We start from the raw sequence: 122,781 nt of genomic DNA, 5'->3' as shown, positions 1-122,781 counted from the left end.
AGTATGTAAGAAGGAAGATGAAGGGATTTTACACTTGTTTTTATATTGTGAAAAGCTTAATTTTTTTTTTAATGAACTGAAAGATTTTATAAAAGAATTAAGAGGAAAAGAAGTGGTTGCTGAATGGGATACATGTTTTATGTTGGGAATGGCAGAAAAAAATGTAAATAAGAAGCTTGTGAATTTGTGCTTACTACTGGCGAAGAAAGCAATATGGAAAAGAAGGAACATAGCAAAAAACAGAGATGTTGTTTTAGATCTATGGGGGCTTTTTAAACCGATGGTAGATGATTATGTGGAAATATTGTACAATTATTTTAAAATGGAGAGCAAAATGGGGGAATTTTATGGAATTTTTAACAAGGATGTCATGTGTGTTTTTAAACAAAAACACTTTTACTTGCCAAAGTATTGAACAAGATGGAAATGTATAAATATATAATGATGTGTTTTATGTAAAGCAATGATAAAAAATTTAATAAAAATAAAAAATAAAAATAAAAAAAAGGCACGCCCGATCTCGTCTGATCTCGGAAGCTAAGCAGGGTCGGGCCTGGTTAGTACTTGGATGGGAGACCGCCTGGGAATACCAGGTGCTGTAAGCTTTGAAAAAAAAAAAAAGAGTGCCTGAGCTTCAAAAAGCCTTAAAAAGTCTCTGAGATTCTTCAGAAAGCATGATAGAGTTTGAGTTTTTTCAAAAGTTCTTCTTAGTCTTCTTCACTAATGGTCTAACCTTTTAAATAAGGCCTGGTTAGTACTTGGATGGGAGGCCGCATGGGAATACTGGGTGTTGTAAGCTTTTTTAAGAAAAAAAAAAAAGAGTCCCTGAGCTTCTTCAAAAAGCCTTAAAAAGTCTCTGAGATTCTTCAGAAAGCATGAAAGAGTTTGAGTTTTTTCAAAAGTTGTTCTTAGTTTTCTTCACTAATGGTCTAACCTTTTAACTCTCTGGGGTCGAGAAACGCGCCGGCGCGTTTTGCTGTTTTTTTTCCACATAGCAGCAACATAGACTTAAAATACTCCGTCATTTTTGGTCATATAAATAAAATCAACACATGATTATAAACTATAGAGGGTCTTCTTTTTTTTGTGTACACTCACATTAACATCAAAACCGTGTGCTTTTGTAAAATGAAGAAAATAAACAGGGTGTGCTTTCTGCCTCTCTGTCTCCGTTAAATTTTTTTCTAGTGCACGTCTCTAAACTTAAACAAAGCTCAGCGAATACTATTCACACAAGCACGAGCAATATATCTTTATTATCATTTAAGTTTGTACTTTTAAAATATGTAATTCAAAACTAAAATAAATATTCTCTGTTTATGTAATCTATTAAAAAAGAGAGAGGTGTCAGCCGATCTCATTATTGTTCTCTTAGCTCATTATTCTGCTAATCTGACACGCCCACGGAGAGTGCGCGGTATTCAAACGCAAATTATCTGAAGCAACACATGCAAAGTGTCAACGCCCCTCATAAACGCGATAACACAACAAATGTAATCATCAGATTAATGTAGCCTACTATTTCTTCTTGCGAGGCTGTGTGAGGAGTAATCCTGGGACATTTACCTCAGAACATGAGCTGGTTTTTTTCATTTCGAGGAGCAACGGATCCATCTGATAAGTAAGTTTTTTTTTTATTATTGTTCTAATCTCGATATCATAGTGTATGTAAACCGCAAAAAGACTGTTTAAATATGAATCGCGTCTGTGTGTGAATGAATGAACTGAACAGTTTTTACCAAACCCTATTACTATACTGAGATGAGTGAAAATCGACTGAAATATGTTGAAATAACGTTAAAATGTCTTTGTATTAGCAACGTATTAAACTGCAAATTAATATTTATATGCCCTAATATAGGCTCATAAAAACAAAAAACGATATGCCTATTACAGACGAAATATGAAAGACAACATTTTGTCGACTAGTTTTGGATAGATTATTAACTGTTTACTGTAAACTAGACTACTGCCACATTGAATAAGCTTTTGTTCACCAATTTCTGCTCAAATGTTATATATTAGGCTATGTTTGTTTTGTCAAAAATAAAGTCATCAACTAGGATGCTATTATAGTCTTTGTTCCAATGTAGGCTTTATTCAAACTAATGAATCCTTAATTTTGAAATATGTATGATAAAATGTATACTTTAGTTTTTACAAAGAAATATGAAATATCCATCTGAGAAGTAAGTTTTTTTATTAGTGTTCTAATTGCGATATCATAGTGTATGTAAACCGCAAAAAGACTGTTTAAATATGAATCGCGTCTGTGTGTGAATGAATGAACTGAACAGTTTTTACCAAACCCTATTGCTATACTGAGATGAGTGAAAATCGACTGAAATATGTTGAAATAACGTTAAAATGTATTTGTATTAGCAACGTATTAAACTGCAAATTAATATTTATATGCCCTAATATAGGCTATCATAAAAACAACAAATCATATGCCTATGTTACAGAAGAAATATGAAAGACAACATTTCGTTGACTAGTTTTTGGATAGATTATTAACTGTTTACTGTAGCCTAAACTATAGACTACTGCCACATTGAATAAGCTTTTGTTCACCAATTTCTGCTCAAATGTTAAATATATTAGGCTATGTTTGTTTTGTCAAAAATAAAGTCATCAACTAGGATGCTATTATAGTGTTTGTTCCAATGTAGGCTTTATTCAAACTAATGAATCCTTAACTTTGAAATATGTATGATAAAATGTATACTTTAGTTTTTACAAAGAAATATTACACTTGAAATATTGTTATTTTAATTGTTGCTGTAATTGTAACCTTTTTAATAAAATAGCAAATAATATATTTACAAGGTAGATGTAAACAAAATCTTAAAAGGTCAATATAAGCCTTCTCTTCAAATTATTTGTATTGTGTTTTATTAGTGACAAATTTGGGGAGAGGATACATATCCAAAACTTTCTGAAAATACAGTATGAGAATTAACTACACAATTACTAGAAATGTTCACCTTGGATATTATACAATTTGCAAGCAAAAATACAAGTGGAAAAATACTTTTTTTTATAGATGTTTCCAACTGTGAACCAATTTTGTAGTATATATACACATTTCTTTTCTTGTGTCCTTGTATTCTTTCTTGTGGCTCAGTGACACACCTGTGAAAAGCTCATTATGCAGGCTCATTAAGCAGGTCTTTTGTCTTCACAGGTGTGAATCAGACCATTATACATGAGTCACGCCCATTTCGCATATTGCCTTTCCAAACAAAAAGTGTTTTACTAAATTTAAATCAATGTATTGTTTTATGTGAATGATTTGGAAGGATGATTTTCAGATCATTTTGAAGCAAAAATCCTAGGCGAGAACATCCATTAGTCAAAAGTCTTGTGGACACATATTTAGTATGTGTTTTGTGGCCTTATTTCAGAGACTTTAAGTTTTAGTTTTTTCAATAACCATGCATAAACAATATTCTCTCAAAAATACAAACATGTACATACATCTTGCTAACATATTATGGTAGCCCTGTTTGTGCTATATAGAGTGAATTTACACCTTTGCCATTAACATGTTTATAAATAACTGAAAAAAGCACAAATGTTAGAGCATGTCAGAACACCTCCAGGACCCCAAAACACATAGGACCCCAGAGGGTTAAATAGCCCAATTTTGGCAGCAGATTTCGCTTACGGCCATACCACCTTGAGGGCGCCCTAGTGGAAGCAGGAAGTGGTACAGTTAGCAGAGTGAGAGCAAACAAAGAGAACTGTCAGTTTGAGAACTATAAACTGAAGCCGTGATTTGATTATAACCTTTTCAAAAAAGGGGAACTTGTGTGCAGTGGAGCTATTTACTCCCCAAACAGCGCTTGCTGTTTGGGGATAAATACTTTAAGTACGGAGATGGTGACAGCGCTGGATGACAAAATGGAGGTGGGAAGAGGCCTGCAAAGAAAGAGCTTGAGAGAAAAAAATGAAGAACTGGATCAAAGAGGAAGGAATTATGAAAAGAAGCTCACAGTGCTAGTGGAAATAGAAGGAGAAGAAAGAATAACAATGATGGAGTTGTTGAAGAAAGTGAGAGAAGAATGCGGAGTGGTGATTGGGTGTAGATACAAAACACCAAAAGAATACGAGTTGACAATGGAAGAGGAAAAAGGAAAGGAAAAGTTACTTGACGGATTGAGGATAAAGAAAAGTAGAGTGATGGCGAAAGAGGTGGACTGTTTGGAGATGGTGGTCTCGTTCCTGGGTCTGCCAACATACATTCAGGATGAGGAGATTCTGAGCAAGCTTTCGGAATGGGGAGTCAAAGCAGTCTCAAGAGTGAAGAGGAGAATGTGGCCGGGAACTGAAATCGCCGACGGGACAAGGTTTTTAAAAGTAAAGTTCAATGAGGAGGTAAAGTCACTGCCGTATTCCACAAAGTTTGAGACATTAGGAGGGGTGGAGCATTTTAGGGTAATACACGACAGGCAGGTTAAAGTCTGCCGTTTGTGTATTCAGCCAGGGCATATTGTCAGAGACTGCCCTGGCTTCAGATGTTACAAATGCGACAAGCAGGGACATTACGCAAGAGAGTGCAAGGAGGTGAATTGCAGTATGTGTAATATGCGACCTGGGCTGTGTGTGTGTGAAACGCCGGCGGAGATGGATGAGGAGTCAGATCTGTACGAGGTGGACGAGGAGGTGGAGAGCGAAGGAGAGGAAGGTGCAGCGATTGGAGAAGAAGAGAGAACAGGCTCATGGAGTGGAAAAGGGAAAATTGGGGAGTGGAGAGCGACCGAGAGCGTGAGCAGTCAAGAGGAGGAGGCTCCAGGGCAGAGGCGGAGAGAGAGAGAGAGAAAAAAGAAAGAGAGGGAAGAGGTACCTGGTAAGGAGATGGCAACGAATGACGTGGAGTGTGAAGATGGAGAAGGGGAGACAGCAAAAGGCGAAGGCGAGAGCCAGGAGGGTGATAAAACGAAAAGGCAAGGAGAAAAACCGCGGACGGAAGGAGGTGGAGGAAAGAATGAGGTGCCAGAGAGTCTTGCTAAAGCCGATGAGGAGGAAATGGACACAAGTGAAGGGCAAAGAGTGCAGAAGAAAAGAAAGAAGAAAGAAAGGGTGGAGCAAAATGCAGAAAGTAAGTGCTTGGATGGATCAAAATGAGTGTTAATGTTTTAAAAGCCATATTTTTTGCTATGTGGGGAATTATGAACATTGCTTGTCTGAACAGCAATGGACTACGAGATGGAAATAAGTTGGAGAGTGTGAAGAGAGTACTTAAAGGTGATATACTCTGTCTACAAGAGACACACTGGTCTGATGACATAATGGAAAAGATAAAAAAGAGATGGCAAGGTGATGTTTTTGTCAATCATGGTAATGCAAAAGCACGTGGTGTGGCAACCCTGATAAAAGAAGGGAGGGTTAATAGTGCGAAGGGAGTATATAAGGATGGTAATGGGAGAATTTTAGTGACTGAATTTGTGTTTCAAAATGAGCTCTTCAGGCTGATAAATATATATGCGCCAAATACAGAAAATGAAAGAAAAGAACTATTCAAAGAAATTAAGCCGTTGTGCAAAGGAAATTGTATAGTTGTTGGGGACTTTAATGTATGGTGCACAAGACTGGACGCTTCATGCAGCGCAAACTTTAAGTCTGATGTTTCCAGAAAATTTTTAACGGAGTGGATGAATAATGAGGACATGGTTGATGTTTGGAGGGAAGAGAATCCCTACAAAAAAGAATTCTCCAGAAGACAAATGGTGATGGGGGTTTTGAAGCAAAGCCGTATAGATTTTTGTTTAACCAAAAGGGAAATGTTAAAATATGTTAAAAATGTTAAATATAAATTTGTAGGGTTGAGTGACCATGCTATGATGATGGTAAAGATGGGTGTAATCAGGGAAGAGAGGGGAGGGGGAATCTGGTGTTTGAATGCTGACTTGCTAAAAGAAGAGGCGTATAAAGAAAACATTCGAAAATGCATAAATTATGAAATGCAAAACTCATTATTTGAAGAAGACATATGTGAGTGGTGGGAAAAAATGAAAGAGAAAATAAAAAAAAGGAGTATTAGATATGCAAAACAAAGGGATTTTATGAGAAGGAGTAAAGTTGAGGCAATGAAAAATGAACTGGAGAGGGAAGCAGAAAAAATAGAAAGAAATCCAGAGCAAGATAAAGAGAGGTTTGTGCAGATAAAAGCAGAGATAGAAGAATATGAAAATGAGAAAAGTAAGGGTGCAATGATAAGGAGTAGAGCGCAGTATGCGTTAGAGGGAGAAAGAAGCACAAAGTTCTTTTTGAACTTAGAAAAGAAAAAACAGAGGAAAAAGCATATAACAGAACTGGAAAACGAAAAAGGTGACAAGATTACTGATTATGTGGAGATAATAAGTGAAGTAGAACAGTTTTACAGGGGACTATTTAAGAAACAAGGGGTAAAACAGGAATGTGTAGAGGAAGTTTTAAATACTGTGAGTGTGAGGCTAAGTGAAGGGGAAAAAAATGAATGTGAAAGAGATATAGGCATCGAAGAAATAAAAGAAGCTATAAAACAGACAAAAAAAAATAAAAGCCCAGGCTCGGATGGATTAACGCATGAATTTTATAAGGCCTTTATAGAGAATGTAGCTCCAATACTGTGGAAGGTTTATAGAAGTATGGAAGAGGGAAGGCAAATGCCGGAGTCTATGGGGCTAGGAGTAATCACAATATTATATAAAAATAAAGGGAGTCCAATGAAGCTAGAAAATTATAGACCGTTAACTCTCTTAAATACTGATTATAAAATTCTGACAAAAGTATTGACAAATAGGATAAAAGAGGTTGTTGGGACATTAGTATCACCAAGCCAAGCTTATAGTATAAAGGGAAGAGACATCACAGACACAATTTGCACAATTAGGGATGTAGTAGAAGGGATGGGGAAAGATCGAAAAGGGGGATTGATTTTATCGATAGACTTAAATAAAGCTTTTGACAGGGTGGAACATAGCTTTATAGAACAGACAATGGGGAAATTTGGGTTTGGGGATAGGATGCAAAAGTGGATAAAATTAATATATGAGAATGCTAAAAGTTGTGTAAAAGTTAATGGGATATTAACTGACCCCTTTCCGTTAGAGAGGTCAGTTAGGCAAGGCTGTCCGCTGTCAGCATTATTGTACTCAATAACAGCCGAGCCGCTGGCGATACTTATCAAAAAAGATGAAGAGATAAAAGGTATCCAAATACCAAATGGGGGATTGAGTGTAATACATCAATATGCAGATGACACTACGTTTACGGTTAGGGACATAGAGAGCATAAACAAAATAAGGAAACAGATAGAAAAATATGGGAAAGCGTCAGGTGCAAAAATAAATGTGGAAAAATCTGAGATAATGAGTATAGGAGGAGTGATGGTTGAAGGAGCAGATGTTCCATTTAAAATAACGAAAGACTTTATAAAAATTTTAGGGGTAAATATAGGAGAGGATGTAAAAGAGGCAAGAGATGCAACATGGTCGGGAGTGATAAATAAAATCAAACAAGTATTACAGTTTTGGAGACTAAGAGAATTAAGGCTAAGAGGCAAGGTGGTAGTGGTTAATTCTTTATTGTTAACTAAATGTAATTATGTGATGGGAGCAATTGATTTACCTGACTGGGCGTTAAATGGAAAAAAAGAGGCTGTGAATACTTTTGTGTGGGGTGGGAAAGGAGTGAAAATATCATCAAAAACATTAATTGCAGATTACAGCGAGGGGGGTTTGAGGTTGATAGATTTAAATGTTAAAAGGAACGCAATAAGAGTTAAAACAATTAAAAGTATTTATGTGGCAAAATAGAATATGGATGGAAGGGGTATATGAGAAAATATTTAAATGAAGGTGGAGGTTGTGGTGAAGAAGGGTTGTTCATGGTGTTAAAAAAGCCAATGATAGAAAAGCTGCCTTTATTTTATCAAGAAGTGTTTATTGCATGGGCTGAGTTTGTGGTGAATGTAAACTATGAATGTGAAAACATAAACCAAGTACACAATCAGCCAATATTCCTGAACCCAAGAATAAGGAGAGGAGGGAAAATGCTCTACAACAGGCTATTCATGAGAGCGGGGGTAAGGAAAGTAAAAGACTTGGCATACGAATATGTGAAAGGTTTCTTACCGAATAGGGCAATACATGATTGTGTGGTGGGGTGGGATGATGAAATTGAGAAAGCAAAAGTGGATGGTGAATGTGAAAACATTAAAAAAAGCCTGCCTGAAAAGTGGGTAGAAGGGATTGAAAGAGAAACTGCCAAAGTGGGATATTGGGGAATGCCTGAAATGTATATTGTGGAAAATGAGGAAAAAAAGTTTTTGCGGGAAATAAATGTGAAAACGATATACAAAATAATGGTGAAAAAGGAAATCAAAATGCCTGCATCAGAGGCGGTATGGCCTAGAGTTTTTCCTGGCTTGAAAGAAAAGACAATATGGAGAAACTTAAATGTAAAATATAACGGATTGGACTGTGAGAACTTGGACTTCAAACTGAGACACAATAGAATATACACAAAGGTGGTTATTCATCAAATAAACAAAAATGTGAGTAGAGAGTGTGACATGTGCGAGACAGAGCCAGAAACTCTGATGCATATTTTCTTTGAGTGCAAGGAGCTTGAGGAGTTCCATGCAAAAATGAAAAAACTGATAAAAGATGGAATGGGAAAAGAGGTAGAAGGGGATGAGTGGAAAAAACTGTTTTTATTTGGTGAAAATACAAATTATAAGGATAAGAAGGTGAATTTATGGAATTTAATTTTGAGTAATGCAAGGTATGCAATATGGCTGAGGAGGAATATGGCATACTTTGAAAGAAAGAAAGTGGATGTGATTGATGTTTTCAAGAGTGTTGTTAGAAAGAATGTGTTTACAATGTGGAAATATCTAAGCAATGATGAATTTGAAAGAGCATTTGTAGAAGAAAGTGGATTTATAAGTACAAAAGAAGGGTTAAGTTTAAAATTCTGAGAAGAAATGTGGCTAAGTGGGTTAATTAATTAAATTTTTTTATTTTTTTATTTATTTATTTATTTTATTTTTTTTATCTTTGGTGTTTTTTTTTGGAGTGATGTAATATGGCTTAAATTCAAAGTATATGCTGTAAATGCTAAAAGGATCTAATATGAAATAAGTTTGAGAATATTAGGTATGAAATATGAGTTATGTAAATATTAATTTTGTACTTTTTGATAATAAAAAAAAAAAAAAAAGGCACGCCCGATCTCGTCTGATCTCGGAAGCTAAGCAGGGTCGGGCCTGGTTAGTACTTGGATGGGAGACCGCCTGGGAATACCAGGTGCTGTAAGCTTTAAAAAAAAAAAAAAAAGAGTGCCTGAGCCTTAAAAAGTCTCTGAGATTCTTCAGAAAGCATGAAAGAGTTTGAGTTTTTTCAAAAGTTCTTCTTAGTCTTCTTCACTAATGGTCTAAGCTTTTAAATAAGGCCTGGTTAGTACTTGGATGGGAGGCCGCATGGGAATACTAGGTGTTGTAAGCTTTTTTAAGAAGAAAAAAAAAGAGTCCCTGAGCTTCTTCAAAAAGCCTTAAAAAGTCTCTGAGATTCTACAGAAAGCATGAAAGAGTTTGAGTTTTTTCAAAAGTTGTTCTTAGTTTTCTTCACTAATGGTCTAACCTTTTAAATAGCCCAATTTTGGCAGCAGTTTTCGCTTACGGCCATACCACCTTGGGCACGCCCTCTGGTGGAGACAGGAAGTGGTATTGCGAGTGAAGTAGTGAGAAGTGAGTGTGTTTGTTTGGGACGGACGAAGGATTTCTTTTTTTTCAAACTATTAAGATCAACTGTTTGAAAGGAGAGCGTGCATTTTGGAGTAATTTAATCCTCAAACAGCTTTTTGCTGTTTGGGGATAGATACTTCCAGAAGCAGAAAAGGAGAAATGGATGGACAAAAGGAGACGGGAAGAGGTCGAAGCATGTGGAGCATGAGAAGTGAAGAGCGCAACTATGGCAAGGAGCTGACGGTGCTGGTGGAGATAGAGGGTGAAGAAAGAATCACAATGATGGAACTTTTGAAGAGAGTGAAGGAAGAATGCGGAGGAGTTATTGGATGCAGATATAAAACTCCAAAGGAGTACGAGTTGACGATGGAGGATGCGAAGGCAAAGGAAAAAATTCTAGATGGCTTGAAGATCAGAAACAGCCGGGTGATGGTAAAAGAGGTGGATTGCATGGAGGTGGTTGTTTCTTTTTTAGGACTGCCCATGTACATTTTAGATGAAGAAATTCTGAACAAGCTAAATGAATGGGGAGTAACAGCGGCATCTAAAATCAAGAGGAGAGTGTGGCCGGGAACGGACATTGCGGATGGGACAAGGTTTTTGAAAGTGAAGTTCAATAATGAAGTCAAATCGTTGCCTTATTCGACAAAATTTGAGACTCTTGGCGGCACAGAACATTTTAGAGTTATACATGATAGACAAGTGAAGGTTTGCCGTCTCTGCATACAACCGGGGCATGTTGTTAGAGACTGCCCGAATTTTAGGTGTTTCAGATGTGGCACAAAAGGACATTATGCAAGAGAGTGCAAAGAAGAGAATTGTGGCGAGTGTGGAATGCGGCCAGGACGATGCATGTGTGAAACGCTGACAGTGATGGAAGAGGAGTGCAATGAGGAGAATATATCAGATCGGTATGAGGTGGAGGAAAGAGAAGGAGGTGAGGATGGAAGCGCAGAAGGAGACGTCGGTCAAAGCTCTGGGGCAGAGGAAGAGGGAGCGGAAAGAACGGAGGACATGGAGAGTAGGAGCAGCCAAGAGGAGAGGCGCTCGGGACGGAGGATGAGAGATGGAGTGAAGAGAGGGGACGCAATAAGTAAAAAGATGGTTCCTCGAGGTCTGGAGTGTGAAGATGGAGAAGGAAAGATGGAAGAAAGTGGTAGTGAAGAAGGAGACGATGCCAAAAGTCAAGGAGGAAAGCATTGTGAGGAAAAAAGAGTGAAGAAGAACAAGGGGGGAAGAAAGGAGAAAGAAATGCCAGAGAATCCTGTGTCAAGCGTGGAGGAGGATATGGACCTGAGTGTGGAGAAGAGTATGACAAAGAAAAGAAAGAAGAAAATAGCAGAAACGCATGAGGCAGAAAGTAAGAGCACAGTTTAATTTGAATGGGTATAAATCTTTTAAAACTTTTGATTATTACTATGTGGGGTATTATGCACATAGTGTGTCTGAACTGTAATGGGTTAAGAGACCTCAACAAGTTCGAGAAGGTAAAGAGACTATTAAAAGCAGATGTGATATGCTTACAAGAGACACACTGGACAGGGGACTTAATGGATAATATAAAAAAGAGATGGGAGGGAGAAATTTATGTGAGTAATGGAAATATAAAAGCCTGTGGAGTGGCTATGCTGATAAAAAAAGACAGAGTACAAAATGTGAAACAGATATATAAGGATGGAAGTGGGAGATTATTAGGACTTGAGTTTATGTTTTGCAATGAACTGTTTAGGATTATAAACATGTATGCACCAAATATAGAGGTGGACAGAAAAGAAGTATTTAATGAAATGAAGAAAATATATAAAGGGAGGTGTATAGTGGTTGGTGATTTCAATGTGTGGTGCATGAGGCTGGATGCTTGTAGCACTGCCAATTTTAAATCTGATGGGTCAAGAAAAATTTTAATGGAGTGGATGCGGAATGAGGATATAGTGGATGTGTGGAGGGAAGATAATCCATATAGGAGAGAATTTTCGAGAAGACAAATGGTGCTGGGGAGCTTAAAACAGAGTCGTATAGATTTGTGTTTGACAAAAAGAGAAATGTTAAAATATGTTAAAAATGTGAAGTATAAGTTTGTTAGCTTAAGTGATCATGCTGTGATGACAGTTAAGGTGGGTGTAATTGGGGAGGAGAAGGGAGGTGGAGTGTGGTGTTTAAATGCTAATTTGTTAAAGGAAGAAGCGTATAAAGAAAATATTCTTAAATGTATAAATTATGAGGTGCAGAACCCGTTGTTTGAGGAAAATGTATGTGAGTGGTGGGAGGGAATGAAAGAGAAAATAAAAAAAGAAGTATTAGGTATTCAAAACAAAGGAATTTTATGAGGAGAAGTAAAGCAGAAGCATTAGAAAATGCATTAAATTTGGAAGCGGAAAAAATTGAAAACAGTCCAGGGTATGGTGAGGAAAGCTATTTGAAGTTAAAAACAGAATTAGAAGAGTATGAGAAAGAGAAAAGTAAAGGAGTAATAATAAGGAGTAGAGCTCAATATGCTTTGGAGGGAGAAAGGAGTACAAAATTCTTCCTCAATTTAGAAAATAAAAAGCAGAGTAGAAAGCAGATAGTAGAGTTGGAAAATAAGAATGGTGATAAAGTTAATGATTTTGTGGGGATATTAGAAGAAGTGGAGGGTTTTTATAGGGAATTATTTAAGAAAGAGGGTGTAAAGCAAGAGTGTGTGGATGAAGTTTTGAGTGCTGTAAATGTGAAGTTAGGTGAGGATGAGAAGAGTATGTGTGAGGGGGATATAGGGATTGAAGAAATAAAATGTGCTATAAATCAGACAAAAAAGAATAAAAGCCCGGGTTCGGATGGTTTAACTCATGAGTTTTACAAAACTTTTATAGACACCTTAGCACCATTGCTGCTAAAGGTGTATAAAGATATGGAAGAGAGGTCGGAAATGCCGAAATCTATGTGTTTAGGAATGATAACAATCTTATATAAGAATAAAGGGAGCCCGATGAAGCTGGAAAATTATAGGCCTTTGAGTTTATTGAATTCTGATTATAAAATTTTAACAAAAGTTATAGCGAATAGAATGAAGCAGGTGGTAGGGAGTATTGTGGCACCAAGTCAGGCATATAGTATAAAGGGGAGAGATATTGTGGATACTATATGTACAATAAGAGATGTAGTAGATAGCATGGGGAAAGATGGGAAGGGGGGGTTGGTTTTATCAGTGGATTTAAACAAAGCATTTGATAGGGTAGAGCATAGTTTTATTGAACAGACATTGGCAAAATATGGTTTCGGGGATAAAATAAGAAAGTGGATAAAGTTAATATATGAAAATGCTAGAAGCTGTGTTAAAATTAATGGGGTTTTAACTGATTCCTTTCCTTTAGAAAGGTCAGTTAGACAAGGGTGCCCATTATCAGCTTTGTTATATTCAATAATAGCGGAGCCACTGGCTTCTCTGATTAAAAGGGATAAAGGCATAAGAGGTATTCAAATACCATACGGGGGAGTAAGTGTAATTCACCAGTATGCGGATGATACAACCTTTACAGTCAGGGATATGGAGAGTGTGAGGAGAATAAAAATGCAGATGGAAATGTATGGAAAAGCCTCAGGTGCTAAGATAAATGTTGACAAGTCAGAAATAATGAGTTTAGGAGGAGGGGTAGATTTAGAAGGGTTAGATGTTCCTTTTAAAATAACAAAAGATTATTTAAAGATTTTAGGAGTGTGTGTAGGAGGGAATGCGAAAGAGGCTAGAGATGCTACATGGACAGGAGTTTTAAACAAAATTAAACAAGTGCTAAATTTTTGGAGGTTAAGAGATCTGAGATTAAGAGGAAAAGTGGTTGTGGCAAATTCATTAATATTTACGAAGTGTAATTATGTGATGGGAGCAATTGATTTGCCGGACTGGGTCTTGAATGAGATAAAGGAGGCTGTGATTGCTTTTGTCTGGGGAGGTAAAGGTATTAAGATATCAACAAAAACATTGATTGCTGATTATAAGGAGGGAGGTCTGAGGATGGTAGACTTAGAGGTAAAGAGGAAGGCAATAAGAGTTAAAACAATAAAAAAGTATGTGTGTGACAAAGTAGAGTATGGGTGGAAGGGGTATATGAGGAGTTTTTTAAATGAGGGTGGAGGATGTGGTGAAGAAGGATTGTTTATGGCCTTTAAAAAACCTATGACTGCAAAAATGCCATTGTTTTATCAAGAGGTTTTTAGTGCCTGGGCTGAATTTTTGGATAAAGTGGATTATGAATGTGATTACATAAATCAGGTGCTTAACCAGCCGTTATTTCTGAACACAAAAATTAAGAGGGGAGGGAAAACGCTGTATAATAAATTGTTTATGAGAGCGGGAGTGAGAAAGGTGAAAGACATGGCATATGAGTATGTTACAGGTTTTTTGCCACATAGGGCTGTATATGATTGTGTGGTGGGATGGGATGATGAAATTGAGAAATCTAAAGTGGACTGTGAATGTGAAAACATTAAAACAAGCATTCCGGAAAGGTGGGTGCAAAGGATTGAGAGAGAGACTGTGAAAGTAGGAGATTGGGGGTTCCCTGAAATGTATGTTATGGATAAAAAAGAAAAAAGGTTTCTGTGTCAGTTAAATGTGAAAACAGTCTATAAGATGTTGGTGAAAAAGGAAATCAAGACGCCTGCATCGGAGGTAGTGTGCCCAAGGGTATTCCCTGGAATGAATGTAAAGGTGATCTGGACTAATTTAAATGTGAAATATAATGGACTGAACTGTGAAAACCTGGACTTTAAATTAAGACATAACAGAGTCTATACAAAGGTGGTGATTCACCAAATGAACAGAAATGTAAAAAGAGAATATGATGTATGTGGGATAGAGCCAGAAACATTGATGCACATTTTTTTTGACTGTAAAGAACTGGAAGCATTTCATACAAAAATTAAAGCGTTGGTGAAAAAAGGATTGGGAAAAGATGAGACAGGGGATGAATGGAGAAAGTTGTTCCTGTTTGGGATAAATGTGAATAAAAAGGATAGGAAGGTGAATTTATGGAACATAGTATTAAGTAATGCAAGATATGCGATATGGGTGAGGAGGAATATGGCATATTATGAAAAGAAAAAAGTGGATGTAATGACAATGTTCAAATCAATTTTAAGGGAAAATGTGTATTTGATGTGGAAATATTTACCAAAAGAGGAATTTGAAATGGCGTTTGTGGAAGGGAATGAGCTGGTTAGTATAGAAGAGAGAAAAGGGTTATGTACGAAGTTTGATTAATATGAATTATGATTGGTTGGGTAAAATGTTGATGTTATACTTTGTTTTAGTTTTTTTTTTTTTTTGAAAGGCTTGTAGTTTGTTTCTAAAGACGTATGTGTTTGATGCCTGATTGAAAATGTTATAGGTATGAAGGTTTGATTTTGAGGTATTGTTGTTTTGTAAATATTATTTTTGTACTTTTTGATAATAAAAAAAAAAAAAAAAAAAAAGAGCGGAGGACTGTAGGTGGCAAGATGGCAATCCTTAGGTCGCTGGTTCAACTCCGGCTCGAAGGAGTTCTTTTTCACACATAAACTTTTCCTTGGCCCTGCTTCTCGACGAGGGCGTCAGCGCTTGAGTTCGTAGTTCGCCATTTTACAATCACGGCCGCCGGTGGTGGGAAAAAACTCATTCCCTGACCGGGAATCGAACCCGGGCCGCGGCGGTGAGAGCGCCGAATCCTAACCACTAGACCACCAGGGAAAGTCTGCTGACGACTTGCCCTCAAGCCTGGCTGTAGCCTTTACCCGATTTTGCAGCAAGACCACTAATACTTGTATTTTACTCCAGGAGAGGAGACGTCACCGACCCTGGCAAACTGACAAACTGTCACAGACTCTGTAGGAATATCCTAACAACACCACAACTTGCCATGAAAACAAAAACAATAAGATTAATATAATTTTTAAAGCAGTTTTTTGCAGACGTCTGTGGCCCTGGATCCCAGTTCTTCCACTGAGAAACTGTCACAGGCTCTGTAGTGATATCCTAACAACACCACAACTTAACATTTATTTTATTTTATTTCCTTTATTTTTCCAGGAAGGTCCCATTGAGATTAAAAGAAATCTCTTCCTCCAGGGAGTCATGGCCAAGATGGCCACACTACAAATCACACACAAACACATATAAAACATTTCAGAAAGTCAGGGCACAACATTCATCATAAATCAAGTAAAACAACAGCATGATTCAATCATTGTATGCTGCAGTAAATTTTTTAATACATTCAAAGGAGGAATTGTTTCAGGAGGGACAGTAGCTTGAAATTCATTCCACAGCCATGGAGCATAGTAGGAGAAAGATGATTTACCATGCTCGGAATGTACCCTAGGTACTACTAATTTAATCCCATTAGATGATCTAGTGCTATAGTTCTTTCTACATAAACATAGAAGACTAGTAATGTAATTTGGAAGTCTACCCATCAATGTCTTTACAATAAATTCTAACATATGGGATTTCCTTCTTTGATATAAAGAGGACCAACCCAAATAGTTGTGCAGCAAACAATGATGAGTACGTGAACAAGAATTTGTTATAAAACGCAGTGCAGCATGATAAACGCCATCCAGCCTTTTCAATAAATATGTAGACGCATGCATGTAAACAACATCACCATAGTCTAAAATAGGTAAAATAGTACTCTGTATTATTCTCTTTCTAGCTATAAAGGAAAAGCATTTTTTTTCCCGAAAAAGAAAACCCAGTCTTGGTTTAAGCCTTTTCACCAAGTAATTAATGTGAACATCAAAGGCTAACTTCTCATCGAGCCATATTCCTAAATATTTATAAGTTGGTACTCTTTCTATATGTAAACCCTCAATAGTCAGAATAGGCATAACAGTAGACATAGAACGGCTACGTGTAAAAAGAATATACTTCGTTTTATTTACATTTAAAACTAATTTTAGTTTCAACAAAGTAAGCTGAAAAGTATAAAAAGAATCCTTAAGAATTTCAATAGCCTGAGACACAGAGGATGCAGTGGAGTAAATAATTGTATCGTCAGCATAAAAATGTAGCTTTGCGGATTGTATTCCCTGCCCCAATTCATTAATAAAAATAGAAAAAAGAAGTGGTGCCAATAAAGAACCTTGCGGGACACCCTTCCTGACTATTACCATGGATGAGGTGTAATTATCTACAGCAACACATTGAGTTCTATCCGATAAATAATTTTTAAACCAACTCACAGCCGAATTATCGAGGCCAACACTTTTAAGCCTCCGTAACAGTAAAACATGATCCACTAAGTCAAACGCTTTTGTCAAATAAAAAAATAAGGCCGCACAATGTTGTCTATTATCGAGAGCAGTAATTAAATCATGTAGTAGCTGTTATCGTACTATGGCCCGCTCTAAATCCTGACTGAAATGCGTTGTAAATATCATGACTAAGTAGATATTCTTTCATTTGATCATTTATAATAGATTCAAAAACTTTTGCTAAAACCGGTAATTTAGAAATCGGACGTTAATTATTCAAATCGGAAGGATCGCCTCCTTTTAATAAAGGCATAACCATAGCCGATTTCCAAGATGGCGGAATTACATTAGTGGATAGACTCAAATTAAAAATCGATGCAATAGGTTCGGCAATAATATCTGCTGACAATTTTTAAAAAATTGGTTCAATTTGGTCAGACCCACCTGATTTCTTACAGTCTAAATTTCGGAGTAGTTTACGAACTTGGGACGGCAATACAGGGGCAAAAGAAAATAAATCTGATTCACTATTAGTCAACTCATCAGTTCTCTGTTCATCAAGGACCAAGGAATTGTCTGTTATCAAACCAGCTGAAATAAAATGACTATTAAACGTATTAACAATATCAGCCTTGTCTGTAATCAATCTTTGATTCAATTTTAAAACTTTTGGAAGATTAGTGGATGTATTTGATCCTATAAAAGATTTAGTTAATTTCCAAAATTTAGAAGGACAATTCATGTTATCATTAATCAGGTTTAAATAATACTGACTCTTCGAACTTTATATTAATTTTGTACACTTATTTCGTAATAATCTATATTGAGACCAGTCCTCCTCACCATTTGTTTTCTTTGCTTTAGACCAAGCCACGTTTCTTTGCTTAATAAGATTAGAGACGGATTGATTGAACCAAATATTATTTCTACCTCTCACCCGAAATCTACGTAAAGGAGCATGTTTATCACAAATTTCTAGAAAGATAGATTTGAAATAATCCCAAGCATCAACCACATCAGGTATAATTGAAACCAACTGTAAATCACTATTATAAACATCATGCAAAAAAGCCTGTACATTAAAATTTTTAAATTGACGTTTAAGATTTGAATTGAGAATTGAGATCCCCAACATGTGAGGCCTCCATCTTGAAGGTTTTTGTAGCAGGCCCCTCATCTGACCCCTTCCTGATGTTGGCTCCAGGTCTGTTAATAGCATGAGAAAAGGTAGATGTCATCACAGGCCTCTGCCCAGTCGAAAACCAACAGGTGCCATGTAAGCTCACGGACACCTGATCAGTGGGCCAGTGGTGCAATGGATAACGCGTCTGACTACGGATCAGAAGATTCTAGGTTCGACTCCTGGCTGGCTCGCTCTGCCTAAAACCGGTAAATAATTGTATCGTCAGCATAAAAATGTAGATTTTGCGGATTGTATTCCCTGCCCCAATTCATTAATAAAAATAGAAAAAAGAAGTGGTGCCAATAAAGAACCTTGCGGTACACCCTTCCTGACTATTACCATGGATGAGGTGTAATTATCTACAGCAACACATTGAGTTCTATCCGATAAATAATTTTTAAACCAACTCACAGCCGAATTATCGAGGCCAACACTTTTAAGCCTCCGTAACAGTAAAACATGATCCACTAAGTCAAACGCTTTTGTCAAATAAAAAAATAAGGCCGCACAATGTTGTCTATTATCGAGAGCAGTAATTAAATCATGTAGTAGCTGTTATCGTACTATGGCCCGCTCTAAATCCTGACTGAAATGCGTTGTAAATATCATGACTAAGTAGATATTCTTTCATTTGATCATTTATAATAGATTCAAAAACTTTTGCTAAAACCGGTAATTTAGAAATCGGACGATAATTATTCAAATCGGAAGGATCGCCTCCTTTTAATAAAGGCATAACCATAGCCGATTTCCAAGATGGCGGAATTACATTAGTGGATAGACTCAAATTAAAAATCGATGCAATAGGTTCGGCAATAATATCTGCTGACAATTTTTAAAAAATTGGTTTAATTTGGTCAGACCCACCTGATTTCTTACAGTCTAAATTTCGGAGTAGTTTACGAACTTGGGACGGCAATACAGGGGCAAAAGAAAATAAATCTGATTCACTATTAGTCAACTCATCAGTTCTCTGTTCATCAAGGACCAAGGAATTGTCTGTTATCAAACCAGCTGAAATAAAATTACTATTAAACGTATTAACAATTTCAGCCTTGTCTGTAATCAATCTTTGATTCAATTTTAAAACTTTTGGAAGATTAGTGGATGTATTTGATCCTATAAAAGATTTCGTTAATTTCCAAAATTTAGAAGGACAATTCATGTTATCATTAATCAGGTTTAAATAATACTGACTCTTCGAACTTTATATTAATTTTGTATACTTATTTCGTAATAATCTATATTGAGACCAGTCCTCCTCACCATTTGTTTTCTTTGCTTTAGACCAAGCCACGTTTCTTTGCTTAATAAGATTAGAGACGGATTGATTGAACCAAATATTATTTCTACCTCTCACCCGAAATCTACGTAAAGGAGCATGTTTATCACAAATTTCTAGAAAGATAGATTTGAAATAATCCCAAGCATCAACCACATCAGGTATAATTGAAACCAACTGTAAATCACTATTATATACATCATGCAAAAAAGCCTGTACATTAAAAATTTTAAATTGACGTTTAAGATTTGAATTGAGAATTGAGATCCCCAACATGTGAGGCCTCCATCTTGAAGGTTTTTGTAGCAGGCCCCTCATCTGACCCCTTCCTGATGTTGGGTCCAGGTCTGTTAATAGCATGAGAAAAAGTAGATGTCATCACAGGCCTCTGCCCAGTCGAAAACCAACAGGTGCCGTGTAAGCTCACGGACACCTGATCAGTGGGCCAGTGGTGCAATGGATAACGCGTCTGACTACGGATCAGGAGATTCTAGGTTCGACTCCTGGCTGGCTCGCTCTGCCTCTTTTACTATGCTGTCAGCCCTTAGCCGTTTTATTAACCCATAGTTTTTGTTATTATTATTATTGGATTGGTTGAGAAATATTAAAAATTGACAGTCCAACAATAGGCTGCTTTGTCAGTAGGATAACGGTTACCATACAATACTATGCGTCTTTTAAAATGCATTGCATGAGTACTGTCACAAGGACATTGCTTTACGACCAGTTTGTAGTGTCTATTATACCATCGCAAGAATGGGCAAGTACAGCTCGCTGCATCCTGCGGTGGATATCCAACCCGGCCCACATCCAAGTGTGACGTCAGAAGCCACACCCATCCAAGTGTGACGTCGGAAGCCTCGCCCATGTCCAATTACGGCACGTGACTCGATTTGTTGTACACATGCGCAAAATGGCGCTGCTTCCTTTCGGAAATATGTTTACGGTTGTTATCATAGTTATTGTTTTATAATAAAGATTAGGTTATTTGTGTAGAGGTGTGACGCTACAGATTATTGGTGCAGTTACATTGTGACGCTTTGGCAGGCTTGGAATGGTCTAAATCACAATCACTCCCTTATCAGCTGTATTAGACAATACGTTACCTCTGCATTGCTCACTGGTTTTGTAAGTTAATGACATGGTAGTACAAGTAAACAATGTCCCTTAAAACGATATTTTTGTATTTTTCTTGTATTTCTGTTACAAATGGTAATCAATAATTATGGTTTTGCTGTAATAAACGTATAAGGGAGCATCTATACTTAACCTGTTAACCGTTTCCAGAGCGTCGGCGCACTGAAGCGGGTTTTTTTTATTTAGTTCAAATTTACTATCAGATTTAATGTTATACCTTGACAAACTATACATCATTAAAAAGATATAATACTCAAGATTCAGTATTTGACCACTATTGTATTCTGAGAAACTTATAGTGACAGTTAAGTCTTAATTTGTGTCAGGAGTTATGAAATGGAAAAATGAGTCGATACCTTTAATATGAATTATGAGCGTCAGCTGGTCCATTCATAAAAAACACTCCAAGCTGTCGTCATGACAGCGATTCGCAAAACATCGTCCCTCAGGGCTTTAGCTCAAAAATGTGCAGACTTGGAGAAATATTGATATATTCTCATAGATTCACATCATATTTCTATAGACAGGAATAATATTTGTTGAATTTATACCCAAATGCGTCGATGTAATCATTATGATCGCTTCTTACTGAGATGTGCTGTGTTTTCAATTCATACCAATAGCCTGAGGGCGCTATATGCACAATAACAGTCCATATATGGATCACGAAGAAGACCCATAGTCATGTGACATTCCAGGACGTCACTGATACAGAAAGTAGCTGACAGAGATCGCTGTAACATGCAGATAAAGATGTTTTGAAGACAATAAACATGATTGCAATGATATTTGAGTTACCTGTGTTCTTCAAGCCATGACAGGTATTTCATAATAATAGATTATATTTATAATGCAATGCTAATCGATATAGATTTCATCATCGTGCAGAACACTATAAATAATAAATTTTCTGTCGGATTTTTTTTTATCTGAAGCCAAATTAGATCACAGAAGATTATTTAAAACACTCGACTTGCGTTATAAAGTAAGTTTGGAGCACAAACATGGTTTCAATCTCATAAATGGTCGTGTATTGATGGTGTGCTAAGCTAACATGCTAGCTAGCCCAGGTGCACCTGCCACCAGCAGTTATTGTTTTATGATTTTTTTCTAAATAGGAATGCTTACTGAAATGTTTCAGTATATTTGATACCAGTTTCAAATATTTAGTGAGAACTTTGATAAAAGAAATTAGGGTTTGAAACCCTATGAATAGCCTGTGAATAGCCAGTCGTTAGTAGCTATAATGCAGACAAAAGAAATGCATATTCAGAGCCATAACCAGTCTGGAGAGGTGTAAATGTGTGCAGGGGAGACTGACTCTGAATGGGGCTCGTTTGCACCACAAAATAATAGAGACAATAGACTGATTAGATGACTCAGAAGATGACTAAACATCAGTTTGCATTTTAGAGTCTAATCAAAATAAAGTAATTTGACATGATCTTGAAAAACATTTAACTAAATACAGAGTTTTAGACTTATCATTTTCAGATTTTAAATATAAAATGGTCACACATATGGCTTTAGCTGCAGTGCATTTCTAGATTGCTCCAGGGCCAACTTCAATTTTATTTTTATGAAGATGTTTCATAAAAGTAAATTTCTAATAACTTTACAAAACTTTGAAGCTATTTAAACATTTTTTTTTCATTATGACAATACTTATTTCTACATTTACAATAAACTACTAGGTGTCAGCTTTCAGATGAGATCATACTTGTGCTTTTAGTGCAAAGGGTTCATGAACTGTATCTGTTTAAGTTTGGGTATGCCATTTCTGGGGATTTTGCAAAAGTGGCCTTGAAGGTTAACAGGTTAAACTAAAACGAGTTTTTGTCACTTTCTTAATTATATGGGATCCAAACTGCACTTATAGTTATCCCTTCTAAATAAAAAAAATAAATATAAACTTTTTTTTACATTTCTTTCTATGTGGTTATAGAAATATTGCATTTTTACAACCAAATTAAGAATTCACTTATTAGTTAATGCCTGTTATAGCAAATTACTTTGAAATCAAATAATAGAACAGCAGAATGGAATTCATGTAAACCTTAAATTAAAGAACCAATATGGTGAAACTCGAAAAATTAGAATATCGTGCAAAAGTTAATTTTTTCAGTAATTCAACTAAAAGCTGACACTAATATATAATATAGACTCATTACATGCAAAGTGAGATATTTCAAGCCTTTATGCGTTATAAATTTGATGATTATGGCTTACAGCTATGTTGAATTACTGAAAAAAATGAACTTTTGCACAATATTCTAATACATAAAAAACAGTTAATCTCTCGCTTCTCGCTGTACAGGTTTTAGGAGTTTAACATATCAAAATATCATCATAGTGAATATAAATATACAATAATATCACTCATATTCTTTACAAGCAGAATAAGATTTACAGGATGTAACGTCACATATAAGTACTGAAATAATATATTTTTCATATTTACCCTTATTATAATCCAAATAACAACATGAAATTGGTGATATAATAATGCAGTTAGTATAGTATAATAGTAATAGTATACAAAACAAGTTACTGATACGAAATTTACTCAGCCAAATGTAACAGACAACTCAGTTAAGAGACATCACAGGGGAGTTAAATGACCAAATATGTAAGTTGAAGATAATTCATAGCTCTAAAACAACATCATCAAACCTTATTGATTCGAATTACATCAATATTTTGACAATTTATTACATATCGCGGGCTTTCGAGCTGATTGCGGAGCAGGCATGCAAGTCAAGTGATCAGCCGCACCGCACTGACCTCATTACAAACTATTGTTAAAGTGATAAGAGCTGCTTTCAACAGGTAACATCTCATTCTCATACAACTCATTCGTATTATGTTGAAGAGTGTTTATACTAAAACCGCAAGTGTGTTTTGTGCATTTTGTTTACCAGTTACCTTCGTCTTCTACTCTTCTCTTCTCGATGCTTCTTCCTGTTTTTAAATGTTAACGTTAATGAGAATGTTTCCAATTTGGGCATGGGCGTGGTGGCTTCTGACGTAACAGTCGGATGTGGCCGGTTGGATGTCACCCGCAGGATGCAGCGAGAGGCTACTCAGAATGGGAGGAAACTGAACCCCTCGTGAGGCAAATGAGAGCTCCCTCTGTTGAGCCTGATGAAATTGAATTCAGTAAACAATCCCTTCGGATCATTCCCATGTTCTTAAAGGGGTCGGTCACACACTAAAATTAAAAGGGTCTGCTCCAGGCAGAAGGAAGATCCCATATGGTCTAGCGGTCAGGATTCCTGGTTTTCACCCAGGCGGCCCGGGTTCGACTCCCGGTATGGGAAGATCGGGTTGTCTTTGCATCACTTAATCGAAACAACCAGCATGTATGTCTGTAGCAGTTTTAGCCAGTGGCGGAGATTCAGCCACCTGATATGTTGAGGTTCTGTCCCCAATCAGTGTGCCTTCGATAGCTCAGCTGGAAGAGCGGAGGACTGTAGGTGGCAAGTTGGCAATCCTTAGGTCGCTGGTTCAACTCCGGCTCGAAGGAGTTCTTTTTCACACATAAACTTTTCCTTGGCCCTGCTTCTCGATGAGGGCGTCAGCGCTTGAGTTCGTAGTTCGCCATTTTACAATCACGGCCGCCGGTGGTGGGCAAAAAATTAGGTCGCTGGTTCAACTACGGCTCGAAGGAGTTCTTTTTCACACATAAACATTTCCTTGACCCTGCTTCTCGACGAGGGCGTCAGCGCTTGAGTTCGTAGTTCGCCATTTTACAATCACGACCGCCGGTGATGGGCTAAATCTCATTCCCTGACCGGGAATCGAACCCGGGCCGCGCCGGTGAGAGCGCCGAATCCTAACCACTAGACCACCAGGGAAGGTCTGCTGATGACTTGCCCTCAAGCCTGGCTGTCGCCTCTACCAGATTTTACAGCAAGACCACTAATACTTGTATTTTCCTCCAGGAGAGGAGACGTCACTTACCCTGGCAAACTGACAAACTGTCACAGACTCTGTAGGAATATCCTAGCCACACCACAACTTGCCATGAAAACAAAGCAACCGAGATCCCCAACATGTGAGGCCTCCATCTCGAAGGATTTTAACGCAGTTTTTTGCAGACGTCTCTTACCCTGGATCCCGGTTCTTCCGCTGAGAAACTGTCACAGACTCTGTAGGAATATCCAAATAACAACACAACTTGCCATAAAAACTAAAAATTTGAGATCCCCAACATGTGAGACCTCCATCTCTAAGGTTTTTTCTAGCAGTTTTTTGCAGACGTCTCTGGCCCTGGATCCCAGTTCCCAGTTTTTCCGCTGAGAAACTGTCACAGGCTCTGGAGGAATATCCTAACAACACCACAACTTGCCATGAAAACAAAAACAATAAGATCCCCAACATGTGAGGCCTGCATCTCAAAGGTTTTTAAAGCAGTTTTTTGCAGACGTCTGTGGGCCTGGATCCCAGTTCTTCCACTGAGAAACTGTCACAGGCTCTGTAGTAATATCCTAACAACACCACAACTTAACATTTATTTTATTTTATTTACTTTATTTTTTTTCAAGGAAGGTCCCATTGAGATTAAAAGAAATCTCTTCCTCCAGGGAGTCCTGGCCAAGATGGCCACACTACAAATCACACACAAACACACAACACATATAAAACATTCCAGAAAGTCAGAGCACAACATTCATCATAAATCAAGTAAAACAACAGCATGATTCAATCATTGTATACTGCATTAAACTTTTAAATACATTCAAAGGAGGAATTGTTTCAGGAGGGACAGTAGCTTGAAATTCATTCCACAGCCATGGAGCATAGTAGGAGAAAGACGATTTACCATGCTCTGAATGTACCCTAGGTACTACTAATTTAATCCCATTAGATGATCTAGTGCTATAGTTCTTTCTACATAAACATAGAAGACTAGTAATGTAATTTGGAAGTCTACCCATCAATGTCTTTACAATAAATTCTAACATATGGGATTTCCTTCTTTGATATAAAGAGGACCAACCCAAATAGTTGTGCAGCAAACAATGATGAGTACGTGAACAAGAATTTGTTATAAAACGCAGTGCAGCATGATAAACACCATCCAGCCTTTTCAATAAATATGTAGACGCATGCATGTAAACAACATCACCATAGTCTAAAATAGGTAAAATAGTACTCTGTATTATTCTCTTTCTAGCTATAAAGGAAAAACATTTTTTTTTCCCGAAAAAGAAAACCCAGTCTTGGTTTAAGCCTTTTCACCAAGTAATTAATGTGAACATCAAAGGCTAACTTCTCATCGAGCCATATTCCTAAATATTTATAAGTTGGTACTCTTTCTATATGTAAACCCTCAATAGTCAGAATAGGCATAACAGTAGACATAGAACGGCTACGTGTAAAAAGAATATACTTCGTTTTATTTACATTTAAAACTAATTTTAGTTTCAACAAAGTAAGCTGAAAAGTATAAAAAGAATCCTTAAGAATTTCAATAGCCTGAGACACACAGGATGCAGTGGAGTAAATAATTGTATCGTCAGCATAAAAATGTAGCTTTGCCGATTGTATTCCCTGCCCCAATTCATTAATAAAAATAGAAAAAAGAAGTGGTGCCAATAAAGAACCTTGCGGGACACCCTTCCTGACTATTACCATGGATGAGGTGTAATTATCTACATCTACACATTGAGTTCTATCCGATGAATAATTTTTAAACCAACTCACAGCCGAATTATCGAGGCCAACACTTTTAAGCCTCCGTAACAGTTGTAAGGGGTGTACAGTTAAAGACCCAGAACCAGATATGAAGAATGAAGACCCAGAGTCAGAATTATAAAAAATTAAAGAAAATATTTACTGAAGATAGTTTGCAGTTTCATCAGCAGAAGTCAGCTTCAATACTCGCACAGGAGTTCGTAGGCCGCCCCGCTTACAGTTACAAAGATCACAGCAGTTATACGATTTCCAAGGTCTAAGCTAAGTCATTGCTTACAGGATGAATGATTCTCATTGGCTATGAAATAGATAAACACAGTAATTTTCCACACATATACAGATAGAGTGAAGCATATCTCCATCGATTATGCAGCTGAAGTAAGGCACGTCATGACCTTCCAGGTCGCAGATTTGGGTTGCAGGGCACCAGTATGTCCAGAACAACAACTCAGTCAATCTCCAATAATACCAGTGGTTCCTTAACCTGTAACCAAGAAGACTAACACACACACCGACACACAGCTTTTCCAAGGTTGGATTTGGCCAGGCTCTCACTATAAACAGGAGAGTCCTCTCAAAACATAAAGATAATGCGTTCTTTCTCTGAAGGATAGCTAAACTTTAGTCTAACTGGAAAGAAAGGCTTTAACGAAGAAATGGCCCCTTAAACTATTGGCTTCAATGACCCCTATATGTTTTAACACATTGAAGACCTTTCTCAAACACAAAACAAGTCCCTATTTCATTTCTGGAAGCTGTGTTAAATAAGCAAGCACTGCATTCAGATATCAAATACAGACATTAAAGAATACATGAAAAGAACATTTCAGTAATCACAATGGTAACTTATATAAATAAAGCAAAATCTCCAGAGAAGTCATTCAACTCATTTGATATTTAGAAGGAAAAATATTGATTAATACCTTAATTATAATCAATCATTACATATACATTGAAGCAGCAGTGGATTCCAATCCACCCCCTTCAGTCCCCCGTTTTAGACCAATGCGGAGTCCTAAACACCACATCTGGTCTATCCATAAAGAGGCTGCTTCAAAATGTTAGGTTTCTGACCCATGCTCCTCTGTCAGGTTAATTTTTATAAAACAAACAATATCTTTTTCCTTCAATGACTTAATATCAACAACATATCCCACATACTACAATATTGATCTCCAGAACCTTTGGACATAGCTGTCTTTACATGTCTTACACAGCTATTATTCATCTTGGCTAATTTTGTTTCATCATCAAATTAACTGATACAATACAAGTACATATTTAATCATAAATACCAGGATATATGTGTCAGGGTTACATCATCCAGATCACCATCTCCGCCCACTCGTTCCCTTTCACCCAACCAGACTTTTCCCCGTTCATTATCCCCTGAGTACTAATCACCGTCACCTGTGTCCCATCAACCATATGGACTATAAAACACTCACCTTCACTGCAGTCACTTGTCTGGTCTCGTCATTCCATGGCTCACAGACTTCCCGATCACTTACCTTCTACTTACCGTCGCTTCACTCATCTTGGATCAACCCATCCGTACCAGCCATCGCCACGCCACCTGCAAGAGAGGGAAAGAAAGAGAGAGACTTAAAACCACAGCTAAGCTTCATTGAACTTTCTATGTTACTTCTTCTCACCTGTTATCTCCGACCGCAATCCTTCTGCAAAATAAACACTGATAACTTACCATCTTGTCTGATTCCTCTGTGATCCGTGACAGAAGACCAGACCACAGAAAGGAGTAATTATGCAGAATCAGTCGGATTTAGAAGAGGATTCCTCAGCGGCTAATCCTCCGGTCGCCGCGGCACTCTTTCCACCACCTCCACTTCCGCAACCTCCCGCTGCTTCGTTCACTGCCTCTGCGAGTCCCATGGCCCGGCCAGCGCCCTACTCTGGTGAGGCGGAGAACTGCAGTGGGTTTCTTCTCCAGGTATCCTTGTATATCTCCATGAATGAGCATCAGTTCCGTAGTGATACCGCCCGGGTGGCTTTCATTATCTCACTGTTATCTGGTCAAGCACTTCGATGGGCACAGTCATTGTGGGATTCAGATGCCCCGGTGGTCAAATCCTTCTCAAGTTTTAAACAGCACTTTAAAGAGGTTTTGGGCAAACAATATCTGAACTGTCCATTCACGACCAACTCTATAACCTCCGTCAAGGAAATTCTTCAGTGAGTTCGTATACGCTTCAGTTCCGCACACTAGCCGCAGCTAGCGGCTGGAATGAAACCGCCCTGATCACCGCATTTCGTCATGGTTTGAATTCCAACGTCCGCCAGCTGTTGGTGGTGTATGAGGACAGCATGGGGTTAGAGAATCTGATCCAGCAGACAATCCGTACAGCCCAGCGTCTCACCGCTTGTGATAGGTTTGTACCCACTGTAAGTTCTCCGCCTCCGGCGCCTTCAGTCACTCCTCCAGCACCAGTTCCAATGGAAGTAGACTCCACCCACCTTTCTACAGCTGAACGCCAGCGCAGATTTCAACATTCCCTCTGTCTATACTGTGCTTCCGACAAGCATCTCCTCAGTTCTTGCCCTGTACGACCTCCGCGACAGGCGGTAAGTGCCATTCAACTCTCCCCGAAGATTGAGCCTCTCACACGTACCAGAGTACATGTATTAACCTCCTGTGTTTGTCTCCCAGCGCAAGCCCTCATTGACTCCGGGTCTGCGGGGAACTTCATATCCACCCAGTTTCTCCAAAAGTTGAATATTCGGCGACGCCGTCTGTGCCGAGATCTTCCCGTCCAAACCATACAAGGCAAGCCATTAGGTCGTGGTCGAATTCGCCATTATACACCCACTCTAACTCTTCGTATCGGCTGTTTACACTCTGAGGAAATTTCTCTTATGGTGCTGGAGGAGTCCACCGCGGATATCATCCTGGGACGTCCCTGGTTAGTACAACATCAGCCAGTACTCCACTGGGGAACTGGAGAGGTACTCCGTTGGGGTGAAGATTGCCATAGATCCTGCCTCAGTTCCATCCAGAAGGTTCATTCTTCGTCCCGTTCCAAGTCACCCGCGGGGGAAACTAGAGTTCCTGTCTGTTCTACTTCGGTGGAAAGCACTGAAGTCCAAGTTCAAGGCGAAATCCCAGTGGAGTACCAGGCGTTCCAGGACGTATTCAGTAAGGAACTGGCAACCAAACTACCTCCACACCGGCCATGGGACTGCGCCATCGACTTGCTACCCGGAGCCACCCTTCGCAAAGGTCGTATATATCCTCTGTCCATCCCGGAACAGAAGGCCATGGAGGAGTATGTGAAGGAAGCTTTACATCAGCAGTTTATTCGACCATCTACCTCCCCTGCCGCTTCGAGCTTCTTCTTTGTGGCCAAAAAGGACGGAGGCTTGCGGCCCTGTATCGATTACCGTCATCTTAACTCTCAGACTGTCAAATTCAGCTATCCCCTTCCTCTGGTACCTGCCGCCCTGGAACAGCTGCGTGGTGCACGCATTTTCTCCAAACTGGACCTTAGAAGTGCGTATAATCTGATCCGAATCCGGCATGGAGATGAGTGGAAAACTGCCTTTGTGACCCCCTCGGGCCACTACGAGTATCAGGTCATGCCTTTCGGACTGTCCAACGCTCCTGCCGTCTTCCAAGGTCATATGAATGAAGTCCTTCGAGAGTTCCTCAACCGTTTTGTAATCGTCTACATTGATGATATACTCATATACTCTTCTTCTATGTCTGAGCACCATCAACATGTCATCCAGGTCCTCGAGAAGCTGAGAGCACACAGGTTATATCTGAAGCTGGAGAAGTGCGAATTTCACACCTCTACCGTTCACTTCCTGGGTTATGTCATCAACCAACAGGGCATCCAAATGGACCAGAGGAAGGTGGAAACTATCCAGAACTGGCCACAACCCTCCTCCGTAAAGGAACTGCAACGATTCCTGGGGTTCGCGAACTTCTATAGACGATTCATCCGGAACTACAGTCATATCAGTGCTCCCCTCACTTCTTCCCTCAAGGGACGGCCCAAGTCTCTGTCCCTATCTCCCTCCGCAGTACAGGCCTTCCAGCGTTTAAAGGAAACTTTCATCACTGCTCCCATCCTCATTCATCCAAACCCGGACCTTCCGTTTGTGGTAGAGGTAGATGCCTCATCTACTGGAGTAGGAGCAGTTCTCTCTCAGCGGCAGGGTGAGCCACCCAAACTCCTTCCATGCGCCTTCTTCTCCAAGAAATTAGCCCCGGCGGAGCGGAACTATGACGTCGGTAACCGAGAGCTGCTGGCCATCAAACTGGCCCTTGAGGAGTGGAGGCACTGGCTGGAGGGAGCTAACCATCAATTCACAGTAATCACCGATCATCGCAACTTGGAGTACTTAAGGGAGGCTAAAAGACTGAACCCTAGACAAGCCCGCTGGGCTCTATTCTTCACACGCTTCAACTTTGTGGTGTCATATCGTCCCGGGAGTAAGAATTGCAAGGCTGATGCACTTTCACGACTCCATCACACCTCTGTTGAAGATCTTCAACCCGAACCTATCCTCCCTCCAGCCGTAATCCTCAGTCCAATCGTCTGGGAGGTTGACCAACAGATCGCCCAGGAACTGACACGTCAACCCGCTCCGCCGGGAGGTCCAGAAGGGCGTATTTTCGTACCTCCACATCTACGTACTCCCCTTCTGGACTCCGCTCACTCCCTTCCGGGCTCTGGACATCCGGGTAGCAAGCGTACCCTCTCGCTCCTCAGTCAACGGTACTGGTGGCCGTCCATCTCCAGAGATGTCTCCAGGTTCATCCGCGGTTGTTCAGTCTGTGCCATCACCAACACCCCGAGGAGAGTCCCAGAAGGCAAGCTCGTGCCGTTACCTCTTCCCAGGCGACCATGGTCACACATTGGTGTCGATTTCATGACTGATCTACCCAATTCAGAAGGCTTTACCTGCGTATTCGTTGTTGTGGACAGGTTCTCTAAAGGTTGTAAGCTGATTCCCTTACCTGGTCTTCCCACTGCGTTACAAGCAGCTGAAGCTCTATTCCACAACGTCTTTAGGAACTTCGGCCTCCCAGAGGATATCGTCTCGGATCGGGGACCTCAGTTCATCTCAAGAGTATGGCAAGCCTTCTTCAAACTCCTCGGGGTCACCATCAGCCTTTCCTCAGGCTACCATCCGCAGACTAACGGCCAGACTGAGCGGAAGATTCAGGAGATTGGACGTTACCTGCGGACGTACTGCCATCAGTACCAGGACAGCTGGAACCGTTACCTCCCATGGGCTGAGTATGCCCAAAACTCTCTGCGGCAGAACACCACCGGGCTCACCCCCTTCCAGTGTATCCTTGGTTACCAGCCTCCACTCTTTCCTTGGTCGGGTGAGCCCTCGGAGGTTCCAGCTGTCGACTTCTGGTTCCATCAGAGCGAGGGGGTATGGGACTCAGCTCATGTGCATCTACAGCAGGCAGTACGGAGACACAAGGAACAAGCGGACCGTCACCGACTCGACACCCCTCAGTATCAGCCAGGTCAAAAGGTGTGGTTGTCGACTCGAGACATCCGTCTCCGTCTACCTTGCCGTAAGCTGAGTCCTCGATTCATCGGACCATTCACCATCCAGAGGCAGTTGAACGAAGTGACCTACAGGCTCAATCTTCCCCCTCATTTCAGGATTGCTCCTTCATTCCATGTTTCCTTACTTAAACCCTTCACTGACCCTGTCACCCCTGTTCCCTCAGATAACCTTCCCACTGACGTACCTCCTCCCGTTCCCGTTGAAGAGGAGCCCATTTATCGAGTCCGCTCTATCATGGATTCTCGGCGGCGAGGTCCTCGGCTGGAGTACCTGGTGGACTGGGAGGACTACGGACCAGAGGAACGTTCCTGGGTCCTGCGAGATGACATCTTGGATCCAACGCTACTCACCCAGTTCCACAGTGATCATCCGGATCGTCTGGCTCCCAGGGGTCGTGGTCGACCCCGCCGCCGGCAGCGCCCGTCTCAGGCGTCAAGAGCCGCCTCGGGAGGGGGGGGGGGTACTGTCAGGGTTACATCATCCAGATCACCATCTCCGCCCACTCGTTCCCTTTCACCCAACCAGACTTTTCCCCGTTCATTATCCCCTGAGTACTAATCAACGTCACCTGTGTCCCATCAACCATATGGACTATAAAACACTCACCTTCACTGCAGTCACTTGTCTGGTCTCGTCATTCCATGGCTCACAGACTTCCCGGTCACTTACCTTCTACTTACCGTCGCTTCACTCATCTTGGATCAACCCATCCGTACCAGCCATCGCCACGCCACCTGCAAGAGAGGGAAAGAAAGAGAGAGACTTAAAACCACAGCTAAGCTTCATTGAACTTTCTATGTTACTTCTTCTCACCTGTTATCTCCGACCGCAATCCTTCTGCAAAATAAACACTGATAACTTACCATCTTGTCTGATTCCTCTGTGATCCGTGACAATATGCACTAGTTTTTATAATTTCCAATTCATTTTATAATGAACTAAGAAGAATAGTTAATCCATTCTTTTCACTACTCCCCTTTATAGACCCAAAAGGTTCAAAACACTGGTTGAAAACACAAAGGTTGTCAAACTGCAAATAAACAACATAAAAAAAAAAAATAAGACCCATAATAATCCACTTTAAGTCTCTCCATGAATTCATCCTTCAGTTTACAATCACCATCTTAATTATATAACATCTTATACTTTTTTTTTACTCTTTTCAAAAATAGAAATAAAATAAAACAAATTCAAATCATCATTTCAATCATTATTTTACCCCTAAAATATAGAATTGTTCCCCATTCTGCTAAATGCATTCCTTATCTTTATATCACGTTAATCCCTGTTAATCATACTCAATGCCTTTATTATTATTTTTTTTTTTTATCTGAAACATCATTTTTCATACCATTTCAACTTGATTTGACTTAACAGGTGTTAATAAATAGTTCCATAGATTCTATCAGAAATTTTATTTTCATAACATACATTTATCTACTATATTTCTTCTCCTATTTCCATATTTCCCTACATGCCAGTTCCTTCTGCATCACTTTCCTCTTCCATTGAGTCTCTCACCACTGTCAGCCTAGTGACACTTAAAGTTCCCTCGTTAACTACTTCTCACAGTATTGCTCTATCAAATGGTTAGTCTGACGATCCAAAAAATATAATCAGTATTGTCTCAGTCCCACTTATCTTTACAGTTTTACAGAAACCAAAATATTATGTTACTCAAATCCCAGCCCACAGCCATATAGCTGCTTTCTCTTTTTACCTTTATTAAATTGTAGTTTTCTTAGACATCTAATGTCATACATACATTTAATGGATTGAGAAACAAAACCTTTTCTTTTTAGAAGTTATATTCACTCCTCCTTTGTTCGCCCTCCGGCCTTTCAATAGAAATGAGGGAGCTCACTCTGGATAATTTGGATAGTGACTTAGCCAATGTGTCACTTTGTCTCTCTGCCGTCAAGTCTATATATACATATATATATATATATATTTTTTTTTTTCCTACGTTTATCCTTATGATCCCACCTAGTTGTCTATTTAAATTTAGACCCTCAGTTGAATTTAGACAAGAGGTTTACCCCAGAATGTATGGCAATCTTCTTTACAATTCCAATTTATATAAAATACTAATCCAGAGAGTAATTCAGTTCAATATCATAAATGACAAAAGCATTCATAATTACCAATAGCAGACAGAGCTGGAGAACCATTCCAATTAAAGCTCGTCCCATGTTCTGCATTGTCTTTTCATCAGATTGACTTAGAATTATCAACTTTTTTAAAGTTGGTCATTTCACTTAACCCATCTGTAATGATAAAACACTAATTCCAGAGGTTAATGACACAATATCCTCAAAATCAGGAAATAATAGTACCCCAAACTAATGCATACAAGACATAAAGTGCTGTCACCATCACACGCACTCATACTAGACACACATATGTTAACTGTTCATTTTCAATGTTCATTTTTCTTTATATTATTGCTAAAAGATTTAAATTTTAAATACGATTTTAAACTTCCCATTTTCCTGTAGCTTCTACCTAATTTTACATGGTCTCTTAACCAGTTTCAAAGCATATTAAATTTGTTACAATAATCTTTGACCATTCACCTTTGTTATCCATACTTTTCTTAAATCAAAAGCTGTCTTCATCTTTAGCCACCACCATGTCTAACGACCTTCAAGAGTTAAAACTATGTTATAGACATATTAGTTCAAAATCAACACTATGATTTTCCTTGCCCGTAAGGCAACCGACATCAAAAAGTTTTATTACTGTCTCCACAACAACTAATGGGAATCACTTCATGGAATCAGCTGGCCACTCCCGCTAATCATTTATCTTTAATTTTCTTCTCTTCAGGGTGTCGTCCCCTGGCATAGTTGCAGACACTTGTCACAATGAAAAACAAGCCATACAATCAATGCGGTTTCTGGTGAGTGGTATAGAGGAACTCACATTTCTGGGTCAGACTGCCGTAAAGTTAATTTTAACCTCACAGCGCATCTCACCTCTCAATGCTCTGCTGACCCCGGTGGCCTCAAGTAATCAGCGCTCAACTGTCATACCTTTCTCACAAATAACAACTCCATCCGGAGTTTTCCAGTGTTCGTGACCCCCTGTGTTGGGCTGTCCCCTGGCCAGGAAGATCATCCCGTCATTGAGTAGCCACTCGTACACACGTACTCACTGGTGACCAGTCATTCCCAATAGAATCAGTTTTCTTCAACAGAACTCAACTGTTTTCTGGAGCTTAGGAAAGGCACGTTCAAGAGTCACCAGAGCCATTCCGATTGCCTAATAGTGTTCACAGGGAGACAGGTTAATAACAACAGTATTTAATCACTTAAATCCATTAACTATCTTAAAAGCAGCAACCTAGCTACTCAGTGGATTTACATCACAACCGTACATTCAGTGTACATTTCCGTCGGCCCCGCCCCCGTTTCATGGTGGGGACTAAGATCAGACAAAGAAGTTACTGGTCCTAAAATAACCTAATCAAAGATGTCACTACAAATAGCTTATCACTTATGACACCGACTCAGGTAACAGCTTTTAGCTGACATTGAATGAGAGAGAGACATTGAATGAGAGAGGGACTGGTACACTGCACTCTCATGAACGTCTAACTTTATCTACCATCTTTTAACTCTATCCCAGCTTAAGGCATCTTTGCCAGATATTACATACGGTTTCAAATAAACATATTATTAATATTTGTCTTTTGCCCACACCTCAGGAAATTTAGGCATTACAAATTTCCACTCAGATTGAGTCTGTTGCACTGGCAGTTTCAGCCAGAGCACACATCAGATTCAGATAAGCAAACTGTTTCATTACAGCCAATAACAACCTTATCTTTTGAAAGCAAAACATCAGCTTCTAGTTCTTTCATGGTCAACTTTTCAAGCTGTTTGTTTAATCAGCATTTAGCAACTGTTAATCTAGTACTGCTTCTGCTTATTTGTTCTTACATAAAAATAATTATTCTAGTTCTCAATATGTCACGATACCACACACAGGAAACAGGGGTAGATCCAATAGCAGTTTATTCGGGTAATCCAAAATCATAAAACCAGTCCAGGCAGGGGTCAAAACCAAAAGGCAATCCATAAACAAGAATCAAAACAATAAAAGGCAAGAACACAGACCTCCAAAGTGGTGTGACGAATAACAACGACTCCGTGACAAACACTAAAACAGACAGGGTATATATACACTCAAACTAACAAGGTGATGGGAAACAGCTGAGTGCAATGAACTGATGAGTGACAGACAGAATGCTGGGAAATGAAGTCAAACGTGAAAGACACCGTGAGAACGAGGACCTCTAGTGGCAACCCAGGGAACACAAACCAGACACTGTGACATAACCCCCCCTCTACGGAGCGGCTACCAGACGCTCCAAGACCCACAAAAAACAAACAAAACAAGAGACCAGGAGGGAGGTGGAACGGTGGAGGATCAGGGGGAGGGATGGGGGGCCAGGTCCATGGAAGGGAACAGAAACAGGGGGTGATGGTTTAGCCGGCGGCCAGGGCGAAGCAGACGGTCCATCGGGCGGCCAGGGCGAAGCAGACAGTCCATCGGGCGGCCAGGTCAAAGCAGACAGTCCATCGGGCGGCCAGGTCGAAGCAGACAGTCCATCGGGTGGCCAGGGCGAAGCAGACAGTCCATCGGGCGGCCAGGGCGAAGCAGACAGTTCATCGGGCGGCCAGGGCGAAGCTGACAGTCCATCGGGCGGCCAGGGCGAAGCTGACAGTCCATCGGGCGGCCAGGGCGAAGGTGACAGTCCATCGGGCGGCCAGGGCGAAGCTGACAGTCCATCGGGCGGCCAGGGCGAAGCAGACAGTCCATCGGGCGGCCAGGGCGAAGCAGACGACCCCTCGGGCGACCAGGGCGGTGAAGACCCCTCGGGCGACCAGGGCGGTGAAGACCCCTCGGGCGGCCAGGGCGGTGAAGACCCCTCGGGCGGCCAGGGCGGTGAAGACCCCTCGGGCGGCCAGGGCGGTGAAGACCCCTCGGGCGGCCAGGGCGGTGAAGACCCCTCGGGCGGCCAGGGCGGTGAAGACCCCTCGGGCGGCCAGGGCGGTGAAGACCCCTCGGGCGGCCAGGGCGGTGAAGACCCCTCGGGCGGCCAGGGCGGTGAAGACCCCTCGGGCGGCCAGGGCGGTGAAGACCCCTCGGGCGGCCAGGGCGGTGAAGACCCCTCGGGCGGCTCCGGCTCAGGAGCAGACACTGGCTCCGGCTCAGGAACAGACACTGGCTCCGGCTCAGGAGCAGACACTGGCTCCGGCTCAGGAACAGACACTGGCTCCGGCTCAGGAACAGACACTGGCTCCGGCTCAGGAACAGACACTGGCTCCGGCTCAGGAACAGACACTGGCTCCGGCTCAGGAACAGACACTGGCTCCGGCTCAGGAACAGACACTGGCTCCGGCTCAGGAACAGACACTGGCTCCGGCTCAGGAACAGACACTGGCTCCGGCTCAGGAACAGACACTGGCTCCGGCTCAGGAACAGACACTGGCTCCGGCTCAGGAACAGACACTGGCTCCGGCTCAGGAACAGACACTGGCTCCGGCTCAGGAACACACACTGGCTCCGGCTCAGGAACACACACTGGCTCCGGCTCAGGAACACACACTGGCTCCGGCTCAGGAACAGACACCAAAACTGTAACAGCCATAAGAACAGACACAAACACAGAAACAAACACTGGTTCAGGAACAGGCGCTGGCTCTGGCTCCGGTACAGCAGACACAGGCTCCGGCTCTGGAACAGGCATTGGCTCTGGCTCCGGCTCAGGTACAGCAGACACAGGCTCCGGCTCTGGAACAGGCACTGGCTCTGGCTCTGGAACAGCAGACACTGGCTCCGGCTCTGGAACAGCAGACACTGGCTCAGGCTCAGGAACAGCAGACACTTGACTCGGGACCACTGGACTCGGGACCACCGGCACTGGGACCACCGGAACTGAGACCACCGGACTCGGGACCACCGGGTTGTTGGGGAGATACGAGGCCCTTCTCCTCCTCCTCCGTCCTTGATGGCGAGCTGCAGCCTCAGTACTAGACGGGACCAGGGGCGAGGACTTTGGACTGGACAGGACCAGTGGTGAGGAGGACCTTGGGCTGGACGAAACCAGTGGCGAGGGCTTTAAGATGGACGGGACCAGCGGCGAAGATCTTGTGCTGGGCGGAACCAGCGGCGAGGATCTTGAGTTGGACGGGACCAGTGGTGAGGACCTTGTGGTAGATGAGCCCCACGATGATGACTTTGTGCGGGGTGGAACCAGCGGTGAGAATCTTGTACTGGACCAGTCCGGCGGCTCCGGATCAGAAGAATGGAAAGGCGGAGGATGGTGTCGTGGAATTTGTCGACCACCTCCTCCCCTGCAACCTCCCCGAGTTCCGGAGAACTTTGCCAGACGAGTCCCCAGAAACGACTCACCATCTCTGATGGACGAGTTCGCTGAAGCCTTAGCCGCCGCTGCTTCCTCAGTCTGCTGGGCCCATAAGCCAAAACATTGAAAAATGTTTAGTCGAGGCGCTTCCTCCCCGACCTGCGAACCTCCTCTCTGTGGTCCCCTTCCTTCCCCATACACAGGAGAAGGGTTATGGAATCCCGAACTGCTGGATCTATTCATCGTGACGGAGTCGTTCTGTCACGATACCACACACAGGAAACAGGGGTAGATCCAATAGCAGTTTATTCGGGTAATCCAAAATCATAAAACCAGTCCAGGCAGGGGTCAAAACCAAAAGGCAATCCATAAACAAGAATCAAAACAATAAAAGGCAAGAACACAGACCTCCAAAGTGGTGTGACGAATAACAACGACTCCGTGACAAACACTAAAACAGACAGGGTATATATACACTCAAACTAACAAGGTGATGGGAAACAGCTGAGTGCAATGAACTGATGAGTGACAGACAGAATGCTGGGAAATGAAGTCAAACGTGAAAGACACCGTGAGAACGAGGACCTCTAGTGGCAACCCAGGGAACACAAACCAGACACTGTGACACAATAACGTTTCACATTTCTCAATCTCAATTTTAATTGTCAAGTTCTCAACCATAGTTTAATATTTGACTTTAGTTTTCTCTTGGAGTTTATCAATCTCCAATTAGGATTCACACTATAAGTTTGACGAGGCAAGCACTCTCTGCTTGTGATACTTTTGCAGTTATTGTAAATCATATGTGAGATTAGTCTCTATATCATCTAAAACCTTTTTAAAATGTTTAATTACAACATAATCATCCTTTTAGTTACTTTGATAAATTTTGCAACTCACATCTGTTGGAGTCATTAATTTTACATCAACTTGTATTCATCAATTCACTTATAAAAATTACTATTATAGAAATTACTATTATAGATATTTTCTTCAAAAGGATTCACTTTAAGACTTCAATCTTTTGACCTTTTTATCTCTTATTTCTCAGACGAAAAATGTCACTGTCGTCATTTAAACACTGATCTACTTTCAAACCAATATTATTACCAAAAATGTGTTGTCATTTTACCACATTTTAAACACTTTCTCGGTGGGCATTTACAGTTACGTATTAAATGGTCCTGATGACCACCATTAAAACACTCTCGGCTCCAACTTACTGCACACCCTTGAATCAGTGTGTGTCCCATTAAGGAATGCAAACAGAGCCACTGATTAAGCAGTTCTCTGTATTCTTTTACAGTCCACCAGTGGCTGATTTAATCATAATATTCCAATCATAATCTTCATCATTATTATTGGCAGAACATTAATTTTCATAAGCTGCAAAATATTCTAAGTTGTTTTCACAAAGTGTCTGTTTAACTTTAGTCACACTTGTCCAAGGAAATGATCTTCGACCCATAATTTAATATACTTGCTTTTTGTAATCATCGTAAGCAATACAAGGCTAAACATTTTAATTTTTCAGTTTCTTTGTTTGTTTGTAGCCAGTCAAGTTGTTGTTTAAATTTACAAACAGAAGCAAAACTTATCAAGACAACCATTTACTTAATAATTTCTGCAAATTTCTCTGAAGTGAGGGCTTCAGAGCACAGCTGCTTACAGCGTTCGCTCTTTTGTCTCACTATTAGTTTCAGGACTGTTCAAGTTACTCAGTTTGTCTACCATATCTTAATAACAGTTCAAACTCACCTGAAGTCATTGCAGAAATGGAGGCGGCGATCTTTGAACAACACAGCTTGGCTTCTCCGTGATGAAACTGCAGAGTATACTCCAAAATCACAGTTACATATACTGGTCCATGCCAATTTGGGTCACAACTTTTTTTTTCTTTTTTTTTCTCTCGGGATTGTTCCTGATGCATCCCTGGCAAACAACCCTATTTTTGTTAGTATCCCTAACTGCCTGATTCACTAAATTCGGGGATCCCCTATCTGAGATGGAAGAGATTGAGCAGGTTTACGGTGCCACTGGACCTCCCGTCCAGGGACGTACTCTGCTGGGGTGGTGCTACACCATTATTGCCAGCTGGGCCCCCACAGAGCACGCTTCGCTTGCGCTGTCTGCTGCCGTTACCCTTAACGACGCTTTCAGCGACTTCTTATCCTCTCAGCAGTAGGCCTACAACTTACTCCTTCACTCGCCTCATCGGAGTGAAGGCTACTTACTCCTTCACTCGCCTCATCGGAGTGAAGGCTCTCCCGCTCTCCTTCAAAATCTCTTCCAGTCAGACAGCCCTAACAATTAATAAAAGCTTACTACCTTGTGTGTTGATTTGCCAGAGATGTCACCACGGAATGATTGCCCGCCGCATCCTCCACCAAACTGTAAGGGGTGTACAGTTAAAGACCCAGAACCAGATATGAAGAATGAAGACCCAGAGTCAGAATTATAAAAAATTAAAGAAAATATTTACTGAAGATAGTTTGCAGTTTCATCAGCAGAAGTCAGCTTCAATACTCGCACAGGAGTTCGTAGGCCGCCCCGCTTACAGTTACAAAGATCACAGCAGTTATACGATTTCCAAGGTCTAAGCTACGTCATTGCTTACAGGATGAATGATTCTCATTGGCTATGAAATAGATAAACACAGTAATTTTCCACACATATACAGATAGACTGAAGCATATCTCCATCGATTATGCAGCTGAAGTAAGGCACGTCATGACCTTCCAGGTCGCAGATTTGGGTTGCTGGGCGCCAGTATGTCCAGAACAACAACTCAGTCAATCTCCAATAATGCCAGTGGTTCCTTAACCTGTAACCAAGAAGACTAACACACACACACCGACACACAGCTTTTCCAAGGTTGAATTTGGCCAGGCTCTCACTATAAATAGGAGAGTCCTCTCAAAACATAAAGATAATGCGTTCTTTCTCTGAAGGATAGCTTAACTTTAGTCTAACTGGAAAGAAAGGCTTTAACGAAGAAATGGCCCCTTAAACTATTGGCTTCAATGACCCCTATATGTTTTAACACATTGAAGACCTTTCTCAAACACAAAACAAGTCCCTATTTCATTTCTGGAAGCTGTGTTAAATAAGCAAGCACTGCATTCAGATATCAAATACAGACATTAAAGAATACATGAAAAGAACATTTCAGTAATCACAATGGTAACTTATATAAATAAAGCAAAATCTCCAGAGAAGTCATTCAACTCATTTGATATTTAGAAGGAAACATATTGATTAATACCTTAATTATAATCAATCATTACATATACATTGAAGCAGCAGTGGATTCCAATCCACCCCCTTCACAGTAAAACATGATCCACTAAGTCAAACGCTTTTGTCAAATCAAAAAATAAGGCCGCACAATATTGTCTATTATCGAGAGCAGTAATTAAATCATTAGTGACTAATGTAGTAGCTGTTATCGTACTATGGCCCGCTCTAAATCCTGACTGAAATGCGTTGTAAATATCATGGCTAAGTAGATATTCTTTCATTTGATCATTTATAATAGATTCAAAAACTTTTGCTTAAACCCGTAATTTAGAAACCGGACGATAATTATTCAAATCGGAAGGATCGCCTCCTTTTAATAAAGGCATAACCATAGCCGATTTCCAAGATGGCGGAATTACATTAGTGGATAGACTCAAATTAAAAATCGATGCAATAGGTTCGGCAATAATATCTGCTGACAATTTTTAAAAAAAATTGGTTCAATTTGGTCAGACCCACCTGATTTCTTACAGTCTAAATTTCGGAGTAGTTTACGAACTTGGTACGGCAATACAGGGGCAAAAGAAAATAAATCTGATTCACTATTAGTCAACTCATCAGTTCTCTGTTCATCAAGGACCAAGGAATTGTCTGATTTATCAAACCAGCTGAAATAAAATTACTATTAAACGTATTAACAATATCAGCCTTGTCTGTAATCAATCTTTGATTCAATTTTAAAACTTTTGGAAGATTAGTGGATGTATTTGATCCTATAAAAGATTTCGTTAATTTCAAAAATTTAGAAGGACAATTCATGTTATCATTAATCAGGTTTAAATAATACTGACTCTTCGAACTTTATATTAATTTTGTACACTTATTTCGTAATAATCTATATTGAGACCAGTCCTCCTCACCATTTGTTTTCTTTGCTTTAGACCAAGCCACGTTTCTTTGCTTAATAAGATTAGAGACGGATTGATTGAACCAAATCTACCTCTCACCCGAAATCTACGTAAAGGAGCATGTTTATCACAAATTTCTAGAAAGATAGATTTGAAATAATCCCAAGCATCAACCACATCAGGTATAATTGAAACCAACTGTAAATCCCTATTATATACATCATGCAAAAAAGCCTGAACATTAAAATTTTTAAATTGACGTTTAAGATTTGAATTGAGAATTGAGATCCCCAACATGTGAGGCCTCCATCTTGAAGGTTTTTGTAGCAGGCCCCTCATCTGACCCCTTCCTGATGTTGGCTCCAGGTCTGTTAATAGCATGAGAAAAAGTAGATGTCATCACAGGCCTCTGCCCAGTCGAAAACCAAAAGGTGCCGTGTAAGCTCACGGACACCTGATCAGTGGGCCAGTGGTGCAATGGATAACGCGTCTGACTACGGATCAGAAGATTCTAGGTTCGACTCCTGGCTGGCTCGCTCTGCCTCGTTTACTATGCTGTCAGCCCTTAGCCGTTTTATTAACCCATAGTTTTTGTTATTATTATTATTGGATTGGTTGAGAAATATTAAAAATTGACAGTCCAACAATAGGCTGCTTTGTCAGTAGGATAACGGTTACCATACAATACTATGCGTCTTTTAAAATGCATTGCATGAGTACTGTCACAAGGACATTGCTTTACGACCAGTTTGTAGTGTCTATTATACCATCGCAAGAATGGGAGGAAACTGAGCCCCTCATGAGGCAAATGAGAGCTCCCTCTGTTGAGCCTGATGAAATTGAATTCAGTAAACAATCCCTTCGGATCATTCCCATGTCCTTAAAGGGGACGGTCACACACTAAAAGTAAAAGGGTCTGCTCCAGGCAGAAGGAAGATCCCATATGGTCTAGCGGTCAGGATTCCTGGTTTTCACCCAGGCGGCCCGGGTTCGACTCCCGGTATGGGAAGATCGTGTTGTCTTTGCATCACTTAATCGAAACAACCAGCATGTATGTCTGTAGCAGTTTCAGCCAGTGGCGGAGATTCAGCAACCTGATATGTTGAGGTTCTGTCCCCAATCAGTGTGCCTTCGATAGCTCAGCTGGAAGAGCGGAGGACTGTAGGTGGCAAGTTGGCAAACCTTAGGTCGCTGGTTCAACTCCGGCTCGAAGGAGTTCTTTTTCACACATAAACTTTTCCTTGGCCCTGCTTCTCGACGAGGGCGTCAGCGCTTGAGTTCGTAGTTCGCCATTTTACAATCACGGCCGCCGGTGGTGGGAAAAAACTCATTCCCTGACCGGGAATCGAACCCAGGCCGCAGCGGTGAGAGCGCCGAATCCTAACCAATAGACCACCAGGGAAAGTCTGCTGACGACTTGCCCTCAAGCCTGGCTGTGGCCTTTACCAGATTTTGCAGCAAGACCACTAATACTTGTATTTTACTCCAGGAGAGGAGACGTCACCGACCCTGGCAAACTGACAAACTGTCACAGACTCTGTAGGAATATCCTAACAACACCACAACTTGCCATGAAAACAAAAACAATAAGATCGCCAACATGTGAGGCCTGCATCTCGAAGGTTTTTAAAGCAGTTTTTTGCAGACGTCTGTGGCCCTGGATCCCAGTTCTTCCACTGAGAAACTGTCACAGGCTCTGTAGTGATATCCTAACAACACCACAACTTAACATTTATTTTATTTTATTTCCTTTATTTTTCCATGAAGGTCCCATTGAGATTAAAAGAAATCTCTTCCTCCAGGGAGTCCTGGCCAAGATGGCCACACTACAAATCACACAAAAACACATATAAAACATTCCAGAAAGTCAGGGCACAACATTCATCATAAATCAAGTAAAACAACAGCATGATTCAATCATTGTATGCTGCAGTAAATTTTTTAATACATTCAAAGGAGGAATTGTTTCAGGAGGGACAGTAGCTTGAAATTCATTCCACAGCCATGTAGGATAGTAGGAGAAAGATGATTTACCATGCTCGGAATGTACCCTAGGTACTACTAATTTAATCCCATTAGATGATCTAGTGCTATAGTTCTTTCTATATAAACATAGAAGACTAGTAATGTAATTTGGAAGTCTACCCATCAATGTCTTTACAATAAATTCTAACATATGGGATTTCCTTCTTTGATATAAAGAGGACCAACCCAAAAACGATTTCCATTACACGAGAGTAGATGTTAAAACTTCATGCTGATTTGTACTCGGCTTTCGCCAAGATAATCACCAACTAAGACGTAGCTTTACAGTAACCTATGCTTCTCCATCCATTTACGCTTCTTTCCATCTAGTGACGTGAATCTTCTGTCTGGTGTTAATACAGTGTATTGCGCGTCAGCACACACAACGGCTGCAACCACAGTGCGGTCCCCCATAACAACCCTCTGGATTGAGCGGAGTAGGGAACATCTCTAGGGTCTTCAAGTGGGCACCTTCCGTCCTCAGTGTTTCTTCGACTAGCCCACGACACCTCAAGAGGGCTCGACAGTGACTCTGGCGTCCCAGAGTCACCCCCCTCCGTCCCCCACTCAACTCAGCCCAGCTTACTGACCTCTACTTCCCTCTTGCTGCTGAGACCTAACCACAATCTCACAATCTCTCCGCAACCCAACCATACGCGCCAACCCGTTTGACTAAGGCTGTCGAGCCCCACTGGTGCGTTAATATGCAGTTTCAGTGGCAACGGTTCCGTATGGCATACCACCTACCACAAAACACAATATCTGCCCAACCACCCGTCATTCACGCAATATACACAGGAACGTAATGACTGTAAATACTATACAACCTATACAAATAAACCAACAGTTGCTGCTGAGACCTAACCACAATCTCACCGCAACCCAACCATACGCGCCAACCCGTTTGACTAAGGCTGTCGAGCCCCACTGGTGCGTTAATATGCAGTTTCAGTGGCAACGGTTCCGTATGGCATACCACCTACCACAAAACACAATATCTGCCCAACCACCCGTCATTCACGCAATATATACAGGAACGTAATGACTGTAAATACTATACAACCTATACAAATAAACCAACAGTTGCTGCTGAGACCTAACCACAATCTCACAATCTCTCCGCAACCCAACCATACGCGCCAACCCGTTTGACTAAGGCTGTCGAGCCCCACTGGTGCGTTAATATGCAGTTTCAGTGGCAATGGTTCCGTATGGCATACCACGTACCGCAAAACACAATATCTACCCAACCACCCGTCATTCACGCAATATACACAGGAACGTAATGACTGTAAATACTATACAACCTATACAAATAAACCAACAGACCTTTCAAGTTTTCAAGAATTCTACGAAACCGTAGCATGGCGGCCTGTACACAGCCAGCTAGAATCTTTCCGTCTCAACCACAGCCAGTTGCTGCTCCTTTCTGCTGCTTCAGATAAGTTCTTTACTGTACGACGCAACTCTTGGCCACTGAATCCGACGTCTCTGAGGAACCGGGTTGTAGAGTGTGCCACAAAACCACGACAACCCACTTCCACTGGATAAACCTGGACTCTCCATCCTCGCTGTTCTGCTTCAGTGGCCAGATGAGCATACCGCAGTTTCTTCCTCTCATATGCCTCATCTACCGCATCCTCCCATGGCACTGTTAACTCTATCAGTTGAACAATGCGTGCTGATCCAGACCACAAAACAATATCTGGCCGTAGGTTAGTGGTGGCAATCTCAGGTGGAAAAATAAGCCGTTGATCAAGATCAACCAGCATCTTCCAGTCCCTAGCAGCTTCCAGTTGTCCTGGGCGAGAATTGGTGTTAGCACCTTTTCTTGGTGGTTGCTCGCCTGGGCGGAGGAATATTGTCTTCTGCGTGTAATGTTTTGCTAGAACAGGCGGCAATTTATTGGTCATACTACGCTTGCCTTCCAATGCTAAAGCCAAACATCGCAATACTTGGTCATGGCGCCAAGTAAACCGACCCTGGCTAAGAGCCACCTTACATCCTGTCAAAATGTGCCTTAATGTGGCAGGTGATGAACACAAAGGACAAGATGGATCCTCTCCTACCCAGAGGTTTAGGTTCTGCGGTGATGGGAGAACATCATATGTTGACCTAATAAGGAAACTGATCCTACTCTCTTCCATTGACCAAAGGTCTTGCCAGCCCATTTTGCGTTGTTCCACACTCTCCCATCTCATCCACTCTCCCTGCTTGGCCTGGGAAATGGCCTTTATACATCTCATCCTCTCCTCCTGCTTTCGCACCTCGTTGACTACCAGCTTCCTCCTTTGGGCTGGGCCTGCCTTGTGCCATTTAGGAGGAGCTAAACTGAGCCCAAAATCCCCTCTTCCATGCTGCACCTGTCCCACGATATCCCCAATTTGAAGGTCAGCCTTTGCCTCTACTACAGATTTCTTTGCTGACCACTTTCTACCAGTTTTTACCACAGGGGCTGTCTCCCTTACACATTTGTCACGTGACTCTGCTAAAGTCATTTCCAGTCTGACCTTGGCACACTTAAACTCCTCGGTTAAAGCAGAGACTGGCAGCTGCAATACTCCTTTACTATAAAGTCCCACTCTGCTGAGGCAGCGTGGAACTCCCAACCATTTCCTGATGTATGAACTTATTAACGCTTCCAGCTTATCCACTGTTGTCAAAGAAACCTCATACACAGTCAGTGGCCACAGCAACCTTGGCAGTAGACCAAACTGAAAGCACCAGAGTTTCAGTTTGCCTGGTAGAGCACAGCTGTCTATGCTCTTCAACCCTTCCACTGCTTGTCGTCTAACTTCTCCCACTCGAACTGTGTCCTTTAGATCCCCATCGTACCATCTCCCTAGACTCTTCACTGGCTTCTGAGAAACTGTTGGTATTGCCTCACCATTAATGAAGAATGTTTTATCTACTACCTTGCCTTTAATTATGGAAATGCTCCTTGATTTAGAGGGCTTAAATTGCATTCGTGCCCATTCAATATTATCTGTTAACTTCCCCAATAACCGATTAGTGCAGGCTACCGTTGTAGTCATGGTTGTCATGTCATCCATGTATGCTCTGATTGGTGGTAGTCGCATCCCAGAAGCCAAGCGCTCTCCTCCTACTACCCATTTTGATGCCCTAATGATTACTTCCATTGCCATGGTAAAAGCCAGTGGAGAAATGGTGCATCCTGCCATTATTCCAACCTCTAAGCATTGCCATGTAGTGCTGAATTCTGGAGTTGAGAAACTAAATTGCAAATCTCCAAAATAGGCTTTCACTAAATTTGTTATCGACATCGGTACCCTGAAAAAATCAAATGATGCCCAAAGAAGCTCATGTGGCACTGAACCATATGCATTAGCCAAATCCAGGAATGTCACGTGGAGCTCCTTCCTCTCCTTTTTAGCTGATTGAATTCGTTGCCAGATAACACTGATGTGTTCTAAGCATCCTGAGAATCCTGGAATGCCCGCTTTTTGAACTGAAGTGTCAATGAAGCCATTCTTTAATAGGTAGGTTGACAATCTCTGAGCAATAATGCTGAAGAAAATCTTTCCTTCGACGTTTAATAGTGAAATAGGGCGAAACTGACTGATGCTTGTAGCATCTTTTTCTTTGGGTATAAAGACTCCCCCTGCTCTGCGCCATGCTCTAGGTACAACCTGCTTTTACCAAGCCACTTTTATCAATTTCCACAGAATTCGTAGAACTCCTGAAGCACTCTTGTACACTCTGTACGGAACTCCATTAGGCCCTGGAGATGATGAAGCCCTTGCCTTTCTCACAACCTGCTCTATCTCTTTCCACTTAGGTGCACAGACCTCCATTTGGTATTCTGGTGGATTGACAGGTGGGATGTCAATCTGCAATAGTTGTGCAGCAAACAATGATGAGTACGTGAACAAGAATTTGTTATAAAACGCAGTGCAGCATGATAAACGCCATCCAGCCTTTTCAATAAATATGTAGACGCATGCATGTAAACAACATCACCATAGTCTAAAATAGGTAAAATAGTACTCTGTATTATTCTCTTTCTAGCTATAAAGGAAAAACATTTTTTTTTCCCGAAAAAGAAAACCCAGTCTTGGTTTAAGCATTTTCACCAAGTAATTAATGTGAACATCAAAGGCTAACTTCTCATCGAGCCATATTCCTAAACATTTATAAGTTGGTACTCTTTCTATATGTAAACCCTCAATAGTCAGAATAGGCATAACAGTAGACATAGAACGGCTACGTGTAAAAAGAATATACTTCGTTTTATTTACATTTAAAACTAATTTTAGTTTCAACAAAGTAAGCTGAAAAGTATAAAAAGAATCCTTAAGAATTTCAATAGCCTGAGACACAGAGGATGCAGTGGAGTAAATAATTGTATCGTCAGCATAAAAATGTAGCTTTGCGGATTGTATTCCCTGCCCCAATTCATTAATAAAAATAGAAAAAAGAAGTGGTGCCAATAAAGAACCTTGCGGGACACCCTTCCTGACTATTACCATGGATGAGGTGTAATTATCTACAGCAACACATTGAGTTCTATCCGATAAATAATTTTTAAACCAACTCACAGCCGAATTATCGAGGCCAACACTTTTAAGCCTCCGTAACAGTAAAACATGATCCACTAAGTCAAACGCTTTTGTCAAATCAAAAAATAAGGCGGCACAATGTTGTCTATTATCGAGAGCAGTAATTAAATCATGTAGTAGCTGTTATCGTACTATGGCCCGCTCTAAATCCTGACTGAAATGCGTTGTACATATCATGACTAAGTAGATATTCTTTCATTTGATCATTTATAATAGATTCAAAAACTTTTGCTAAAACCGGTAATTTAGAAATCGGACGATAATTATTCAAATCGGAAGGATCGCCTCCTTTTAATAAAGGCATAACCATAGCCGATTTCCAAGATGGCGGAATTACATTAGTGGATAGACTCAAATTAAAAATCGATGCAATAGGTTCGGCAATAATATCTGCTGACAATTTTTAAAAAATTGGTTCAATTTGGTCAGACCCACCTGATTTCTTACAGTCTAAATTTCGGAGTAGTTTACGAACTTGGGACGGCAATACAGGGGCAAAAGAAAATAAATCTGATTCACTATTAGTCAACTCATCAGTTCTCTGTTCATCAAGGACCAAGGAATTGTCTGTTATCAAACCAGCTGAAATAAAATGACTATTAAACGTATTAACAATATCAGCCTTGTCTGTAATCAATCTTTGATTCAATTTTAAAACTTTTGGAAGATTAGTGGATGTATTTGATCCTATAAAAGATTTCGTTAATTTCCAAAATTTAGAAGGACAATTCATGTTATCATTAATCAGGTTTAAATAATACTGACTCTTCGAACTTTATATTAATTTTGTACACTTATTTTGTAATAATCTATATTGAGACCAGTCCTCCTCACCATTTGTTTTCTTTGCTTTAGACCAAGCCACGTTTCTTTGCTTAATAAGATTAGAGACGGATTGATTGAACCAAATATTATTTCTACCTCTCACCCGAAATCTACGTAAAGGAGCATGTTTATCACAAATTTCTAGAAAGATAGATTTGAAATAATCCCAAGCATCAACCACATCAGGTATAATTGAAACCAACTGTAAATCCCTATTATATACATCATGCAAAAAAGGCTGTACATTAAAATTTTTAAATTGACGTTTAAGATTTGAATTGAGAATTGAGATCCCCAACATGTGAGGCCTCCATCTTGAAGGTTTTTGTAGCAGGCCCCTCATCTGACCCCTTCCTGATGTTGGGTCCAGGTTTGTTAATAGCATGAGAAAAAGTAGATGTCATCACAGGCCTCTGCCCAGTCGAACACCAACACGTGGCGTGTAAGCTCACGGACACCTGATCAGTGGGCCAGTGGCGCAATGGATAACGCGTCTGACTACGGATCAGAAGATTCTAGGTTCGACTCCTGGCTGGCTCGCTCTGCCTCTTATACTATGCTGTCAGCACTTAGCCGTTTTCTTATCCCATAGTTTTTGTTATTATTATTATTGGATTGGTTGAGAAATATTAAAAATTGACAGTCCAACAATAGGCTGCTTTGTCAGTAGGATAACGGTTACCATACAATACTATGTGTCTTTTAAAATGCATTGCATGAGTACTGTCACAAGGACCTTGCTTTACGACCAGTTTGTAGTGTCTATTATACCATCGCAAGAATGGGAGGAAACTGAACCCCTCGTGAGGCAAATGAGAGCTCCCTCTGTTGAGCCTGATGAAATTGAATTCAGTAAACAATCCCTTCGGATCATTCCCATGTTCTTAAAGGGGTCGGTCACACACTAAAATTAAAAGGGTCTGCTCCAGGCAGAAGGAAGATCCCATATGGTCTAGCGGTCAGGATTCCTGGTTTTCACCCAGGCGGCCCGGGTTCGACTCCCGGTATGGGAAGATCGGGTTGTCTTTGCATCACTTAATCGAAACAACCAGCATGTATGTCTGTAGCAGTTTTAGCCAGTGGCGGAGATTCAGCAACCTGATATGTTGAGGTTCTGTCTCCAATCAGTGTGCCTTCGATAGCTCAGCTGGAAGAGCGGAGGACTGTAGGTGGCAAGTTGGCAATCCTTAGGTCGCTGGTTCAACTCTGGCTCGAAGGAGTTCTTTTTCACACATAAACTTTTCCTTGGCCCTGCTTCTCGACGAGGGTGTCAGCGCTTGAGTTCGTAGTTCGCCATTTTACAATCACGGCCGCCGGTGGTGGGCAAAAACTCATTCCCTGACCGGGAATCGAACCCGGGCCGCGGCGGTGAGAGCGCCGAATCCTAACCACTAGACCACCAGGGAAAGTCTGTTGACGACTTGCCCTCAAGCCTGACTGTGGCCTTTACCCGATTTTGCAGCAAGACCACTAATACTTGTATTTTACTCCAGGAGAGGAGACATCACCGACCCTGGCAAACTGACAAACTGTCACAGACTCTGTAGGAATATCCTAACAACACCACAACTTGCCATGAAAACAAAAACAATAAGATCGCCAACCTGCATCTCGAAGGTTTTTAAAGCAGTTTTTTGCAGACGTCTGTGGCCCTGGATCCCAGTTCTTCCACCGAGAAACTGTCACAGGCTCTGTAGTAATATCCTAACAACACCACAACTTAACATTTATTTTATTTTATTTCCTTTATTTTTCCAGGAAGGTCCCATTGAGATGAAAAGAAATCCCTTCCTCCAGGGAGTCCTGGCCAAGATGGCCACACTACAAATCACACACAAACACATATAAAACATTCCAGAAAGTCAGGGCACAACATTCATCATAAATCAAGTAAAACAACAGCATGATTCAATCATTGTATGCTGCAGTAAATTTTTTAATACATTCAAAGGAGGAATTGTTTCAGGAGGGACAGTAGCTTGAAATTCATTCCACAGCCATGGAGCATAGTAGGAGAAAGATGATTTACCATGCTCGGAATGTACCCTAGGTACTACTAATTTAATCCCATTAGATGATCTAGTGCTATAGTTCTTTCTACATAAACATAGAAGACTAGTAATGTAATTTGGAAGTCTACCCATCAATGTCTTTACAATAAATTCTAACATATGGGATTTCCTTCTTTGATATAAAGAGGACCAACCCAAATAGTTGTGCAGCAAACAATGATGAGTACGTGAACAAGAATTTGTTATAAAACGCAGTGCAGCATGATAAACGCCATCCAGCCTTTTCAATAAATATGTAGACGCATGCATGTAAACAACATCACCATAGTCTAAAATAGGTAAAATAGTACTCTGTATTATTCTCTTTCTAGCTATAAAGGAAAAACATTTTTTTTCCCGAAAAAGAAAACCCAGTCTTGGTTTAAGCCTTTTCACCAAGTAATTAATGTGAACATCAAAGGCTAACTTCTCATCGAGCCATATTCCTACACATTTATAAGTTGGTACTCTTTCTATATGTAAACCCTCAATAGTAAGAATAGGCATAACAGTAGACATAGAACGGCTACGTGTAAAAAGAATATACTTCGTTTTATTTACATTTAAAACTAATTTTAGTTTCAACAAAGTAAGCTGAAAAGTATAAAAAGAATCCTTAAGAAGTTCAATAGCCTGAGACACAGAGGATACAGTGGAGTAAATAATTGTATCGTCAGCATAAAAATGTAGCTTTGCGGATTGTATTCTCTGCCCCAATTCATTAATAAAAATAGAAAAAAGAAATGGTGCCAATAAAGAACCTTGCGGGACACCCTTCCTGACTATTACCATGGATGAGGTGTAATTATCTACAGCAACACATTGAGTTCTATCCGATAAATAATTTTTAAACCAACTCACAGCCGAATTATCGAGGCCAACACTTTTAAGCCTCCGTAACAGTAAAACATGATCCACTAAGTCAAACGCTTTTGTCAAATAAAAAAATAAGGCCGCACAATGTTGTCTATTATCGAGAGCAGTAATTAAATCATGTAGTAGCTGTTATCGTACTATGGCCCGCTCTAAATCCTGACTGAAATGCGTTGTAAATATCATGACTAAGTAGATATTCTTTCATTTGATCATTTATAATAGATTCAAAAACTTTTGCTAAAACCGGTAATTTAGAAATCGGACGATAATTATTCAAATCGGAAGGATCGCCTCCTTTTAATAAAGGCATAACCATAGCCGATTTCCAAGATGGTGGAATTACATTAGTGGATAGACTCAAATTAAAAATCGATGCAATAGGTTCGGCAATAATATCTGCTGACAATTTTTAAAAAATTGGTTCAATTTGGTCAGACCCACCTGATTTCTTACAGTCTAAATTTCGGAGTAGTTTACGAACTTGGGACGGCAATACAGGGGCAAAAGAAAATAAATCTGATTCACTATTAGTCAACTCATCAGTTCTCTGTTCATCAAGGACCAAGGAATTGTCTGTTATCAAACCAGCTGAAATAAAATTACTATTAAACGTATTAACAATATCAGCCTTGTCTGTAATCAATCTTTGATTCAATTTTAAAACTTTTGGAAGATTAGTGGATGTATTTGATCCTATAAAAGATTTCGTTAATTTCCAAAATTTAGAAGGACAATTCATGTTATCATTAATCAGGTTTAAATAATACTGACTCTTCGAACTTTATATTAATTTTGTACACTTATTTTGTAATAATCTATATTGAGACCAGTCCTCCTCACCATTTGTTTTCTTTGCTTTAGACCAAGCCACGTTTCTTTGCTTAATAAGATTAGAGACGGATTGATTGAACCAAATATTATTTCTACCTCTCACCCGAAATCTACGTAAAGGAGCATGTTTATCACAAATTTCTAGAAAGATAGATTTGAAATAATCCCAAGCATCAACCACATCAGGTATAATTGAAACCAACTGTAAATCCCTATTATATACATCATGCAAAAAAGCCTGTACATTAAAATTTTTAAATTGACGTTTAAGATTTGAATTGAGAATTGAGATCCCCAACATGTGAGGCCTCCATCTTGAAGGTTTTTGTAGCAGGCCCCTCATCTGACCCCTTCCTGATGTTGGGTCCAGGTCTGTTAATAGCATGAGAAAAAGTAGATGTCATCACAGGCCTCTGCCCAGTCGAACACCAACACGTGCCGTGTAAGCTCACGGACACCTGATCAGTGGGCCAGTGGCGCAATGGATAACGCGTCTGACTACGGATCAGAAGATTCTAGGTTCGACTCCTGGCTGGCTCGCTCTGCCTCTTATACTATGCTGTCAGCCCTTAGCCGTTTTCTTATCCCATAGTTTTTGTTATTATTATTATTGGATTGGTTGAGAAATATTAAAAATTGACAGTCCAACAATAGGCTGCTTTGTCAGTAGGATAACGGTTACCATACAATACTATGTGTCTTTTAAAATGCATTGCATGAGTACTGTCACAAGGACCTTGCTTTACGACCAGTTTGTAGTGTCTATTATACCATCGCAAGAATGGGAGGAAACTGAACCACTCGTGAGGCAAATGAGAGCTCCCTCTGTTGAGCCTGATGAAATTGAATTCAGTAAACAATCCCTTCGGATCATTCCCATGTTCTTAAAGGGGTCGGTCACACACTAAAATTAAAAGGGTCTGCTCCAGGCAGAAGGAAGATCCCATATGGTCTAGCGGTCAGGATTCCTGGTTTTCACCCAGGCGGCCCGGGTTCGACTCCCGGTATGGGAAGATCGGGTTGTCTTTGCATCACTTAATCGAAACAACCAGCAGTTTTAGCCAGTGGCGGAGATTCAGCAACCTGATATGTTGAGGTTCTGTCTCCAATCAGTGTGCCTTCGATAGCTCAGCTGGAAGAGCGGAGGACTGTAGGTGGCAAGTTGGCAATCCTTAGGTCGCTGGTTCAACTCCGGCTCGAAGGAGTTCTTTTTCACACATAAACTTTCCCTTGGCCCTGCTTCTCGACGAGGGTGTCAGCGCTTGAGTTCGTAGTTCGCCATTTTACAATCACGGCCGCCGGTGGTGGGCAAAAACTCATTCCTTTACCCGATTTTGCAGCAAGACCACTAATACTTGTATTTTACTCCAGGAGAGGAGACATCACCGACCCTGGCAAACTGACAAACTGTCACAGACTCTGTAGGAATATCCTAACAACACCACAACTTGCCATGAAAACAAAAACAATAAGATCGCCAACCTGCATCTCGAAGGTTTTTAAAGCAGTTTTTTGCAGACGTCTGTGGCCCTGGATCCCAGTTCTTCCACCGAGAAACTGTCACAGGCTCTGTAGTAATGTCCTAACAACACCACAACTTAACATTTATTTTATTTTATTTCCTTTATTTTTCCAGGAAGGTCCCATTGAGATTAAAAGAAATCCCTTCCTCCAGGGAGTCCTGGCCAAGATGGCCACACTACAAATCACACACAAACACATATAAAACATTCCAGAAAGTCAGGGCACAACATTCATCATAAATCAAGTAAAACAACAGCATGATTCAATCATTGTATGCTGCAGTAAATTTTTTAATACATTCAAAGGAGGAATTGTTTCAGGAGGGACAGTAGCTTGAAATTCATTCCACAGCCATGGAGCATAGTAGGAGAAAGATGATTTACCATGCTCGGAATGTACCCTAGGTACTACTAATTTAATCCCATTAGATGATCTAGTGCTATAGTTCTTTCTACATAAACATAGAAGACTAGTAATGTAATTTGGAAGTCTACCCATCAATGTCTTTACAATAAATTCTAACATATGGGATTTCCTTCTTTGATATAAAGAGGACCAACCCAAATAGTTGTGCAGCAAACAATGATGAGTACGTGAACAAGAATTTGTTATAAAACGCAGTGCAGCATGATAAACGCCATCCAGCCTTTTCAATAAATATGTAGACGCATGCATGTAAACAACATCACCATAGTCTAAAATAGGTAAAATAGTACTCTGTATTATTCTCTTTCTAGCTATAAAGGAAAAACATTTTTTTTCCCGAAAAAGAAAACCCAGTCTTGGTTTAAGCCTTTTCACCAAGTAATTAATGTGAACATCAAAGGCTAACTTCTCATCGAGCCATATTCCTACATATTTATAAGTTGGTACTCTTTCTATATGTAAACCCTCAATAGTCAGAATAGGCATAACAGTAGACATAGAACGGCTACGTGTAAAAAGAATATACTTCGTTTTATTTACATTTAAAACTAATTTTAGTTTCAACAAAGTAAGCTGAAAAGTATAAAAAGAATCCTTAAGAATTTCAATAGCCTGAGACACAGAGGATACAGTGGAGTAAATAATTGTATCGTCAGCATAAAAATGTAGCTTTGCGGATTGTATTCTCTGCCCCAATTCATTAATAAAAATAGAAAAAAGAAATGGTGCCAATAAAGAACCTTGCGGGACACCCTTCCTGACTATTACCATGGATGAGGTGTAATTATCTACAGCAACACATTGAGTTCTATCCGATAAATAATTTTTAAACCAACTCACAGCCGAATTATCGTGGCCAACACTTTTAAGCCTCCGTAACAGTAAAACATGATCCACTAAGTCAAACGCTTTTGTCAAATAAAAAAATAAGGCCGCACAATGTTGTCTATTATCGAGAGCAGTAATTAAATCATGTAGTAGCTGTTATCGTACTATGGCCCGCTCTAAATCCTGACTGAAATGCGTTGTAAATATCATGACTAAGTAGATATTCTTTCATTTGATCATTTATAATAGATTCAAAAACTTTTGCTAAAACCGGTAATTTAGAAATCTACTATGGAGCATAGTAGGAGAAAGATGATTTACCATGCTCGGAATGTACCCTAGGTACTACTAATTTAATCCCATTAGATGATCTAGTGCTATAGTTCTTTCTACATAAACATAGAAGACTAGTAATGTAATTTGGAAGTCTACCCATCAATGTCTTTACAATAAATTCTAACATATGGGATTTCCTTCTTTGATATAAAGAGGACCAACCCAAATAGTTGTGCAGCAAACAATGACAATTCATGTTATCATTAATCAGGTTTAAATAATACTGACTCTTCGAACTTTATATTAATTTTGTACACTTATTTTGTAATAATCTATATTGAGACCAGTCCTCCTCACCATTTGTTTTCTTTGCTTTAGACCAAGCCACGTTTCTTTGCTTAATAAGATTAGAGACGGATTGATTGAACCAAATATTATTTCTACCTCTCACCCGAAATCTACGTAAAGGAGCATGTTTATCACAAATTTCTAGAAAGATAGATTTGAAATAATCCCAAGCATCAACCACATCAGGTATAATTGAAACCAACTGTAAATCCCTATTATATACATCATGCAAAAAAGCCTGTACATTAAAATTTTTAAATTGACGTTTAAGATTTGAATTGAGAATTGAGATCCCCAACATGTGAGGCCTCCATCTTGAAGGTTTTTGTAGCAGGCCCCTCATCTGACCCCTTCCTGATGTTGGGTCCAGGTCTGTTAATAGCATGAGAAAAAGTAGATGTCATCACAGGCCTCTGCCCAGTCGAACACCAACACGTGCCGTGTAAGCTCACGGACACCTGATCAGTGGGCCAGTGGCGCAATGGATAACGCGTCTGACTACGGATCAGAAGATTCTAGGTTCGACTCCTGGCTGGCTCGCTCTGCCTCTTATACTATGCTGTCAGCCCTTAGCCGTTTTCTTATCCCATAGTTTTTGTTATTATTATTATTGGATTGGTTGAGAAATATTAAAAATTGACAGTCCAACAATAGGCTGCTTTGTCAGTAGGATAACGGTTACCATACAATACTATGTGTCTTTTAAAATGCATTGCATGAGTACTGTCACAAGGACCTTGCTTTACGACCAGTTTGTAGTGTCTATTATACCATCGCAAGAATGGGAGGAAACTGAACCACTCGTGAGGCAAATGAGAGCTCCCTCTGTTGAGCCTGATGAAATTGAATTCAGTAAACAATCCCTTCGGATCATTCCCATGTTCTTAAAGGGGTCGGTCACACACTAAAATTAAAAGGGTCTGCTCCAGGCAGAAGGAAGATCCCATATGGTCTAGCGGTCAGGATTCCTGGTTTTCACCCAGGCGGCCCGGGTTCGACTCCCGGTATGGGAAGATCGGGTTGTCTTTGCATCACTTAATCGAAACAACCAGCAGTTTTAGCCAGTGGCGGAGATTCAGCAACCTGATATGTTGAGGTTCTGTCTCCAATCAGTGTGCCTTCGATAGCTCAGCTGGAAGAGCGGAGGACTGTAGGTGGCAAGTTGGCAATCCTTAGGTCGCTGGTTCAACTCCGGCTCGAAGGAGTTCTTTTTCACACATAAACTTTTCCTTAGCCCTGCTTCTCGACGAGGGTGTCAGCGCTTGAGTTCGTAGTTCGCCATTTTACAATCACGGCCGCCGGTGGTGGGCAAAAACTCATTCCCTGACCGGGAATCGAACCCGGGCCGCGGCGGTGAGAGCGCCGAATCCTAACCACTAGACCACCAGGGAAAGTCTGTTGACGACTTGCCCTCAAGCCTGACTGTGGCCTTTACCCGATTGTGCAGCAAGACCACTAATACTTGTATTTTACTCCAGGAGAGGAGACATCACGACCCTGGCAAACTGACAAACTGTCACAGACTCTGTAGGAATATCCTAACAACACCACAACTTGCCATGAAAACAAAAACAATAAGATCGCCAACCTGCATCTCGAAGGTTTTTAAAGCAGTTTTTTGCAGACGTCTGTGGCCCTGGATCCCAGTTCTTCCACCGAGAAACTGTCACAGGCTCTGTAGTAATATCCTAACAACACCACAACTTAACATTTATTTTATTTTATTTCCTTTATTTTTCCAGGAAGGTCCCATTGAGATTAAAAGAAATCCCTTCCTCCAGGGAGTCCTGGCCAAGATGGCCACACTACAAATCACACACAAACACATATAAAACATTCCAGAAAGTCAGGGCACAACATTCATCATAAATCAAGTAAAACAACAGCATGATTCAATCATTGTATGCTGCAGTAAATTTTTTAATACATTCAAAGGAGGAATTGTTTCAGGAGGGACAGTAGCTTGAAATTCATTCCACAGCCATGGAGCATAGTAGGAGAAAGATGATTTACCATGCTCGGAATGTACCCTAGGTACTACTAATTTAATCCCATTAGATGATCTAGTGCTATAGTTCTTTCTACATAAACATAGAAGACTAGTAATGTAATTTGGAAGTCTACCCATCAATGTCTTTACAATAAATTCTAACATATGGGATTTCCTTCTTTGATATAAAGAGGACCAACCCAAATAGTTGTGCAGTAAACAATGACAATTCATGTTATCATTAATCAGGTTTAAATAATACTGACTCTTCGAACTTTATATTAATTTTGTACACTTATTTTGTAATAATCTATATTGAGACCAGTCCTCCTCACCATTTGTTTTCTTTGCTTTAGACCAAGCCACGTTTCTTTGCTTAATAAGATTAGAGACGGATTGATTGAACCAAATATTATTTCTACCTCTCACCCGAAATCTACGTAAAGGAGCATGTTTATCACAAATTTCTAGAAAGATAGATTTGAAATAATCCCAAGCATCAACCACATCAGGTATAATTGAAACCAACTGTAAATCCCTATTATATACATCATGCAAAAAAGCCTGTACATTAAAATTTTTAAATTGACGTTTAAGATTTGAATTGAGAATTGAGATCCCCAACATGTGAGGCCTCCATCTTGAAGGTTTTTGTAGCAGGGCCCTCATCTGACCCCTTCCTGATGTTGGGTCCAGGTCTGTTAATAGCATGAGAAAAAGTAGATGTCATCACAGGCCTCTGCCCAGTCGAACACCAACACGTGCCGTGTAAGCTCACGGACACCTGATCAGTGGGCCAGTGGCGCAATGGATAACGCGTCTGACTACGGATCAGAAGATTCTAGGTTCGACTCCTGGCTGGCTCGCTCTGCCTCTTATACTATGCTGTCAGCCCTTAGCCGTTTTCTTATCCCATAGTTTTTGTTATTATTATTATTGGATTGGTTGAGAAATATTAAAAATTGACAGTCCAACAATAGGCTGCTTTGTCAGTAGGATAACGGTTACCATACAATACTATGTGTCTTTTAAAATGCATTGCATGAGTACTGTCACAAGGACCTTGCTTTACGACCAGTTTGTAGTGTCTATTATACCATCGCAAGAATGGGAGGAAACTGAACCACTCGTGAGGCAAATGAGAGCTCCCTCTGTTGAGCCTGATGAAATTGAATTCAGTAAACAATCCCTTCGGATCATTCCCATGTTCTTAAAGGGGTCGGTCACACACTAAAATTAAAAGGGTCTGCTCCAGGCAGAAGGAAGATCCCATATGGTCTAGCGGTCAGGATTCCTGGTTTTCACCCAGGCGGCCCGGGTTCGACTCCCGGTATGGGAAGATCGGGTTGTCTTTGCATCACTTAATCGAAACAACCAGCAGTTTTAGCCAGTGGCGGAGATTCAGCAACCTGATATGTTGAGGTTCTGTCTCCAATCAGTGTGCCTTCGATAGCTCAGCTGGAAGAGCGGAGGACTGTAGGTGGCAAGTTGGCAATCCTTAGGTCGCTGGTTCAACTCCGGCTCGAAGGAGTTCTTTTTCACACATAAACTTTTCCTTGGCCCTGCTTCTCGACGAGGGTGTCAGCGCTTGAGTTCGTAGTTCGCCATTTTACAATCACGGCCGCCGGTGGTGGGCAAAAACTCATTCCTTTACCCGATTTTGCAGCAAGACCACTAATACTTGTATTTTACTCCAGGAGAGGAGACATCACCGACCCTGGCAAACTGACAAACTGTCACAGACTCTGTAGGAATATCCTAACAACACCACAACTTGCCATGAAAACAAAAACAATAAGATCGCCAACCTGCATCTCGAAGGTTTTTAAAGCAGTTTTTTGCAGACGTCTGTGGCCCTGGATCCCAGTTCTTCCACCGAGAAACTGTCACAGGCTCTGTAGTAATATCCTAACAACACCACAACTTAACATTTATTTTATTTTATTTCCTTTATTTTTCCAGGAAGGTCCCATTGAGATTAAAAGAAATCCCTTCCTCCAGGGAGTCCTGGCCAAGATGGCCACACTACAAATCACACACAAACACATATAAAACATTCCAGAAAGTCAGGGCACAACATTCATCATAAATCAAGTAAAACAACAGCATGATTCAATCATTGTATGCTGCAGTAAATTTTTTAATACATTCAAAGGAGGAATTGTTTCAGGAGGGACAGTAGCTTGAAATTCATTCCACAGCCATGGAGAATAGTAGGAGAAAGATGATTTACCATGCTCAGAATGTACCCTAGGTACTACTAATTTAATCCCATTAGATGATCTAGTGCTATAGTTCTTTCTACATAAACATAGAAGACTAGTAATGTAATTTGGAAGTCTACCCATCAATGTCTTTACAATAAATTCTAACATATGGGATTTCCTTCTTTGATATAAAGAGGACCAACCCAAATAGTTGTGCAGCAAACAATGACAATTCATGTTATCATTAATCAGGTTTAAATAATACTGACTCTTCGAACTTTATATTAATTTTGTACACTTATTTTGTAATAATCTATATTGAGACCAGTCCTCCTCACCATTTGTTTTCTTTGCTTTAGACCAAGCCACGTTTCTTTGCTTAATAAGATTAGAGACGGATTGATTGAACCAAATATTATTTCTACCTCTCACCCGAAATCTACGTAAAGGAGCATGTTTATCACAAATTTCTAGAAAGATAGATTTGAAATAATCCCAAGCATCAACCACATCAGGTATAATTGAAACCAACTGTAAATCCCTATTATATACATCATGCAAAAAAGCCTGTACATTAAAATTTTTAAATTGACGTTTAAGATTTGAATTGAGAATTGAGATCCCCAACATGTGAGGCCTCCATCTTGAAGGTTTTTGTAGCAGGCCCCTCATCTGACCCCTTCCTGATGTTGGGTCCAGGTCTGTTAATAGCATGAGAAAAAGTAGATGTCATCACAGGCCTCTGCCCAGTCGAACACCAACACGTGCCGTGTAAGCTCACGGACACCTGATCAGTGGGCCAGTGGCGCAATGGATAACGCGTCTGACTACGGATCAGAAGATTCTAGGTTCGACTCCTGGCTGGCTCGCTCTGCCTCTTATACTATGCTGTCAGCCCTTAGCCGTTTTCTTATCCCATAGTTTTTGTTATTATTATTATTGGATTGGTTGAGAAATATTAAAAATTGACAGTCCAACAATAGGCTGCTTTGTCAGTAGGATAACGGTTACCATACAATACTATGTGTCTTTTAAAATGCATTGCATGAGTACTGTCACAAGGACCTTGCTTTACGACCAGTTTGTAGTGTCTATTATACCATCGCAAGAATGGGAGGAAACTGAACCACTCGTGAGGCAAATGAGAGCTCCCTCTGTTGAGCCTGATGAAATTGAATTCAGTAAACAATCCCTTCGGATCATTCCCATGTTCTTAAAGGGGTCGGTCACACACTAAAATTAAAAGGGTCTGCTCCAGGCAGAAGGAAGATCCCATATGGTCTAGCGGTCAGGATTCCTGGTTTTCACCCAGGCGGCCCGGGTTCGACTCCCGGTATGGGAAGATCGGGTTGTCTTTGCATCACTTAATCGAAACAACCAGCAGTTTTAGCCAGTGGCGGAGATTCAGCAACCTGATATGTTGAGGTTCTGTCTCCAATCAGTGTGCCTTCGATAGCTCAGCTGGAAGAGCGGAGGACTGTAGGTGGCAAGTTGGCAATCCTTAGGTCGCTGGTTCAACTCCGGCTCGAAGGAGTTCTTTTTCACACATAAACTTTTCCTTGGCCCTGCTTCTCGACGAGGGTGTCAGCGCTTGAGTTCGTAGTTCGCCATTTTACAATCACGGCCGCCGGTGGTGGGCAAAAACTCATTCCTTTACCCGATTTTGCAGCAAGACCACTAATACTTGTATTTTACTCCAGGAGAGGAGACATCACCGACCCTGGCAAACTGACAAACTGTCACAGACTCTGTAGGAATATCCTAACAACACCACAACTTGCCATGAAAACAAAAACAATAAGATCGCCAACCTGCATCTCGAAGGTTTTTAAAGCAGTTTTTTGCAGACGTCTGTGGCCCTGGATCCCAGTTCTTCCACCGAGAAACTGTCACAGGCTCTGTAGTAATGTCCTAACAACACCACAACTTAACATTTATTTTATTTTATTTCCTTTATTTTTCCAGGAAGGTCCCATTGAGATTAAAAGAAATCCCTTCCTCCAGGGAGTCCTGGCCAAGATGGCCACACTACAAATCACACACAAACACATATAAAACATTCCAGAAAGTCAGGGCACAACATTCATCATAAATCAAGTAAAACAACAGCATGATTCAATCATTGTATGCTGCAGTAAATTTTTTAATACATTCAAAGGAGGAATTGTTTCAGGAGGGACAGTAGCTTGAAATTCATTCCACAGCCATGGAGCATAGTAGGAGAAAGATGATTTACCATGCTCGGAATGTACCCTAGGTACTACTAATTTAATCCCATTAGATGATCTAGTGCTATAGTTCTTTCTACATAAACATAGAAGACTAGTAATGTAATTTGGAAGTCTACCCATCAATGTCTTTACAATAAATTCTAACATATGGGATTTCCTTCTTTGATATAAAGAGGACCAACCCAAATAGTTGTGCAGCAAACAATGATGAGTACGTGAACAAGAATTTGTTATAAAACGCAGTGCAGCATGATAAACGCCATCCAGCCTTTTCAATAAATATGTAGACGCATGCATGTAAACAACATCACCATAGTCTAAAATAGGTAAAATACTACTCTGTATTATTCTCTTTCTAGCTATAAAGGAAAAACATTTTTTTTCCCGAAAAAGAAAACCCAGTCTTGGTTTAAGCCTTTTCACCAAGTAATTAATGTGAACATCAAAGGCTAACTTCTCATCGAGCCATAATCCTACATATTTATAAGTTGGTACTCTTTCTATATGTAAACCCTCAATAGTCAGAATAGGCATAACAGTAGACATAGAACGGCTACGTGTAAAAAGAATATACTTCGTTTTATTTACATTTAAAACTAATTTTAGTTTCAACAAAGTAAGCTGAAAAGTATAAAAAGAATCCTTAAGAATTTCAATAGCCTGAGACACAGAGGATGCAGTGGAGTAAATAATTGTATCGTCAGCATAAAAATGTAGCTTTGCGGATTGTATTCTCTGCCCCAATTCATTAATAAAAATAGAAAAAAGAAATGGTGCCAATAAACCTTGCGGGACACCCTTCCTGACTATTACCATGGATGAGGTGTAATTATCTACAGCAACACATTGAGTTCTATCCGATAAATAATTTTTAAACCAACTCACAGCCGAATTATCGAGGCCAACCCTTTTAAGCCTCCGTAACAGTAAAACATGATCCACTAGGTCAAACGCTTTTGTCAAATAAAAAAATAAGGCCGCACAATGTTGTCTATTATCGAGAGCAGTAATTAAATCATGTAGTAGCTGTTATCGTACTATGGCCCGCTCTAAATCTTGACTGAAATGCGTTGTAAATATCATGACTAAGTAGATATTCTTTCATTTGATCATTTATAATAGATTCAAAAACTTTTGCTAAAACCGGTAATTTAGAAATCGGACGATAATTATTCAAATCGGAAGGATCGCCTCCTTTTAATAAAGGCATAACCATAGCCGATTTCCAAGATGGTGGAATTACATTAGTGGATAGACTCAAATTAAAAATCGATGCAATAGGTTCAGCAATAATATCTGCTGACAATTTTTAAAAAATTGGTTCAATTTGGTCAGACCCACCTGATTTCTTACAGTCTAAATTTCGGAGTAGTTTACGAACTTGGGACGGCAATACAGGGGCAAAAGAAAATAAATCTGATTCACTATTAGTCAACTCATCAGTTCTCTGTTCATCAAGGACCAAGGAATTGTCTGTTATCAAACCAGCTGAAATAAAATTACTATTAAACGTATTAACAATATCAGCCTTGTCTGTAATCAATCTTTGATTCAATTTTAAAACTTTTGGAAGATTAGTGGATGTATTTGATCCTATAAAAGATTTCGTTAATTTCCAAAATTTAGAAGGACAATTCATGTTATCATTAATCAGGTTTAAATAATACTGACTCTTCGAACTTTATATTAATTTTGTACACTTATTTCGTAATAATCTATATTGAGACCAGTCCTCCTCACCATTTGTTTTCTTTGCTTTAGACCAAGCCACGTTTCTTTGCTTAATAAGATTAGAGACGGATTGATTGAACCAAATATTATTTCTACCTCTCACCCGAAATCTACGTAAAGGAGCATGTTTATCACAAATTTCTAGAAAGATAGATTTGAAATAATCCCAAGCATCAACCACATCAGGTATAATTGAAAGCAACTGTAAATCCCTATTATATACATCATGCAAAAAAGCCTGTACATTAAAATGTTTAAATTGACGTTTAAGATTTGAATTGAGAATTGAGATCCCCAAATGTGAGGCCTCCATCTTGAAGGTTTTTGTAGCAGGCCCCTCATCTGACCCCTTCCTGATGTTGGGTCCAGGTCTGTTAATAGCATGAGAAAAAGTAGATGTCATCACAGGCCTCTGCCCAGTCGAACACCAACACGTGCCGTGTAAGCTCACGGACACCTGATCAGTGGGCCAGTGGCGCAATGGATAACGCGTCTGACTACGGATCAGAAGATTATAGGTTCGACTCCTGGCTGGCTCGCTCTGCCTCTTATACTATGCTGTCAGCCCTTAGCCGTTTTCTTATCCCATAGTTTTTGTTATTATTATTATGGATTGGTTGAGAAATATTAAAAATTGACAGTCCAACAATAGGCTGCTTTGTCAGTAGGATAACGGTTACCATACAATACTATGCGTCTTTTAAAATGCATTGCATGAGTACTGTCACAAGGACCTTGCTTTACGACCAGTTTGTAGTGTCTATTATACCATCGCAAGAATGGGAGGAAACTGAACCCCTCGTGAGGCAAATGAGAGCTCCCTCTGTTGAGCCTGATGAAATTGAATTCAGTAAACAATCCCTTCGGATCATTCCCATGTTCTTAAAGGGGTCGGTCATCCCATATGAAGGAAGATCCCATATGGTCTAGCGGTCAGGATTCCTGGTTTTCACCCAGGCGGCCCGGGTTCGACTCCCGGTATGGGAAGATCGGGTTGTCTTTGCATCACTTAATCGAAACAACCAGCATGTATGTCTGTAGCAGTTTTAGCCAGTGGCGGAGATTCAGCCACCTGATATGTTGAGGTTCTGTCCCCAATCAGTGTGCCTTCGATAGCTCAGCTGGAAGAGCGGAGGACTGTAGGTGGCAAGTTGGCAATCCTTAGGTCGCTGGTTCAACTCCGGCTCGAAGGAGTTCTTTTTCACACATAAACTTTTCCTTGGCCCTGCTTCTCGACGAGGGCGTCAGCGCTTGAGTTAGTAGTTCGCCATTTTACAATCACGGCCGCCGGTGGTGGGCAAAAACTAAATAAATAACTAAATAAAAAAAAAAAGATAAATAACCGGTAATTTAGAAATCGGACGATAATTATTCAAATCGGAAGGATCGCCTCCTTTTAATAAAGGCATAACCATAGCCGATTTCCAAGATGGCGGAATTACATTAGTGGATAGACTCAAATTAAAAATCGATGCAATAGGCTCGGCAATAATATCTGCTGACAATTTTTAAAAAATTGGTTCAATTTGGTCAGACCCACCTGATTTCTTACAGTCTAAATTTCGGAGTAGTTTACGAACTTGGGACGGCAATACAGGGGCAAAAGAAAATAAATCTGATTCACTATTAGTCAACTCATCAGTTCTCTGTTCATCAAGGACCAAGGAATTGTCTGTTATCAAACCAGCTGAAATAAAATTACTATTAAATGTATTAACAATATCAGCCTTGTCTGTAATCAATCTTTGATTCAATTTTAAAACTTTTGGAAGATTAGTGGATGTATTTGATCCTATAAAAGATTTCGTTAATTTCCAAAATTTAGAAGGACAATTCATGTTATCATTAATCAGGTTTAAATAATAAACTGTCACAGACTCTGTAGGAATATCCTAACAACACCACAACTTGCCATGAAAACAAAAACAATAAGATCGCCAACATGTGAGGCCTGCATCTCGAAGGTTTTTAAAGCAGTTTTTTGCAGACGTCTGTGGCCCTGGATCCCAGTTCTTCCACCGAGAAACTGTCACAGGCTCTGTAGTAATATCCTAACAACACCACAACTTAACATTTATTTTATTTTATTTCCTTTATTTTTCCAGGAAGGTCCCATTGAGATTAAAAGAAATCCCTTCCTCCAGGGAGTCCTGGCCAAGATGGCCACACTACAAATCACACACAAACACATATAAAACATTCCAGAAAGTCAGGGCACAACATTCATCATAAATCAAGTAAAACAACAGCATGATTCAATCATTGTATGCTGCAGTAAATTTTTTAATACATTCAAAGGAGGAATTGTTTCAGGAGGGACAGTAGCTTGAAATTCATTCCACAGCCATGGAGCATAGTAGGAGAAAGATGATTTACCATGCTCAGAATGTACCCTAGGTACTACTAATTTAATCCCATTAGATGATCTAGTGCTATAGTTCTTTCTACATAAACATAGAAGACTAGTAATGTAATTTGGAAGTCTACCCATCAATGTCTTTACAATAAATTCTAACATATGGGATTTCCTTCTTTGATATAAAGAGGACCAACCCAAATAGTTGTGCAGCAAACAATGACAATTCATGTTATCATTAATCAGGTTTAAATAATACTGACTCTTCGAACTTTATATTAATTTTGTACACTTATTTTGTAATAATCTATATTGAGACCAGTCCTCCTCACCATTTGTTTTCTTTGCTTTAGACCAAGCCACGTTTCTTTGCTTAATAAGATTAGAGACGGATTGATTGAACCAAATATTATTTCTACCTCTCACCCGAAATCTACGTAAAGGAGCATGTTTATCACAAATTTCTAGAAAGATAGATTTGAAATAATCCCAAGCATCAACCACATCAGGTATAATTGAAACCAACTGTAAATCCCTATTATATACATCATGCAAAAAAGCCTGTACATTAAAATTTTTAAATTGACGTTTAAGATTTGAATTGAGAATTGAGATCCCCAACATGTGAGGCCTCCATCTTGAAGGTTTTTGTAGCAGGCCCCTCATCTGACCCCTTCCTGATGTTGGGTCCAGGTCTGTTAATAGCATGAGAAAAAGTAGATGTCATCACAGGTCTCTGCCCAGTCGAACACCAACACGTGCCGTGTAAGCTCACGGACACCTGATCAGTGGGCCAGTGGCGCAATGGATAACGCGTCTGACTACGGATCAGAAGATTATAGGTTCGACTCCTGGCTGGCTCGCTCTGCCTCTTATACTATGCTGTCAGCCCTTAGCCGTTTTCTTATCCCATAGTTTTTGTTATTATTATTATTGGATTGGTTGAGAAATATTAAAAATTGACAGTCCAACAATAGGCTGCTTTGTCAGTAGGATAACGGTTACCATACAATACTATGTGTCTTTTAAAATGCATTGCATGAGTACTGTCACAAGGACCTTGCTTTACGACCAGTTTGTAGTGTCTATTATACCATCGCAAGAATGGGAGGAAACTGAACCACTCGTGAGGCAAATGAGAGCTCCCTCTGTTGAGCCTGATGAAATTGAATTCAGTAAACAATCCCTTCGGATCATTCCCATGTTCTTAAAGGGGTCGGTCACACACTAAAATTAAAAGGGTCTGCTCCAGGCAGAAGGAAGATCCCATATGGTCTAGCGGTCAGGATTCCTGGTTTTCACCCAGGCGGCCCGGGTTCGACTCCCGGTATGGGAAGATCGGGTTGTCTTTGCATCACTTAATCGAAACAACCAGCAGTTTTAGCCAGTGGCGGAGATTCAGCAACCTGATATGTTGAGGTTCTGTCTCCAATCAGTGTGCCTTCGATAGCTCAGCTGGAAGAGCGGAGGACTGTAGGTGGCAAGTTGGCAATCCTTAGGTCGCTGGTTCAACTCCGGCTCGAAGGAGTTCTTTTTCACACATAAACTTTTCCTTGGCCCTGCTTCTCGACGAGGGTGTCAGCGCTTGAGTTCGTAGTTCGCCATTTTACAATCACGGCCGCCGGTGGTGGGCAAAAACTCATTCCTTTACCCGATTTTGCAGCAAGACCACTAATACTTGTATTTTACTCCAGGAGAGGAGACATCACCGACCCTGGCAAACTGACAAACTGTCACAGACTCTGTAGGAATATCCTAACAACACCACAACTTGCCATGAAAACAAAAACAATAAGATCGCCAACCTGCATCTCGAAGGTTTTTAAAGCAGTTTTTTGCAGACGTCTGTGGCCCTGGATCCCAGTTCTTCCACCGAGAAACTGTCACAGGCTCTGTAGTAATGTCCTAACAACACCACAACTTAACATTTATTTTATTTTATTTCCTTTATTTTTCCAGGAAGGTCCCATTGAGATTAAAAGAAATCCCTTCCTCCAGGGAGTCCTGGCCAAGATGGCCACACTACAAATCACACACAAACACATATAAAACATTCCAGAAAGTCAGGGCACAACATTCATCATAAATCAAGTAAAACAACAGCATGATTCAATCATTGTATGCTGCAGTAAATTTTTTAATACATTCAAAGGAGGAATTGTTTCAGGAGGGACAGTAGCTTGAAATTCATTCCACAGCCATGGAGCATAGTAGGAGAAAGATGATTTACCATGCTCGGAATGTACCCTAGGTACTACTAATTTAATCCCATTAGATGATCTAGTGCTATAGTTCTTTCTACATAAACATAGAAGACTAGTAATGTAATTTGGAAGTCTACCCATCAATGTCTTTACAATAAATTCTAACATATGGGATTTCCTTCTTTGATATAAAGAGGACCAACCCAAATAGTTGTGCAGCAAACAATGATGAGTACGTGAACAAGAATTTGTTATAAAACGCAGTGCAGCATGATAAACGCCATCCAGCCTTTTCAATTAATATGTAGACGCATGCATGTAAACAACATCACCATAGTCTAAAATAGGTAAAATACTACTCTGTATTATTCTCTTTCTAGCTATAAAGGAAAAACATTTTTTTTCCCGAAAAAGAAAACCCAGTCTTGGTTTAAGCCTTTTCACCAAGTAATTAATGTGAACATCAAAGGCTAACTTCTCATCGAGCCATAATCCTACATATTTATAAGTTGGTACTCTTTCTATATGTAAACCCTCAATAGTCAGAATAGGCATAACAGTAGACATAGAACGGCTACGTGTAAAAAGAATATACTTCGTTTTATTTACATTTAAAACTAATTTTAGTTTCAACAAAGTAAGCTGAAAAGTATAAAAAGAATCCTTAAGAATTTCAATAGCCTGAGACACAGAGGATGCAGTGGAGTAAATAATTGTATCGTCAGCATAAAAATGTAGCTTTGCGGATTGTATTCTCTGCCCCAATTCATTAATAAAAATAGAAAAAAGAAATGGTGCCAATAAACCTTGCGGGACACCCTTCCTGACTATTACCATGGATGAGGTGTAATTATCTACAGCAACACATTGAGTTCTATCCGATAAATAATTTTTAAACCAACTCACAGCCGAATTATCGAGGCCAACCCTTTTAAGCCTCCGTAACAGTAAAACATGATCCACTAGGTCAAACGCTTTTGTCAAATAAAAAAATAAGGCCGCACAATGTTGTCTATTATCGAGAGCAGTAATTAAATCATGTAGTAGCTGTTATCGTACTATGGCCCGCTCTAAATCTTGACTGAAATGCGTTGTAAATATCATGACTAAGTAGATATTCTTTCATTTGATCATTTATAATAGATTCAAAAACTTTTGCTAAAACCGGTAATTTAGAAATCGGACGATAATTATTCAAATCGGAAGGATCGCCTCCTTTTAATAAAGGCATAACCATAGCCGATTTCCAAGATGGTGGAATTACATTAGTGGATAGACTCAAATTAAAAATCGATGCAATAGGTTCAGCAATAATATCTGCTGACAATTTTTAAAAAATTGGTTCAATTTGGTCAGACCCACCTGATTTCTTACAGTCTAAATTTCGGAGTAGTTTACGAACTTGGGACGGCAATACAGGGGCAAAAGAAAATAAATCTGATTCACTATTAGTCAACTCATCAGTTCTCTGTTCATCAAGGACCAAGGAATTGTCTGTTATCAAACCAGCTGAAATAAAATTACTATTAAACGTATTAACAATATCAGCCTTGTCTGTAATCAATCTTTGATTCAATTTTAAAACTTTTGGAAGATTAGTGGATGTATTTGATCCTATAAAAGATTTCGTTAATTTCCAAAATTTAGAAGGACAATTCATGTTATCATTAATCAGGTTTAAATAATACTGACTCTTCGAACTTTATATTAATTTTGTACACTTATTTCGTAATAATCTATATTGAGACCAGTCCTCCTCACCATTTGTTTTCTTTGCTTTAGACCAAGCCACGTTTCTTTGCTTAATAAGATTAGAGACGGATTGATTGAACCAAATATTATTTCTACCTCTCACCCGAAATCTACGTAAAGGAGCATGTTTATCACAAATTTCTAGAAAGATAGATTTGAAATAATCCCAAGCATCAACCACATCAGGTATAATTGAAACCAACTGTAAATCCCTATTATATACATCATGCAAAAAAGCCTGTACATTAAAATGTTTAAATTGACGTTTAAGATTTGAATTGAGAATTGAGATCCCCAAATGTGAGGCCTCCATCTTGAAGGTTTTTGTAGCAGGCCCCTCATCTGACCCCTTCCTGATGTTGGGTCCAGGTCTGTTAATAGCATGAGAAAAAGTAGATGTCATCACAGGCCTCTGCCCAGTCGAACACCAACACGTGCCGTGTAAGCTCACGGACACCTGATCAGTGGGCCAGTGGCGCAATGGATAACGCGTCTGACTACGGATCAGAAGATTATAGGTTCGACTCCTGGCTGGCTCGCTCTGCCTCTTATACTATGCTGTCAGCCCTTAGCCGTTTTCTTATCCCATAGTTTTTGTTATTATTATTATGGATTGGTTGAGAAATATTAAAAATTGACAGTCCAACAATAGGCTGCTTTGTCAGTAGGATAACGGTTACCATACAATACTATGCGTCTTTTAAAATGCATTGCATGAGTACTGTCACAAGGACCTTGCTTTACGACCAGTTTGTAGTGTCTATTATACCATCGCAAGAATGGGAGGAAACTGAACCCCTCGTGAGGCAAATGAGAGCTCCCTCTGTTGAGCCTGATGAAATTGAATTCAGTAAACAATCCCTTCGGATCATTCCCATGTTCTTAAAGGGGTCGGTCATCCCATATGAAGGAAGATCCCATATGGTCTAGCGGTCAGGATTCCTGGTTTTCACCCAGGCGGCCCGGGTTCGACTCCCGGTATGGGAAGATCGGGTTGTCTTTGCATCACTTAATCGAAACAACCAGCATGTATGTCTGTAGCAGTTTTAGCCAGTGGCGGAGATTCAGCCACCTGATATGTTGAGGTTCTGTCCCCAATCAGTGTGCCTTCGATAGCTCAGCTGGAAGAGCGGAGGACTGTAGGTGGCAAGTTGGCAATCCTTAGGTCGCTGGTTCAACTCCGGCTCGAAGGAGTTCTTTTTCACACATAAACTTTTCCTTGGCCCTGCTTCTCGACGAGGGCGTCAGCGCTTGAGTTAGTAGTTCGCCATTTTACAATCACGGCCGCCGGTGGTGGGCAAAAACTAAATAAATAACTAAATAAAAAAAAAAGATAAATAACCGGTAATTTAGAAATCGGACGATAATTATTCAAATCGGAAGGATCGCCTCCTTTTAATAAAGGCATAACCATAGCCGATTTCCAAGATGGCGGAATTACATTAGTGGATAGACTCAAATTAAAAATCGATGCAATAGGCTCGGCAATAATATCTGCTGACAATTTTTAAAAAATTGGTTCAATTTGGTCAGACCCACCTGATTTCTTACAGTCTAAATTTCGGAGTAGTTTACGAACTTGGGACGGCAATACAGGGGCAAAAGAAAATAAATCTGATTCACTATTAGTCAACTCATCAGTTCTCTGTTCATCAAGGACCAAGGAATTGTCTGTTATCAAACCAGCTGAAATAAAATTACTATTAAATGTATTAACAATATCAGCCTTGTCTGTAATCAATCTTTGATTCAATTTTAAAACTTTTGGAAGATTAGTGGATGTATTTGATCCTATAAAAGATTTCGTTAATTTCCAAAATTTAGAAGGACAATTCATGTTATCATTAATCAGGTTTAAATAATAAACTGTCACAGACTCTGTAGGAATATCCTAACAACACCACAACTTGCCATGAAAACAAAAACAATAAGATCGCCAACATGTGAGGCCTGCATCTCGAAGGTTTTTAAAGCAGTTTTTTGCAGACGTCTGTGGCCCTGGATCCCAGTTCTTCCACCGAGAAACTGTCACAGGCTCTGTAGTAATATCCTAACAACACCACAACTTAACATTTATTTTATTTTATTTCCTTTATTTTTCCAGGAAGGTCCCATTGAGATTAAAAGAAATCCCTTCCTCCAGGGAGTCCTGGCCAAGATGGCCACACTACAAATCACACACAAACACATATAAAACATTCCAGAAAGTCAGGGCACAACATTCATCATAAATCAAGTAAAACAACAGCATGATTCAATCATTGTATGCTGCAGTAAATTTTTTAATACATTCAAAGGAGGAATTGTTTCAGGAGGGACAGTAGCTTGAAATTCATTCCACAGCCATGGAGCATAGTAGGAGAAAGATGATTTACCATGCTCAGAATGTACCCTAGGTACTACTAATTTAATCCCATTAGATGATCTAGTGCTATAGTTCTTTCTACATAAACATAGAAGACTAGTAATGTAATTTGGAAGTCTACCCATCAATGTCTTTACAATAAATTCTAACATATGGGATTTCCTTCTTTGATATAAAGAGGACCAACCCAAATAGTTGTGCAGCAAACAATGACAATTCATGTTATCATTAATCAGGTTTAAATAATACTGACTCTTCGAACTTTATATTAATTTTGTACACTTATTTTGTAATAATCTATATTGAGACCAGTCCTCCTCACCATTTGTTTTCTTTGCTTTAGACCAAGCCACGTTTCTTTGCTTAATAAGATTAGAGACGGATTGATTGAACCAAATATTATTTCTACCTCTCACCCGAAATCTACGTAAAGGAGCATGTTTATCACAAATTTCTAGAAAGATAGATTTGAAATAATCCCAAGCATCAACCACATCAGGTATAATTGAAACCAACTGTAAATCCCTATTATATACATCATGCAAAAAAGCCTGTACATTAAAATTTTTAAATTGACGTTTAAGATTTGAATTGAGAATTGAGATCCCCAACATGTGAGGCCTCCATCTTGAAGGTTTTTGTAGCAGGCCCCTCATCTGACCCCTTCCTGATGTTGGGTCCAGGTCTGTTAATAGCATGAGAAAAAGTAGATGTCATCACAGGTCTCTGCCCAGTCGAACACCAACACGTGCCGTGTAAGCTCACGGACACCTGATCAGTGGGCCAGTGGCGCAATGGATAACGCGTCTGACTACGGATCAGAAGATTCTAGGTTCGACTCCTGGCTGGCTCGCTCTGCCTCTTATACTATGCTGTCAGCCCTTAGCCGTTTTCTTATCCCATAGTTTTTGTTATTATTATTATTGGATTGGTTGAGAAATATTAAAAATTGACAGTCCAACAATAGGCTGCTTTGTCAGTAGGATAACGGTTACCATACAATACTATGTGTCTTTTAAAATGCATTGCATGAGTACTGTCACAAGGACCTTGCTTTACGACCAGTTTGTAGTGTCTATTATACCATCGCAAGAATGGGAGGAAACTGAACCACTCGTGAGGCAAATGAGAGCTCCCTCTGTTGAGCCTGATGAAATTGAATTCAGTAAACAATCCCTTCGGATCATTCCCATGTTCTTAAAGGGGTCGGTCACACACTAAAATTAAAAGGGTCTGCTCCAGGCAGAAGGAAGATCCCATATGGTCTAGCGGTCAGGATTCCTGGTTTTCACCCAGGCGGCCCGGGTTCGACTCCCGGTATGGGAAGATCGGGTTGTCTTTGCATCACTTAATCGAAACAACCAGCAGTTTTAGCCAGTGGCGGAGATTCAGCAACCTGATATGTTGAGGTTCTGTCTCCAATCAGTGTGCCTTCGATAGCTCAGCTGGAAGAGCGGAGGACTGTAGGTGGCAAGTTGGCAATCCTTAGGTCGCTGGTTCAACTCCGGCTCGAAGGAGTTCTTTTTCACACATAAACTTTTCCTTGGCCCTGCTTCTCGACGAGGGTGTCAGCGCTTGAGTTCGTAGTTCGCCATTTTACAATCACGGCCGCCGGTGGTGGGCAAAAACTCATTCCTTTACCCGATTTTGCAGCAAGACCACTAATACTTGTATTTTACTCCAGGAGAGGAGACATCACCGACCCTGGCAAACTGACAAACTGTCACAGACTCTGTAGGAATATCCTAACAACACCACAACTTGCCATGAAAACAAAAACAATAAGATCGCCAACCTGCATCTCGAAGGTTTTTAAAGCAGTTTTTTGCAGACGTCTGTGGCCCTGGATCCCAGTTCTTCCACCGAGAAACTGTCACAGGCTCTGTAGTAATGTCCTAACAACACCACAACTTAACATTTATTTTATTTTATTTCCTTTATTTTTCCAGGAAGGTCCCATTGAGATTAAAAGAAATCCCTTCCTCCAGGGAGTCCTGGCCAAGATGGCCACACTACAAATCACACACAAACACATATAAAACATTCCAGAAAGTCAGGGCACAACATTCATCATAAATCAAGTAAAACAACAGCATGATTCAATCATTGTATGCTGCAGTAAATTTTTTAATACATTCAAAGGAGGAATTGTTTCAGGAGGGACAGTAGCTTGAAATTCATTCCACAGCCATGGAGCATAGTAGGAGAAAGATGATTTACCATGCTCTGAATGTACCCTAGGTACTACTAATTTAATCCCATTAGATGATCTAGTGCTATAGTTCTTTCTACATAAACATAGAAGACTAGTAATGTAATTTGGAAGTCTACCCATCAATGTCTTTACAATAAATTCTAACATATGGGATTTCCTTCTTTGATATAAAGAGGACCAACCCAAATAGTTGTGCAGCAAACAATGATGAGTACGTGAACAAGAATTTGTTATAAAACGCAGTGCAGCATGATAAACGCCATCCAGCCTTTTCAATAAATATGTAGACGCATGCATGTAAACAACATCACCATAGTCAAAAATAGGTAAAATAGTACTCTGTATTATTCTCTTTCTAGCTATAAAGGAAAAACATTTTTTTTCCCGAAAAAGAAAACCCAGTCTTGGTTTAAGCCTTTTCACCAAGTAATTAATGTGAACATCAAAGGCTAACTTCTCATCGAGCCATAATCCTACATATTTATAAGTTGGTACTCTTTCTATATGTAAACCCTCAATAGTCAGAATAGGCATAACAGTAGACATAGAACGGCTACGTGTAAAAAGAATATACTTCGTTTTATTTACATTTAAAACTAATTTTAGTTTCAACAAAGTAAGCTGAAAAGTATAAAAAGAATCCTAAAGAATTTCAATAGCCTGAGACACAGAGGATGCAGTGGAGTAAATAATTGTATCGTCAGCATAAAAATGTAGCTTTGCGGATTGTATTCTCTGCCCCAATTCATTAATAAAAATAGAAAAAAGAAATGGTGCCAATAAAGAACCTTGCGGGACACCCTTCCTGACTATTACCATGGATGAGGTGTAATTATCTACAGCAACACATTGAGTTCTATCCGATAAATAATTTTTAAACCAACTCACAGCCGAATTATCGAGGCCAACCCTTTTAAGCCTCCGTAACAGTAAAACATGATCCACTAAGTCAAACGCTTTTGTCAAAAAAAAAAATAAGGCTGCACAATGTTGTCTATTATCGAGAGCAGTAATTAAATCATGTAGTAGCTGTTATCGTACTATGGCCCGCTCTAAATCTTGACTGAAATGCGTTGTAAATATCATGACTAAGTAGATATTCTTTCATTTGATCATTTATAATAGATTCAAAAACTTTTGCTAAAACCGGTAATTTAGAAATCGGACGATAATTATTCAAATCGGAAGGATCGCCTCCTTTTAATAAAGGCATAACCATAGCCGATTTCCAAGATGGTGGAATTACATTAGTGGATAGACTCAAATTAAAAATCGATGCAATAGGTTCAGCAATAATATCTGCTGACAATTTTTAAAAAATTGGTTCAATTTGGTCAGACCCACCTGATTTCTTACAGTCTAAATTTCGGAGTAGTTTACGAACTTGGGACGGCAATACAGGGGCAAAAGAAAATAAATCTGATTCACTATTAGTCAACTCATCAGTTCTCTGTTCATCAAGGACCAAGGAATTGTCTGTTATCAAACCAGCTGAAATAAAATTACTATTAAACGTATTAACAATATCAGCCTTGTCTGTAATCAATCTTTGATTCAATTTTAAAACTTTTGGAAGATTAGTGGATGTATTTGATCCTATAAAAGATTTCGTTAATTTCCAAAATTTAGAAGGACAATTCATGTTATCATTAATCAGGTTTAAATAATTCTGACTCTTCGAACTTTATATTAATTTTGTACACTTATTTCGTAATAATCTATATTGAGACCAGTCCTCCTCACCATTTGTTTTCTTTGCTTTAGACCAAGCCACGTTTCTTTGCTTAATAAGATTAGAGACGGATTGATTGAACCAAATATTATTTCTACCTCTCACCCGAAATCTACGTAAAGGAGCATGTTTATCACAAATTTCTAGAAAGATAGATTTGAAATAATCCCAAGCATCAACCACATCAGGTATAATTGAAACCAACTGTAAATCCCTATTATATACATCATGCAAAAAAGCCTGTACATTAAAATTTTTAAATTGACGTTTAAGATTTGAATTGAGAATTGAGATCCCCAAATGTGAGGCCTCCATCTTGAAGGTTTTTGTAGCAGGCCCCTCATCTGACCCCTTCCTGATGTTGGGTCCAGGTCTGTTAATAGCATGAGAAAAAGTAGATGTCATCACAGGCCTCTGCCCAGTCGAACACCAACACGTGCCGTGTAAGCTCACGGACACCTGATCAGTGGGCCAGTGGCGCAATGGATAACGCGTCTGACTACGGATCAGAAGATTATAGGTTCGACTCCTGGCTGGCTCGCTCTGCCTCTTATACTATGCTGTCAGCCCTTAGCCGTTTTCTTATCCCATAGTTTTTGTTATTATTATTATGGATTGGTTGAGAAATATTAAAAATTGACAGTCCAACAATAGGCTGCTTTGTCAGTAGGATAACGGTTACCATACAATACTATGCGTCTTTTAAAATGCATTGCATGAGTACTGTCACAAGGACCTTGCTTTACGACCAGTTTGTAGTGTTTATTATACCATCGCAAGAATGGGAGGAAACTGAACCCCTCGTGAGGCAAATGAGAGCTCCCTCTGTTGAGCCTGATGAAATTGAATTCAGTAAACAATCCCTTCGGATCATTCCCATGTTCTTAAAGGGGTCGGTCATCCCATATGAAGGAAGATCCCATATGGTCTAGCGGTCAGGATTCCTGGTTTTCACCCAGGCGGCCCGGGTTCGACTCCCGGTATGGGAAGATCGGGTTGTATTTGCATCACTTAATCGAAACAACCAGCATGTATGTCTGTAGCAGTTTTAGCCAGTGGCGGAGATTCAGCAACCTGACATTTTGAGGTTCTGTCCCCAATCAGTGTGCCTTCGATAGCTCAGCTGGAAGAGCGGAGGACTGTAGTTGGCAAGTTGGCAATCCTTAGGTCGCTGGTTCAACTCCCGCTTGAAGGAGTTCTTTTTCACACATAAACTTTTCCTTGGCCCTGCTTCTCGACGAGGGCATCAGCGCTTGAGTTCGTAGTTCGCCATTTTACAATCACGGCCGCCGGTGGTGGGAAAAAACTCATTCCCTGACCGGGAATCGAACCCGGGCCGCGGCGGTGAGACCGCCGAATCCTAACCACTAGACCACCAGGGAAAGTCTGCTGACGACTTGCCCTCAAGCCTGGCTGTAGCCTTTACCCGATTTTGCAGCAAGACCACTAATACTTGTATTTTACTCCAGGAGAGGAGACATCACCGACCCTGGCAAACTGACAAACTGTCACAGACTCTGTAGGAATATCCTAACAACACCACAACTTGCCATGAAAACAAAAACAATAAGATCGCCAACCTGCATCTCGAAGGTTTTTAAAGCAGTTTTTTGCAGACGTCTGTGGCCCTGGATCCCAGTTCTTCCACCGAGAAACTGTCACAGGCTCTGTAGTAATATCCTAACAACACCACAACTTAACATTTATTTTATTTTATTTCCTTTATTTTTCCAGGAAGGTCCCATTGAGATTAAAAGAAATCCCTTCCTCCAGGGAGTCCTGGACAAGATGGCCACACTACAAATCACACACAAACACATATAAAACATTCCAGAAAGTCAGGGCACAACATTCATCATAAATCAAGTAAAACAACAGCATGATTCAATCATTGTATGCTGCAGTAAATTTTTTAATACATTCAAAGGAGGAATTGTTTCAGGAGGGACAGTAGCTTGAAATTCATTCCACAGCCATGGAGCATAGTAGGAGAAAGATGATTTACCATGCTCTGAATGTACCCTAGGTACTACTAATTTAATCCCATTAGATGATCTAGTGCTATAGTTCTTTCTACATAAACATAGAAGACTAGTAATGTAATTTGGAAGTCTACCCATCAATGTCTTTACAATAAATTCTAACATATGGGATTTCCTTCTTTGATATAAAGAGGACCAACCCAAATAGTTGTGCAGCAAACAATGATGAGTACGTGAACAAGAATTTGTTATAAAACGCAGTGCAGCATGATAAACGCCATCCAGCCTTTTCAATAAATATGTAGACGCATGCATGTAAACAACATCCCCATAGTCTAAAATAGGTAAAATAGTACTCTGTATTATTCTCTTTCTAGCTATAAAGGAAAAACATTTTTTTTCCCCGAAAAAGAAAACCCAGTGTTGGTTTAAGCCTTTTCACCAAGTAATTAATGTGAACATCAAAGGCTAACTTCTCATCGAGCCATATTCCTAAATATTTATAAGTTGGTACTCTTTCTATATGTAAACCCTCAATAGTCAGAATAGGCATAACAGTAGACATAGAACGGCTACGTGTAAAAAGAATATACTTCGTTTTATTTACATTTAAAACTAATTTTAGTTTCAACAAAGTAAGCTGAAAAGTATAAAAAGAATCCTTAAGAATTTCAATAGCCTGAGACACAGAGGATGCAGTGGAGTAAATAATTGTATCGTCAGCATAAAAATGTAGCTTTGCGGATTGTATTCCCTGCCCCAATTCATTAATAAAAATTGAAAAAAGAAGTGGTGCCAATAAAGAACCTTGCGGGACACCCTTCCTGACTATTACCATGGATGAGGTGTAATTATCTACAGCAACACATTGAGTTCTATCCGATAAATAATTTTTAAACCAACTCACAGCCGAATTATCGAGGCCAACACTTTTAAGCCTCCGTAACAGTAAAACATGATCCACTAAGTCAAACGCTTTTGTCAAATAAAAAAATAAGGCCGCACAATGTTGTCTATTATCGAGAGCAGTAATTAAATTGTAGCTTTGTAGTTTACGAACTTGGGACGGCAATACAGGGGCAAAAGAAAATAAATCTGATTCACTATTAGTCAACTCATCAGTTCTCTGTTCATCAAGGACCAAGGAATTGTCTGTTATCAAACCAGCTGAAATAAAATTACTATTAAACGTATTAACAATATCAGCCTTGTCTGTAATCAATCTTTGATTCAATTTTAAAACTTTTGGAAGATTAGTGGATGTATTTGATCCTATAAAAGATTTCGTTAATTTCCAAAATTTAGAAGGACAATTCATGTTATCATTAATCAGGTTTAAATAATACTGACTCTTCGAACTTTATATTAATTTTGTACACTTATTTTGTAATAATCTATATTGAGACCAGTCCTCCTCACCATTTGTTTTCTTTGCTTTAGACCAAGCCACGTTTCTTTGCTTAATAAGATTAGAGACGGATTGATTGAACCAAATATTATTTCTACCTCTCACCCGAAATCTACGTAAAGGAGCATGTTTATCACAAATTTCTAGAAAGATAGATTTGAAATAATCCCAAGCATCAACCACATCAGGTATAATTGAAACCAACTGTAAATCCCTATTATATACATCATGCAAAAAAGCCTGTACATTAAAATTTTTAAATTGACGTTTAAGATTTGAATTGAGAATTGAGATCCCCAACATGTGAGGCCTCCATCTTGAAGGTTTTTGTAGCAGGCCCCTCATCTGACCCCTTCCTGATGTTGGGTCCAGGTCTGTTAATAGCATGAGGCAATCCTTAGGTCGCTGGTTCAACTCCCGCTTGAAGGAGTTCTTTTTCACACATAAACTTTTCCTTGGCCCTGCTTCTCGACGAGGGCATCAGCGCTTGAGTTCGTAGTTCGCCATTTTACAATCACGGCCGCCGGTGGTGGGAAAAAACTCATTCCCTGACCGGGAATCGAACCCGGGCCGCGGCGGTGAGACCGCCGAATCCTAACCACTAGACCACCAGGGAAAGTCTGCTGACGACTTGCCCTCAAGCCTGGCTGTAGCCTTTACCCGATTTTGCAGCAAGACCACTAATACTTGTATTTTACTCCAGGAGAGGAGACATCACCGACCCTGGCAAACTGACAAACTGTCACAGACTCTGTAGGAATATCCTAACAACACCACAACTTGCCATGAAAACAAAAACAATAAGATCGCCAACCTGCATCTCGAAGGTTTTTAAAGCAGTTTTTTGCAGACGTCTGTGGCCCTGGATCCCAGTTCTTCCACCGAGAAACTGTCACAGGCTCTGTAGTAATATCCTAACAACACCACAACTTAACATTTATTTTATTTTATTTCCTTTATTTTTCCAGGAAGGTCCCATTGAGATTAAAAGAAATCCCTTCCTCCAGGGAGTCCTGGACAAGATGGCCACACTACAAATCACACACAAACACATATAAAACATTCCAGAAAGTCAGGGCACAACATTCATCATAAATCAAGTAAAACAACAGCATGATTCAATCATTGTATGCTGCAGTAAATTTTTTAATACATTCAAAGGAGGAATTGTTTCAGGAGGGACAGTAGCTTGAAATTCATTCCACAGCCATGGAGCATAGTAGGAGAAAGATGATTTACCATGCTCTGAATGTACCCTAGGTACTACTAATTTAATCCCATTAGATGATCTAGTGCTATAGTTCTTTCTACATAAACATAGAAGACTAGTAATGTAATTTGGAAGTCTACCCATCAATGTCTTTACAATAAATTCTAACATATGGGATTTCCTTCTTTGATATAAAGAGGACCAACCCAAATAGTTGTGCAGCAAACAATGATGAGTACGTGAACAAGAATTTGTTATAAAACGCAGTGCAGCATGATAAACGCCATCCAGCCTTTTCAATAAATATGTAGACGCATGCATGTAAACAACATCCCCATAGTCTAAAATAGGTAAAATAGTACTCTGTATTATTCTCTTTCTAGCTATAAAGGAAAAACATTTTTTTTCCCCGAAAAAGAAAACCCAGTGTTGGTTTAAGCCTTTTCACCAAGTAATTAATGTGAACATCAAAGGCTAACTTCTCATCGAGCCATATTCCTAAATATTTATAAGTTGGTACTCTTTCTATATGTAAACCCTCAATAGTCAGAATAGGCATAACAGTAGACATAGAACGGCTACGTGTAAAAAGAATATACTTCGTTTTATTTACATTTAAAACTAATTTTAGTTTCAACAAAGTAAGCTGAAAAGTATAAAAAGAATCCTTAAGAATTTCAATAGCCTGAGACACAGAGGATGCAGTGGAGTAAATAATTGTATCGTCAGCATAAAAATGTAGCTTTGCGGATTGTATTCCCTGCCCCAATTCATTAATAAAAATTGAAAAAAGAAGTGGTGCCAATAAAGAACCTTGCGGGACACCCTTCCTGACTATTACCATGGATGAGGTGTAATTATCTACAGCAACACATTGAGTTCTATCCGATAAATAATTTTTAAACCAACTCACAGCCGAATTATCGAGGCCAACACTTTTAAGCCTCCGTAACAGTAAAACATGATCCACTAAGTCAAACGCTTTTGTCAAATAAAAAAATAAGGCCGCACAATGTTGTCTATTATCGAGAGCAGTAATTAAATTGTAGCTTTGTAGTTTACGAACTTGGGACGGCAATACAGGGGCAAAAGAAAATAAATCTGATTCACTATTAGTCAACTCATCAGTTCTCTGTTCATCAAGGACCAAGGAATTGTCTGTTATCAAACCAGCTGAAATAAAATTACTATTAAACGTATTAACAATATCAGCCTTGTCTGTAATCAATCTTTGATTCAATTTTAAAACTTTTGGAAGATTAGTGGATGTATTTGATCCTATAAAAGATTTCGTTAATTTCCAAAATTTAGAAGGACAATTCATGTTATCATTAATCAGGTTTAAATAATACTGACTCTTCGAACTTTATATTAATTTTGTACACTTATTTTGTAATAATCTATATTGAGACCAGTCCTCCTCACCATTTGTTTTCTTTGCTTTAGACCAAGCCACGTTTCTTTGCTTAATAAGATTAGAGACGGATTGATTGAACCAAATATTATTTCTACCTCTCACCCGAAATCTACGTAAAGGAGCATGTTTATCACAAATTTCTAGAAAGATAGATTTGAAATAATCCCAAGCATCAACCACATCAGGTATAATTGAAACCAACTGTAAATCCCTATTATATACATCATGCAAAAAAGCCTGTACATTAAAATTTTTAAATTGACGTTTAAGATTTGAATTGAGAATTGAGATCCCCAACATGTGAGGCCTCCATCTTGAAGGTTTTTGTAGCAGGCCCCTCATCTGACCCCTTCCTGATGTTGGGTCCAGGTCTGTTAATAGCATGAGAAAAAGTAGATGTCATCACAGGCCTCTGCCCAGTCGAACACCAACACGTGCCGTGTAAGCTCACTTACACCTGATCAGTGGGCCAGTGGCGCAATGGATAACGCGTCTGACTACGGATCAGAAGATTATAGGTTCGACTCCTGGCTGGCTCGCTCTGCCTCTTATACTATGCTGTCAGCCCTTAGCCGTTTTCTTATCCCATAGTTTTTGTTATTATTATTATTGGATTGGTTGAGAAATATTAAAAATTGACAGTCCAACAATAGGCTGCTTTGTCAGTAGGATAACGGTTACCATACAATACTATGTGTCTTTTAAAATGCATTGCATGAGTACTGTCACAAGGACCTTGCTTTACGACCAGTTTGTAGTGTCTATTATACCATCGCAAAAATGGGAGGAAACTGAACCACTCGTGAGGCAAATGAGAGCTCCCTCTGTTGAGCCTGATGAAATTGAATTCAGTAAACAATCCCTTCGGATCATTCCCATGTTCTTAAAGGGGTCGGTCACACACTAAAATTAAAAGGGTCTGCTCCAGGCAGAAGGAAGATCCCATATGGTCTAGCGGTCAGGATTCCTGGTTTTCACCCAGGCGGCCCGGGTTCGACTCCCGGTATGGGAAGATCGGGTTGGCTTTGCATCACTTAATCGAAACAACCAGCAGTTTTAGCCAGTGGCGGAGATTCAGCAACCTGATATGTTGAGGTTCTGTCTCCAATCAGTGTGCCTTCGATAGCTCAGCTGGAAGAGCGGAGGACTGTAGGTGGCAAGTTGGCAATCCTTAGGTCGCTGGTTCAACTCCGGCTCGAAGGAGTTCTTTTTCACACATAAACTTTTCCTTGGCCCTGCTTCTCGACGAGGGTGTCAGCGCATAGAGTTCGTAGTTCGCCATTTTACAATCACGGCCGCCGGTGGTGGGCAAAAACTCATTCCCTGACCGGGAATCGAACCCGGGCCGCGGCGGTGAGAGCGCCGAATCCTAACCACTAGACCACCAGGGAAAGTCTGTTGACGACTTGCCCTCAAGCCTGACTGTGGCCTTTACCCGATTGTGCAGCAAGACCACTAATACTTGTATTTTACTCCAGGAGAGGAGACATCACCGACCCTGGCAAACTGACAAACTGTCACAGACTCTGTAGGAATATCCTAACAACACCACAACTTGCCATGAAAACAAAAACAATAAGATCGCCAACCTGCATCTCGAAGGTTTTTAAAGCAGTTTTTTGCAGACGTCTGTGGCCCTGGATCCCAGTTCTTCCACCGAGAAACTGTCACAGGCTCTGTAGTAATATCCTAACAACACCACAACTTAACATTTATTTTATTTTATTTCCTTTATTTTTCCAGGAAGGTCCCATTGAGATTAAAAGAAATCCCTTCCTCCAGGGAGTCCTGGACAAGATGGCCACACTACAAATCACACACAAACACATATAAAACATTCCAGAAAGTCAGGGCACAACATTCATCATAAATCAAGTAAAACAACAGCATGATTCAATCATTGTATGCTGCAGTAAATTTTTTAATACATTCAAAGGAGGAATTGTTTCAGGAGGGACAGTAGCTTGAAATTCATTCATCAGCCATGGAGCATAGTAGGAGAAAGATGATTTACCATGCTCTGAATGTACCCTAGGTACTACTAATTTAATCCCATTAGATGATCTAGTGCTATAGTTCTTTCTACATAAACATAGAAGACTAGTAATGTAATTTGGAAGTCTACCCATCAATGTCTTTACAATAAATTCTAACATATGGGATTTCCTTCTTTGATATAAAGAGGACCAACCCAAATAGTTGTGCAGCAAACAATGATGAGTACGTGAACAAGAATTTGTTATAAAACGCAGTGCAGCATGATAAACACCATCCAGCCTTTTCAATAAATATGTAGACGCATGCATGTAAACAACATCCCCATAGTCTAAAATAGGTAAAATAGTACTCTGTATTATTCTCTTTCTAGCTATAAAGGAAAAACATTTTTTTTTCCCGAAAAAGAAAACCCAGTCTTGGTTTAAGCCTTTTCACCAAGTAATTAATGTGAACATCAAAGGCTAACTTCTCATCGAGCCATATTCCTAAATATTTATAAGTTGGTACTCTTTCTATATGTAAACCCTCAATAGTCAGAATAGGCATAACAGTAGACATAGAACGGCTACGTGTAAAAAGAATATACTTCGTTTTATTTACATTTAAAACTAATTTTAGTTTCAACAAAGTAAGCTGAAAAGTATAAAAAGAATCCTTAAGAATTTCAATAGCCTGAGACACAGAGGATGCAGTGGAGTAAATAATTGTATCGTCAGCATAAAAATGTAGCTTTGCGGATTGTATTCTCTGCCCCAATTCATTAATAAAAATAGAAAAAAGAAATGGTGCCAATAAAGAACCTTGCGGGACACCCTTCCTGACTATTACCATGGATGAGGTGTAATTATCTACAGCAACACATTGAGTTCTATCCGATAAATAATTTTTAAACCAACTCACAGCCGAATTATCGAGGCCAACACTTTTAAGCCTCCGTAACAGTAAAACATGATCCACTGAGTCAAACGCTTTTGTCAAATAAAAAAATAAGGCCGCACAATGTTGTCTATTATCGAGAGCAGTAATTAAATCATGTAGTAGCTGTTATCGTACTATGGCCCGCTCTAAATCCTGACTGAAATGCGTTGTAAATATCATGACTAAGTAGATATTCTTTCATTTGATCATTTATAATAGATTCAAAAACTTTTGCTAAAACCGGTAATTTAGAAATCGGACGATAATTATTCAAATCGGAAGGATCGCCTCCTTTTAATAAAGGCATAACCATAGCCGATTTCCAAGATGGTGGAATTACATTAGTGGATAGACTCAAATTAAAAATCGATGCAATAGGTTCGGCAATAATATCTGCTGACAATTTTTAAAAAAATTGGTTCAATTTGGTCAGACCCACCTGATTTCTTACAGTCTAAATTTCGGAGTAGTTTACGAACTTGGGACGGCAATACAGGGGCAAAAGAAAATAAATCTGATTCATTATTAGTCAACTCATCAGTTCTCTGTTCATCAAGGACCAAGGAATTGTCTGTTATCAAACCAGCTGAAATAAAATTACTATTAAACGTATTAACAATATCAGCCTTGTCTGTAATCAATCTTTGATTCAATTTTAAAACTTTTGGAAGATTAGTGGATGTATTTGATCCTATAAAAGATTTCGTTAATTTCCAAAATTTAGAAGGACAATTCATGTTATCATTAATCAGGTTTAAATAATACTGACTCTTCGAACTTTATATTAATTTTGTACACTTATTTCGTAATAATCTATATTGAGACCAGTCCTCCTCACCATTTGTTTTCTTTGCTTTAGACCAAGCCACGTTTCTTTGCTTAATAAGATTAGAGACGGATTGATTGAACCAAATATTATTTCTACCTCTCACCCGAAATCTACGTAAAGGAGCATGTTTATCACAAATTTCTAGAAAGATAGATTTGAAATAATCCAAAGCATCAACCACATCAGGTATAATTGAAACCAACTGTAAATCACTATTATATAGATCATGCAAAAAAGCCTGTGCATTAAAATTTTTAAATTGACGTTTAAGATTTGAATTGAGAATTGAGATCCCCAACATGTGAGGCCTCCATCTTGAAGGTTTTTGTAGCAGGCCCCTCATCTGACCCCTTCCTGATGTTGGGTCCAGGTCTGTTAATAGCATGAGAAAAAGTAGATGTCATCACAGGCCTCTGCCCAGTCGAAAACCAACAGGTGCCGTGTAAGCTCACGGACACCTGATCAGGGGGCCAGTGGTGCAATGGATAACGCGTCTGACTACGGATCAGAAGATTCTAGGTTCGACTCCTGGCTGGCTCGCTCTGCCTCGTTTACTATGCTGTCAGCCCTTAGCCGTTTTATTAACCCATAGTTTTTGTTATTATTATTATTGGATTGGTTGAGAAATATTAAAAATTGACAGTCCAACAATAGGCTGCTTTGTCAGTAGGATAACGGTTACCATACAATACTATGCGTCTTTTAAAATGCATTGCATGAGTACTGTCACAAGGACATTGCTTTACGACCAGTTTGTACTGTCTATTATACCATCGCAAGAATGGGAGGAAACTGAGCCCCTCATGAGGCAAATGAGAGCTCCCTCTGTTGAGCCTGATGAAATTGAATTCAGTAAACAATCCCTTCGGATCATTCCCATGTTCTTAAAGGGGACGGTCACACACTAAAAGTAAAAGGGTCTGCTCCAGGCAGAAGGAAGATCCCATATGGTCTAGCGGTCAGGATTCCTGGTTTTCACCCAGGCGGTCCGGGTTCGACTCCCGGTATGGGAAGATCGGGTTGTCTTTGCATCACTTAATCGAAACAACCAGCATGTAAAGTTGCAAGTTGGCAAACCTTAGGTCGCTGGTTCAACTCCGGCTCGAAGGAGTTCTTTTTCACACATAAACTTTTCCTTGGCCCTGCTTCTCGACGAGGGTGTCAGCGCTTGAGTTCGTAGTTCGCCATTTTACAATCACGGCCGCCGGTGGTGGGCAAAAACTCATTCCCTGACCGGGAATCGAACCCTGGCCGTGGCGGTGAGAGCGCCGAATCCTAACCACTAGACCACCAGGGAAAGTCTGCTGACGGCTTGCAACAACACCACAACTTGCCATGAAAACAAAAACAATAAGATCGCCAACCTGCATCTCGAAGGTTTTTAAAGCAGTTTTTTGCAGACGTCTGTGGCCCTGGATCCCAGTTCTTCCACCGAGAAACTGTCACAGGCTCTGTAGTAATATCCTAACAACACCACAACTTAACATTTATTTTATTTTATTTCCTTTATTTTTCCAGGAAGGTCCCATTGAGATTAAAAGAAATCCCTTCCTCCAGGGAGTCCTGGACAAGATGGCCACACTACAAATCACACACAAACACATATAAAACATTCCAGAAAGTCAGGGCACAACATTCATCATAAATCAAGTAAAACAACAGCATGATTCAATCATTGTATGCTGCAGTAAATTTTTTAATACATTCAAAGGAGGAATTGTTTCAGGAGGGACAGTAGCTTGAAATTCATTCCACAGCCATGGAGCATAGTAGGAGAAAGATGATTTACCATGCTCTGAATGTACCCTAGGTACTACTAATTTAATCCCATTAGATGATCTAGTGCTATAGTTCTTTCTACATAAACATAGAAGACTAGTAATGTAATTTGGAAGTCTACCCATCAATGTCTTTACAATAAATTCTAACATATGGGATTTCCTTCTTTGATATAAAGAGGACCAACCCAAATAGTTGTGCAGCAAACAATGATGAGTACGTGAACAAGAATTTGTTATAAAACGCAGTGCAGCATGATAAACGCCATCCAGCCTTTTCAATAAATATGTAGACGCATGCATGTAAACAACATCACCATAGTCTAAAATAGGTAAAATAGTACTCTGTATTATTCTCTTTCTAGCTATAAAGGAAAAAATTTTTTTTTCCCGAAAAAGAAAACCCAGTCTTGGTTTAAGCCTTTTCACCAAGTAATTAATGTGAACATCAAAGGCTAACTTCTCATCGAGCCATATTCCTACATATTTATAAGTTGGTACTCTTTCTATATGTAAACCCTCAATAGTCAGAATAGGCATAACAGTAGACATAGAACGGCTACGTGTAAAAAGAATATACTTCGTTTTATTTACATTTAAAACTAATTTTAGTTTCAACAAAGTAAGCTGAAAAGTATAAAAAGAATCCTTAAGAATTTCAATAGCCTGAGACACAGAGGATGCAGTGGAGTAAATAATTGTATCGTCAGCATAAAAATGTAGCTTTGCGGATTGTATTCTCTGCCCCAATTCATTAATAAAAATAGAAAAAAGAAATGGTGCCAATAAAGAACCTTGCGGGACACCCTTCCTGACTATTACCATGGATGAGGTGTAATTATCTACAGCAACACATTGAGTTCTATCCGATAAATAACCGGTAATTTAGAAATCGGACGATAATTATTCAAATCGGAAGGATCGCCTCCTTTTAATAAAGGCATAACCATAGCCGATTTCCAAGATGGCGGAATTACATTAGTGGATAGACTCAAATTAAAAATCGATGCAATAGGTTCGGCAATAATATCTGCTGACAATTTTTAAAAAATTGGTTCAATTTGGTCAGACCCACCTGATTTCTTACAGTCTAAATTTCGGAGTAGTTTACGAACTTGGGACGGCAATACAGGGGCAAAAGAAAATAAATCTGATTCACTATTAGTCAACTCATCAGTTCTCTGTTCATCAAGGACCAAGGAATTGTCTGTTATCAAACCAGCTGAAATAAAATTACTATTAAACGTATTAACAATATCAGCCTTGTCTGTAATCAATCTTTGATTCAATTTTAAAACTTTTGGAAGATTAGTGGATGTATTTGATCCTATAAAAGATTTCGTTAATTTCCAAAATTTAGAAGGACAATTCATGTTATCATTAATCAGGTTTAAATAATAAACTGTCACAGACTCTGTAGGAATATCCTAACAACACCACAACTTGCCATGAAAACAAAAACAATAAGATCGCCAACATGTGAGGCCTGCATCTCGAAGGTTTTTAAAGCAGTTTTTTGCAGACGTCTGTGGCCCTGGATCCCAGTTCTTCCACTGAGAAACTGTCACAGGCTCTGTAGTAATATCCTAACAACACCACAACTTAACATTTATTTTATTTTATTTCCTTTATTTTTCCAGGAAGGTCCCATTGAGATTAAAAGAAATCTCTTCCTCCAGGGAGTCCTGGCCAAGATGGCCACACTACAAATCACACACAAACACATATAAAACATTGCAGAAAGTCAGGGCACAACATTCATCATAAATCAAGTAAAACAACAGCATGATTCAATCATTGTATGCTGCAGTAAATTTTTTAATACATTCAAAGGAGGAATTGTTTCAGGAGGGACAGTAGCTTGAAATTCATTCCACAGCCATGGAGCATAGTAGGAGAAAGATGATTTACCATGCTCTGAATGTACCCTAGGTACTACTAATTTAATCCCATTAGATGATCTAGTGCTATAGTTCTTTCTACATAAACATAGAAGACTAGTAATGTAATTTGGAAGTCTACCCATCAATGTCTTTACAATAAATTCTAACATATGGGATTTCCTTCTTTGATATAAAGAGGACCAACCCAAATAGTTGTGCAGCAAACAATGATGAGTACGTGAACAAGAATTTGTTATAAAACGCAGTGCAGCATGATAAACGCCATCCAGCCTTTTCAATAAATATGTAGACGCATGCATGTAAACAACATCACCATAGTCAAAAATAGGTAAAATAGTACTCTGTATTATTCTCTATCTAGCTATAAAGGAAAAAAAAATTTTTTCCCGAAAAAGAAAACCCAGTCTTGGTTTAAGCCTTTTCACCAAGTAATTAATGTGAACATCAAAGGCTAACTTCTCATCGAGCCATATTCCTAAATATTTATAAGTTGGTACTCTTTCTATATGTAAACCCTCAATAGTCAGAATAGGCATAACAGTAGACATAGAACGGCTACGTGTAAAAAGAATATACTTCGTTTTATTTACATTTAAAACTAATTTTAGTTTCAACAAAGTAAGCTGAAAAGTATAAAAAGAATCCTTAAGAATTTCAATAGCCTGAGACACAGAGGATGCAGTGGAGTAAATAATTGTATCGTCAGCATAAAAATGTAGCTTTGCGGATTTTATTCCCTGCCCCAATTCATTAATAAAAATAGAAAAAAGAAGTGGTGCCAATAAAGAACCTTGCGGGACACCCTTCCTGACTATTACCATGGATGAGGTGTAATTATCTACAGCAACACATTGAGTTCTATCCGATAAATAATTTTTAAACCAACTCACAGCCGAATTATCGAGGCCAACACTTTTAAGCCTCCGTAACAGTAAAACATGATCCACTAAGTCAAAAGCTTTTGTCAAATAAAAAAATAAGGCCGCACAATGTTGTCTATTATCGAGAGCAGTAATTAAATCATGTAGTATTGTAGTATCGAATTATTCAAATCGGAAGGATCGCCTCCTTTTAATAAAGGCATAACCATAGCCGATTTCCAAGATGGCGGAATTACATTAGTGGATAGACTCAAATTAAAAATCGATGCAATAGGTTCGGCAATAATATCTGCTGACAATTTTTAAAAAAATGGTTCAATTTGGTCAGACTCACCTGATTTCTTACAGTCTAAATTTCGGAGTAGTTTACGAACTTGGGACGGCAATACAGGGGCAAAAGAAAATAAATCTGATTCACTATTAGTCAACTCATCAGTTCTCTGTTCATCAAGGACCAAGGAATTGTCTGTTATCAAACCAGCTGATATGGTCTAGCGGTCAGGATTCCTGGTTTTCACCCAGGCGGCCCGGGTTCGACTCCCGGTATGGGAAGATCGGGTTGTCTTTGCATCACTTAATCGAAACAACCAGCATGTATGTCTGTAGCAGTTTTAGCCAGTGGCGGAGATTCAGCAACCTGATATGTTGAGGTTCTGTCCCCAATCAGTGTGCCTTCGATAGCTCAGCTGGAAGAGCGGAGGACTGTAGGTGGCAAGTTGGCAATCCTTAGGGCGCTGGTTCAACTCCGGCTCGAAGGAGTTCTTTTTCACACATAAACTTTTCCTTGGCCCTGCTTCTCGACGAGGGTGTTAGCGCTTGAGTTCGTATTTCGCCATTTTACAATCACGGCCGCCGGTGGTGGGCAAAAACTCATTCCCTGACCGGGAATCGAACCCGGGCCGCAGCGGTGAGAGCGCCGAATCCTAACCACTAGACCACCAGGGAAAGTCTGCTGACGACTTGCCCTCAAGCCTGGCTGTGGCCTTTACCCGATTTTGCAGCAAGACCACTAATACTTGTATTTTACTCCAGGAGAGGAGACGTCACCGACCCTGGCAAACTGACAAACTGTCACAGACTCTGTAGGAATATCCTAACAACACCACAACTTGCCATGAAAACAAAAACAATAAGATCGCCAACCTGCATCTCGAAGGTTTTTAAAGCAGTTTTTTGCAGACGTCTGTGGCCCTGGATCCCAGTTCTTCCACTGAGAAACTGTCACAGGCTCTGTAGTAATATCCTAACAACACCCCAATTTAACATTTATTTTATTTTATTTCCTTTATTTTTCCAGGAAGGTCCCATTGAGATTAAAAGAAATCCCTTCCTCCAGGGAGTCCTGGCCAAGATGGCCACACTACAAATCACACACAAACACATATAAAACATTCCAGAAAGTCAGGGCACAACATTCATCATAAATCAAGTAAAACAACAGCATGATTCAATCATTGTATGCTGCAGTAAATTTTTTAATACATTCAAAGGAGGAATTGTTTCAGGAGGGACAGTAGCTTGAAATTCATTCCACAGCCATGGAGCATAGTAGGAGAAAGATGATTTACCATGCTCTGAATGTACCCTAGGTACTACTAATTTAATCCCATTAGATGATCTAGTGCTATAGTTCTTTCTACATAAACATAGAAGACTAGTAATGTAATTTGGAAGTCTACCCATCAATGTCTTTACAATAAATTCTAACATATGGGATTTCCTTCTTTGATATAAAGAGGACCAACCCAAATAGTTGTGCAGCAAACAATGATGAGTATGTGAACAAGAATTTGTTATAAAACGCAGTGCAGCATGATAAACGCCATCCAGCCTTTTCAATAAATATGTAGACGCATGCATGTAAACAACATCACCATAGTCTAAAATAGGTAAAATAGTACTCTGTATTATTCTCTTTCTAGCTATAAAGGAAAAACATTTTTTTTTCCCGAAAAAGAAAACCCAGTCTTGGTTTAAGCCTTTTCACCAAGTAATTAATGTGAACATCAAAGGCTAACTTCTCATCGAGCCATATTCCTAAATATTTATAAGTTGGTACTCTTTCTATATGTAAACCCTCAATAGTCAGAATAGGCATAACAGTAGACATAGAACGGCTACGTGTAAAAAGAATATACTTCGTTTTATTTACATTTAAAACTAATTTTAGTTTCAACAAAGTAAGCTGAGAAGTATAAAAAGAATCCTTAACAATTTCAATAGCCTGAGACACAGAGGATGCAGTGGAGTAAATAATTGTATCGTCAGCATAAAAATGTAGCTTTGCGGATTGTATTCCCTGCCCCAATTCATTAATAAAAATAGAAAAAAGAAGTGGTGCCAATAAAGAACCTTGCGGGACACCCTTCCTGACTATTACCATGGATGAGGTGTAATTATCTACAACAACACATTGAGTTCTATCCGATAAATAATTTTTAAACCAACTCACAGCCGAATTATCGAGGCCAACACTTTTAAGCCTCCGTAACAGTAAAACATGATCCACTAAGTCAAACGCTTTTGTCAAATAAAAAAATAAGGCCGCACAATGTTGTCTATTATCGAGAGCAGTAATTAAATCATGTAGTAGCTGTTATCGTACTATGGCCCGCTCTAAATCCTGACTGAAATGCGTTGTAAATATCATGACTAAGTAGATATTCTTTCATTTGATCATTTATAATAGATTCAAAAACTTTTGCTAAAACCGGTAATTTAGAAATCGGACGATAATTATTCAAATCGGAAGGATCGCCTCCTTTTAATAAAGGCATAACCATAGCCGATTTCCAAGATGGTGGAATTACATTAGTGGATAGACTCAAATTAAAAATCGATGCAATAGGTTCGGCAATAATATCTGCTGACAATTTTTAAAAAATTGGTTCAATTTGGTCAGACCCACCTGATTTCTTACAGTCTAAATTTCGGAGTAGTTTACGAACTTGGGACGGCAATACAGGGGCAAAAGAAAATAAATCTTATTCACTATTAGTCAACTCATCAGTTCTCTGTTCATCAAGGACCAAGGAATTGTCTGTTATCAAACCAGCTGAAATAAAATTACTATTAAACGTATTAACAATATCAGCATTGTCTGTAATCAATCTTTGATTCAATTTTAAAACTTTTGGAAGATTAGTGGATGTATTTGATCCTATAAAAGATTTCGTTAATTTCCAAAATTTAGAAGGACAATTCATGTTATCATTAATCAGGTTTAAATAATACTGACTCTTTGAACTTTATATTAATTTTGTACACTTATTTCGTAATAATCTATATTGAGACCAGTCCTCCTCACCATTTGTTTTCTTTGCTTTAGACCAAGCCACGTTTCTTTGCTTAATAAGATTAGAGACGGATTGATTGAACCAAATATTATTTCTACCTCTCACCCGAAATCTACGTAAAGGAGCATGTTTATCACAAATTTCTAGAAAAATAGATTTGAAATAATCCCAGGCATCAACCACATCAGGTATAATTGAAACCAACTGTAAAGCACTATTATATACATCATGCAAAAAAGCCTGTACATTAAAATTTTTAAATTGACGTTTAAGATTTGAATTGAGAATTGAGATCCCCAACATGTGAGGCCTCCATCTTGAAGGTTTTTGTAGCAGGCCCCTCATCTGACCCCTTCCTGATGTTGGGTCCAGGTCTGTTAATAGCATGAGAAAAAGTAGATGTCATCACAGGCCTCTGCCCAGTCGAACACCAACACGTGTCGTGTAAGCTCACGGACACCTGATCAGTGGGCCAGTGGCGCAATGGATAACGCGTCTGACTACGGATCAGAAGATTCTAGGTTCGACTCCTGGCTGGCTCGCTCTGCCTCTTATACTATGCTGTCAGCCCTTAGCCGTTTTCTTATCCCATAGTTTTTGTTATTATTATTATTGGATTGGTTGAGAAATATTAAAAATTGACAGTCCAACAATAGGCTGCTTTGTCAGTAGGATAACGGTTACCATACAATACTATGCGTCTTTTAAAATGCATTGCATGAGTACTGTCACAAGGACCTTGCTTTACGACCAGTTTGTAGTGTCTATTATACCATCGCAAGAATGGGAGGAATTAGGAAATAGGATGCAGTGGAGTAAATAATTGTATCGTCAGCATAAAAATGTAGCTTTGCGGATTGCATTCCCTGCCCCAATTCATTAATAAAAATAGAAAAAAGAAGTGGTGCCAATAAAGAACCTTGCGGGACACCCTTCCTGACTATTACCATGGATGAGGTGTAATTATCTACAGCAACACATTGAGTTCTATCCGATAAATAATTTTTAAACCAACTCACAGCCGAATTATCGAGGCCAACACTTTTAAGCCTCCGTAACAGTAAAACATGATCCACTAAGTCAAACGCTTTTGTCAAATCAAAAAATAAGGCCGCACAATGTTGTCTATTATCGAGAGCAGTAATTAAATCATGTAGTAGCTGTTATCGTACTATGGCCCGCTCTAAATCCTGACTGAAATGCGTTGTAAATATCATGACTAAGTAGATATTCTTTCATTTGATCATTTATAATAGATTCAAAAACTTTTGCTAAAACCGGTAATTTAGAAATCGGACGATAATTATTCAAATCGGAAGGATCGCCTCCTTTTAATAAAGGCATAACCATAGCCGATTTCCAAGATGGCGGAATTACATTAGTGGATAGACTCAAATTAAAAATCGATGCAATAGGTTCGGCAATAATATCTGCTGACAATTTTTTAAAAAAATGGTTCAATTTGGTCAGACTCACCTGATTTCTTACAGTCTAAATTTCGGAGTAGTTTACGAACTTGGGACGGCAATACAGGGGCAAAAGAAAATAAATCTGATTCACTATTAGTCAACTCATCAGTTCTCTGTTCATCAAGGACCAAGGAATTGTCTGTTATCAAACCAGCTGAAATAAAATTACTATTAAACGTATTAACAATATCAGCCTTGTCTGTAATCAATCTTTGATTCAATTTTAAAACTTTTGGAAGATTAGTGGATGTATTTGATCCTATAAAAGATTTCGTTAATTTCCAAAATTTAGAAGGACAATTCATGTTATCATTAATCAGGTTTAAATAATACTGACTCTTCGAACTTTATATTAATTTTGTACACTTATTTCGTAAAATCTATATTGAGACCAGTCCTCCTCACCATTTGTTTTCTTTGCTTTAGACCAAGCCACGTTTCTTTGCTTAATAAGATTAGAGACGGATTGATTGAACCAAATATTATTTCTACCTCTCACCCGAAATCTACGTAAAGGAGCATGTTTATCACAAATTTCTAGAAAGATAGATTTGAAATAATCCCAAGCATCAACCACATCAGGTATAATTGAAACCAACTGTAAATCACTATTATATACATCATGCAAAAAAGCCTGTACATTAAAATTTTTAAATTGACGTTTAAGATTTGAATTGAGAATTGAGATCCCCAACATGTGAGGCCTCCATCTTGAAGGTTTTTGTAGCAGGCCCCTCATCTGACCCCTTCCTGATGTTGGGTCCAGGTCTGTTAATAGCATGAGAAAAAGTAGATGTCATCACAGGCCTCTGCCCAGTCGAACACCAACACGTGCCGTGTAAGCTCACGGACACCTGATCAGTGGGCCAGTGGCGCAATGGATAACGCGTCTGACTACGGATCAGAAGATTCTAGGTTCGACTCCTGGCTGGCTCGCTCTGCCTCTTATACTATGCTGTAAGCCCTTAGCCGTTTTCTTATCCCATAGTTTTTGTTATTATTATTATTGGATTGGTTGAGAAATATTAAAAATTGACAGTCCAACAATAGGCTGCTTTGTCAGTAGGATAACGGTTACCATACAATACTATGCGTCTTTTAAAATGCATTGCATGAGTACTGTCACAAGGACCTTGCTTTACGACCAGTTTGTAGTGTCTATTATACCATCGCAAGAATGGGAGGAAACTGAACCCCTCGTGAGGCAAATGAGAGCTCCCTCTGTTGAGCCTGATGAAATTGAATTCAGTAAACAATCCCTTCGGATCATTCCCATGTTCTTAAAGGGGTCGGTCACACACTAAAATTAAAAGGGTCTGCTCCAGGCCGAAGGAAGATCCCATATGGTCTAGCGGTCAGGATTCCTTGTTTTCACCCAGGCGGCCCGGGTTCGACTCCCGGTATGGGAAGATCGGATTGTCTTTGCATCACTTAATCGAAACAACCAGCATGTATGTCTGTAGCAGTTTTAGCCAGTGGCGGAGATTCAGCCACCTGATATGTTGAGGTTCTGTCCCCAATCAGTGTGCCTTCGATAGCTCAGCTGGAAGAGCGGAGGACTGTAGGTGGCAAGTTGGCAATCCTTAGGTCGCTGGTTCAACTCCGGCTCGAAGGAGTTCTTTTTCACACATAAACTTTTCCTTGGCCCTGCTTCTCGACGAGGGCGTCAGCGCTTGAGTTCGTAGTTCGCCATTTTACAATCACGGCCGCCGGTGGTGGGCAAAAACTCATTCCCTGACCGGGAATCGAACCCGGACCGCGGCGGTGAGAGCGCCGAATCCTAACCACTAGACCATCAGGGAAAGTCTGCTGACGACTTGCCCTCAAGCCTGGCTGTGGCCTTTACCAGATTTTGCAGCAAGACCACTAATACTTGTATTTTACTCCAGGAGAGGAGACGTCACCGACCCTGGCAAACAGACAAACTGTCACAGACTCTGTAGGAATATCCTAACAACACCACAACTTGCCATGAAAACAAAAACAATAAGATCGCCAACCTGCATCTCGAAGGTTTTTAAAGCAGTTTTTTGCAGACGTCTGTGGCCCTGGATCCCAGTTCTTCCACTGAGAAACTGTCACAGGCTCTGTAGTAATATCCTAACAACACCACAACTTAACATTTATTTTATTTTATTTCCTTTATTTTTCCAGGAAGGTCCCATTGAGATTAAAAGAAATCTCTTCCTCCAGGGAGTCCTGGCCAAGATGGCCACACTACAAATCACACACAAACACATATAAAACATTCCAGAAAGTCAGGGCACAACATTCATCATAAATCAAGTAAAACAACAGTATGATTCAATCATTGTATGCTGCAGTAAATTTTTTAATACATTCAAAGGAGGAATTGTTTCAGGAGGGACAGTAGCTTGAAATTCATTCCACAGCCATGTAGGATAGTAGGAGAAAGATGATTTACCATGCTCTGAATGTACCCTAGGTACTACTAATTTAATCCCATTAGATGATGACTAGTGCTATAGTTCTTTCTACATAAACATAGAAGACTAGTAATGTAATTTGGAAGTCTACCCATCAATGTCTTTACAATAAATTCTAACATATGGGATTTCCTTCTTTGATATAAAGAGGACCAACCCAAATAGTTGTGCAGCAAACAATGATGAGTACGTGAACAAGAATTTGTTATAAAACGCAGTGCAGCATGATAAACGCCATCCAGCCTTTTCAATAAATATGTAGACGCATGCATGTAAACAACATCACCATAGTCTAAAATAGGTAAAATAGTACTCTGTATTATTCTCTTTCTAGCTATAAAGGAAAAACATTTTTTTTCCCGAAAAAGAAAACCCAGTCTTGGTTTAAGCCTTTTCACCAAGTAATTAATGTGAACATCAAAGGCTAACTTCTCATCGAGCCATATTCCTAAATATTTATAAGTTGGTACTCTTTCTATATGTAAACCCTCAATAGTCAGAATAGGCATAACAGTAGACATAGAACGGCTACGTGTAAAAAGAATATACTTCGTTTTATTTACATTTAAAACTAATTTTAGTTTCAACAAAGTAAGCTGAAAAGTATAAAAAGAATCCTTAAGAATTTCAATAGCCTGAGACACAGAGGATGCAGTGGAGTAAATAATTGTATCGTCAGCATAAAAATGTAGCTTTGCGGATTGCATTCCCTGCCCCAATTCATTAATAAAAATAGAAAAAAGAAGTGGTGCCAATAAAGAACCTTGCGGGACACCCTTCCTGACTATTACCATGGATGAGGTGTAATTATCTACAGCAACACATTGAGTTCTATCCGATAAATAACCGGTAATTTAGAAATCGGACGATAATTATTCAAATCGGAAGGATCGCCTCCTTTTAATAAAGGCATAACCATAGCCGATTTCCAAGATGGCGGAATTACATTAGTGGATAGACTCAAATTAAAAATCGATGCAATAGGTTCGGCAATAATATCTGCTGACAATTTTTAAAAAATTGGTTCAATTTGGTCAGACCCACCTGATTTCTTACAGTCTAAATTTCGGAGTAGTTTACGAACTTGGGACGGCAATACAGGGGCAAAAGAAAATAAATCTGATTCACTATTAGTCAACTCATCAGTTCTCTGTTCATCAAGGACCAAGGAATTGTCTGTTATCAAACCAGCTGAAATAAAATTACTATTAAACGTATTAACAATATCAGCCTTGTCTGTAATCAATCTTTGATTCAATTTTAAAACTTTTGGAAGATTAGTGGATGTATTTGATCCTATAAAAGATTTCGTTAATTTCCAAAATTTAGAAGGACTATTCATGTTATCATTAATCAGGTTTAAATAATAAACTGTCACAGACTCTGTAGGAATATCCTAACAACACCACAACTTGCCATGAAAACAAAAACAATAAGATCGCCAACATGTGAGGCCTGCATCTCGAAGGTTTTTAAAGCAGTTTTTTGCAGACGTCTGTGGCCCTGGATCCCAGTTCTTCCACTGAGAAACTGTCACAGGCTCTGTAGTAATATCCTAACAACACCACAACTTAACATTTATTTTATTTTATTTCCTTTATTTTTCCAGGAAGGTCCCATTGAGATTAAAAGAAATCTCTTCCTCCAGGGAGTCCTGGCCAAGATGGCCACACTACAAATCACACACAAACACATATAAAACATTGCAGAAAGTCAGGGCACAACATTCATCATAAATCAAGTAAAACAACAGCATGATTCAATCATTGTATGCTGCAGTAAATTTTTTAATACATTCAAAGGAGGAATTGTTTCAGGAGGGACAGTAGCTTGAAATTCATTCCACAGCCATGGAGCATAGTAGGAGAAAGATGATTTACCATGCTCTGAATGTACCCTAGGTACTACTAATTTAATCCCATTAGATGATCTAGTGCTATAGTTCTTTCTACATAAACATAGAAGACTAGTAATGTAATTTGGAAGTCTACCCATCAATGTCTTTACAATAAATTCTAACATATGGGATTTCCTTCTTTGATATAAAGAGGACCAACCCAAATAGTTGTGCAGCAAACAATGATGAGTACGTGAACAAGAATTTGTTATAAAACGCAGTGCAGCATGATAAACGCCATCCAGCCTTTTCAATAAATATGTAGACGCATGCATGTAAACAACATCACCATAGTCAAAAATAGGTAAAATAGTACTCTGTATTATTCTCTATCTAGCTATAAAGGAAAAAAAATTTTTTTCCCGAAAAAGAAAACCCAGTCTTGGTTTATGTCATGACTCAATGGATAACAGGAAGCAATAGCAGGTAAATAACTCTTTATTAAGGGAATGAGGAAGTGCAAACAGAAAGACACGGGCGTGGAACTGGTGACCCAGGGACGTCGATGGTCAGCGAGGTGAATCCCAAGTGGTGCGGTGAAGACAGACGAAGAACAATCCACAAACGGGGATAATCCACAACCGATGATAATCCACAATCAAGACGAACTTCACAGGAACACACGACGAGAGACTCAGGAACACAAGACTGGAACATCGAACATCCAACGAACGATCTGACAATGGAGATGAGAAAACTGTGAGCATATATAGTGAAATGAGATAGGCTGCAGCTGGTGATGATATGATGATCAGCTGGAGCGAGTCAAGGAATGACACTCAATCACGCCCACAACACACGTGCTTTCATGCAACAACAACAACACGAGACGAGAAGGAAGCAATGAATTAGTATACCGTGACAGTACCCCTTCTCCTAAGGACGCCTCCTGGCGTTCTCAGACTCCCTTACCTGTCGATTGTAATCATCGATCAGAGAGTGATCCAGAATGTCTCTAGCAGGTACCCAACCTCTCTCCTCCGGACCGTAACCTTCCCAGTCCACCAAGTACTGAAATCCACGTCCCCTCCGCCTTGAATCCAGAATACGATTAACCGAATAGGTGGTGTCCCCATTTACGAGACGCGGCGGGGGGGGAACCGGGACTGGCGGATTAATGTGAGCATGAAACACGGGTTTAATTTTGGAAACGTGAAAAACGGAATGTATTCTCCTGTACGCTGGAGGTAAACTAAGGCGGACTGCCACTGGACTAATGATCTTGGTGACAGAGAACGGGCCAATAAATTTGGGAGCAAGCTTATTAGAGACGGAACGGAGAGGAATGTTCTTAGTAGAAAGCCACACTTTTTGACCGACGACGTATATGGGAGGCTTTGACCGGTGGCGATCGGCCTTAGCCTTGGTGCGCGCCCCCACTTGGAGTAAAGTCTTGCGGGCTCTAGTCCAAGTGCGGTGACACCTCTGGATTAAAGCGTGGGCGGAGGGAACCGCAACCTCGGATTCCAGACTGGGAAAGATAGGTGGCTGGTAACCTAAACTACATTCAAACGGAGATAGGCCCGTAGCCGACACTGGTAACGTGTTGTGGGCGTACTCCACCATGGAAAGTTGTTGGCTCCATGAGGAAGGATTCTTGGAGACTAAACATCGCAACACCCTTTCCAGATCTTGGTTGGCTCTCTCGGTTTGTCCATTGCTCTGGGGATGAAACCCTGAGGATAAACTAACCGTCGCTCCCAGTAATTTACAAAATTCTTGCCAAAATTTGGACACAAACTGGGGTCCTCTGTCAGAGACCACGTCCATCGGGAGGCCATGTAAACGAAAGACGTGGTCAATGACTGTCAACGCTGTCTCCTTAGCTGAGGGTAATTTGGGTAAGGGAATAAAATGAGCTGCCTTCGAGAACCGGTCCACCACGGTCAAAACGACTGTGTTACCCTGGGAGGGTGGGAGGGCGGTAATGAAATCGAGAGCGATATGGGACCAGGGTCTCGAAGGAACTGGCAGCGGTTGAAGGAGCCCATCTGGGGGTCGATTGGAAGTTTTACCAGTGGCACAAACCGAGCAAGCCAAAACAAAACTGTGAATGTCACGAGCCATAAGTGGCCACCAGAATCGTTGCTTGACTAGAAATTTAGTACGATAAACTCCTGGATGACAAGCCACGTTGGAGCAATGACCCCACTGAATGACGTCAGACCTTAATCCCTCCGGCACGAATAAGCAATTCGGTGGGCACCCGGGCGGAGGCGTTACCCCTTCTAAGGCCGTCTTGACCTTCGATTCGACCTCCCATACGAGTGTGGAGACAAATAGACTCTCCGGTAAAATGCACTCGGGAGTAGACGGGCGTTCGGAAGGATCAAAAATGCGAGATAAAGAGTCGGGTTTGATGTTTTTGGACCCCGGGCGGTACGAGAGAGAAAAATCAAAACGACCGAAAAAAAGTGCCCACCGAGCCTGCCTGGAGTTCAATCTTTTGGCAGTTCTGATGTACTCTAAATTCTTATGATCAGTCCAGACTATAAAGGGTACCCCCGAGCCCTCTAACCAATGACGCCATTCCTCCAAGGCTAACTTGACTGCCAACAACTCCCTGTTACCAATGTCGTAATTGCGTTCGGCTGAGGACAAGCGATGAGAAAAAAACGCGCAAGGATGCATCCTGTCGTCTGTGGGAGAACGCTGGGACAGGACTGCTCCTACCCCCACCTCTGACGCATCGACCTCCACCACGAACTGCCGTGAATAATCAGGGGCAACGAGGATGGGAGCTGAAACAAAGCGGCTCTTGAGTTTGGCAAATACAGCCTCGGCTGTATCTGACCACCTGAACGGAGTACTGGGGGAGGTCAAGGCAGTCAGAGGCGCGGCTAGTTGGCTGAAATTACGAATAAAACGTCGATAGAAATTGGCGAACCCCAGAAACCTCTGTAGGGCCTTACGGGAATCTGGACTTGGCCATTCTACCACAGCCTTAACCTTCTCAGGGTCCACACGCATTCCCTCAGACGAGATGATGTATCCTAGGAAAGGAACAGACTGTGCATGAAAATCGCATTTCTCCGCCTTGACAAAAAGCCCATTCTCTAACAACCTCTGAAGCACTCGTCGGACGTGTTGCACATGTTCCTGGAGAGACGAGGAAAATATCAATATGTCATCCAGGTAAACATATATGAACTGGTCAATCATGTCTCGCAACACGTCATTGACCAGTGCCTGGAAGACTGCTGGGGAGTTGGACAGCCCGAAAGGCATGACCAAATATTCAAAGTGCCCCCTGGGGGTGTTAAAAGCAGTCTTCCACTCATCCCCCTCCCTGATACGAACCAAATGATAAGCGTTACGCAAGTCCAATTTCGTGAAGATGGACGCTCCCTGCAACCTCTCGAAAGCTGAAGACATCAACGGCAAAGGATAAGTATTCTTTACCGTGATGTTATTCAACCCCCGGTAATCAATACAAGGTCGCAGAGACCCGTCCTTCTTCCCCACGAAAAAGAACCCCGCCCCCGCTGGAGAAGAGGAAGGGCGGATGAGCTTGGTTGCCAGAGAATCAGAAATATATTTCTCCATAGCCTCCCTTTCAGGAACAGAAAGTGAGTATAACTTGCCTTTAGGCGGAGACTTACCTGGCATTAAATCTATGGCACAGTCATAGGGACGATGAGGAGGAAGAGAAGCAGCACGAGACTTACTGAACACTTCCTTCAGATCATGGTACTCCTCGGGCACGTTAGACAAATCCCCTACTTCCTCCTGAAACACACAAACAGGCACAGACGGACAAGCAGACACGAGACAAGACTTATGACATTCCTTGCTCCACTCCAGTATAGCTTTATGTTGCCAGTCCACACGGGGGTTGTGACGGGTGAGCCAGGGATGTCCAAGAACAATGGGTGCCAGGGGTGAATCCAGAATGTAAAAACAAATTGTCTCGGAGTGATTGCCTGAAGTGATGAGGGTGATGTCTTCCTTGGTAAATGAAATGGTGGGGAGTTCTTGACCGTTAAGTGCATGAACTGAAATCCTTTGTGTGAGTGGTCTGAGGGGAATCTGAAATTTGTGTGCGAAAGTGCTGTCCATAAAGTTACCTTCAGCCCCGGAATCCAAAAGTGCTCGACCGTCGTGCTGGTGAGCTGACCATCTCAGTCTTACCGGAAGGAGAGTAGATGTGGATGAGGTCTTCTGGGCGGAGATCCCACCCGATAGTAGCCTCATGCTTACTATCGGGCTTGGCCTTTTACCGGGCAGTTGTAAGCGTAGTGTCCCGAGCCTCCACAGTATAGGCAAAGGCCCTGGGATCTCCGCCTCTCCTTCTCCTCCCGGGAAAGCCGAGCTCGACCCACCTGCATGGGTTCGTGATCGAAGACTGGGCTGACCGCGTCCCTGCCGCTGGATCGTTGTACCTCGACTCCTCCTGTAGGACGGGTGGACAAAGCTCTACTCCCGACCCTTGCCAGCCGCGCGTCCACCCGTAGAGCCAGGTCGATGAGGCCATTGAGAGTCGTTGGGAGGTCCAGGGCGTAGATCTCCCTCTGGACGCGGTCAGCCAACCCATGCAGGAACATGTCCCACTGCGCCTCCTCGTTCCACTGACATTCGGCCGCCAGGGTTCGGAACTCGATCGAAAAATCCGAGACCGACCTCTCACCTTGACGGAGGTCGGCCAGCACCCTAGCGGCCTCTCTCCCCGCGACGGCACGATCGAATACGCGTTTCATCTCCGCGGAGAGTGTCAGGAACGAGGCACAGCAGGGATCTTGATTCTCCCACACCGCCGTCCCCCAAAGCGCTGCTTTGCCGGTTAGTAAAGTCAACACAAACGCCACTTTAGTTTGCTCATTTTGAAATGTTCTGGGCTGTAGAGCAAAATGCATGGCACATCTGGTCAGGAATGCTCTACAGTATGCAGACTCACCCGCGTAGCTCTCTGGAACCGGTAGGCGTGGTTCGGCGTGCGTCGGATTCTCCGGTGGAATGAGGGGAACGGCTGGTGTGGGTGGCGCAGCGGGAACTCGAAGAAGTAGAATCTGCTGGGTCAGCTCGGACACCTGCGTCACCAAAGCTTGTACCGCACGGCCCGTGTCATTCAAATTCCTCTCCTGCGAGTCCATTCTTCTCATACTGTGATGAACAAAGTCCTCCAAACTGGTCGATGAAGTACCCGCTGCTTCCATGGTTTGGTCAGATCGTTCTGTCATGACTCAATGGATAACAGGAAGCAATAGCAGGTAAATAACTCTTTATTAAGGGAATGAGGAAGTGCAAACAGAAAGACACGGGCGTGGAACTGGTGACCCAGGGACGTCGATGGTCAGCGAGGTGAATCCCAAGTGGTGCGGTGAAGACAGACGAAGAACAATCCACAAACGGGGATAATCCACAACCGATGATAATCCACAATCAAGACGAACTTCACAGGAACACACGACGAGAGACTCAGGAACACAAGACTGGAACATCGAACATCCAACGAACGATCTGACAATGGAGATGAGAAAACTGTGAGCATATATAGTGAAATGAGATAGGCTGCAGCTGGTGATGATATGATGATCAGCTGGAGCGAGTCAAGGAATGACACTCAATCACGCCCACAACACACGTGCTTTCATGCAACAACAACAACACGAGACGAGAAGGAAGCAATGAATTAGTATACCGTGACAGTTTAAGCCTTTTCACCAAGTAATTAATGTGAACATCAAAGGCTAACTTCTCATCGAGCCATATTCCTAAATATTTATAAGTTGGTACTCTTTCTATATGTAAACCCTCAATAGTCAGAATAGGCATAACAGTAGACATAGAACGGCTACGTGTAAAAAGAATATACTTCGTTTTATTTACATTTAAAACTAATTTTAGTTTCAACAAAGTAAGCTGAAAAGTATAAAAAGAATCCTTAAGAATTTCAATAGCCTGAGACACACAGGATGCAGTGGAGTAAATAATTGTATCGTCAGCATAAAAATGTAGCTTTGCCGATTGTATTCCCTGCCCCAATTCATTAATAAAAATAGAAAAAAGAAGTGGTGCCAATAAAGAACCTTGCGGGACACCCTTCCTGACTATTACCATGGATGAGGTGTAATTATCTACATCTACACATTGAGTTCTATCCGATGAATAATTTTTAAACCAACTCACAGCCGAATTATCGAGGCCAACACTTTTAAGCCTCCGTAACAGTTGTAAGGGGTGTACAGTTAAAGACCCAGAACCAGATATGAAGAATGAAGACCCAGAGTCAGAATTATAAAAAATTAAAGAAAATATTTACTGAAGATAGTTTGCAGTTTCATCAGCAGAAGTCAGCTTCAATACTCGCACAGGAGTTCGTAGGCCGCCCCGCTTACAGTTACAAAGATCACAGCAGTTATACGATTTCCAAGGTCTAAGCTAAGTCATTGCTTACAGGATGAATGATTCTCATTGGCTATGAAATAGATAAACACAGTAATTTTCCACACATATACAGATAGACTGAAGCATATCTCCATCGATTATGCAGCTGAAGTAAGGCACGTCATGACCTTCCAGGTCGCAGATTTGGGTTGCAGGGCACCAGTATGTCCAGAACAACAACTCAGTCAATCTCCAATAATACCAGTGGTTCCTTAACCTGTAACCAAGAAGACTAACACACACACCGACACACAGCTTTTCCAAGGTTGGATTTGGCCAGGCTCTCACTATAAACAGGAGAGTCCTCTCAAAACATAAAGATAATGCGTTCTTTCTCTGAAGGATAGCTAAACTTTAGTCTAACTGGAAAGAAAGGCTTTAACGAAGAAATGGCCCCTTAAACTATTGGCTTCAATGACCCCTATATGTTTTAACACATTGAAGACCTTTCTCAAACACAAAACAAGTCCCTATTTCATTTCTGGAAGCTGTGTTAAATAAGCAAGCACTGCATTCAGATATCAAATACAGACATTAAAGAATACATGAAAAGAACATTTCAGTAATCACAATGGTAACTTATATAAATAAAGCAAAATCTCCAGAGAAGTCATTCAACTCATTTGATATTTAGAAGGAAAAATATTGATTAATACCTTAATTATAATCAATCATTACATATACATTGAAGCAGCAGTGGATTCCAATCCACCCCCTTCAGTCCCCCGTTTTAGACCAATGCGGAGTCCTAAACACCACATCTGGTCTATCCATAAAGAGGCTGCTTCAAAATGTTAGGTTTCTGACCCATGCTCCTCTGTCAGGTTAATTTTTATAAAACAAACAATATCTTTTTCCTTCAATGACTTAATATCAACAACATATCCCACATACTACAATAATGATCTCCAGAACCTTTGGACATAGCTGTCTTTACATGTCTTACACAGCTATTATTCATCTTGGCTAATTTTGTTTCATCATCAAATTAACTGATACAATACAAGTACATATTTAATCATAAATACCAGGATATATGTGTCAGGGTTACATCATCCAGATCACCATCTCCGCCCACTCGTTCCCTTTCACCCAACCAGACTTTTCCCCGTTCATTATCCCCTGAGTACTAATCACCGTCACCTGTGTCCCATCAACCATATGGACTATAAAACACTCACCTTCACTGCAGTCACTTGTCTGGTCTCGTCATTCCATGGCTCACAGACTTCCCGATCACTTACCTTCTACTTACCGTCGCTTCACTCATCTTGGATCAACCCATCCGTACCAGCCATCGCCACGCCACCTGCAAGAGAGGGAAAGAAAGAGAGAGACTTAAAACCACAGCTAAGCTTCATTAAACTTTCTATGTTACTTCTTCTCACCTGTTATCTCCGACCGCAATCCTTCTGCAAAATAAACACTGATAACTTACCATCTTGTCTGATTCCTCTGTGATCCGTGACAGAAGACCAGACCACAGAAAGGAGTAATTATGCAGAATCAGTCGGATTTAGAAGAGGATTCCTCAGCGGCTAATCCTCCGGTCGCCGCGGCACTCTTTCCACCACCTCCACTTCCGCAACCTCCCGCTGCTTCGTTCACTGCCTCTGCGAGTCCCATGGCCCGGCCAGCGCCCTACTCTGGTGAGGCGGAGAACTGCAGTGGGTTTCTTCTCCAGGTATCCTTGTATATCTCCATGAATGAGCATCAGTTCCGTAGTGATACCGCCCGGGTGGCTTTCATTATCTCACTGTTATCTGGTCAAGCACTTCGATGGGCACAGTCATTGTGGGATTCAGATGCCCCGGTGGTCAAATCCTTCTCAAGTTTTAAACAGCACTTTAAAGAGGTTTTTGGGCAAACAATATCAGAACTGTCCATTCACGACCAACTCTATAACCTCCGTCAAGGAAATTCTTCAGTGAGTTCGTATACGCTTCAGTTCCGCACACTAGCCGCAGCTAGCGGCTGGAATGAAACCGCCCTGATCACCGCATTTCGTCATGGTTTGAATTCCAACGTCCGCCAGCTGTTGGTGGTGTATGAGGACAGCATGGGGTTAGAGAATCTGATCCAGCAGACAATCCGTACAGCCCAGCGTCTCACCGCTTGTGATAGGTTTGTACCCACTGTAAGTTCTCCGCCTCCGGCGCCTTCAGTCACTCCTCCAGCACCAGTTCCAATGGAAGTAGACTCCACCCACCTTTCTACAGCTGAACGCCAGCGCAGATTTCAACATTCCCTCTGTCTATACTGTGCTTCCGACAAGCATCTCCTCAGTTCTTGCCCTGTACAACCTCCGCGACAGGCGGTAAGTGCCATTCAACTCTCCCCGAAGATTGAGCCTCTCACACGTACCAGAGTACATGTATTAACCTCCTGTGTTTGTCTCCCAGCGCAAGCCCTCATTGACTCCGGGTCTGCGGGGAACTTCATATCCACCCAGTTTCTCCAAAAGTTGAATATTCGGCGACGCCGTCTGTGCCGAGATCTTCCCGTCCAAACCATACAAGGCAAGCCATTAGGTCGTGGTCGAATTCGCCATTATACACCCACTCTAACTCTTCGTATCGGCTGTTTACACTCTGAGGAAATTTCTCTTATGGTGCTGGAGGAGTCCACCGCGGATATCATCCTGGGACGTCCCTGGTTAGTACAACATCAGCCGGTACTCCACTGGGGAACTGGAGAGGTACTCCGTTGGGGTGAAGATTGCCATAGATCCTGCCTCAGTTCCATCCAGAAGGTTCATTCTTCGTCCCGTTCCAAGTCACCCGCGGGGGAAACTAGAGTTCCTGTCTGTTCTACTTCGGTGGAAAGCACTGAAGTCCAAGTTCAAGGCGAAATCCCAGTGGAGTACCAGGCGTTCCAGGACGTATTCAGTAAGGAACTGGCAACCAAACTACCTCCACACCGGCCATGGGACTGCGCCATCGACTTGCTACCCGGAGCCACCCTTCGCAAAGGTCGTATATATCCTCTGTCCATCCCGGAACAGAAGGCCATGGAGGAGTATGTGAAGGAAGCTTTACATCAGCAGTTTATTCGACCATCTACCTCCCCTGCCGCTTCGAGCTTCTTCTTTGTGGCCAAAAAGGACGGAGGCTTGCGGCCCTGTATCGATTACCGTCATCTTAACTCTCAGACTGTCAAATTCAGCTATCCCCTTCCTCTGGTACCTGCCGCCCTGGAACAGCTGCGTGGTGCACGCATTTTCTCCAAACTGGACCTTAGAAGTGCGTATAATCTGATCCGAATCCGGCATGGAGATGAGTGGAAAACTGCCTTTGTGACCCCCTCGGGCCACTACGAGTATCAGGTCATGCCTTTCGGACTGTCCAACGCTCCTGCCGTCTTCCAAGGTCATATGAATGAAGTCCTTCGAGAGTTCCTCAACCGTTTTGTAATCGTCTACATTGATGATATACTCATATACTCTTCTTCTATGTCTGAGCACCATCAACATGTCATCCAGGTCCTCGAGAAGCTGAGAGCACACAGGTTATATCTGAAGCTGGAGAAGTGCGAATTTCACACCTCTACCGTTCACTTCCTGGGTTATGTCATCAACCAACAGGGCATCCAAATGGACCAGAGGAAGGTGGAAACTATCCAGAACTGGCCACAACCCTCCTCCGTAAAGGAACTGCAACGATTCCTGGGGTTCGCGAACTTCTATAGACGATTCATCCGGAACTACAGTCATATCAGTGCTCCCCTCACTTCTTCCCTCAAGGGACGGCCCAAGTCTCTGTCCCTATCTCCCTCCGCAGTACAGGCCTTCCAGCGTTTAAAGGAAACTTTCATCACTGCTCCCATCCTCATTCATCCAAACCCGGACCTTCCGTTTGTGGTAGAGGTAGATGCCTCATCTACTGGAGTAGGAGCAGTTCTCTCTCAGCGGCAGGGTGAGCCACCCAAACTCCTTCCATGCGCCTTCTTCTCCAAGAAATTAGCCCCGGCGGAGCGGAACTATGACGTCGGTAACCGAGAGCTGCTGGCCATCAAACTGGCCCTTGAGGAGTGGAGGCACTGGCTGGAGGGAGCTAACCATCAATTCACAGTAATCACCGATCATCGCAACTTGGAGTACTTAAGGGAGGCTAAAAGACTGAACCCTAGACAAGCCCGCTGGGCTCTATTCTTCACACGCTTCAACTTTGTGGTGTCATATCGTCCCGGGAGTAAGAATTGCAAGGCTGATGCACTTTCACGACTCCATCACACCTCTGTTGAAGATCTTCATCCCGAACCTATCCTCCCTCCAGCCGTAATCCTCAGTCCAATCGTCTGGGAGGTTGACCAACAGATCGCCCAGGAACTGACACGTCAACCCGCTCCGCCGGGAGGTCCAGAAGGGCGTATTTTCGTACCTCCACATCTACGTACTCCCCTTCTGGACTCCGCTCACTCCCTTCCGGGCTCTGGACATCCGGGTAGCAAGCGTACCCTCTCGCTCCTCAGTCAACGGTACTGGTGGCCGTCCATCTCCAGAGATGTCTCCAGGTTCATCCGCGGTTGTTCAGTCTGTGCCATCACCAACACCCCGAGGAGAGTCCCAGAAGGCAAGCTCGTGCCGTTACCTCTTCCCAGGCGACCATGGTCACACATTGGTGTCGATTTCATGACTGATCTACCCAATTCAGAAGGCTTTACCTGCGTATTCGTTGTTGTGGACAGGTTCTCTAAAGGTTGTAAGCTGATTCCCTTACCTGGTCTTCCCACTGCGTTACAAGCAGCTGAAGCTCTATTCCACAACGTCTTTAGGAACTTCGGCCTCCCAGAGGATATCGTCTCGGATCGGGGACCTCAGTTCATCTCAAGAGTATGGCAAGCCTTCTTCAAACTCCTCGGGGTCACCATCAGCCTTTCCTCAGGCTACCATCCGCAGACTAACGGCCAGACTGAGCGGAAGATTCAGGAGATTGGACGTTACCTGCGGACGTACTGCCATCAGTACCAGGACAGCTGGAACCGTTACCTCCCATGGGCTGAGTATGCCCAAAACTCTCTGCGGCAGAACACCACCGGGCTCACCCCCTTCCAGTGTATCCTTGGTTACCAGCCTCCACTCTTTCCTTGGTCGGGTGAGCCCTCGGAGGTTCCAGCTGTCGACTTCTGGTTCCATCAGAGCGAGGGGGTATGGGACTCAGCTCATGTGCATCTACAGCAGGCAGTACGGAGACACAAGGAACAAGCGGACCGTCACCGACTCGACACCCCTCAGTATCAGCCAGGTCAAAAGGTGTGGTTGTCGACTCGAGACATCCGTCTCCGTCTACCTTGCCGTAAGCTGAGTCCTCGATTCATCGGACCATTCACCATCCAGAGGCAGTTGAACGAAGTGACCTACAGGCTCAATCTTCCCCCTCATTTCAGGATTGCTCCTTCATTCCATGTTTCCTTACTTAAACCCTTCACTGACCCTGTCACCCCTGTTCCCTCAGATAACCTTCCCACTGACGTACCTCCTCCCGTTCCCGTTGAAGAGGAGCCCATTTATCGAGTCCGCTCTATCATGGATTCTCGGCGGCGAGGTCCTCGGCTGGAGTACCTGGTGGACTGGGAGGACTACGGACCAGAGGAACGTTCCTGGGTCCTGCGAGATGACATCTTGGATCCAACGCTACTCACCCAGTTCCACAGTGATCATCCGGATCGTCCGGCTCCCAGGGGTCGTGGTCGACCCCGCCGCCGGCAGCGCCCGTCTCAGGCGTCAAGAGCCGCCTCGGGAGGGGGGGGGGTACTGTCAGGGTTACATCATCCAGATCACCATCTCCGCCCACTCGTTCCCTTTCACCCAACCAGACTTTTCCCCGTTCATTATCCCCTGAGTACTAATCAACGTCACCTGTGTCCCATCAACCATATGGACTATAAAACACTCACCTTCACTGCAGTCACTTGTCTGGTCTCGTCATTCCATGGCTCACAGACTTCCCGGTCACTTACCTTCTACTTACCGTCGCTTCACTCATCTTGGATCAACCCATCCGTACCAGCCATCGCCACGCCACCTGCAAGAGAGGGAAAGAAAGAGAGAGACTTAAAACCACAGCTAAGCTTCATTGAACTTTCTATGTTACTTCTTCTCACCTGTTATCTCCGACCGCAATCCTTCTGCAAAATAAACACTGATAACTTACCATCTTGTCTGATTCCTCTGTGATCCGTGACAATATGCACTAGTTTTTATAATTTCCAATTCATTTTATAATGAACTAAGAAGAATAGTTAATCCATTCTTTTCACTACTCCCCTTTATAGACCCAAAAGGTTCAAAACACTGGTTGAAAACACAAAGGTTGTCAAACTGCAAATAAACAACATAAAAAAAAATAATAAGACCCATAATAATCCACTTTAAGTCTCTCCATGAATTCATCCTTCAGTTTACAATCACCATCTTAATTATATAACATCTTATACTTTTTTTTTACTCTTTTCAAAAATAGAAATAAAATAAAACAAATTCAAATCATCATTTCAATCATTATTTTACCCCTAAAATATAGAATTGTTCCCCATTCTGCTAAGTGCATTCCTTATCTTTATATCACGTTAATCCCTGTTAATCATACTCAATGCCTTTATTATTATTATTTTTTTTTATCTGAAACATCATTTTTCATACCATTTCAACTTGATTTGACTTAACAGGTGTTAATAAATAGTTCCATAAATTCTATCAGAAATTTTATTTTCATAACATACATTTATCTACTATATTTCTTCTCCTATTTCCATATTTCCCTACATGCCAGTTCCTTCTGCATCACTTTCCTCTTCCATTGAGTCTCTCACCACTGTCAGCCTAGTGACACTTAAAGTTCCCTCGTTAACTACTTCTCACAGTATTGCTCTATCAAATGGTTAGTCTGACGATCCAAAAAATATAATCAGCATTGTCTCAGTCCCACTTATCTTTACAGTTTTACAGAAACCAAAATATTAGGTTACTCAAATCCCAGCCCACAGCCATATAGCTGCTTTCTCTTTTTACCTTTATTAAATTGTAGTTTTCTTAGACATCTAATGTCATACATACATTTAATGGATTGAGAAACAAAACCTTTTCTTTTTAGAAGTTATATTCACTCCTCCTTTGTTCGCCCTCCGGCCTTTCAATAGAAATGAGGGAGCTCACTCTGGATAATTTGGATAGTGACTTAGCCAATGTGTCACTTTGTCTCTCTGCCGTCAAGTCTATATATACATATATATATATATATATATTTTTTTTTCCTACGTTTATCCTTATGATCCCACCTAGTTGTCTATTTAAATTTAGACCCTCAGTTGAATTTAGACAAGAGTTTTACCCCAGAATGTATGGCAATCTTCTTTACAATTCCAATTTATATAAAATACTAATCCAGAGAGTAATTCAGTTCAATATCATAAATGACAAAAGCATTCATAATTACCAATAGCAGACAGAGCTGGAGAACCATTCCAATTAAAGCTCGTCCCATGTTCTGCATTGTCTTTTCATCAGATTGACTTAGAATTATCAACTTTTTTAAAGTTGGTCATTTCACTTAACCCATCTGTAATGATAAAACACTAATTCCAGAGGTTAATGACACAATATCCTCAAAATCAGGAAATAATAGTACCCCAAACTAATGCATACAAGACATAAAGTGCTGTCACCATCACACGCACTCATACTAGACACACATATGTTAACTGTTCATTTTCAATGTTCATTTTTCTTTATATTATTGCTAAAAGATTTAAATTTTAAATACGATTTTAAACTTCCCATTTTCCTGTAGCTTCTACCTAATTTTACATGGTCTCTTAACCAGTTTCAAAGCATATTAAATTTGTTACAATAATCTTTGACCATTCACCTTTGTTATCCATACTTTTCTTAAATCAAAAGCTGTCTTCATCTTTAGCCACCACCATGTCTAACGACCTTCAAGAGTTAAAACTATGTTATAGACATATTAGTTCAAAATCAACACTATGATTTTCCTTGCCCGTAAGGCAACCGACATCAAAAAGTTTTATTACTGTCTCCACAACAACTAATGGGAATCACTTCATGGAATCAGCTGGCCACTCCCACTAATCATTTATCTTTAATTTTATTCTCTTCAGGGTGTCGTCCCCTGGCATAGTTGCAGACACTTGTCACAATGAAAAACAAGCCATACAATCAATGCGGTTTCTGGTGAGTGGTATAGAGGAACTCACATTTCTGGGTCAGACTGCCGTAAAGTTAATTTTAACCTCACAGCGCATCTCACCTCTCAATGCTCTGCTGACCCCGGTGGCCTCAAGTAATCAGCGCTCAACTGTCATACCTTTCTCACAAATAACAACTCCATCCGGAGTTTTCCAGTGTTCGTGACCCCCTGCGTTGGGCTGTCCCCTGGCCAGGAAGATCATCCCGTCATTGAGTAGCCACTCGTACACACGTACTCACTGGTGACCAGTCATTCCCAATAGAATCAGTTTTCTTCAACAGAACTCAACTGTTTTCTGGAGCTTAGGAAAGGCACGTTCAAGAGTCACCAGAGCCATTCCGATTGCCTAATAGTGTTCACAGGGAGACAGGTTAATAACAACAGTATTTAATCACTTAAATCCATTAACTATCTTAAAAGCAGCAACCTAGCTACTCAGTGGATTTACATCACAACCGTACATTCAGTGTACATTTCCGTCGGCCCCGCCCCCGTTTCATGGTGGGGACTAAGATCAGACAAAGAAGTTACTGGTCCTAAAATAACCTAATCAAAGATGTCACTACAAATAGCTTATCACTTATGACACCGACTCAGGTAACAGCTTTTAGCTGACATTGAATGAGAGAGAGACATTGAATGAGAGAGGGACTGGTACACTGCACTCTCATGAACGTCTAACTTTATCTACCATCTTTTAACTCTATCCCAGCTTAAGGCATCTTTGCCAGATATTACATACGGTTTCAAATAAACATATTATTAATATTTGTCTTTTGCCCACACCTCAGGAAATTTAGGCATTACAAATTTCCACTCAGATTGAGTCTGTTGCACTGGCAGTTTCAGCCAGAGCACACATCAGATTCAGATAAGCAAACTGTTTCATTACAGCCAATAACAACCTTATCTTTTGAAAGCAAAACATCAGCTTCTAGTTCTTTCATGGTCAACTTTTCAAGCTGTTTGTTTAATCAGCATTTAGCAACTGTTAATCTAGTACTGCTTCTGCTTATTTGTTCTTACATAAAAATAATTATTCTAGTTCTCAATAACGTTTCACATTTCTCAATCTCAATTTTAATTGTCAAGTTCTCAACCATAGTTTAATATTTGACTTTAGTTTTCTCTTGGAGTTTATCAATCTCCAATTAGGATTCACACTATAAGTTTGACGAGGCAAGCACTCTCTGCTTGTGATACTTTTGCAGTTATTGTAAATCATATGTGAGATTAGTCTCTATATCATCTAAAACCTTTTTAAAATGTTTAATTACAACATAATCATCCTTTTAGTTACTTTGATAAATTTTGCAACTCACATCTGTTGGAGTCATTAATTTTACATCAACTTGTATTCATCAATTCACTTATAAAAATTACTATTATAGAAATTACTATTATAGATATTTTCTTCAAAAGGATTCACTTTAAGACTTCAATCTTTTGACCTTTTTATCTCTTATTTCTCAGACGAAAAATGTCACTGTCGTCATTTAAACACTGATCTACTTTCAAACCAATATTATTACCAAAAATGTGTTGTCATTTTACCACATTTTAAACACTTTCTCGGTGGGCATTTACAGTTACGTATTAAATGGTCCTGATGACCACCATTAAAACACTCTCGGCTCCAACTTACTGCACACCCTTGAATCAGTGTGTGTCCCATTAAGGAATGCAAACAGAGCCACTGATTAAGCAGTTCTCTGTATTCTTTTACAGTCCACCAGTGGCTGATTTAATCATAATATTCCAATCATAATCTTCATCATTATTATTGGCAGAACATTAATTTTCATAAGCTGCAAAATATTCTAAGTTGTTTTCACAAAGTGTCTGTTTAACTTTAGTCACACTTGTCCAAGGAAATGATCTTCGACCCATAATTTAATATACTTGCTTTTTGTAATCATCGTAAGCAATACAAGGCTAAACATTTTAATTTTTCAGTTTCTTTGTTTGTTTGTAGCCAGTCAAGTTGTTGTTTAAATTTACAAACAGAAGCAAAACTTATCAAGACAACCATTTACTTAATAATTTCTGCAAATTTCTCTGAAGTGAGGGCTTCAGAGCACAGCTGCTTACAGCGTTCGCTCTTTTGTCTCACTATTAGTTTCAGGACTGTTCAAGTTACTCAGTTTGTCTACCATATCTTAATAACAGTTCAAACTCACCTGAAGTCATTGCAGAAATGGAGGCGGCGATCTTTGAACAACACAGCTTGGCTTCTCCGTGATGAAACTGCAGAGTATACTCCAAAATCACAGTTACATATACTGGTCCATGCCAATTTGGGTCACAACTTTTTTTTTCTTTTTTTTTCTCTCGGGATCGTTCCTGATGCATCCCTGGCAAACAACCCTATTTTTGTTAGTATCCCTAACTGCCTGATTCACTAAATTCGGGGATCCCCTATCTGAGATGGAAGAGATTGAGCAGGTTTACGGTGCCACTGGACCTCCCGTCCAGGGACGTACTCTGCTGGGGTGGTGCTACACCATTATTGCCAGCTGGGCCCCCACAGAGCACGCTTCGCTTGCGCTGTCTGCTGCCGTTACCCTTAACGACGCTTTCAGCGACTTCTTATCCTCTCAGCAGTAGGCCTACAACTTACTCCTTCACTCGCCTCATCGGAGTGAAGGCTACTTACTCCTTCACTCGCCTCATCGGAGTGAAGGCTCTCCCGCTCTCCTTCAAAATCTCTTCCAGTCAGACAGCCCTAACAATTAATAAAAGCTTACTACCTTGTGTGTTGATTTGCCAGAGATGTCACCACGGAATGATTGCCCGCCGCATCCTCCACCAAACTGTAAGGGGTGTACAGTTAAAGACCCAGAACCAGATATGAAGAATGAAGACCCAGAGTCAGAATTATAAAAAATTAAAGAAAATATTTACTGAAGATAGTTTGCAGTTTCATCAGCAGAAGTCAGCTTCAATACTCGCACAGGAGTTCGTAGGCCGCCCCGCTTACAGTTACAAAGATCACAGCAGTTATACGATTTCCAAGGTCTAAGCTACGTCATTGCTTACAGGATGAATGATTCTCATTGGCTATGAAATAGATAAACACAGTAATTTTCCACACATATACAGATAGACTGAAGCATATCTCCATCGATTATGCAGCTGAAGTAAGGCACGTCATGACCTTCCAGGTCGCAGATTTGGGTTGCTGGGCGCCAGTATGTCCAGAACAACAACTCAGTCAATCTCCAATAATGCCAGTGGTTCCTTAACCTGTAACCAAGAAGACTAACACACACACCGACACACAGCTTTTCCAAGGTTGAATTTGGCCAGGCTCTCACTATAAATAGGAGAGTCCTCTCAAAACATAAAGATAATGCGTTCTTTCTCTGAAGGATAGCTTAACTTTAGTCTAACTGGAAAGAAAGGCTTTAACGAAGAAATGGCCCCTTAAACTATTGGCTTCAATGACCCCTATATGTTTTAACACATTGAAGACCTTTCTCAAACACAAAACAAGTCCCTATTTCATTTCTGGAAGCTGTGTTAAATAAGCAAGCACTGCATTCAGATATCAAATACAGACATTAAAGAATACATGAAAAGAACATTTCAGTAATCACAATGGTAACTTATATAAATAAAGCAAAATCTCCAGAGAAGTCATTCAACTCATTTGATATTTAGAAGGAAACATATTGATTAATACCTTAATTATAATCAATCATTACATATACATTGAAGCAGCAGTGGATTCCAATCCACCCCCTTCACAGTAAAACATGATCCACTAAGTCAAACGCTTTTGTCAAATCAAAAAATAAGGCCGCACAATATTGTCTATTATCGAGAGCAGTAATTAAATCATTAGTGACTAATGTAGTAGCTGTTATCGTACTATGGCCCGCTCTAAATCCTGACTGAAATGCGTTGTAAATATCATGGCTAAGTAGATATTCTTTCATTTGATCATTTATAATAGATTCAAAAACTTTTGCTTAAACCCGTAATTTAGAAACCGGACGATAATTATTCAAATCGGAAGGATCGCCTCCTTTTAATAAAGGCATAACCATAGCCGATTTCCAAGATGGCGGAATTACATTAGTGGATAGACTCAAATTAAAAATCGATGCAATAGGTTCGGCAATAATATCTGCTGACAATTTTTAAAAAAAATTGGTTCAATTTGGTCAGACCCACCTGATTTCTTACAGTCTAAATTTCGGAGTAGTTTACGAACTTGGGACGGCAATACAGGGGCAAAAGAAAATAAATCTGATTCACTATTAGTCAACTCATCAGTTCTCTGTTCATCAAGGACCAAGGAATTGTCTGATTTATCAAACCAGCTGAAATAAAATTACTATTAAACGTATTAACAATATCAGCCTTGTCTGTAATCAATCTTTGATTCAATTTTAAAACTTTTGGAAGATTAGTGGATGTATTTGATCCTATAAAAGATTTCGTTAATTTCAAAAATTTAGAAGGACAATTCATGTTATCATTAATCAGGTTTAAATAATACTGACTCTTCGAACTTTATATTAATTTTGTACACTTATTTCGTAATAATCTATATTGAGACCAGTCCTCCTCACCATTTGTTTTCTTTGCTTTAGACCAAGCCACGTTTCTTTGCTTAATAAGATTAGAGACGGATTGATTGAACCAAATATTATTTCTACCTCTCACCCGAAATCTACGTAAAGGAGCATGTTTATCACAAATTTCTAGAAAGATAGATTTGAAATAATCCCAAGCATCAACCACATCAGGTATAATTGAAACCAACTGTAAATCCCTATTATATACATCATGCAAAAAAGCCTGAACATTAAAATTTTTAAATTGACGTTTAAGATTTGAATTGAGAATTGAGATCCCCAACATGTGAGGCCTCCATCTTGAAGGTTTTTGTAGCAGGCCCCTCATCTGACCCCTTCCTGATGTTGGCTCCAGGTCTGTTAATAGCATGAGAAAAAGTAGATGTCATCACAGGCCTCTGCCCAGTTGAAAACCAAAAGGTGCCGTGTAAGCTCACGGACACCTGATCAGTGGGCCAGTGGTGCAATGGATAACGCGTCTGACTACGGATCAGAAGATTCTAGGTTCGACTCCTGGCTGGCTCGCTCTGCCTCGTTTACTATGCTGTCAGCCGTTAGCCGTTTTATTAACCCATAGTTTTTGTTATTATTATTATTGGATTGGTTGAGAAATATTAAAAATTGACAGTCCAACAATAGGCTGCTTTGTCAGTAGGATAACGGTTACCATACAATACTATGCGTCTTTTAAAATGCATTGCATGAGTACTGTCACAAGGACATTGCTTTACGACCAGTTTGTAGTGTCTATTATACCATCGCAAGAATGGGAGGAAACTGAGCCCCTCATGAGGCAAATGAGAGCTCCCTCTGTTGAGCCTGATGAAATTGAATTCAGTAAACAATCCCTTCGGATCATTCCCATGTCCTTAAAGGGGACGGTCACACACTAAAAGTAAAAGGGTCTGCTCCAGGCAGAAGGAAGATCCCATATGGTCTAGCGGTCAGGATTCCTGGTTTTCACCCAGGCGGCCCGGGTTCGACTCCCGGTATGGGAAGATCGTGTTGTCTTTGCATCACTTAATCGAAACAACCAGCATGTATGTCTGTAGCAGTTTTAGCCAGTGGCGGAGATTCAGCAACCTGATATGTTGAGGTTCTGTCCCCAATCAGTGTGCCTTCGATAGCTCAGCTGGAAGAGCGGAGGACTGTAGGTGGCAAGTTGGCAAACCTTAGGTCGCTGGTTCAACTCCGGCTCGAAGGAGTTCTTTTTCACACATAAACTTTTCCTTGGCCCTGCTTCTCGACGAGGGCGTCAGCGCTTGAGTTCGTAGTTCGCCATTTTACAATCACGGCCGCCGGTGGTGGGAAAAAACTCATTCCCTGACCGGGAATCGAACCCAGGCCGCAGCGGTGAGAGCGCCGAATCCTAACCAATAGACCACCAGGGAAAGTCTGCTGACGACTTGCCCTCAAGCCTGGCTGTGGCCTTTACCAGATTTTGCAGCAAGACCACTAATACTTGTATTTTACTCCAGGAGAGGAGACGTCACCGACCCTGGCAAACTGACAAACTGTCACAGACTCTGTAGGAATATCCTAACAACACCACAACTTGCCATGAAAACAAAAACAATAAGATCGCCAACATGTGAGGCCTGCATCTCGAAGGTTTTTAAAGCAGTTTTTTGCAGACGTCTGTGGCCCTGGATCCCAGTTCTTCCACTGAGAAACTGTCACAGGCTCTGTAGTGATATCCTAACAACACCACAACTTAACATTTATTTTATTTTATTTCCTTTATTTTTCCATGAAGGTCCCATTGAGATTAAAAGAAATCTCTTCCTCCAGGGAGTCCTGGCCAAGATGGCCACACTACAAATCACACAAAAACACATATAAAACATTCCAGAAAGTCAGGGCACAACATTCATCATAAATCAAGTAAAACAACAGCATGATTCAATCATTGTATGCTGCAGTAAATTTTTTAATACATTCAAAGGAGGAATTGTTTCAGGAGGGACAGTAGCTTGAAATTCATTCCACAGCCATGGAGCATAGTAGGAGAAAGATGATTTACCATGCTCTGAATGTACCCTAGGTACTACTAATTTAATCCCATTAGATGATCTAGTGCTATAGTTCTTTCTATATAAACATAGAAGACTAGTAATGTAATTTGGAAGTCTACCCATCAATGTCTTTACAATAAATTCTAACATATGGGATTTCCTTCTTTGATATAAAGAGGACCAACCCAAAAACGATTTCCATTACACGAGAGTAGATGTTAAAACTTCATGCTGATTTGTACTCGGCTTTCGCCAAGATAATCACCAACTAAGACGTAGCTTTACAGTAACCTATGCTTCTCCATCCATTTACGCTTCTTTCCATCTAGTGACGTGAATCTTCTGTCTGGTGTTAATACAGTGTATTGCGCGTCAGCACACACAACGGCTGCAACCACAGTGCGGTCCCCCATAACAACCCTCTGGATTGAGCGGAGTAGGGAACATCTCTAGGGTCTTCA

At 40.5% G+C, this 122,781-nt stretch overlaps 62 non-coding genes across 62 annotated transcripts; 50 read left to right on the top strand and 12 right to left on the bottom strand.

The window, feature by feature from the left end:
* Positions 1 to 15,362: 15,362 nt before the first annotated feature.
* On the bottom strand, positions 15,363 to 15,434 carry trnae-cuc (transfer RNA glutamic acid (anticodon CUC)). The gene has a single exon. It is a non-coding gene; the product is annotated as a tRNA-Glu (tRNA).
* A 2,806-nt stretch (positions 15,435 to 18,240) lies between these two features.
* Positions 18,241 to 18,313, top strand: trnar-acg (transfer RNA arginine (anticodon ACG)). The gene has a single exon. It is a non-coding gene; the product is annotated as a tRNA-Arg (tRNA).
* A 1,533-nt stretch (positions 18,314 to 19,846) lies between these two features.
* On the top strand, positions 19,847 to 19,919 carry trnar-acg (transfer RNA arginine (anticodon ACG)). Its single transcript has one exon. It is a non-coding gene; the product is annotated as a tRNA-Arg (tRNA).
* Positions 19,920 to 23,789: 3,870 nt separating this feature from the next.
* Positions 23,790 to 23,861, top strand: trnae-uuc (transfer RNA glutamic acid (anticodon UUC)). The gene has a single exon. It is a non-coding gene; the product is annotated as a tRNA-Glu (tRNA).
* A 119-nt stretch (positions 23,862 to 23,980) lies between these two features.
* trnay-gua (transfer RNA tyrosine (anticodon GUA)) lies at positions 23,981 to 24,067 on the top strand. Its single transcript is given in 2 exon segments — positions 23,981 to 24,017; positions 24,032 to 24,067. It is a non-coding gene; the product is annotated as a tRNA-Tyr (tRNA).
* Positions 24,068 to 24,326: 259 nt separating this feature from the next.
* Positions 24,327 to 24,398, bottom strand: trnae-cuc (transfer RNA glutamic acid (anticodon CUC)). Its single transcript has one exon. It is a non-coding gene; the product is annotated as a tRNA-Glu (tRNA).
* An 18,386-nt stretch (positions 24,399 to 42,784) lies between these two features.
* Positions 42,785 to 42,857, top strand: trnar-acg (transfer RNA arginine (anticodon ACG)). The gene has a single exon. It is a non-coding gene; the product is annotated as a tRNA-Arg (tRNA).
* Positions 42,858 to 43,258: 401 nt separating this feature from the next.
* Positions 43,259 to 43,330, top strand: trnae-uuc (transfer RNA glutamic acid (anticodon UUC)). The gene has a single exon. It is a non-coding gene; the product is annotated as a tRNA-Glu (tRNA).
* A 119-nt stretch (positions 43,331 to 43,449) lies between these two features.
* trnay-gua (transfer RNA tyrosine (anticodon GUA)) lies at positions 43,450 to 43,536 on the top strand. Its single transcript is given in 2 exon segments — positions 43,450 to 43,486; positions 43,501 to 43,536. It is a non-coding gene; the product is annotated as a tRNA-Tyr (tRNA).
* A 115-nt stretch (positions 43,537 to 43,651) lies between these two features.
* Positions 43,652 to 43,723, bottom strand: trnae-cuc (transfer RNA glutamic acid (anticodon CUC)). Its single transcript has one exon. It is a non-coding gene; the product is annotated as a tRNA-Glu (tRNA).
* A 6,495-nt stretch (positions 43,724 to 50,218) lies between these two features.
* trnar-acg (transfer RNA arginine (anticodon ACG)) lies at positions 50,219 to 50,291 on the top strand. Its single transcript has one exon. It is a non-coding gene; the product is annotated as a tRNA-Arg (tRNA).
* A 401-nt stretch (positions 50,292 to 50,692) lies between these two features.
* trnae-uuc (transfer RNA glutamic acid (anticodon UUC)) lies at positions 50,693 to 50,764 on the top strand. Its single transcript has one exon. It is a non-coding gene; the product is annotated as a tRNA-Glu (tRNA).
* Positions 50,765 to 50,883: 119 nt separating this feature from the next.
* Positions 50,884 to 50,970, top strand: trnay-gua (transfer RNA tyrosine (anticodon GUA)). The gene is given in 2 exon segments: positions 50,884 to 50,920; positions 50,935 to 50,970. It is a non-coding gene; the product is annotated as a tRNA-Tyr (tRNA).
* A 115-nt stretch (positions 50,971 to 51,085) lies between these two features.
* trnae-cuc (transfer RNA glutamic acid (anticodon CUC)) lies at positions 51,086 to 51,157 on the bottom strand. Its single transcript has one exon. It is a non-coding gene; the product is annotated as a tRNA-Glu (tRNA).
* Positions 51,158 to 53,976: 2,819 nt separating this feature from the next.
* trnar-acg (transfer RNA arginine (anticodon ACG)) lies at positions 53,977 to 54,049 on the top strand. Its single transcript has one exon. It is a non-coding gene; the product is annotated as a tRNA-Arg (tRNA).
* A 401-nt stretch (positions 54,050 to 54,450) lies between these two features.
* Positions 54,451 to 54,522, top strand: trnae-uuc (transfer RNA glutamic acid (anticodon UUC)). The gene has a single exon. It is a non-coding gene; the product is annotated as a tRNA-Glu (tRNA).
* A 104-nt stretch (positions 54,523 to 54,626) lies between these two features.
* Positions 54,627 to 54,713, top strand: trnay-gua (transfer RNA tyrosine (anticodon GUA)). Its single transcript is given in 2 exon segments — positions 54,627 to 54,663; positions 54,678 to 54,713. It is a non-coding gene; the product is annotated as a tRNA-Tyr (tRNA).
* Positions 54,714 to 57,378: 2,665 nt separating this feature from the next.
* Positions 57,379 to 57,451, top strand: trnar-acg (transfer RNA arginine (anticodon ACG)). The gene has a single exon. It is a non-coding gene; the product is annotated as a tRNA-Arg (tRNA).
* Positions 57,452 to 57,852: 401 nt separating this feature from the next.
* On the top strand, positions 57,853 to 57,924 carry trnae-uuc (transfer RNA glutamic acid (anticodon UUC)). The gene has a single exon. It is a non-coding gene; the product is annotated as a tRNA-Glu (tRNA).
* Positions 57,925 to 58,028: 104 nt separating this feature from the next.
* On the top strand, positions 58,029 to 58,115 carry trnay-gua (transfer RNA tyrosine (anticodon GUA)). Its single transcript is given in 2 exon segments — positions 58,029 to 58,065; positions 58,080 to 58,115. It is a non-coding gene; the product is annotated as a tRNA-Tyr (tRNA).
* Positions 58,116 to 58,230: 115 nt separating this feature from the next.
* Positions 58,231 to 58,302, bottom strand: trnae-cuc (transfer RNA glutamic acid (anticodon CUC)). The gene has a single exon. It is a non-coding gene; the product is annotated as a tRNA-Glu (tRNA).
* A 1,392-nt stretch (positions 58,303 to 59,694) lies between these two features.
* Positions 59,695 to 59,767, top strand: trnar-acg (transfer RNA arginine (anticodon ACG)). Its single transcript has one exon. It is a non-coding gene; the product is annotated as a tRNA-Arg (tRNA).
* A 401-nt stretch (positions 59,768 to 60,168) lies between these two features.
* Positions 60,169 to 60,240, top strand: trnae-uuc (transfer RNA glutamic acid (anticodon UUC)). Its single transcript has one exon. It is a non-coding gene; the product is annotated as a tRNA-Glu (tRNA).
* A 104-nt stretch (positions 60,241 to 60,344) lies between these two features.
* trnay-gua (transfer RNA tyrosine (anticodon GUA)) lies at positions 60,345 to 60,431 on the top strand. The gene is given in 2 exon segments: positions 60,345 to 60,381; positions 60,396 to 60,431. It is a non-coding gene; the product is annotated as a tRNA-Tyr (tRNA).
* A 1,473-nt stretch (positions 60,432 to 61,904) lies between these two features.
* trnar-acg (transfer RNA arginine (anticodon ACG)) lies at positions 61,905 to 61,977 on the top strand. Its single transcript has one exon. It is a non-coding gene; the product is annotated as a tRNA-Arg (tRNA).
* A 401-nt stretch (positions 61,978 to 62,378) lies between these two features.
* On the top strand, positions 62,379 to 62,450 carry trnae-uuc (transfer RNA glutamic acid (anticodon UUC)). The gene has a single exon. It is a non-coding gene; the product is annotated as a tRNA-Glu (tRNA).
* Positions 62,451 to 62,554: 104 nt separating this feature from the next.
* Positions 62,555 to 62,641, top strand: trnay-gua (transfer RNA tyrosine (anticodon GUA)). The gene is given in 2 exon segments: positions 62,555 to 62,591; positions 62,606 to 62,641. It is a non-coding gene; the product is annotated as a tRNA-Tyr (tRNA).
* Positions 62,642 to 65,536: 2,895 nt separating this feature from the next.
* On the top strand, positions 65,537 to 65,609 carry trnar-acg (transfer RNA arginine (anticodon ACG)). The gene has a single exon. It is a non-coding gene; the product is annotated as a tRNA-Arg (tRNA).
* Positions 65,610 to 65,985: 376 nt separating this feature from the next.
* Positions 65,986 to 66,057, top strand: trnae-uuc (transfer RNA glutamic acid (anticodon UUC)). Its single transcript has one exon. It is a non-coding gene; the product is annotated as a tRNA-Glu (tRNA).
* Positions 66,058 to 66,176: 119 nt separating this feature from the next.
* Positions 66,177 to 66,263, top strand: trnay-gua (transfer RNA tyrosine (anticodon GUA)). The gene is given in 2 exon segments: positions 66,177 to 66,213; positions 66,228 to 66,263. It is a non-coding gene; the product is annotated as a tRNA-Tyr (tRNA).
* Positions 66,264 to 68,216: 1,953 nt separating this feature from the next.
* On the top strand, positions 68,217 to 68,289 carry trnar-acg (transfer RNA arginine (anticodon ACG)). Its single transcript has one exon. It is a non-coding gene; the product is annotated as a tRNA-Arg (tRNA).
* A 401-nt stretch (positions 68,290 to 68,690) lies between these two features.
* trnae-uuc (transfer RNA glutamic acid (anticodon UUC)) lies at positions 68,691 to 68,762 on the top strand. The gene has a single exon. It is a non-coding gene; the product is annotated as a tRNA-Glu (tRNA).
* A 104-nt stretch (positions 68,763 to 68,866) lies between these two features.
* Positions 68,867 to 68,953, top strand: trnay-gua (transfer RNA tyrosine (anticodon GUA)). Its single transcript is given in 2 exon segments — positions 68,867 to 68,903; positions 68,918 to 68,953. It is a non-coding gene; the product is annotated as a tRNA-Tyr (tRNA).
* A 2,895-nt stretch (positions 68,954 to 71,848) lies between these two features.
* trnar-acg (transfer RNA arginine (anticodon ACG)) lies at positions 71,849 to 71,921 on the top strand. Its single transcript has one exon. It is a non-coding gene; the product is annotated as a tRNA-Arg (tRNA).
* A 376-nt stretch (positions 71,922 to 72,297) lies between these two features.
* On the top strand, positions 72,298 to 72,369 carry trnae-uuc (transfer RNA glutamic acid (anticodon UUC)). The gene has a single exon. It is a non-coding gene; the product is annotated as a tRNA-Glu (tRNA).
* A 119-nt stretch (positions 72,370 to 72,488) lies between these two features.
* Positions 72,489 to 72,575, top strand: trnay-gua (transfer RNA tyrosine (anticodon GUA)). Its single transcript is given in 2 exon segments — positions 72,489 to 72,525; positions 72,540 to 72,575. It is a non-coding gene; the product is annotated as a tRNA-Tyr (tRNA).
* A 1,952-nt stretch (positions 72,576 to 74,527) lies between these two features.
* Positions 74,528 to 74,600, top strand: trnar-acg (transfer RNA arginine (anticodon ACG)). Its single transcript has one exon. It is a non-coding gene; the product is annotated as a tRNA-Arg (tRNA).
* Positions 74,601 to 75,001: 401 nt separating this feature from the next.
* trnae-uuc (transfer RNA glutamic acid (anticodon UUC)) lies at positions 75,002 to 75,073 on the top strand. Its single transcript has one exon. It is a non-coding gene; the product is annotated as a tRNA-Glu (tRNA).
* A 104-nt stretch (positions 75,074 to 75,177) lies between these two features.
* On the top strand, positions 75,178 to 75,264 carry trnay-gua (transfer RNA tyrosine (anticodon GUA)). Its single transcript is given in 2 exon segments — positions 75,178 to 75,214; positions 75,229 to 75,264. It is a non-coding gene; the product is annotated as a tRNA-Tyr (tRNA).
* Positions 75,265 to 78,162: 2,898 nt separating this feature from the next.
* Positions 78,163 to 78,235, top strand: trnar-acg (transfer RNA arginine (anticodon ACG)). The gene has a single exon. It is a non-coding gene; the product is annotated as a tRNA-Arg (tRNA).
* A 376-nt stretch (positions 78,236 to 78,611) lies between these two features.
* On the top strand, positions 78,612 to 78,683 carry trnae-uuc (transfer RNA glutamic acid (anticodon UUC)). The gene has a single exon. It is a non-coding gene; the product is annotated as a tRNA-Glu (tRNA).
* Positions 78,684 to 78,802: 119 nt separating this feature from the next.
* On the top strand, positions 78,803 to 78,889 carry trnay-gua (transfer RNA tyrosine (anticodon GUA)). Its single transcript is given in 2 exon segments — positions 78,803 to 78,839; positions 78,854 to 78,889. It is a non-coding gene; the product is annotated as a tRNA-Tyr (tRNA).
* A 115-nt stretch (positions 78,890 to 79,004) lies between these two features.
* trnae-cuc (transfer RNA glutamic acid (anticodon CUC)) lies at positions 79,005 to 79,076 on the bottom strand. The gene has a single exon. It is a non-coding gene; the product is annotated as a tRNA-Glu (tRNA).
* Positions 79,077 to 81,628: 2,552 nt separating this feature from the next.
* trnae-cuc (transfer RNA glutamic acid (anticodon CUC)) lies at positions 81,629 to 81,700 on the bottom strand. Its single transcript has one exon. It is a non-coding gene; the product is annotated as a tRNA-Glu (tRNA).
* A 2,477-nt stretch (positions 81,701 to 84,177) lies between these two features.
* On the top strand, positions 84,178 to 84,250 carry trnar-acg (transfer RNA arginine (anticodon ACG)). The gene has a single exon. It is a non-coding gene; the product is annotated as a tRNA-Arg (tRNA).
* Positions 84,251 to 84,651: 401 nt separating this feature from the next.
* Positions 84,652 to 84,723, top strand: trnae-uuc (transfer RNA glutamic acid (anticodon UUC)). Its single transcript has one exon. It is a non-coding gene; the product is annotated as a tRNA-Glu (tRNA).
* A 104-nt stretch (positions 84,724 to 84,827) lies between these two features.
* trnay-gua (transfer RNA tyrosine (anticodon GUA)) lies at positions 84,828 to 84,914 on the top strand. Its single transcript is given in 2 exon segments — positions 84,828 to 84,864; positions 84,879 to 84,914. It is a non-coding gene; the product is annotated as a tRNA-Tyr (tRNA).
* Positions 84,915 to 85,030: 116 nt separating this feature from the next.
* trnae-cuc (transfer RNA glutamic acid (anticodon CUC)) lies at positions 85,031 to 85,102 on the bottom strand. Its single transcript has one exon. It is a non-coding gene; the product is annotated as a tRNA-Glu (tRNA).
* A 2,821-nt stretch (positions 85,103 to 87,923) lies between these two features.
* trnar-acg (transfer RNA arginine (anticodon ACG)) lies at positions 87,924 to 87,996 on the top strand. The gene has a single exon. It is a non-coding gene; the product is annotated as a tRNA-Arg (tRNA).
* Positions 87,997 to 88,397: 401 nt separating this feature from the next.
* Positions 88,398 to 88,469, top strand: trnae-uuc (transfer RNA glutamic acid (anticodon UUC)). The gene has a single exon. It is a non-coding gene; the product is annotated as a tRNA-Glu (tRNA).
* A 212-nt stretch (positions 88,470 to 88,681) lies between these two features.
* trnae-cuc (transfer RNA glutamic acid (anticodon CUC)) lies at positions 88,682 to 88,753 on the bottom strand. Its single transcript has one exon. It is a non-coding gene; the product is annotated as a tRNA-Glu (tRNA).
* A 3,937-nt stretch (positions 88,754 to 92,690) lies between these two features.
* trnay-gua (transfer RNA tyrosine (anticodon GUA)) lies at positions 92,691 to 92,777 on the top strand. Its single transcript is given in 2 exon segments — positions 92,691 to 92,727; positions 92,742 to 92,777. It is a non-coding gene; the product is annotated as a tRNA-Tyr (tRNA).
* A 115-nt stretch (positions 92,778 to 92,892) lies between these two features.
* Positions 92,893 to 92,964, bottom strand: trnae-cuc (transfer RNA glutamic acid (anticodon CUC)). The gene has a single exon. It is a non-coding gene; the product is annotated as a tRNA-Glu (tRNA).
* Positions 92,965 to 95,784: 2,820 nt separating this feature from the next.
* trnar-acg (transfer RNA arginine (anticodon ACG)) lies at positions 95,785 to 95,857 on the top strand. Its single transcript has one exon. It is a non-coding gene; the product is annotated as a tRNA-Arg (tRNA).
* Positions 95,858 to 97,647: 1,790 nt separating this feature from the next.
* trnar-acg (transfer RNA arginine (anticodon ACG)) lies at positions 97,648 to 97,720 on the top strand. The gene has a single exon. It is a non-coding gene; the product is annotated as a tRNA-Arg (tRNA).
* A 401-nt stretch (positions 97,721 to 98,121) lies between these two features.
* trnae-uuc (transfer RNA glutamic acid (anticodon UUC)) lies at positions 98,122 to 98,193 on the top strand. The gene has a single exon. It is a non-coding gene; the product is annotated as a tRNA-Glu (tRNA).
* A 119-nt stretch (positions 98,194 to 98,312) lies between these two features.
* trnay-gua (transfer RNA tyrosine (anticodon GUA)) lies at positions 98,313 to 98,399 on the top strand. Its single transcript is given in 2 exon segments — positions 98,313 to 98,349; positions 98,364 to 98,399. It is a non-coding gene; the product is annotated as a tRNA-Tyr (tRNA).
* Positions 98,400 to 98,514: 115 nt separating this feature from the next.
* Positions 98,515 to 98,586, bottom strand: trnae-cuc (transfer RNA glutamic acid (anticodon CUC)). Its single transcript has one exon. It is a non-coding gene; the product is annotated as a tRNA-Glu (tRNA).
* A 22,171-nt stretch (positions 98,587 to 120,757) lies between these two features.
* trnar-acg (transfer RNA arginine (anticodon ACG)) lies at positions 120,758 to 120,830 on the top strand. The gene has a single exon. It is a non-coding gene; the product is annotated as a tRNA-Arg (tRNA).
* Positions 120,831 to 121,231: 401 nt separating this feature from the next.
* On the top strand, positions 121,232 to 121,303 carry trnae-uuc (transfer RNA glutamic acid (anticodon UUC)). The gene has a single exon. It is a non-coding gene; the product is annotated as a tRNA-Glu (tRNA).
* A 119-nt stretch (positions 121,304 to 121,422) lies between these two features.
* trnay-gua (transfer RNA tyrosine (anticodon GUA)) lies at positions 121,423 to 121,509 on the top strand. Its single transcript is given in 2 exon segments — positions 121,423 to 121,459; positions 121,474 to 121,509. It is a non-coding gene; the product is annotated as a tRNA-Tyr (tRNA).
* A 115-nt stretch (positions 121,510 to 121,624) lies between these two features.
* trnae-cuc (transfer RNA glutamic acid (anticodon CUC)) lies at positions 121,625 to 121,696 on the bottom strand. Its single transcript has one exon. It is a non-coding gene; the product is annotated as a tRNA-Glu (tRNA).
* Positions 121,697 to 122,781: the final 1,085 nt, after the last annotated feature.

Source organism: Siphateles boraxobius, unplaced genomic scaffold, assembly GCF_051911475.1.
Source record: "Siphateles boraxobius isolate OS27281-9 unplaced genomic scaffold, OSU_SipBor_1 327, whole genome shotgun sequence".
NCBI lineage: Eukaryota > Metazoa > Chordata > Actinopteri > Cypriniformes > Leuciscidae > Siphateles > Siphateles boraxobius.
Note: the sequence above shows the minus strand (reverse complement) of the source record. Positions and strands in the feature narration are given on the sequence as shown.